The sequence below is a fragment of the Oryx dammah genome, unplaced genomic scaffold, assembly GCF_014754425.2.
Source record: "Oryx dammah isolate SB20612 unplaced genomic scaffold, SCBI_Odam_1.1 HiC_scaffold_23, whole genome shotgun sequence".
Lineage (NCBI taxonomy): Eukaryota > Metazoa > Chordata > Mammalia > Artiodactyla > Bovidae > Oryx > Oryx dammah.
The window spans coordinates 34922188-35066366 of NW_024070207.1; the positions used below are offsets into that span (position 1 = coordinate 34922188).

The window sequence follows — 144179 nt, forward strand, 5'->3', positions numbered from 1 at the left end:
CTTCCTTATCATGTTGAGATATGCTTGGAATTCAGTGTTCTGAACAGTCAGCAATTTGGTGTGTGTTTCTGCGTCACTGATTCCTGTTCAAGGAAGGACCTGATGCCCAGCTGTGGAGAATGTGCTCAGACCCCAGTGGTCAGCCCAGACACTTTGGGGTCCGCTTCCATGTCAGGTCTCAAGGTCATGGGGTAGCCTGCTTCAGATGATTGAGAGAGAGAGACAGATAGAAGCCTGGCCTTATCAGCCCACCGGGGACAGTCTGCCGGGCAATACTCGCTCCAGACCTCTCTGTGGGGTTTTCCACGGTTTGTAAGGCTGGCATCACTGTTCCACATTTCCCTCTGTCCAATCCTGCCTCCCACGGTGCCCTTTCACAGATATTGATCTCTAAACATCTTGCACCCCCAATTCTACTTCAGCATCTGCTTCTGGAAAACCCAAGCCACGACACCCCACTTCTTGCCCTCACAGCAACTACAGTAAAGTACATAAAGTCCATGGCAGCACTTCAGTGCAAACTTGGATGATTCCCAGCAGTTCAGCACCAGGTGACACCCTGGGTCCCCCACACGAGGCTTCCCTGTGTCCTGGCCCTTAGCCACAAGAAAGGCTGCAGACATTGCCTTGAAGGATGTGAAGCAGGGAAAGCACCATGGAGTGGGCTGACTCTCAGGTGAACATTTCAAAGCAGGGAGGGAAAAGAGGGAAGAGAACCAGCACCCACTGAGTATCTCTTTCATCTAGGGCTCTCTGCTAGCAACTTATTTTATTTCATTAATGTGGTATTCACAATACTATGGGGTAGGTAGTTCCCCCACCAGTAATAACAAAATTATAGGTATTTTAATCGAGGGAGTGCAGGACTTAAGAGTATCAGATACTCTTGTGAGTCTTCACATTTCACTGTTATCTCATGCATGCCTTACCAGTCTTCAAGGCCTTGGAAGCGTTCAGATTTTGAAGACATTCCTCAGACTCCCAGTCTCTAGTACCAGAGTTCCATGGATTGCACTTCAGATCAACTTTTCTAATAGTCATTCTCCCAGGAATTCTGCAGGAATTTACTATGAGGAAGTGGTCCAGATTTGAGGCCCCTTTAGACTCTGGGTTCCAACTGAATGATGCCGCTGTCTGCTCCTCTTCTGCTGAGCCTGATTCACTCAGGATTCTGTGAGGGAGCTGAGGCTTAGAGAAAATTAGGGACTCACTTCCGCGAGTACAGCTAGCAAGTAGCAGAGTTTGAGTTCAGACCTTGGTCAGCCTTACTCCTTAGCCTGATTCCTGACTCGTGTACTATCATCTCCTACTGGTCTGTGATATTTTCTTTTCTTTCTGTTCTTATTTGGTTTGGAGGCACACTGGCTTGGTGTTTTCTTAGCTGTCACTGTCATTGTAAATAAAACACTAATGAAATAGCCTCCTCTGGGAAAAAAAAATCTGCAAATAAAACCATGTGCTCACAATATTGTAAAGCAATTATCCTTCAATTAAAAATCAATTTTTAAAATGTGCTTATATTTACAGAAATTTAAAGCTTTAAAATAACTAACAATTAACTTACCGAAAAGGGCAATCAATATTAATTTTTAAACCACTCAGTGACATAAATAAAAGAAATATATCTTTGCATTTTATCAGTTTCAAGCATATCTCATTTTATTGTACTTTTCACATATGGTGTTTTATTGGGGTGTTTTGTTTTGTTTTGTTTTACAAATTGAAGGTCTGTGGCAAACCTACATCGAGAAATTTATCAGTGCCATTTTTCCAACAGTAATTACTCACTTTGTGTTTTTGTCACGTTTTGGCAGTTGTCACAATATTTCAATTTTTTTCATTATTATTATATTTGTTACAGTGACATACGATCAGTGATATTTGACATTCCTATTGTAATTGCTTGGGGGCACCACAACAGTACCCATTTAGGAAATAGAACTTAATGGATTGTTGAAATGACAACAAAGGATTTAGAATTTTGTATAAACTTAGTTAATAAAGCAGCAGGGTTTGAGAGGACTGACTCAGTGGACAAAGAGTGTCATCTGCCATTTTAGTAAATAAAGGATGTTGTGGCCACAAAGCCATCAGTCACTGCAGCTGCCCCCCCACAATGCACCCTGAGGGGATTCAGGATGGAGAAAAACCGGATACTGGTCCTAGATAGTTGCGGTTCCTATCAAAGGAATAATTTCAATGACTCTTGCATTTTCCCACAGATAGAAAAGCACTAAAATCATTCACTTGAGCGACCCAGTTTTTGGTGATTAGGAGTAATATCTTTTTCTGTTCCGACTACATGTTTTGTTTTCTTTTCCCCAGCAAAAACTCATATGGCTCCTCCCTTACCTCTTTAGAATAGTCCCTCAGAGCTACCTGAGAGGCTGTATCCTGGGCTATAGTTCTCAGTAAGTCTGCCGAATAAAACATAATTCTCAACTTTCAGATTGTGCTTTTTTTTTTTTCAGTCAACAACTCCAATTCTGAAAGAAGTTCTATGTGGGTAAAATGCTATCATTATATTACATGCTATACAATACATTACCTGCAATACAGAAATCATTCGTGACAGGAAGAGTCCATTGACTTGGCAAACTTCATTTTTGTCTTATTTCAAGAAATTGCCACAGCCACCCCAGACTTCGGCAAACACCACCCTGATCAGTCAGCAGTCTTCAACATGGAAGGAAGACCCTCCAGCAGCAAAGAAATTATGTCTTGCTGAAAGACATTACAACTTGCTGAAAGTTCTGATGATGGTTAGCATTTTTTAGCAACAAAATATTTTTAAATAAAGTATGTGCATTGTTGTTTTCAGACAGAATGCGGTTACACACTTAATAGACTATAATATAATGTAAACATAACTTTTATATGAACTGGGAAACCAAAGCATTCATGTCCCTCACTGTGTTGCCCTGATCTGGAACTGAACCCCCTATATCTCCAAGATATGCCCATACTTATATAGTCTTGCTTAGCATTTATTAGTTCATCCACTGTGTTTCTTTTAAACAGCTTTCAATGGCACCCCACTCCAGTACTCTTGCCTGGAAAATCCCATGGGCAGAAGAGCCTGGTGGGCTGCAATCCATGGGGTCTCGACGAGTCGGACACGACTGAGCCACTTCACTTTCACTTTTCACTTTTATGCATTGGAGAAGGAAATGACAACCCACTCCAGTGTTCTTGCCTGGAGAATCCCAGGGACGGCGGAGCCTGCTGGGCTGCCGTCGATGGGGTCGCACAGAGTCGGACACGACTGAAGCGACTTAGCAGCAGCAGCAGCAGCAGCATTGAAACATAATAGACATTCAATGGCAAAGAGTCCACTGCACTGAGGGACTTTCACTTTCAAACTACATACATTTGGTGTCTTGGCCACTGGTTAAGACTCCATGTGTCCACTGCAAGGGTGTGTGTGTGTGTTCTCAGTCCTCTGTGGCTCTTTGCGACCCCATGAACTGTAGTCCGCCAGGTTCCTATGTCCATGGAATTTTCCAGCAAGCATACTGGAGTGGGTTGCCATTTCCTACTCCACGGGTGGGGGAACTGGGTTCAATCCCTGGTAAGATCCCACATGCCATGCCACAGTGAAAGCTGCTCAGTTGTGTCTGACCCTTTGTGACGCCATGGACTGTGGTCCACTAGGTTCCTCTGTCCATGGAATTCTTCAGGCAAGAATACTGGAATGGGTTGCCATTCCTGTCTCCAGGGGATCTTCCCGACCCAGGGCTCAAACTCAGGTCTCCTGCATTGCAGTCAGATTTTTTTTTTTTTAACCAACTGAACTGCAGAGCCAGAAACCAAACCAAAACAACGAAAAACTATACATATTTAAAAATGTACTGTTTGATGGGCTTTGACATAGGCACATTTACGAACCAGCTGTGGTGTCTCTTTCTAAGTCATGTATAGCCAACCCAGCAGAGGCACCAGGCTTTGGTGCAGATTCTTGCAGCCATAAAGGATACCAGGTGACTAAGTGCGCCGGAGAAAGACGTCAAAGCACCTACTGTCAGCGAACTTCTGAAAGCACCAACTTTAGACATAAAGGACCGTACTTTATTGTTCTTTTCTCCGAGAGGTCGTGATTAACTGCTAAGAATTACAGGCTACTCTTGGCGCCAAAGCCAAGAATAAAGCAGTATCACACTGCAAAAACAAACTGCGTTTAAAGGCCGCCAGGGGTAGAATGGTCCTGGAGGAATGCCTGGAAAGCGACAAAGCCTCCGGAGTCACTAGTTCAAAGTACAATTGTCGCTTTGCTGAGCAAGGTCGCCTTGACCGCTGGCAGCAAGCACGGCCGCCCACAGCTGCAGCCGGCCCTCCGAAGGCACCAAACGCAGGAGACACAAAAAGCCAATGTTTCGCCCAGATCGGTGTGTTCCACCCGAAACGCTGACCCACGTGTCCAGAGGCGCGCCTAGCTGGCCCAGATCCCCCTCCTTCTGTCTCCCCTCCCGCTCCGACCCTCGGCGGGCCCGCCGAGATCCAAAGCATAGAATCCCACGCTCCCCGCTCGTGTAACACCACCAAGAGGGCGTGAAGAAGGGAGGGAGCCAACCCCTTCTTGTTAAGTTTCGTTTTTATTAAAAACTTCACGTGACTGCCCGACTCTTGACTCAGCGATTTCTCCAAACCGCCTCCTTTAATGTATTGGTTTGTCGTCACCGCCTTCACCTTTTTTTGATGTAGTCCTACCTGCCAGTTTTGAATTTCTACAGGGAATTCTCCCATTCGGTACAAAGAACAAATAACTCACGGGTTAAATTCCTTTCACCAATTCTTTTCAAGCCGGTGAAATGATGAGATAGATGTTTTAAATAATCACTTAACATAGTTTCCCCTCTCAGTTTCCACGGAAGCAACTGCCACGCATTTTCTTAAAAAGATATTAAAAGGTGTTGATTTCCCCCCGTTCCTCTCCCATAGTTACTGAATTATTATAGATTTATTCTTAAGCAAATAGGGAAATTAGCTGAAGACGATAAATGGATGTCCTGAAATTCCGACCCCCCCTCCACAGGCACACCCCACCAGTGACAATTCTGAAAAAGTTTTGCAAATTGAATTTTTATAACTCAAACCTTGATTTTTGCTTTTAAAGGTTTATTTTAATCTTTGGGATAAAAATACTACACTTATTATAGAAAATATGGACAATCAGACAACTCAAAAGACAAAAAGGAAGTTATTTACAATCTCAACGTTCAGAAACAATCCCTGTTAATTTGATGTCTCTCCTTCCAGGCTTTTTACTATGGATTTAAAAAAATCATTATAATGATAGAATTTTGTTTCCAATTTATGTTCCCTCATAACAAGGCTTGCATTTCCCCACTGTATGAAGAACATAACTTTTGATGACCCTTGGATAGTTCCTTGTATGAATGTGACATGGTTCACTTAATCCTCCATTTTGAGAAATTCAAGTCCAACATTTTCAATTGAGCAAACTATTTGAAATAGCCCAGTGGTAAAATTGTCCTGTGAACTGAGGCATCCTTTGAAATGCAAATAGCCACTCCCAGGTCAAATCTACCTTTATATAAGTGTAAGGGCAGAAAATTTCTCTTCCCTTCTCGATTCTTTCACTGAGTTGACATAAAACAAGTTAACAGGAGAAAAACAATTTAAATTACGTTTACTTACATATATACAGAAGCCCCATAGAGAAAATGAGGAGTCAGCAGCAGTCAGGTACTTGAGGTTTCTGAACATTCCCAAGCTGAGGAGAAGGGGGTAGGGCTCTGGGGCTTCAAAGGAAAGGAAAACCATTCACAGGGAGATGGGAAGAGGAAATGTTTGGTAAACAAATGTTTGCCAGGCCAGTCAAGGAAGTCTTTCTGATATAATAAAAGTTCTCTCTGTTAATAGCTCACTTCCTGGTGCAGGCTGCCTACCTCAATTCTTCAAGGGAGTTAAGGGGGAGGAGAAGAGCTTTTCCTAAGTCTGTTGGGGTTTGCCACAGTGGTACATTTCAGGGTGGTGTGTTGTACTCCCCCCTCATGTAGTTCTCATTTATTTGGTTTGTTTGAGGTAATACGGGCTTCCCAGGTGGCACAGTGGTAAAGAATCCACCTGCAAGGCAGGAGATGCGGGTTCGATCCCTGGGTTGGGAAGATCCCCAGGAGGAGGGCATGACGACCCGTTCCGGTATTCTTATCTGGCGAATCCCGTGGACAGAAAAGCCTGGAGGGCTACAGTCCATAGGAGTGCAAAAGAGTCAGACATGATTTAGTGGCCAAACAAGCTAATATAGGGGCTGTTGTATGAGTTTTCTGTTCCTGCTTTAATGGATCACCACAGACTTGGTGACTTCAAACAAGACAAACTTATCATACAGTTCTAGAGGTCAGATATCCAAAAATCGAGATGTCAGCAGGGCTGGGTTCCTTCATGAGACTCAAGGGGAGATTAGTTTCCTTGCCTTTTCTTTAAAAAAAAAAAGTATTTTTAGTTTATTAATGTTTTTGCCTGCTCTGTGCAGCATTATGGAACCTGTGCCCCCTGCAGTGGAAACGCTGAGTCTTAACCCCTGGACCACCAGGGAGGTGTCTCCTGCCTTTTCTAGTTTCTATAGGCTGCCAGCATTCCTTATCACATAACATCACTGTCTTTTGTATTTTCATACATTTGTAGATTCCCTCCTCTAACAACAACTGAGGCACAAGGAATTTCAGGAAGCTGTGGGATCCAAGGTGATAGTGCTTAAAGTCATTTTACCTAACTTTTCTTTTAATGCTGAAATGCATTCTTACATTGTCTGGATACATACTCCTTCAGCTTCTTTGTAAACACTTCCCGTGACTCTGAACAAGTCACTATGAGTTATTACTTTTTAAGATCTTATTGTTAGAAAGTCTTCCTTCCTACTGACCTGAATTCTGGCTCCTTGTGACTTCAAGCTACTCTTCCTATTTTCTCTCCAAAGTTCCACAGGACACTGTCCACCCTCTTCCTTGTGCTCGTCCTGTAGGACTTTACAGACAGCTGCGCTGTTAGGACTTCTGTTCCCAGCCTGAGCAAGTCCCCAGGGGGAGATTTCTCAGTTCCTTTCCATTCTGGTCTCCCTTTCCTGGAGGCTCTCTAGTTTAATGTCCTGAAACTGTGGTACCTAGAACAGGAATCTTTTTTTTTTTTTTTTAAGCTGTGCCAGGTCTTAGGTTGGGTATGTGGGATCTAGTTTCCTGACTAGCAATCGAACCTGTCCCCCTGCATTGAAAGCATGGAGTCTTTGCCACTGGAGCACCAGGGACTGGATCTACGGCTCCAGGGCAAAGGGCACTGGAATATTACCGCCTTTGACTCAAGTTTTCTACCTAAGTGACCCAAGCTTGCACTTGATGCTTTTTCTTTTCTTTTTTTTTTTTTTTTTGACTCACACTGTTGACTCAAATTGAGTTTGTCAGTAATAAGACCCTGCAGATCTTTTTCATGTAAGTGTTCACCAAGTAGGGTCTCTTCCATCCTGTACTTGTGAAACAGATTAAAAACAAACAAACGAAAAGTAAAACCAGACTTCATGTTGATCTCTGTTTAATTTCACCTCACTGGTTTGGACCCATTATTTCAGCCTAGACGAAGTCCCTTGAGGAGCATGCCTGCTACTAGGGTGCTTATCCTCAGCGCTGCCCGCAGTGCTCAACAGGGCGCTGCAGTCATCTACCTTCCTTGTCTGAACGCTAATGGTATCTGTAAGCTATTGGAATGTTCAGCACTGAATAAAAGGGACCTTGTTAGAAATATTGATTCATTTCAATCTCAGTCATCAGAATAGCTCAATCTCCTAGACTGGGATCATTTGCAAAGTTTATGACCACTTAATTTTAGGGAAAATGTTTATATCATTTAAAACACCTTTTTTTCTTTTCCATACTTACAGCCAATTCTAATGCGTTGGAAATTAACATTGTCCTTCAGTGTGAGTCATTAGTTTAACAATGAACAAATCTTGTATTTTTTTTTTCTTTAGAGCAGAGAACCATAATTGCTTTTCCCATATCTGGCTTATTACAGCTACAGATTCATTTTCTGCCAAAAGTATGTTTTTTTTAGCAAGTAAATGGACCACAGACTTTCCTAGATATATTGTCATTTAGAACAGAGTTTCTCAAAATGTATCCCACAGACCTACTACACCTGAATAACCTGGCTATTTTCTAAAAATGCAGGTCCCTGGGCCCCAACCAGACTCTTAGATTCTCTGGTAGTGAGGCTCAGAAATTATCATTTGACGTTAAGCACAGAATATTCTTATGGACACTAGAGTTTAAGGACCCTGCTTTAGGACTTCCATGCAGTGATCTATAGCAGTGGGTCTGAACCCTGGCCATACAAGGTAATCATGCAGAGAGTGAAAGTCTCTCAGTGTCTGACTTTTTGTGACACCATGGACTATACAATCCATAGAATTCTCCAGGCCAGAATACTGGAGTGGGTTGCCTTTCCCTTTTCCAGAGGATCTTCCTAACCTAGGAATTGAACCGGGGTCTCTCCTGCATTGCAGACGGATTCTTTACCAGCCGAACCACCAGAGACCTCTTAAAACCTCTGCCACACAGATCACACCTGGTATGAAGTCAGAATCGCTCGGAAGGGACCCTGGCATTTATATATTTTCAAAAGTTCCTGGTTTTTCCGGTAGTTATGTATGGATGTGAGAGCTGGACTATAAAGAGAGCTGAGTGCCGAAGAATTGATGCTTTTGAACTGTGGTGTTGGAGAAGACTCTTGAGAGTCCCTTGGACTGCAAGGAGATCCAACCAGTCCATTCTAAAGGAGATCAGTCCTGGGTGTTCATTGGAAGGACTGATGCTGACGCTGAAACTCCAATACTTTGGTCACCTGCTGCAAAGAACTGACTCATTGGAAAAGACCCTGATGCTGGGAAAGATTGAAGGCAGGAGAAGAAGAGGGCGACAGAGGATGAGATGGTTGGATGGCATCACTGACTCAATGGACATGAGTTTGCACAAGCTCTGGGAGTTGGTGATAGACAGGGAAGCCTGATGTGATGCAGTCCATGGGGTTGCAAGAGTCGGACACGACTGAACGACTGAACTGAACTGAACTGAAAAGTTTCTCAAGTGATTCTAATGTGCAGTCATTGTTGAGAAACACTGATTTTTTTCTTGAAGTGCAGCTGACTGAGAAACACTGATTTATATGTTCCACAGTATAGTTTTTTTCACGTCTTTAGGTTAAAATCTATGTTTTATATACAAAATTGTATACCTAAAGTTCTTTTTTCTTTTTTAAAAAGTTTTATTGCAGTATAGTTGATTTGCAATATTGTGTTAATTTCTGCCAGCACAATGTTTCAATTATACATATATATCCATTTATTTTCATATTCTTGTCCACGATGATTTATCACAGGATACTGAATATACTTCTGTTCTGTATGGTAGGACCTTGTTGTCTATCCATCCTATATATACTAGTTTGCATCTGCTAATCCCAAACTCCCCATCCATCCCTTCACCGCCCCATCCCCCTCTCCCTTGGGAGCCACTAGTCTCTCTATGTCTGTGAATCTGTTTCATTCCACAAGGTAGATTTCAGGATTAAATAATATTTAAAAACTTGTGAAATCTCAAAACAAAAACCCTTTGAGCTCAGAAAATGTCACCCGCTTACTCTGGACTTTGAATTACTTGTGCTGGAGTAAAAAAAAGAACTTGTCTCTGTGAGGAGATATACAAGGTGCCTCTTATTCAACACTAAACATTCCAGTAGTTTACAGACACCATTATTATTCAGACAAGGAAGTTTGATGATTACAGCACCCTGTTAAGCACTGTGGGCAGTGCTGGGGATAAACACTCTAATAGAAGGTATGCTCCTCAAGGGACTTAGTCTAGCTGGAGAATCAAAATGAACCTGGGAGGGACTTTCCTGGTGGTCCAGTGGTTAAGACTCCGCACTTCTAATGCCAGGGACATGAGTTTAATCCCTGGTAGGGGAAATAAGATCCCACACCCTTGTGGTGCAGCCAAAAAAAAAAAAGAGCCTGGAAAAAGAGAGAAAAACAGCTATACAAAACCTCATCACAATGAAGTACCAAACTGCAGGACAAATGTTAAATGCTAGTTTAGAAGCTCAGCAGAGAAGGAGGATTTGAGCTGCATCCTGAAAACATTTCAAGATTTGAATTGATGGTGGGACACATGGACAGCTTCCTGGATGTAGGGTATTATAAGTTCAGATGACTTCAAGTGCCAGGCAACAAAGTTCTCCAACTAACAGTGACTTAAGCTCATTTGGACTTTTATTATCCCACTTAACAAGAAGTTGGGGAGTGGGCAGTCCCAGGATTTGTATAGCAACTCAACCATATCATCAATATTTTGTTCTTTTAGCTCTGACATCCTCAGATGTCTCCCCTCATGGTTCCAACAATGATGTCTCCCCTCATGGCTGCAAGATAGCTGCCACAGCACCAGACATCATATCCTAAGTCTACTAATTAACTCAAGAGGTTGATGGAGTCCTTTTCCACATTTATCTTATTTTGGAAGAAGAAAAGCCTCTCCTAGAAGTGCCCCCAGAGTCCTCCTCATGTCTCATTAGCCAGAACTAGGTTACTTGATTATCCCTACATTCATCGTTAGCAAAGGCTTATATCAATGATTTAGAGAGATTGTGATTCACCTCTTGGAGATGTGCATATTGTCACCTGTAACATAATTAAGGTTCTGTCACTTACGAACTAGGGGGAATGACTCTTTGGTAGGCAACAGGCCGTGCCTGAGACAGGTGTGATGTCAATGAAAACTTATACAGCAATAAGGAGACCAACCAGCTAGAGCAGATAATGTATAATGTATAGATAAGATTGGCTTGGTAGAGAGGACCTAAATTTTGGATGCCTTGAAAGCCAAGCAGAAAAATCTAGAGTTAATATAGTTGGAAAGAGAGCTAGTAAAGGGTTTTGAGGAGGAGGAGTATATAAGAGCAGTCTTTGAGGGAGATCAACGTGACATTTGTGTGCAGGAAGGGCTGGAGTCTAGGAGACCAACTAGGCAATGAGGGCCTGGTCTAGGGTGGGAATAGAAAGCTAAGGATGGATTCAAGAGAAATAGTGAAAGAAACATCAACAGAATTTGGTGAGTGGCTAGTTTCGGGTATGGAGGAGCTGGATTAAAGACAATGTCAAGATATTAAAAACAATGTGTAGGGACTTCCTTTGTGGTCCAGTGGTTAAGACTCCACTCCATGCCTCTGCTGTCGGGGAGAGGGAACACAAGTTCGAGCCATTGTTGGGGAACTAAGATTCCATGCCTTGCAGCGCTGCCAAAAAATAAATAAAATTTTAAAATCGCATTAAAAAATAAAAACAATGTCCAGAAATCTTTGTGAGGACAAAGGGACTGAGGAACAAGAGAAATGATTAATTTGGTTTAGGAGAAATGAAGTTTGAGATGACCATGAGCTGTGTAAATGGGTATGACCAATGGGCAGGTGGATTTTCAGAGATCAGAAATAGGACCTAGTGTTAGAAATTTTGCACAGCAGTGTAATTGATAGAAACAGCGACACCGGAGCTAGACTGCTAGTGGTGGGGGTGGTTTAGTTGCTCAGTTGTGTCCAACTCTTTGCGACTCCATCGACTGAGGCCTGCCAGGCTCCTCTGTCCATGGGATGTTCCAGGCAAGGACTCTGCAGTGGGTTGCTATTTTTTTCTCCAGGGGAATCTTCCCGACCCAGGAATTGAACCTGGGTCTCCTGCATTGCTGGCAGATTCTTTACGGACTGAACCACCAGAGGAAACTGCTAGGGTTTGCACTTAATAGAGACGTTGTCATGGGCAGTGCTATGATTGAATGTCTGTGTCCCCCCCTAAATTCATATGTTGAAGCATTAATGCCCAATGTAATGATGTTCGGAGGTAGAGCCTAGGGGAGGTAATTAGGTCATGAGGGTGGAGCTTTCATGAATGGGATTAGTGCCTTATGAAGAGAAACAGAGAGATGATGTCTCTACCATGGGAGGGCACAGAAAGAAGAAGGTAGCTGTCAGCCAGCTCTGACTGTCACCAGACACTGAATCTGCCAGCACCTTGATCTTGGACTTCCCAGCCTCCAGAATTATGAGAAAGAAATATTTGTTGCTTACGCCACCCAATCCATGGTGATTTGTTACAGGAGCCTGAGCTGACAAAGACAGGCAAGTTATTTAGCCTTTTTGTGCTTCTGTTTCCTTATCTGTAAAACAGGGACAATACCTACTTCCTAGAGTTGTTGTGATAATTACATGTGAGAAAGGCTTACAACAGTCCCTGGCATATAGGATGTACAGCTGTTAGTATTTTTTTTGGTGTCACCAGCTTAGAGGTGACCCTAGAGGCCTGCCATGGGTGTGCTCTTCAAGTCTTCTCGTTTCAGCTGTTCTTTTTAGAACAAAAGATACCAGAATCCTTCATTATCAGACAGGCTTATCTTGGAAACCCAGAAAGAACCTTGGGTTTTATTTATTTATTTGGCTGCACTGGGTCTCAGTTGCAGTAATATGAACTCTAAGTTGTAGCACATGGGATCTATTAATAGTTCCCTGACCTGGGATCGAACCTGGGCCCCCTGCATTGGGAGCTTGGAGTCTTAGCCACTAGACCACCAAGGAGGTCCCAGAACCTAGGACTTTAGACTGTTACAGCTGAAAATGATCATGGTGATTTTCCAGTCCAATGTTTCTTATAAATTTTTTTAGCCAGAGAGCCCTTTGTTCAAAAGTTTCCCACAAATTCTACCATCTAAAAGAGAAAACTGGAGCCATTCCTGCTGGTGTGGGTAGGACATCCCACCTGCCTACTCTGAGATACGTCCTCTGAGCCTGTGGACTCCCTGGAATGCACTTTGGGAAACTCTACTGTTGTTCAAACCCTAACCAGCAGAGGAAAGTGTGATTAAGTGGCCCAAAGAGATAAGATGCCTGAACAGGCCACAGAACGAGTAGCGGCCAAAATGGGCTCAGGACGCAGCTTTCCTGGGTTTTATGTTGAGGAGCATGAGCGAGTGTTAGGTGCTAGCCCTGTGCTGGATGCCTCAGGATGGTCAGTATCTCCATTCTGGTTTGCAGGGCTTCAGGTGGATGTGCCTACCCCTGGAAGCCATCCTGGCTCACAGAAATCACTAAGTCTGGGGGAAAAGGGTGGGGAAATACGGATGGAAGGAAACGGATGAACTCAAGTGAAGTGAACTCATTTTTCTTGCCTCCTATTACATCCGTAATGAAGGAGTTGGCCAGATGGACTGTTCCTCAAAGCCCACTGTAAAGGCAGCAAGGACTTCCATGAACAGTCAGCCAGAAAAAGGAATACATAACATCTGCAAGAGTGAAGTTGTGGAGGGGTGGGTGGTGGGATGAGTCAGGAGATTGGAACGGACATATAGACACAACTATGTATAAACCATTGGCTTCCCTAGTAGCGCAGATGGTAAAGAATCTGCCTACAATGCAAGAGACCCGAGTTTGATCCCTGGGTTGGGAAGATCCCCTGGAGAAGGGAATGGCAATCCATTCCAGTATTCTTGTTTAGAGAATTCCATGGACAGACCATGGGGTCACAAAGAGTCGGACATGACTGAGTGACTAACACACACGTGTATAAAACAGACAACGAGAACCTACTGTAGAGCACAGGAAACTCTACTCAATGCTCTGTGCTGACCTAAATGGGAAGGAAATGTAAAAAAAGAGGGAGTATATGTATACTTGTAGCTGATTCGCTTTGCTGTATAGCAGAAACTAACACAGCATTGTAAGGCAACTATGCTCCAATAAAAATTAACAATAAAAAAAGAATGAAGTTGCTAGGAAACTTACATATTTCAATTCACAAGAGTGCTAAAGTCTCCATGTAATAAATTCCGGAACTGAACAGGGCCCTCAGCATTTTCCTGGCCTTTCTCACTGACATGAAAATTTAACGAAGGGGGCCTTTGAGAGCACAGGGTTTGAGCCAACAGAGAATAGAGCACTAAGGCAAGAAATACAGAGCTAAGACTTCTCCCAGCGCTGCTGCCTGTTTGGCCAAGTAACTCGACCTCCCTGGGCAAAATGAAGGGGTTGAAGCAGACAAGAGCTCTTATGATTTTAAATGACTGTCATTCCCCGTCAGGAGCCTGCAGTTAGTGGCTGCCATCTTATGCCAAAGAGCTGGCAGCAGCCTTCTCGGTTGCATTCGAAGCCCTGGGTGACTGTCACCATCAACAGTGTCATAAAGGAGGGGGCTGGCAAGAATCTCTGATTCTGAACCCTCTCCTCCAAACCCTGACTGCAAAGGAAGGGAGTGAGATGGCATGATTGCTTGGGCAGCACACCATCTCACAGTTCCATGGGTCCTGATATTCTGGGTTCCCTCTCCTTCATAATCTACTGAGTGCAAAGAGGATCTGGAGATTCCAGTGAAGAGCTAAGCGAGGAATGTATGAGTGTGTGTGTGAGAAAGAGAGAGACTCAGATAAAAAAGAGAGAGTGAGACATAGAGACAAAGAGAAAGTGAGAAAGTGGTAGAAGTGGAAGTAGGAAGTGAGTTCACGGTCAGCTGGCTGGCCTAGTGGAAAGAAGGCATATATGTGGCCACTTTCCCTGATGTGATGCAGATGGAAAAAACTTGGGAAATATTCTGCTAGGAAGAACATTCCGCCAGCTCACCACCTAGGTCCTGTGATCTCCAAAAGCCAGAGCCTGTTCTTAGATCTGCCATTCATTTGTGAATTCAACAAGCATTTACTGAGCACTTACTATGAATGTAAGATTGGTGGAAAAAATGGCCATGTCCTCTGCCCTAAAGAAGCCTGAAGGCTCCTGTGGAATCTAGGCCAGTGAACAGTCAATTAGAACGTGTTGGATGTCATGAAGAGGGAAGTGCAGGGTTTTAGGGAAGCAGTCAGTGAAACCCCCTTAATTCAGCCTTGACTGGTTAATGATTTCTTGGGAGAGGCTCATGTCACCTGAAAGAGAAGCAGAAGCCAGCTTAGTGTTACAGGAGGTAGGAGGAGAAGGAATGTTCTAGGCAGAAGTCAGATCACAGGTTATTTTAATTTTCTCCTTTGTATTTAGCGGTATGTCAGAAATGTTCTTCATTGGCTATGTGTTCATTTATATAGAAAGAATTTTAGGGACTTCCCTGGTGGTTCAGTGGCAAAGACTCCAGGATCCCCAGGCAAGGGGCCTGGGTTCCACCCGTGATCAGAGATCTGGATTCCACATGCCACAACTAAAGATCCTACATGCTGCAACAAAGACCTGGTGCAGCCAAACTAATAAATACATATATTTTTAATTTAAATATGAAGGAAAGCAATGGCCCTCCCTCAAGCAGTGAGCACCAGTGCCAACTTCTTTAGGTCTGTGACACACTGGCAGAGAGAAGGGGATGCGACAATCGCTACTACTCCTAACAGTGACAGCAGTGTTTGTTGAGTGCACTACACGTCAGCGTTTTCCCTGTACCTCATGCAATCCTTACCATAATCCTACGTGATAAATATTACTATCATTACCTCCATTTTAGGGATGTGGGAACTGAGGCCCAGAGGTCACACAATTAGTAAGTAGCAGAGGAAGGACTCAAATCGCGGCAGTCCAGTGCTAGAGCTATCCCAGCCCTCTTTAAATAATGAAGGTGATGCACCAAGAGACTGATTAGTATTGAAAGTTGGCCCTCTTCTAAGAAGCAACTTCCTGCCACCAGCTGAGTGTGCTCCTTCTCCTCCAAGTCAGGAGGGGGTGTGTGAAGGGGAAGACCAGATGCACACAGAGCAGGGACTGGCCTTCCCAAGTTTGCATGAGAATCTGATGACTGAAAAGGGTGCCCAAAATCCACTTCAACATCACAGCCGTGGACCCCATTCCGCTCTGGCCACACTAGCAATGCTTATCTCATGAAAAGTTTCCACTTTTGAAAACAGCATAAGACTTAGGCTTCTGAAAACACATAAGCCTAAATGATTTATTCAAATTCCCTTATTATTAATGGTGGGCTTCCCAGGTAGCTCAGACGGTAAAGAACCTGCTTGCGGTGCAGGAGACCCAGGTTCAATCCCTGGGTTGGGAAGATCCCCTGGAGAAGGGAACAGCTACCACTCCAGTTTTCTGGTCTGGAGAATTCCATGGACTGTATAGTCCATGGGGTCGCAAAGAATCGGACAGGATTGAGAGACTTTCACTTTCGTGTGATGCAATTCCTAAACTAACCACAAGGTGGTGCTGCAGACAGATCTAGGGATTTGTTTGGGGGAACGGGTTTAAGAATATTTGGGTTTTTATAAATCGAGGTACAGCTACACAATGAAAGCTAATTAGAAGAATGAGGTCAAGATATACGACTTTTAAGGACTATCTTCAAAATATGCCACTAAGTGAGAAAAGCAAGACACTAAACAATATGAAGAGTATGCTTTAATTATGAAAATTTTAATATGTAAATATATATGCAGGTACGTGCATCATTTTTTCCTGAGAGTTAAAAAAAATAGATTCTTACCAGTTATTACTTTAAGGAGTGGGGCTAGAGTCCAGGGGGAGGCAAAAGTGTGCTTCTTTTCAGTTTTATAAGTTAAAATTATTTGATTTTTAAAAATGGTTTGTACTCACTAATTTTAAAACCATCATTACAAAAACAATCTGATTGCTATAAAAATTGAAATACTGCAGGAGTTGACAGAAGTCCCTTCTCTTCCACCTTTTAACCCCATTCCCCAGAGGACAGGTGACCTCTGTTTGGTTTCTGGACCAGCAGCATCAGAACCACATGAGAAGTGGCCAGAAATGCAGATTCTCAGGCCCCACCCCAGACTTTCTCGAACTCCACAGTGAGGCCCAGTAATCTGTGTTTTCAAAAGACTTTTTGGTGATTGTGATACACTATCCAAGTTGAGAGCCATTAGCAGGTTAGACCAGCTCTTTGGTGGAGAAGAATACTGCTGCAGAAATGAATAACTCCAATGGCCTGCTTCCACTCACCCAGTGCACTTTAGGTTGAGGTTGGCAGCCCTTTGAGTCCACTGTGACCTCTCTGTTGGGGCTGAGTGACGACCATTTTGTCACAGTTTGGAGGGGAAAGGAAAAGAGGAGTAGAGTAGAAACTTTAAAAAAAAGGGGGGGGTAAGGAAAGGGGGAAAAAATGGCAGAGAAAGAAGGCAAATAAAATAATTACATGATTTGGAGACAAAAAATGTTCCCCGCCATTTCACTAAACAAAGAATGTTCCCCCAACCCCATCAAGCCATCAGCCACTGCAGTGCACCTGCCCAAAGGGATTCAGGATGGAGAAAAACAGGATACTGCTCCTAAATCCTTCAGATGCATATCTAAGGAATAATTTCAATGAGCCGAGATTCTTGCATCTTCCCATACAGAGAAAAGCAGTAAAATCACTAACTTGAGATGTTTTCTGTGATTAGCAGTAATTTTTTTGGATGTTCAATTACTTGTTTTTTTTCCAGCAAAAATTCCTGGCTCCTTCCTTACCTCTTTGGAACAGTTCCTCAGCGCTATTTAAGAGGCTGTTTCATGGGCTATAGACCAGTAAGTTTTTTGAATAAAACTTAACTTTTAGACGGTGTTTTGCTTCAGTCAACAGATGGCAGGGAGATGAGATTAGAGCCTCAGGGCTGCTCATTCATTCATTTAATAAGCATTTCTCCTTTTTCCATTCTAAATCTATATGTTGATGTTCATTTCCTCCCTAGGACCTACACATTTCATTGTCATCATTTACCAAATCTGAGAGGGTCATTATCTCTTCCACCTTTCGGCGTGTTCACTTTTTGGGGAAGTGTTTACCAGCGATTCCTTGCTCTCAAAGCTGCTCAAAAAGAGTCAGAATCTACCTGGGGTGGCGTGGGGCTGGGGGTGGGGGTGGGGGAGGGGGACTGAGGAGTTTTGCGCAGGCAGGTGGGCACGGGGTCCCCTAAGAGAGGAAGTGCAAGTCCACATCTGGGAAGCTCATATGCCAGGGGAATCTTACAAAGTTCTTCAAACCACCGACCCTAGTCCCACTTAGGATTCTGCCTCTCCTGCAGAAGAGTCAGGGGCAAATTCCTTCAACTGGCCCGGTGATGGGAGACAGTGCAGAAAAAAGCGAGTAGTTCTCGCAGTATTTCCGAGTGCGCAGACAACTGCGTTTGAATTGTTACATTAAATTAAGTTGTTAAATTAAACAAAGGTTTGAGAATTTTGAGCCTGTGTCTTCTGACAAAATAACCCAACCTTTACTCACCAATCCCCCACCCCCCATCCTCCAACAACAAAAAACAAACACTGTTCTGTCTCCTGAAGGAGGCTGTCCCGGTCAAGAAACCAGCGTTTGTTTTGCGGGAATGGTGGTGATGGGGGCGGGTCGGGGGGAGGATTTAGCTTGTAAGGCCACTGATATCTCTCTCTGTTCCATTTTTTTCATTTGATTGACATCTGCAAGAAGTTCAGTACAATCGGTTAAACGGAATTCTTGACTCAATGGGACACTTTGTTTTCTTATATTTTATACAAATGAGCATTTACTTTCATAGAATCGTAGACTTGTAAAGCTGGGATTACCTGAGAGTTCATCTCTGGCCCATTAATACTGTCTTGGGGAGTTCTGAGAAAAATACAATGCCCAGGCCCCAGGCCTTATCTACTGAATCAGAGAATCTCAAGGGGTGGGACCAAGGGGCATCTCTAGGTTTTAAGCCCTCCAAGTGATCCCAGAGTGAAGCCGGCGCTGAAAAACAGCTCTAGTCACACGTTTCTATTTTATGGATGTAGAAGCTCAAAGAGATGAAGTGAAGGTCATGGTGGCTGGCAGTCAGAGGTATCTCAGGCCCAACTCTTCTGAATGTCTGCCCAGTGTTCTTTCCACTATGCTCTTTTATCTCTTCTTAGCATTTCACTGAACATGAAATTTAGGCAGTTTATAGTTGAGGGAGAAGGGACAGGGTCCCTTCATTAAGGATTGAGCAGGGCGGGGTGGGGGGCAGTGTGCTTCCATGGAGGTCCAGGGGTTAAGATTCTGTGCTTCCACTGCAGGGCTCACGGGTTCGATACCTGGTCGGGGAACTAAGATTCTGCATGCCTGCATGCCATGCGGCACAGCCAAAATAAAAAAATAAAAATAATGGGGGGGGGCACTTCTGAGCGCTCAACTTCTGTGGGTTCTCCAGGAGAGAGCTGCTTCCTAACCTTATTGATGGGGCAGTCAGTTTCACTCATGACAGAAGACATTCAGTGTTCTCACTTTCAGGAATTAATCACATTCAAGCAAAGGACAGTGGGGGAATAGATCTTAATATTGGAGCAGGGGTGGGTGTTAGGGTGAGAAGTCATAGGTCCTACTTAAGAAATTGTAAAAACTACCAACTTCCTCAGAAAAATACACATATGTAAATCTTGCCTGTAATTTTGGGGGATTCACAGACACCTATCCCCCACCCCTAGTTGATCCATTGGAACCAGATTAAGATCTCCTGGGACTAGATGATTTTGAAGCTCTATTTTCTGGTACTTGAAATGTAGTCTGGGAACCATAGGAATCAGAATCACTTGGAGTTCTTGTTAAAAGAACTGATTCCTAGGAGTGCCAGAGACCTACTGTTTCAGAATCTCTGGGGAATGAGGTGAGGATTCTGCATGTTATTAAAAATCCCCACATGACACTTTTGGAAACTAACATTTGAGAATCAACGCTTTGTCCCAATTTGAGATCTTTATAGTTTTTGAATGCTTTCATTTGTTGAAGAGTTTAGGTTTCATCTGTTCAATTGTCAACTACACTAAATAATGTGTTTAGCGTGAATTCTAATCAAAGAATATTTACATGTGTATAGGTAGAGGAAAAACAGCTTGTTGGATGGTGTCTCTTTCAGTGTACTCGGAATATGGATGATCCTTTCTTCCCTTGTCCTTCTATTTCTTCCTCATTGTCTTTCTATATTTAAATAAGACTCTTCCTCTTTCTGAGTTCAGTTTCCCCATCTGAAAAACAGGGTGTTGTAACTAGGTGAACTTCAAGGCCTGCTCTGGCATTCACTGACTCCATATCACCCTCTAGCTCCCTTGTCCTTTTAATGACATGAACTGCATGGGCAACGGTGTTTGGAGAATAATCCTGTTTTATTTCTGTAGGTATGACCTTGCAATACCTAGCAACCATTTTTACTCCAGCAAAAGTATTCTCAAGGAGTCAGAACTGATATAATCTATACTATCTACACCCCCCAAAAAAGTTCGTCTCTCTTTAAAAACCTCAGAAAGGGCCGTCCGCTCGCATCTCTTAGGAGCATAAAAATGACTGTGAACCAAAAAGCCAGGGCGTGGTCACCCCGCCCACTGGGCCCAAGCATCACCACCCCTAGGGCCTCTTTCAAGCGCGCAGATTGGCTGAAGGCAAGAAAGAGCCCCGCCCCTGGTCTTATGACCCGCGCTGAAAGCGCCGAGTCCTGGCTTTTGCAGCGTTGTGGTCGGTGGTCAGCCTCGCTCCTATCAGGTTTCAGCGAGCCTTTTCCCTGCTGTCGCTGCTCTTGTCGCCGCCGCCTGCTCTCCGGGATCATGGTGTGCTTCCGCCTCGCCCCGGTTCCGGGCTCTGGGTTCCTTCTCCTCTGCCTCGTCCTGGGTGAGTTGTCGGGCCCTTCTGCTTAGTCCCTGATCCTGGGCCCGGGGCTCCCAGTTCAGAGGCAGTAACCTGAAAGACTGGTCCGGAGTGGGGGGGGGGTGTTGAGAGGCTGAATGACAGACACTGGGCGTTGGCGCTTGGCCCGAGGTGATGAGCAGTGACCTAGCGAAGGCCCGACTGAGGGATGGCGAGGGACAAGGGCCCATGAGAATAAAAAGGAGCAAGGGGTGGGGGTGGACGCCGAGGGAATAGGTAGGGAAGAGTGAGGAGTGGAGCACTGGGGGTGGAAAGAGTAACTTGGGGGAGATGCTAAGGAGAGGTGAGCGTGGGAGGGCGGTACGTGCGGACTCTGGGGTGGCACGGACGATTAGAGTCCTGGTCCTAGGATCAAGGAAGAGTTTTGAAGATGGTGGGAACCTGTGGGGCGGGAGAGGAAACTGAGGAGGGAAGGGGACTGCCTGCGTGGAGAAGCTTGGGTTAAGGAGGGGGTGGGGGACAGATAGGGGGAGATTCTGAGGGGCAGTAAGAGGCTTGGTGGGGCAGGAGTTTAACGCTGTGGAGGAGGGGTGATTCAAGAGAGAGAAATTGGGGTTTGGTACTTGGAGTGTTGATGGGGAAGGGGGAGCTACGGTGGCTGGGGCAATTTCCAGACGAGAAAACTTGGATGTACCCAACCTCTGGAGACTAAAAGGGGTGAATACCAACTTCGGTGGGGAGTGAATATCTGACTTGGAGGTGCTGAGGACATAGTTGTTTATTTTTTTAAAAGCAGTTTTGTTACTTCCTTCCAGCTAGACTGATTAAAAAAAGGTCCCCAGATATTGAGGTTTTGCGGGTGGTGTATCTGAGTCTTGTATACTGCCACTTTGCGTTCAGAAGGTCCTTTTCTTCTCTCTCACACAACTGGCCTGTTACCGCCTGGTTTTCGGAGGAGGAGGAGGAGGAGGAGGGCAGGTCATTTTCTAAGGATCGGGTTTTTACTAGGTCCTGAGAATGACTGGCTGGCTGCTGGCGCTATGAGCGCCCCACCCCCACCCCCCGACCCGCACGCTTTAGGTCCCTGAGGCTTTTAAATACCTGAAAGGTGAACTTTGACCAGAATGTTTCTTCCTGTCCTGATAAATTCTGAGCTTGTTACTACCTGACTCTTGCCGTTTGTGACCTAATAAAAGACCAGAAGGGGCAGACTCAGATGGGAATAGAGAAGAAATAGATACATTAGGAGCCGGGGAAGGGCAGTGAGTGGCACACATTTTGTAATTCACATTTCAGTAGAAGAATAAAGTCAACACGTGGAATGGTGGATTCTCACCCAAGGGGCATTTAGCAATGTCTGGAGACATTTTGGGTTGTTATCACTGGGGATTGCTTTTGGCATCTAGTGGGAAGAGGCCAGTGGTGCGTCTAAACATCCCACAAGGCACAGGACAGCACCCCTCCCCCCCAATAAAGAATGCCCCATCTCAGAATGTCAGGAATGCCAAAGGATGAGGAGTCTGGCTCCAAAGCTGTGGCGTTGGAAGGGGTCTGGATCATCTAGTGATTCTTAAGGATCTTTGGGGGTGGGGTGGGGGGAAGTTCCCGTCAGATGAAAACTACTTCCAGACTGAAATTAAGATTTTTGTCTTTTTCACACTCATCCTCTCCTCAGTACGGTGGAGTTTTCCAGAAGCTATAGAATATGTGATGACATCACCACTCTCATGGGTCTAACGTGTTTTAGTCCTTTTTTTTAGTTTTAATTTCTAGTACAGCAAGTAACAATGAATATAAGTCACATAAACAAAGCCCTTTGAGGTCCTCAGTGGATAAGAGAGTAAAGGGGCCCTGATGCCAGAAGGGAATCTAGCTGTGCATTTAGTGCAGGAAAGCCTCTAGCCCTTTTGAAAGGGGCCACGGAGCTTTGCTCAAATGTAATGTGCAGCCTTGACTCCCCTATGAAGCACTTAGGGAGGCCAAATGTCCCTATGAGAGGATTGTTTACAGTGAGAAGCACCTTATCAGTGACTAGAACACATCTGACCAAGGCATCTGGTAATCAGTAGTTCTCTGCCAATTGGATCAGCACAAACAACACTTTTATTGTTCAGAGAAAGGGGGAAAAATTCATTGTCTTGTTGGCTTGCTTGTCATTTTTTTTCCTTTTAATGAATGCTTTTTTGTGTGTTCTTTTTACAAAAGCAGTACTTGCTCATTGCAGAAAATAAACAGGAGAAAAGAAGCACATTAAAAAAAGCATCAGCTCATCTGCTAGTTTGCCATTTATTGTTTGGGACTAACATCCTCTTGGAAGATTTTCAAACTCCTGTGTGTATTTAAAAATTTAGCAATTCTTCAGTTGCTTGGTGGATTTTGCACCTTACCTTTATGTATCAAAATGGATACCAATAATAGTTTTTTGGAAAGTCAATAAAGTATCTGCTGTGAAATTCACGCTGTTCTGAGCACTGCAGAGGGTCCCAGGGAGGAGGATTTGTTCCTGGATTTATGACCTGATCAACTGGTAGTGCACTGGTTTCACTTGGTAACTTTATAACTCTCTCCCAGCTCTACCAGGTAGCTCTTTAAAAATAGCTGCTTTAGAGTAAGTATAGAAAGGAATTCTCAGAGCCTGTGTATTGGCCTTTTTCACAAAGATTAAATTATGCTAGTATTTATTGGAATGAATTAGACCTGCCTAGAGAACGTCTGAAGAAAAGCTACCTAGAGGCATTAGAGAGTAGTGGATGAAAAACTTTTCCTAGCATCATTGCTTATGTTTCCCTTGTGACATTATAGATTTCAGAGTTTTGTGGTTACTAATTCCCATAACTAGTCTGACTTCTGGTTTTTATAGGGTGGAGGCTATTCTGGGTGGGGAAAAACCTGATAGAAATTTCCCAAGTGTGTACTTCACTGGTAGAGGAGTCTCTCCTTCCCACAGTTGTTGATGCAAAAGGGGTCGATAGAGCAATGGAGAAGATGGTCAGGTTCCTGCTCTCAGGGAGCTTACCTCTTAGTGGGGGAAGACAGCCCCTCAGGTCAAGAATAGAGTTACAAAGTGCAATAAACAGGTGAAGGCAATGAGGCAGGATGTGAAGAAGAAAGAGCAGCCGGTAGGAAGGGAGTGGTGGGGTTAACCCTCTTTGACATTTGTGGTCAGAGGCCTTTGTTGTTGGGTGACATTTGAGCAGAGACTTGAAGGAGGCCAGCCCAAGTGACTTATTTGGAGGAATAGGAGTCGGTTTTGTCTTGTCCAAATGCCTAGGTTATTAGGCTAGCCTGTTTTCCACCCTTTTATTCCCCCTACCCCCAGCAACCACCCCCCCCGCCCCGCCCCAGTACTAGGGAAATCTCTGTGGATTTAGTCTCTGACTGGAGACTGTCTGCTGTACTGCTAACTTCCCATTGCCTCCCTGGCACAGGGCCTGGGGGCACGGGGTTCACTCAGTAGGCTTTTGTTGAAGGTCCTTGTTGGTGAGTGCTGGGGAGACATCAGTGAACTAGATTAAGTTGATTACCTTTTTCTTCTGTGAACCTTACATTGGGCTTTGCAAGATGGAGAACTTTAAGATCAGTGCTAAGCTGTACAGATGATTATAAACCAACTGATTAAAGTGTAATCCCATATAATAATGCTGGTATCTTACCTGTTGTTCACTCGCAAAGTTGTGTCTGACTCTTTTTTGGACCCATGGATTGTAGCCTGCCAGGCTCCTCTGTCCAGGGGATTTCCAGATAAGAATGCTGGAGTGGGTTGCCATTTCTCTCCAGCTCCAGGGTATCTTTCCAACCCAGGGATTGAACCCGCATCTCCTGCGTTGGCAGGATTCTTTACCGCTAGGCCACCAGGGAAGCCCCATCTTACCTATATCCTTTCACATAAACCTAAGCGGTAGTGAAGGTTCACCTGGGGAACCAGAACATCCTAGATGAGGAGAATAAATAAGATTTTCACAAAGAACCAGTTTCTCTCTCTTGGAGGTGATTGAAAAATGAGAAAGTAAGCACTGAGATTTTTCTGTAGCCTTACCACTGATAACTTTGGTTTCACCGTTTTCCTGAAATTATTCTCGTTTTAATAAAGATGCTCGAAAGGACAGGCTTATTATTCATCTATTGGTCATTGGTTATCACATCTGATAGGATTTATAGATATTCATGTATTTCCCGTGAGTGCAGCTTTCTTCCCCTATATCCTTGAGTGGAATTTGTGGTGAAGGATTATTTCACAGCATTATAGCTGAATTCAGTGATCCTTGGTGCAAGAAGACTGCTCTTCCTCCTGTAGTGATGAAAACATTTCGATCATAATTTCAGATTAAAGTGATCAGAGATCCCGTCAGCTCCAAAAGTGTACTTTATAAGTACTTGTTGGTATCCTGCTGTGCATTGAAAAAGAATTCTGGAGGTCTGCCCAACACCACTCAGCAATAAGCACTTTCCATTAGTTGAATGGAAATCTTTTATTTCCTTACCCACTCTCTGACCTTAAAAAAATATTTCATAGCTTGAAATCTATTATTTTTTTTTTAATTTTTGAGAGATTTACCAGAATCCAGAGTAACAGGAACTACCACGTGGTAATTGTACTTACATTAGGAATTGAGGAACAGTTGATTTGACTTGGTTGACTCAACAAACCTTTGAGTTGAAAACGAAGTGTAAATAGATGCTGTATGCCTGTGTCCTGATTTTTTTTCGTGTTTTTGTTTTTAAGATCCTTTGCTCAACCTCATTCTGAATTGATATCAGAGTTTGAGGACAAGAGTCCATCACTTAATACAATGAAAGTAGACATACTGAAAATTTGGGAAGGGATCCCTTTAGGTGCTGTGTTTCTTAAAAGGGAAAAAAAAAAAACTTTTGTTGGAATCTCTTAACTTGCATGGCAAAGGTCTCTTAGCTCTGAAGGGCTCTTGTGCTTTCGAAGAATGTGTTAGAGAAATACACTGTACAATTCTTAGCAAGGTTAACTTGCCCAGAATCTCACAACCAGTGTTTAAATTGGACTGCCTGATTTGAATTCTAGCTCTTCAGCTCCAGTGATGGGTCTCTTTAATTGTCTCATTATACTATTGCCTCTTAGATAATTGTTTTTTATTGGTTTTGTTTTACCACTATTATGATGTTCCCACCCCACCCCCATATTGTTTACAAATGTATATTTTTCAATCACACTTTGGATCGAAAAGACTTAGGAAAACCTAGCCACTTTTTGCTGTGTGTCATGCTTAGAGACCAGAGTCCTAAAAGAACCTATAAATGATTTCTTTGGAAACAAGAAGATATTTGCATTTGGGAAAGTTGATTTTGCCTCCCCGCCCCCAGCCCCTTTGGAGAGTAAACTCAGGTCTATAATTACACACTCTAGGATATATTCAGCTGTGTTTTTTAATGTCATAAGGCCTTTTAGACAAAAATGGTTGGCTAGTGTAAAATCTGGAGAAGGCAATGGCACCCCACTCCAGTACTCTTGCCTGGAAAATCCCATGGACAGAGGAGCCTGGTAGGCTGCAGTCCATGGGGTCGCTAAGAGTCAGATACAACTGAATGACTTCACTTTGACTTTTCACTTTCATGCATTGGAGAAGGAAATGGCAACCCACTCCAGTGTTCTTGCCTGGAGAGTCCCAGAGATGGGGGAGCCTGGTGGGCTGCCATCTATGGGGTCACACAGAGTCAGACGCAACTGAAGCGACTTAGCAGTCTAAAATAAGACACTTTGATAGGATGCAAGTGGCTTGCTGAAGATTTTTCTTAACCAAAATGTAAATGTTTCAACTATAAACTTCTGCGAAAAGTATTATTCCTAGCTTGAATCCATGTCAAAATGTATTGCGAAAAACCGACATGGCGGTTGAGGGGAGTATCCAGAAGACTGATGGGTTGGGTTCATGATTTGGAAGAGATGAAGGCTTAGACTTCCTGTAATTAGATTAAGCTGTGTTCCAGGTCCTGATTGCATGGTATTTTCACCTGGATATAATCAATCAGTATTTATTGACAATCTAATATATTCAGCACTACTAGGGATGGTGGGAGATAGAGGAAAGTAATAGATATAGTCTCCCCTTCCCTGACACCTGTGATGGATGACATTCATAAAAAAGACACACTCCTAGGGGCTGTGCATAGATAAGATCATCTGCCTAAGGGAGAATATTAGAATTCAAATGAGTAGCAGAGACCTTACCAAAAGCGAATCTTGAATCTGTTCGTGTATATCATTCATTCACGGTCTTTGGTACTTTTTTATTAGCTAACAACTTATTTGCTGTATACTATAATTTACCCTGGCACATCAGTTTGTTGCGAAGTTACAGTTGAAAACTGTTGTTTTGGAGCTTACAGTAATAGAGGAGACAGGATTTACAGGCATAAACTAACTGAATAATTCAGGGTAGTATAAAATATATGGAAGTGTGGCAATATGCACTGTGACTACCCCTTGAGGGCTGTTACAGTTAGGAAATCTTTAAGGAGAGAATGGTGGCTGAAAAATGGACAGCCTATCAGTCTGGGTTCTTTATTATAAACAACAGAAATTAAATCTCATCAATTTTTAAGCAGAAAAGGAATTTCTTAAAAGGATATTGGGACATGTGCATACCCTTAGACCCTGCAGTTTCATTCCTAAACATATACCCAATAGACACACACCTGTGTTCACTGATGCGTCCATTTGTAATAGAACCAAACTGGAAACTCTGCCAATGTCCACAAGCAGTAGCATAGACATGCAGTGGAATACTGACCTAATGCAGGAAGGCTGTATGTAGATACAGAATTAGAAATGACAAACCGCGATAACGCTCAACACCATGGGTGAATCTCAAAAGACATAATGTTGCATGAAAGAAGCCAGATACAGAAGAGAGCATAGTGAATGATTTCATTTACATCAGGTTGAACAACAGGCAAAAGTAAACTGTGCTGTTCGTTAGAAGGCAGGTTGTTGGCTGCCCTTGGAAGAGAATTGGTAACTGGAAGGGGGAAGTGAGGGAACTTTCGGGGGAGCACTTAGAATGTTCTGCGTCCTGACGCAAGTGGGTTCAGTTTGTGAAAATGCTTCAAGCTGCATGCTTTATGCACTTGAAATCCCTTCTGTATGTATGCTTTATACACTTTCCTGTATGTATGTTACACATCACATGTTAAATCTCATGTTGTAAGAAAGGTACAGTGGATTACTCAGAATTTAAGCCAAGTTTAGTGTTCCAACTCGTGCCACTGAGCTGCACTTGCCGCCGCCAAGCATTAAGCAGCAACTTGCCCTGCTGGCTGGCCCCTGCCACATTTTCAGCTGTTACCGTGGGGGGGTGGTATCGGCCAGAAATTGTTTTCCAAAAAAGGGCGGGGGTGTTGTAGATTTTGGGACAGCCAGAAATAGTGAAATCCCCTCCCAGGTAAACAAGTCTATTTCAGATGTTAGGAACGGTGGAAGCCTGGGACAGAGGTTGATGAGAGCGCGGCGAATGGGTCCAGTGGAACAAGTTCAGCCAGATTGAAGGGTGTGTTCTGGGAACATGGCCTTGAAAGAAGTTGAAGGAATAGGGTGGGACAAGATTAAAGGTTACTTTGAAAGTCAGGCAGAGGAATTAAATTCTAGGATGGGTGTTTTGGAGCCCGTAAAAGGTTTTGAACAAGACAGTATCCTGAGAGGAAGAGATGTTTAAGGACCATTCATCTGACAGCACCTCTAGGGGCTGCTAGGAGGCATCTGTAGTAAGTTAGGGGTGTGCTGGTGGAGTTGGAGTAGAAATTAAAGGCAGAGATTGGATTTCAGAGGGAATTGGAAGGGAAAAAAATCAAGACTCAACAAAGAGAATGAAGGAGAAGCCAGTTCCCAAAACATTTTGAGCCTGAGTGACTGTACAGGGTGCTGCCTTTCCTTTCAAGCCAGTGAGGCTGAGAAGGGGGGAACGAGTTTGGTGATGGACAGGGAAGCCTGGTGCGCTGCAGTCCATGGGGTTGCAAAGAGTCGGACACAACTGAGCGACTGACATCAAAACTAACATCAAAACAGCCTACCCACCTACCCAAGGGCCCAGCACATTCTGTCCTCTGGCCTCACAACCCAGCTCCCTGGGAGAACTGTGCTTTCAGAGGGCTTCTTCCACCCCCAGCTGCCCAGGGGCCACTTTTTTTACTCAATGCCTGTCACCTCAAACTCGACAGTTCCAAAACATCCATCACCAACTCCTGGAGCTTGCTCTGACTCGATGGATGTACAGATGGACTGACGTCCATCGAGTCGGTGATGCCATCCAACCATCTCATCCTCTGTCGTTTTGATGTTAATGTAGCGGCAAATACAGACAACTGCCTTTGCCTTCTGTTCCAGAGAGCCAAGTCCTCCACCCTTGATACTGATCTTTTGATACTGAGTGCTTTTTCACACGGTTTTGTTTGCTACTCTAATATCTTTGGAAAGAAAATGATTAACACATGGCAGGCTTTTTTGATTGTTTCTGATGGTTTTGAATGTTTTGTTTTTTTTAATGAGTTTATTCGGAATCAACAAATTTTTTTAATTGTATTTTTGACTGTGCTGGGTCTTTTGTGCTTTGCGTGGGCTTTGCAATGAGTGGGGGCTACTCTCTAGTTGCAGCGCTTGGGCTTCTCATTGTGGTGGCATCTCTGGTTGCAGAGCACCATTCCTAGGGCTTGCAGGCTTCAGTGATTGTGGCACACGGGCTTAGTGGTCCCGCAGCATGTGGGATCTTTCCAGACCAGGGATCAAACCCATGTCCCCTGCATTGGCAGGCAGATTCTTAGCCACTGCACCCCTAGAGAGGTCTTGAATACTTTGAATACAAGGAGAATATGTTAAAATGGGGGACTTTAAACAGACCAAGAGAATGTGTTCCAGTTGATCAGAATTCTGAGCTGCAGTTCTCAACACCACTGCAGGGTAGCCTTGGATCAGTGATGGTAGCTCCATTCCAGATTGTTCTGAGAAAAGAATGGCTGTAATACCTACTTAGGCCTCACAGGTCTTTTGGAGCCTGTAGCCAGTACATTTAGGCATTGTCAGTGACCACGATCTTAGGCATATCAGATTCAGGCTTGGCGAGGCAGCTTGGTCTCCAGAGCATGATGCGGGCTTTGTGTACAGCTTGAAAGCTGTTGCTGAGGCACGCCTTCTTGGTATTCCTTTCGGGACTTAATTCTCTATAGTCTAGAGCGTGTCCCCACTTGTAGGGGACGCTGGCATGCTTGGGTATCATTCAAGGCTGTACAGCTATCTCAACAGGAAACAGTGCACCCCTTGGTGAGACAGTGAAGAAAATCCCTAGATGGTGGTCCATCATTTATGCTGCTGGTGTGTTTTCTGGCATATCGTGTTTTGAGTCCTTGGGCTCTTCAATGTAATAGGTGATGTCCCCCATTTAACCTAGTGTAGAAGATCAGAGTCAAGGTAGCTGAAAATCCCCAAAGCTTTTCTGTCCCTGAAAGGTTTCTCTGCTAAAAAAACAGAGGTAGCAGGTTGAGAATGGAGGAAGGGACTTTGAGTACACGTCAAAAGATGAATTAGGCTTTCTAATCGATTGGGTTTTAAAATGAAACTGAAATGATGAACGTTGTGTTTATAAAAATTAACCTTTTGCTTGTGAATCTAACAACCTTTGCAATACTCTTCCTTTGATCATGTGATACACATGCTTAGACCTGGCCCACGTTTTTACATCAGAATAAGAGTTTGCCAAGACTTCTCAGTGTCATAGGTCATGTAGTTGGACAGGATTTAAAGCACCAAGATCACAGAAATCAGAGCTATCATTTTTATAGAGAAGGTTCCACCAGCTGGTTTGAGAAAACACCGCTTCCACATTTCCCCGTCACCTCATTTACCTAAAAAAAACCAAAAGTCTTAATAAGTAATAATTGCCTAAAACTAGCAAGGCACAGAGTGTGGAAATGATTATTAGGTTGAACTTTAGGGGTGAATAGAGCTTACTTTTATATATGTTTTTGTAGTCCAATTTAAAAATCTTATTGTTTTTAATCTAGGCACTGTCTCGTCTTATGCATTGGAACTTAATTTGACAGATTCATCAAAAGCCACTTGCCTTTATGCAAAATGGCAGATGAATTTCACAATACGCTATGAGACCACAGACAAGCATAATGTAAGTGCTTTTATTTTTCTTTGGGTTTTATAGTAGGAATTTAACGGTATTCTCTTTTTTTAATCCTTTGCATTCATTTATACAAATTTAATTTCATGTTAACTGACACCATGTACATTTTGTGGAGCTATTTTATTTAGCATGTACACTGGAAGGTATTGTATTTAGTTTTAGAGTGAATTTTTTATTTAAGAATGAATATTTTAATTCATCAGTTCTTTGGAGGCTTTTTGGAGTTGGTTAAGGGAAAATGATCTGAAGACTATGGTGTTTCAGGTCTAACTACATCTATAATTTTTTAACATGTACTAACATCAAAGCTTTTTTAAATAGCTTGCTATTAAAGTCTCCTTTGGGTGGAGGTGGGTTTATCCTCTCAATCCTTTTTGCCTTATTTCTTTTGGTTGAGATCCTGCCTGCTTACAGCCTGATATATATTTTTTTTAAGTCAATAGCTGAACTTCAGACTGGTTTTCCTTTTGTTTTTAGACATACGTGAATTTGTCCAGAAGGACTGGTGTGTAGTTAAAGAATCGGAAACCCGTCAGCATAGACAGGCCAGGCTGGCTAGTGAGGTGTGATGTCAACTTCATAGTGGCACTCACGGTGGAAATGCCTCTTCTCATTGCTGCCTGTTTGGGACTAAGCCCCAGATGTCTTTTTCTTTTAGAAAACTGTAACCATTTCAGACTTTGGTGCTGCAACCTACAATGGAAGCATTTGTGGGGAGGACCAGAATAGTCCTAAAATAGCAGTGCAGTTTGGGTCCGGTTTTTCCTGGATTGTGAATTTTACAAAAGAGGCATCATCTACATCTACTTATTTAGTCGACAGCATCTCATTTTCCTACAACACTAATGATAACACAACATTTCCTGATGCGAAGGAAAAAGGTAACCTTAAGAATTGGATTGTGTTTGTGTTCTCTTGCTTTTCATTAATAATGAACAATGTGAATAATTTAAAGGCCATGCTTATGCATGTCTGTCTCCCTAATTGGAATGGAAATGTCCTGTCTTTGGATTTTCTTGCACAGCATTGTATTTGACACAGTGAGGATGTTTGATGTCATTGCTTGATGCTTTGCTGTATACTGTGTAGTACTCTTTAAGTATGTTGCCAGCAGCATCTCACTTAATTAAGCCTCAACAGCAACCCTGGGAAGTAGATGTTATCTCAGCTTTATAGGCCTGATGAGATTAGATATCTTTCCCAAAGGTCACACAGCCTGGTAAGTGGTAAGCTGGTGTTTGAACCAAAGTCTGTTGAACTTATGTGTCTGTGGCACATAACTACTATTATTTACTTCATTCAATAGTGGGCAGTCAATAAGTGTTGAATGAATGTGAAAATCCTTTACTGATAACTATTTTAAATGGGTACAAGTTTAATAACCTGAGACCAGCAGAAAAACTTCATCTTCGAATCTTGTTACCGTTTATATAGGATTTTGACTGCAAAGTAAAAAACATAAGGGGAAAAAAGTTGTTTAAAAAAAAAAGGTAAGATGACTGAAGTCAACATTTGCTGCTATTTTGAGACAATTTTAGGTCAAAATGAACTTGGGAAGGCATTGGGAATTAGGCCATTCTGGTAACTCCAGAATACTGGAGTTGGGTAGCCTTTCCCTTCTCCAGGGGATCTTCCCAACCCAGGGATTGAACCCAGGTCTCCTGCATTGCCAGCATATTTTTTACCAGCTGAGCCACCAGGGAAGCCCAAGAATACTGGAGTGGGTAGCCTATCTCTTCTCCATTGGATTTGCCTGACCCAGGAATCGAACTGTGGTCTCCTGCATTGCCAGCATATTTTTTACCAGCTGAGCCACCAGGGAAGCCCAAGAATACTGGAGTGGGTAGCCTATCTCTTCTCCATTGGATTTTCCTGACCCAGGAATCGAACTCTGGTCTCCTGCATTGCAGGTGGATTCTTTACCAACTGAGCTACCAGGAAAGCTGCTTTGGTAACTTACTAGAAGTGAAATGTGTATTAAAATATTCTGAAGGCATGGATAATGGAGATTTCAGTCTTGTTAGGAATATGATTCCCTCCTTTCTTTCCCTTCCAATGAGACTGGGATATTAACATGGTGTTCCTAGTAGCTTAGCATTTCTCACAGATAGTATTTCATCCTGACCCCAGAAACACAAGTAGATGGGCTTCAGTTGCCTGGTCTGAGGGATGAGTAATTCATTTGGATTTATGGAGTATCAAAAGATTATATTTTTAAAGACCCAGAAGTGAATGAACTCATGTAAAACATGGGCAGTATCACTAACTGAGACTCAGAAATCAAATCCTAGTTTTTTTGTTTGTTTGTTTGTTTTTACTGATCTCTTAGTTTGAGAGGATAACTGAAGCAAGTTTGTTATTGGATATCTTGTATATTTAGCTTTCTGCTGTATATTGTCTTTCAGAACTAGGATTAGGATTTTGCCCCTAACTTTCAAGGAGCTTAAGAACTAGTTGGAGAGAAGAAGTGAGTGAAGTTGTTTTCCCAAGTATACATGGAAAAATTGGAAAGCATTGAGATCTGTGTGGTTTTGTTATTGCTTGTGTTTTTGGGGTGGAGGGTTCATAAATCTTTTCTGACAATGTGAGGAAAGCTCTAGACTCTCTTTCTCAAGGTACAGAGTGAACTTTACCTATGGTACATAGTCCCTGAGCCCATCAGTGGATGCCTATGGACAGGAGGGCCTGATGACAAGCAGAGGATGTCGTGCATTGGAGGAGTGAGAAAGCTTGGTGTAGAGGCGGAGGGCTTGAGCTGAAACTTCGCCTAATGGTAGATTTTCAGTAAGCAGAGAATTTTGAGCAGAGTATTTCCAGCAGGGGGAAGCACAGTATGTGCGGTAGTGATTGGAGAGCTGCCCAGTTAAAATAGAGGCTGTACATAGTAGAAGGAAAATCATGTTGGCCAGGTGCAATGAGTCTAAATTAATAGGGGGCTTTGGAAGCCAAGGAACTGCTTTTAGCTTGATGGGGTAGGCACTGGGGAACCATTTTAGATTTTTAAGCAGGAGAATGATGTAACAAAACTAAGAGACAGTAGTTTATAAAGAATGTTCTGCAGGATTAATCGGGAAGTGAGGAGACTACAGGCAGAGATAACAGCTTAAGAGACTGTTACAGAACTCAACGGATGATGTAATAAGTACCTAGACCAAGGTGGGGGGGCAGTAAAAGCTGCTGCTGCTGCTGCTAAGTCGCTTCAGTCATGTCTGACCCTGTGCAACCCCATAGACGGCAGCCCACCAGGCTCCCCCATCCCTGGGATTGTCCAGGCAAGAACTCTGGAGTGGGTTGCCATTTCCTTCTCCCCTATCAGACTCTTGGTGACCCCATGGACTGCAGCCCACCAGGCTCCTCCATCCATGGGATTTTCCAGGCAAGAGTACTGGAGTGGGGTGCCGTTGCCTTCTCCGGCAGTAAAAGCAGATGGGGGTTAATCTGACAGATTTGATGGGAAGACTGTGGACTTTGAAATGTTAACACTGATTTCTCTCCCCATTTATTCATTTATTTATTTTTGACCATGGTAGACGTGGGTTCAAGCCTTGGATCAGGAAGATCCCCTGGAGAAGAGAATGGCTACCCACTCCAGTATTCTTGCCTGGGAAATCCCATGGACAGAAGAGCCTGGCGGGATGCAGTCCATGAGGTCGCAAAGAGTGGGACATGACTGAGCTACTAAACAGCATCAACAACATTTTTTTGGCTGAACCACATGGCTTGTGGGGTCTTAGTTTCCTGACTAAGGGAAGATACAATGACTCCCTTAAACAAACTGTCGATAGTTTTTTGAAATAATTTATTATCCTATTTTTAGGCATCTGGTAATTGAAGTGACTTTGAAGTTGTTTTTTGTTTTTGGGTGTGCGACAGTTTCTCAGGGTTTAGTTCCCCAACCAGCAATTAAACCCGCATCCTTGGCAGTGAAAGACCGGAGTCCTAACCACAGGACTGCCCGGGAATTACCTCCTGCTGTTTCCTTTAAATTTTTCTTTTTCATGATTAAAATACAGTGTACTCTGCTCAGTGTTATGTGCCAACTTGGATGGGAGGTTGGGGGGAGACTTGTGCTTCACCGCCCAGTCGTGTCTGACTCTCTGCGACCCCATGGACTGTAACCCCCCAGGCTCCTCTGTCCATGGGGATTCTCCAGGCAAGAATACTAGAGTGGGTTGCCACGCCCTCCTCCAGGGATCTTCCCAGCCCAGAGATCAAACCCAGGTCTCCCTCATTGCAGGCGGATTCTGTACCGTCTAAGCCACCATGTATATGTATGGCTGAGTCCCTTCACTTAATCGGCTATTCCCAATACAAAATGTATCTGGTGTTAAATAAATGAAAAATTTTTTAAAATTACAGTGTAGAAATAGGAAAGTACAGGAAATAACAGAACCACACATAAACCCATTACCTAGAACTAATGCCGTTTTTTCCATATTTGCCTCATTGTTTTATTTCAAGAAATAAAAAACCTTGCCAGGTACTCTAGAGGTTTCCTTTGTACCCACTCCTCAGAGCCATTTTCCTCCCTGCCTCCCAAGAATGGACCACTCTTGGGAGTTAGGAGTGTAGCCTTCTTGTCTATATGTTTGTATTTGACTAATATATATGTCAATATATGTTCAGACACAATACATCATTTTAAAAATGACAGTTTTATAATGTAACTCCGGTGTCTACGACTTGTTTTTGCACTCATTTGTTTTTTGAGGTCTGTCTATGTACAGCCAGTTCAGACATCTGTTCACTTAGTTAACAGTGAAAAATGGTTTTGGAGGAAACTGTTCTGGTTCATTGGTTTAAATTTTTTTTTCCCTTTGGCATTTCACTATAGGCATTATAATAACTGCACAGAAAGGTGGTAACTTATTGCTTTCGTATTCTGAGATTTTCCTAAAACGGAGTAGTCTCTAAATTCTATCCAGGAAGAGGTTTCAAAAACTCATTTTAGTTACTTTCACTTACTTTGGGATTGTAGCACAAAAATAATCCTTGATTATTCCGTCTCTCGTTTGTTTTGTCGCTAAGTCCTGTTGCCTCTGCCTTAGATACATGTTTTCAATTTGTCTCTCTGCTCTCTTCTTGTGCTGCCCTGGTGGATCAGTGTGGTAATGAACCCACCTGCCAGTGCAGGAGATGTGGGTTCAATCCCTGGGTCGGGAAGATCCCCTGGAGGAGGAAATGGCAACCAGTCCAGAATTCTTGCCTGGGAAATCCCATGGACAGAAGGAACTGGCGGGCTACGCTCCATGGAGTCACAAAGAGTCAGCCATGACAGCACGCACACATGCTCTCTTCTTACTGGCCCTCACTGTCTTGGTTTAGGCAACTCCTCCTCATCTCCCCTGCTTTTTTATACTTTTATTTATTGACTTATTTTTGTGCTGGATCTTTGTTGCTTTCACACTTTTCTCTACTTGTGGTGACCAGTTGCTTCTCTCTAGTTGTGGTGTGCGGGCTTCTCATTGAGGTGGCTTCTTGTTGTGGAGCATGGACCATAGGACGCACGGGCGTCAGTAGCTGCAGCACGTGGGCTCTGGAGCACAGGCCCGATTGCTCTGTGGCATATGGGACCTTCCCAGATCAGGGGTCCCGTCCATGTCGGCTGCATTGGCAGGTGGGTTCTTTACCACTGAGCCACCAGGGAAGCCCTCATCTTTCCCCTTAACCAGGTCATTAGCCTACTAACTAGTTTACCTCTTAAATGACTTTGCTTAAAAAGTTTTCTGCTCTGCCTGACCTCTACAGTTTTGCTGTCTTCCTTAAATGACACGTTTGTTATTTCCAGCTTTAAAAACTGAAACTGACCTTCTATTGCTAACAAAACAATGCCCAACCTGTCCTTAGGTCATAGAATATGCTGCAAAGTGTGACCACCTGCAACTTATCTTTCCTTTCTAATCCCCATCACCACTTTCCTCTTAACCCCTTGTTTTCAGCCACAGTGAATTTGTCGGTCCCTGAACAGGCCTTGTCTGTTGTCACTTCAGGAGTGGGGTGGGGCAGGCACACAGAAAAGGTGAAAGTCTATGTATTTATATGATCACTTTCCTCCTACATTCTTGGAAATAGCTGCTGTTAAATCTTATCTTACAGGAGTTTTTACTGTTAATAATCGTGTGGCACTCAAGATTCCATTGAATGACATCTTTAGATGCAATAGTTTGTCAACCTTAGAAAAAAGTGGCGTTGTCCAGCACTATTGGGATGTTCATGTACAAGCATTTGTCCAGAATGGCACAGTGAGCACAACAGGTGAGATGTTTCTGTACTTGGGTCCTGACTTAAGATGAGAGTAGACCAAGAAGCTTTAGTTGAAGTATCATCTGAAGCATTTATATGGTAAGACTTACAGCTACATTGCACTGTAAAGTTTTTATAAATAACGGCAATCCTTATTCTGGTAGAGCTTGCACTTTCAGGTTTCTGATGGACATGTGGTGGAATGATCTTCTGAAATACCCTACCTCTGGTGCTCTCTGTGGATAAAACCTAATCTTGGTTGGAACAAATCCTCAAATAGCATTTGATCCTCAGTTTCTAAGCTTTTGAAGATCCCAGACAAAAGCTGAGGAATTGGATTTTTGTGTTCTAATCTTGACTTTTATAAATTGATTTGGTAACTTTTACATGACTTTATTGGAAATTCATTAATTTCTCAGCCACCAGTTCTGGAAAACGACCAACACTTCCTAAGAAGTTGAAATGCCTATGATTTGCTGTAGGGGCAATACAGATAAAAGGTTCATTTGTATTTAAATCCTTCAGTGATTTTTAAACTTTTTTTTTAGTTAACACTTTTTTTTTTAATGTAGGGGTGAACTGTTTTCAAACTTAAATCTCTGATTTTCATCTCAGAAGCAGGTGATAATTTGGGGGGGAATAAAGGGTATAAAAAGATGAGTGTGTGGCCACGTGTGAGTAGATAAAGCATTTGTATGTGTCTGGAGCCTATCTGCTGTGTCATAACTTTTTTTTGTGTGTGTGTGTCTCATAACTTTTTAAAGATTGTCTGCATGTGAAGCAGCAGTTTGAGGACCTCCGCCTCATTTAGTTTAAAATACTAATAACACTTTCAAGACATTCCTTATCCCGAATATAATCCTTTTGGACTTCTGTTTTGAGAAATATGTTGCTCGTCCCTGACCTTATGAGTTAAACAGTTTATTTTGTCCATGTATATTTTAGAGTTTTTGTGTGATAAAGATAAAACTGTAACCACTGCCGTGCCCATCATTCCCACCACGGCGCCATCTCCAACAAAACCAGTGGTCGGATCCTATTCAGTTGTAAATAGCAATGGTACCTGTCTTCTGGCTACCATGGGGCTGCAGCTGAACATTACTCATGATAAGGTATAGTTGCCTGTTTTTATTGATACATTCTTTTCTGTGTCTCCTTTCCAATGTAGTGGTTCCAGCCTTCAGCCCAAAAGTGGTGTAATAGACTGATGGAGTTTTAAATACTGATCTGATGTTGTCTTGTAGAGTTGTGACTAATTTGAGTTAATACAACCATAAAGAGTTAATGTTGCTGTCAAAGGATTGTCTTGGCCAGCAGGAAACCTATTAGTTTAAGGGACTCTTTGGGGTGTAGATTCTTTTCCCGTCAGCAGGTCACAATATGAGCAGTTTTTTTTTTTTAAGAGCAGTCTTTTTTTTTTTTTCCCACTTATTTTTCTCTGTGCTGGGTCTTCATTGCTTTGGGTGGGCTTTCTCTAGTTGCGGTCAGTGGGGGCTACTCATCGTTACTGTGCACATGCTTATTGTGGTGGCTTCTCTGTTGTGCAGCACGGGCTCTAGGCATATGGGGCTCAGTGGTTTTGGCGCAAGGGCTTATTTGCTCTGTGGCATGTGGGATCTTCCTGGACCAGGGATGGAACCTGAGTCCCCTGCATTGGCAGGCAGATTCTTATTCACTGCACCATGAGGGAAGTCCAAGCAGTTGATCTTTGTTTCAGTTAGTTTAAAAATACAACTCCTTCACACTTTTATGTGAGGGCTTCCCTGGTGGCTCAGATGGTAAAAAATCTGCCTGCAGTGCAGGAGACCCTGACTCAATCCCTGGGTCAGGAAGATCCCCTGGAGAAGGGAATAGCAGCCCACTCCAGTATTCTTGCCTAGAGAATTCTGTGGTCAGACCATGGGGTTCCAAAGAGTCCGACACAACTGAGTGACTAACACTGTAAACTTGGAAGAGTGCAGCTGTTTCTCCAGCTGTTTGATGATTTGAATGGTATATAGAGAAAGGAGTGCTTAATGGCAATTCTGCTTGCAAAGCTCTATTGGGCCTACAGAGGGCGTTCTGGCGAACCAATCCCATTTCCAGTGTCTTGGGACTTAAACAAGCTAGACAGATGGCTCTTGTGCTCCATAAAAAATGTCTTTTCATTTGGCTCATTGTTTGAGGAAGTTTCTCTCTTGTCTTCCCCCCCTTTTTTTTTAAGTCTGCTGGGTTACAGCTTGAGGGGCTTGTACCAGCTTTGAAAGTAAGACATCATACATTTAAATATCCAGGAGACAAAAGGAGTTTTTGTTCTCCATGAACTTGATCTTACTGGAATATAAGGTTTTGCTATAGATTTTTGTGGTTAATCTATGCCTTTTCCCCCTCCTCTTCCCCTAAAGGTTGCTTCAGTTTTTAATATCAATCCCAACACAACCAGTGCTACTGGCAGCTGCCAACCTCAAACTGCTCTGCTCAGGTTGAGCAGCAGCAACATCAAGTATCTCGACTTTGTCTTTGCTGTGGTGAGTAACGGGTTCATGAAGAATTAGGATCATTCTCTCAGAAACACATCTGAAAGTCCCTGTGTGAATGGGTGTGTATGTTTATGTGTTGAGGGGGATAATTATCTCTATTTTCCATTTCAACACTACTTAATTATACAGTGTAGTCCACTGATTCCTGTTAATCCCGCAGGGTCACTTCCATGTTCTGTGGACTGGGCTTATTCTCCTCTTCTGCTGTTAGACCTTAGGGTAGGAGTAAGAATTAACCCATATAAAAAAAAAAATCTAATCTGTCCAAATAGATATATGTAATAATAAAGTCTATTTATAAAAGACAAAGTACTTTCCATAGTTTTTTTTCCATTATTGGTTAGAAAATTCTCCTGTTTATCTCTTATAATATTTAGGGTTTTTCAGGGTTATATTACTCATCAGAGTATCAGTAATAATGATAGCTAACACTTACTGAGCACTCACTATGTCCAAGGCTCTGCATGTACTACGTCAGGATAGTTGATAATGGTGGCATCCAGGTGTTCTTTGTTCATGGTCCTATCAAAGGCTGGACCCTAAACAAGTTTTCGTGCATGTTCTACTTCTAGCTAGCATAAATTAATCATTGAGGACCTTTATTTCCACCTTCTCAGAAGCAGTTGTTATCCCCATAATTTTTTGAAGGGTGTATGTGTGTGTGCATGTGCGTGCACAGGTTATGACAAATTGGAATGGGGAAGAGGGGCTAGCTACCCATGAGGGAACCTGTTAACCCACCAACAGTTATTATATAAGTGGCTAAAAACAGTTGTGCTTTTAAATCAGATTACTCATATCTGGGGATGGGGAAATAGCTTCAACATCTGATACATGAGAAGTTAGGTATGTCTTTGTTTCTTGTCTAAACTTGGTATTTTGAGTATAAAGCCTTTTTCCTCTATGGAAAATAAGTGGAGTAATTGATGATTATATTTTAGAAAGGTTTATAAAAATCTTCTTTTACCAATATGTAAATAATTTCTCCATTACAGTACACATATGACCAGTGAACTGCTATTCAGAATGTATAGTTAAGCTTGTCATCTTCAATGTGGTAGAGCAAGCTTCCCAAGTTATCTCATAGAGATTATATTGTAGTCAATAAGAACGAAGAAAGCAAGATTTTAGATTCATTCCCTTTTGAGTGATTGAGCTTGATCTTTCTAGCTGAGGTAGGATCCTAAAGGGAACATGGTTTTTTCTGACTCTCATGGGGAAATATGTAATGCTTAATTCCAGAAGACTGTTCTAAAATGTGGTTCAAAATAGTGACATTTTAACCCTGCTACAGGCACTTTGAAAAGTCTAGAAATACCTACAGTGTCACCAGAGTTCAGTGGGGCCCATCTCACCTTCAATCCTATCATGACAGTTGCTTGTCAGGATAATTGAATTCAGTGTATATACAGGATGCTTTTTATACTGTTCATGAGGTTCTAATGGCAAGTATACTGGGGTGGTTTGCCATTCGCTCCTCCAGTGGATCACATTTTGTCAGAACTCTTCTATGACCCGTCTGTCTTGAATGGCCTTACACGGCAAAACTCGTAGCTTAATTGAGTTACACAAGCCACTCGCCATAACAAGGCATGTGGTTTTTTTTTTTTTCCCCATTGGTAAAGACCTGATGCTGGGAAAGATTGAGGGCAAAAGGAAAAGAGGGTGTCAGAGGATGAGATGGCTGGATGGCATCACCATTGCAGTGGACATGAACTTGGGGAACTCCAGGGGGTGGTGAGGGACAGGGAGGCCTGACATGCTGCAGTCCACAGGATTGCGAAGAGTTGGACATGACTGGTGACTAAACAACAACAACACAGGATGCTATGGTGGGATACAAAGAAGAAGGCCTGTGTTCTTAAGATGCCCATGATCTATCGGTCAAGGTGTGTGCATGCATGCGCTCAGTTGCATCCAACTTTTGTGACCCCATGGACTGTAGCCCACCAGTCTCCTGTCCATGGAATTTTCCAGGCAAGAGAACTGGAGCAAGTTGCTGTTTCCTTCTCCAGGGGATCTTCCTGACTCAGGGATCGAGCCTGCATCTCCTGCGTCCGCAGGCGGATTCTTTACCACTGAGCCACTGGGGAAGTCCCCAAGTGATAAAGATAACAGTGTACAGATAACCACCACTTTTATGGAAGGCCTTGAATGCCATGCTGGCTTTTGGATTTGATTCTGTCGAAAAGTAGACTGTGCTGTAGGAGGTGCATTCAAAGTGGGATGAGTGTTAGACCAGAGGAAAGTACAAAGTGCTATGGGAGTAAAGGAGGGCTTCCCAGGTGATTCAGTGGTAAAGAATCTGCCTGCTATTGCAGGAGACACAAGAGTCCCAGGTTTGATCCCTGGATCAGGAAGGTCCCTTGGAGAAGGGAATGGCTGCTTTCAATATTCTTGCCTAGAGAGTTCCATGGACAGAGGAACCTGGCGAGCTACAGTCCATGGGCTCACAAAGAGTCAGACATGACTGAGCGCCCCAACACAACAATGGAAGTATAGAGGAACGAGCCATTAATTCTGGCTGGAGGAGAGTCAGGAGGGTTTTACAGAAGAGATGGCATTAAAGCTGGACATTCAAGAATGGGTCAGATGTGTACATATGGAGTATAAGGGGAGTAAGTGAAAAAGTACAGAATATCCCTGGATAAAGGAACACAATCAAGACCAGGTGGAAAATGAGGCATGGAACATGTTTAGTGAATGATAAGTTTGGAAGAGTGTTTGGGACAAATTGTGGAGAGCCTTGAATGGCGAACCAAGGAGAGATGGGGTGGGGTTGTCAAGACTTCTGTGTGCTTTCTCCTGAAGTTCTCTTAATCTGCGCCCTTGTTTTCATTCCCTACTGATTCCAGCCTCCATTACCACTTACCTCCTATCTAGTTTCAGACCATCTCCTAACTAGCCCCCACCTTCTCCTCCCCTCCCCTAATGTACTTCGGCATCAGCTGAATCTTCTTGAAGCTCAGCTCTTTCTCAGAAACCTGCAGTAGTTCTGTTTTGCCAACAAGAAAACATCTAAATTCCATGCCTGGGATAGTTCAAGCCTCTTCTCCCCGCTGTGCAAAGTAACCTGCATATCCAGCTTTATGTTTCCTTCTTTCCCTTGTCGTGAAGCTCATGCTTCCGTCACCGTGTTGCCTGTGCACATCCAGTGTGGTAGGAGAGTGGCCGAGGAACCAGCACTCAGGCTCCACAGCCAGACTCCCTGGGGTCAAATCCCAGCTAACTCTGTAGCCTTGCGGAAGTTGCTCAACACCCTCCATGGATCAGTTATCCCATCTCAAAATGGGGTGTTGTAATTCTTCCATGAAGCCTCCTGGGTAAAGTTTTAGGAACAGTGCTTAAAGTTTTCAGATGCCAGTGTGCTTGCGATGATGCTCATTTCTGACTTCTTTACTCAGGCTCTTCCCTTCTTGAATACTTGTTTGTGCTTCTTTCCTAATTGAATCCTACCCCATTCAGATGGCCCATCCCTAACCTTCTGTTGCCTTTGCTCCTTCCCTAGTTGGAGTTCCTCTCCTTTTATTCATAATTTATCACTTTCTTTTTTGTAGTATGGTTATTTATTTTTATTTGTCTTCTCTGGCAGATTGTAAACACAATGGGGGCAAGATCCAAATGTGTCCATTTTGCTGGCTCCCTGGAACACTTAGATGTGTTACCTTGTACATACTAAGCGGTGAAGTAATTAGAAGGATCCTCTGATCAGCTTAATGCTTCAGAAAGAAAATAGCATTGGAGGAAAAACAGAGCTGGACAGGCAGAAAGGCAGGGAGCCCTGTGAAGAGGCTGTTGTGATCCAGGCTAGAGGTGGTAAGGGCTTGGAAAGTGACAGAAAGATCAGAATGGAGGGAGTGAATTGCTAAGTGTCTGGGAACCAGGTGAGCACATCATCTCTGGTCCCAAAGTTGGAAACAAAAATGAAGAGGTAAAAGGGTTTCAGTCACATTTTGAATCTCTTGACTTATTTGCAATTTGTGCTACTGGGCCAGGTCTAATCCATGGTTGGATCTTCTGGGTAATAGTATTAGATTGCTCTCCTTCCATAGATGTTAACTGTGTCTGTAAACAGCTGTGATGCCTTGACTAACTGGATGCTTTTTTTTCACACAGAAAAATGAAAACCGATTCTATCTGAAGGAGGTGAATGTCAGCATGTTTTTGGTTAATGGCTCTGGTAAGCAAAACATTGGCCTGGGAGGTGGGGAGGAGTATAGGTTTCACTGAAAGAATACAAACCATAGTTATCTTGTTACCAAATAACAAGATAATTTAATGACAAGTGCCTTATTTAATGGAACAGAAGATTCTATGTCAAAATTGGACTTTGACCATAACTTAGAACTGGTTTTATCTTGTGCAATATCTTGTATTTTCAAAGCATAGTAAGTAATAGTTAAGAATGTGACTGGGTTTTAGACTGTCGCAACATCCAAAGAGATAGGGAACCTAGTTAGTGATCTTAAGAATGGCTTTTTGTGGGCAGACCCTGTACCCTGAGCTCTCCCGTATTTCACAGAAAATTCCTCAGGATTGTCTTCCGCCTCCCCACTTTTTAAGAAATATTGACAGGATAAGAAGTTACTAACTTTTTTTTTCCTTTAAAGTTTACAGCATTTCAAATACCAATCTCAGCTACTGGGATGCTCCCCTGGGAAGTTCTTATATGTGCAACAAAGAGCAGACCGTTTCCGTGTCTGGAGCATTTCAGATAAATACCTTTGATCTAAGGGTTCAGCCTTTCAGTGTGACAGAAGGAAAGTATTCTACTGGTAAGAATCAAGCAAGTTTTATTAATAATTTATGCTCATAGGTTGACTGCTAGGTGGCTTTTCTTTTGAGTCGTGGAAATTTAAGCCCTGGAATAGAGAAATAGGAATTCACCTCTCGACTGTTATAGCCCTGAGAAAGTGGTGTGACTGTATTAGCTAATCATTTTGCTCAAATTAAGTGTGTTTTGTAATCTCAGAATCATTTGCAGCAAAGTTCTTAAAGCTAAAAACTGATAGGTCCTTTAAGTGAGCTTTACAATACTTTGGCCACCTCAGCGAAGAGTTGACTCATTGGAAAAGACTCATGCTGGGAGGGATTGGGGGCAGGAGGAGAAGGGGATGACAGAGGATGAGATGGTTGGATGGCATCACCTACTCGATGGACATGAGTTTGAGTGAACTCTGGGAGTTGGTGATGGACAGGGAGGCCTGGCGTGCTGCAATTCATGGGGTTGCAAAGAGTCAGACACGACTGAGCGACTGAACTGAACTGAACATAAGACACAGACACTCCTCCATGGGTTGTCATTTGTGGGAAGGATGGCACTGGGGAGCAGCGGTTTTTGAGCATCTTGTCTGCCTTCTTGGGGCCATCTTCTCGCTGGAAACATTTTCATACTCGAATTAAAGCAGTTTGGTCTCATTTTATTAAGACAAAAGATTGTGGTAGGAAAGTCTCAGATGTGGCCTATGTTTTGGCCAGCTAGAATGATCTGGAGAGTTTTAAAAGCATGTGCCAGTGTGAATGAGGCTCTTGGAAGGTCTACTCAGGGCTAATGGTGGTATTTAACAGATTTTTAGTGAAAGCTTTGTGAACAGCTCATTACACTGTGTTTATACGATTATCAAAGATGCATTTGGCATTACAAGATTAAAATCTGCATGAAGAGGGAAAAGTACATAAAATTCCTTAATTGACTCGTCTTTTAAACCCGATTACATAAAATGGATGATTTGTGGATCACAGCTCTGCCAAGCAGAGCCACACGAGTCATCCACATCCTTTTCAACAATGAATTCAATGGTTTAGAAAGAAATGTGGAAGCTGCATCTGAAAGTGCATATGCTATGAGCTGCTCAGCGGCTTTGCAGTAGTGCTGAACACCTAGCTGGCCTTGGTTAGGCCAGAATAAATTAGGCTCTTGACCCTACCATTGTTGTGATTAGAGGGCTTGATCACAATTAAAACATAGTCTCAAGAATTCATTTTCCCCTTGGTCAGATTTTGCTTGTGCGCTCAGTCACTCAGTCGTGTCTGGCTCTCTGCGACCCCATGAACTGTAGCCCACCAGGCTCCTCTGTCCGTGGGATTTTCCCTGCTAGAATACTGGAGTGGGTTACCATTTCCTTCTCAATTATTTTGATCCTTTCATCGTTTTACTTTTGAGTCTTTATCAAGCTCCTCCCCTACATTATTACCTTCAAGTTTTAAGTCCAGATTTGTGTTGAACTTCAGATTATTTGCAGTGTGCAGTCAGCTAAAATACAGATGAGGTATATTTTTTCTCTTATTTGCCGCTTTGGTTTTCATATACATAGAATTAAAAATATCACCCAAAGGAGTATATAGCATTTAGTACTGATACTGAATGTGTAATCTATTTGTGGAGCTAGGTTCTTGACTGGTAATATTTGACTGTGTAGGAGGAGTAAGGTAAGAGTGTTGATGGATTTTACTGAATCAGACTGCTCTCTAGAAATGGAAAAGATAGCCCCTGTGAGCCCTGACTGGATTGATAAATGTGGTAAACACACTCAAATTAGTCAGAGGTCTCAGTTTCTTGACTTTAGCAGCCACTAGAAGCGTTTCCTTAAAGTTGAGAATCTGCAGGCTCTTTTTGTAAAGGCTCAGACCGTGTTTCAGCTTTGGAGGCCATATGGTCTCTGTCACGACTATTGAGCTCTGCTGTTGCGGCATGAAAAAGAACCACAGGCAGTAAACAAGTGAACGTGGCTGTTTTCCAGTAAAACTTGCTTTGTGGATACCAGAAACTTGAATTTCATGTAATTCACATGAATCACAAAATCATCTTTTGTTTTTGTCCCCCCCGCCCCAATCATTTAAAAATGTTCAAAAGGCATTTTTTTAGCCTTTGGGCCAGATTTGGTTCACAGGCTATAGTGTGGCTCTTCTGATCCCGTGATGAAAGCTTCCTGATCTGCCAGTTTCCCTAAAGACATCACTCTGCCACGAAGAGTCTAAACTGGCTATGTAGAAATCTGGCTAGATTGGCTCCCTTCATTTCTGATAAAGTAATAACTCCTATTTTGGAAAGCACTTGGAATATATAAACAAAGAAATATAGACACGTGTATGTGTTTTACATAAATGAGTATACATGCATATCTAATATATACAAACATACGTGAATGAAAGGACAAATAAGTTTTAGGATTTTGATTCTAGAACAATCCATAATTTATGTAGCTTTATCATAAAAATAGACCTGTCTTAATTACTTAAAGTTGATCTTTTAAAAGCATTTTCTAACTTTTTAATGAACATCTTTTACTTTTGGAACATCATTTCTTTTTTATTATACTCATTCTTTGTTACACACTTTTTCTCACCTACAGCCCAAGAGTGTTCGCTGGATGATGACACCATTCTAATACCAATTATAGTTGGTGCTGGTCTTTCAGGCTTGATTATCGTTATAGTGATTGCTTACCTAATTGGCAGAAGAAAAAGTTATGCTGGATATCAGACTCTGTAACATTAATCTACATGATAATAAAAGCAAGTACAAATTCCAACATGCAATACTGTTCAACTTAAGGTATATATAGTTTACAGTGCTGATCTTGAAACAGGTGGTATTTGGGGATTTCAAACTCAAATAGATTAAAAAAAACCCCTAAAATGATAAACTATAAATTAATCACGATTTTGGCTTTTCCAACTAAAGAATTTAAAACATTTTTATAGCACCTCCCCCCCAAATGTGCAAAATTGCATGAATTATAGATTCTGTTTTACATTGTCTTGAATTAGTATTTTGTTGTTGTCACTTTAGACATTCTGATTAGAAATATACAGTTTAGGAAAAAGAGCTTAACCCCCTCCCCAACCTCGTATGTAGTCAAATTGAGACAACACATTGTATGGTGGATTTGTACTTGCTCATTTTGCTTTTCTTAGTGATTTTGTTTGCAGGTTAACTTAGCTGCTTTGGCATTGCTGCATATTTGACTATGAGAGATATGCCAGTAGATGTGAACAGGGTCTAATAGTATTATGTTCTTAGCAATGCATGCTTTTCTAATGCCTTTTGAGTACACTTGTACTTAATATGGCTGTAGTGACAAAAGATACAAAAGCTTTTAAAATTTTAGAATAGGTGTTAATCTTGACTGTTGAGTCCTTTCTTTAAAAAAAAAGCAACTGGGTAATTCAGCCTTTTAAATGGTAAGATAAAAGACTATTCCACCTGGGCATTTCAATCCATTTTCTAGATGCTTTAGAGGTAATTGCTAGGCAGTGCCAGTTTGAGGTGTTAGTTCTTTGTACCCATAAATTGGCCCCTACTCACAGTGCTAATATTAATGTCACTAGATTTATGTAGATTTCTCTTTAGTCTTTGAGTCTCCGTGTTGGTGGTAGTTTGTTTTATTCTTTCCTTTTCCTTAAAGAAGAAATGCCAGTATGTCCTAGATAAAGAACTTGGACCTAACCCGAAAGTCTTGGTCTTCTCTTTGTTGACGAAAAAGCTGTTCTTCCTTTCCAGCTTGCATTGATGGCTACATTTACTAATGTGGCTTTCATATTTAAATAGTTCAGTGCTAATCAAAGCTTACGTTATTATTGTTCATTACTGTAGCATCATCAATTCATGTACTTTGTGTTAAGTTTTGTGCTCTGGGGAGAGGCACCAATTGTCCATTTCACCTGCACCACCTAATGTCTAGAGCCCCTCTCTAGAAAGCTACTTGGAGCTGCTTTGCCAGCTTAAGGCACTTTTTAAAGGCTAAATATAAATCTGATTTTTTTTAAAAAATCTTTATTTAAATAATGTTTTAGTATAAGATTGTTACCCTTATAGGAATGGACAACGCTTCCAAGAGTATGAGCCTTAGATATTTCTCAAGAGTCAAAGCAGCTTTTTTAAAAAATAAAAATTGGAAGCACAAGCAAGTGGCACTGGCTTAATGCTGTTAATGTTTTTAGAAGTTTCTACCTTGAGATTATATACCTGATTCATATTAAAATACCTCTAATTAGCACTGTTTTATAGAGAACCTGACTTAATTGACTATTTTCGTATTTTACATGGGCCAGTTTATATGCTATTACTCACACTATTATTCATATAGCCACGTGTTCTTTGTACCTTTTGTAGTTTGGTTTTACTGGGTTTACATCTTGATGGTCTAACACTCTATTTGGTTTCTGGGTGTTTCTCATGGGTTAGCATTTGTATAAAGAATCTGGTCCATGTAAATGCTTTTCATGTTTTTTTCCTCAAATGTTTAAACCACTAGTTGATGTATGGTATTTCTCTTCGGTTATTTGACTGTCCACTTGCTCAACATATTGCTTCTAAAACAAACAATAAAGATTCTTTTATTTCTTAAGGAAATTTGCTCACATTTCTTTCCTGTTGGCTAAAGTCTAGATTTTGTATACTATATAATGGCAATTTCTTCCAAAAGGAAAAACTTCAGAAATGCCTAGAACTAAATTATTTCCAGAATGTTCTGTGTATTACTGTCTGGGAGAGTGGGGTGTGTGTGTGTGTGTGTGTGTGTGTGTGTGTGTGTGTATGTATGTATAGGTCCTTACTGATGTTGGAGTGGCTACAGAGTAAAAATCAGGTCTGGGATGAGATGTGTATGGAATGTATGTGTGTAAGCTCCCCAGTTGAATCTAATGTGTAGCCAGTTAGGAAACCAATGATTTAGAATATTTTATAGTAAAAGCAACAGAGTATCTCTGTATACTTTTCTCAACACCTAAATTGAGGCTGATGTTTAATATCTGTACATTGCAGCCACAGAAACCAAGCTATTGATCCAAGCCAAAACAGGATTGTATGTAATCTTTCTCTCAGATCACCTTAAAATGCATGAAACTTCCAATTTCTAGGTGACTTCCCAGTCTCCCTTAGTGTGTCACACACAACCATTTAGCAGCCTGGCTGGCTTTCCTCTGGATTACCCAGTTAAGCCTGTGACTGCCAGTTAATCATCACAGCTCTTAACTCTACTAGCTACCATGTGCCTTTGGTCAAGCTACTCAACTGGGGTCTCTCAGTTTTTTCATCTGGGGGTTGAGGGTTTTCAAGTCTTGTTACTTGTATTTCTTTGAGTGAAATTTTTCATTTCAGTGAAGAAAAATATACATCTGAGTATTTTTAGAAGAAACCTGATAAGCTACTTGTTAGGGATAAAAAACATATTTTCATCAAGTGTAAAACATACCATCTGAAGTTTATTGCATTTTTTTAGGAGGAATTCTTAAAAGAATCAAGATATTTTTAGGATTATAGCATTTTTATTTCTATTTATTTAAGTAGATAATATTACATTGTCTTAGGCTCATCTTTCTCCTACTTATCTCCTGATTTTTTATCCTGCTACTGCTAAGTCACTTCAGTCGTATCCGACTCTGTGCGACCCCATAGACGGCAGCCCACCAGGCTCCCCCGTCTCTGGGATTCTCCAGGCCAGAACACTGGAGTGGGTTACCATTTCCTTCTCCAGTGCATGAAAGTGAAAAGTGAAAGGGAAGTCGCTCAGTCGTATCCAACTCTTATCGACCCCATGGACTGCAGCCTACCATACTCCTCCGTCCATGGGATTTTCCAGGCAAGAGTACTGGAGTGGGGTGCCATTGCCTTCTCCGATCTTTTATCCTAGTACCTAATTTTCTGCATCAATAATTATCATATTTTTGAAACTAGTATAGAGTAGCTTCAAGTATCTTTTCAGATCCGTGTAATAAACTTCAAGCAGTTTGACTGTAGATCTAAAAGGTATGTGATAAATGTCACATAAAAATGTGCCTCTTAATTCTGATTCTTCCAAAGAGAAATTTAACTCATTGGTTTTAAAGAGGTGTTTGTTTTCTATTTTATTATAAATGTACATCTTGACTTTTCAACCCTTACCCTGAAAAGTGTATCTGACAAATTTCTGAACTAACATAAAATTGAAGATTAACAGCATTTTTAAAATCTCCATGAACATTTTCCTTGAGATTTCAATGGCCATGAAATTTTACTTCTAAAATTCTTCACTGCTTCTGTGATTATTAAACTCTTCCACTTTTCCAGTCTCCAGAAATATTTTCAGTATGGTCTCAAGTGTACATTAGGCAGATAGAGCAGGACAGAAGGACTTGCAGAAAGGTTTTCTTCAAGTTGTGATTTTATTAAAATTTGTTTACCAAAACATCTTTCCATTACCTGAAGAATTTTTGCAGGTTGAATTCATAAAATCAATAGTTATTATAAATTAACACTTCACATACTAATTGAGAGCATTTTAGGTAAATGACAGCATCTAGCAAAATCTTTGTATTAGTGGAATTGCCTTTTTGATCTAAGAATATTTGTCTTACATGAAAGCCTTATTGGCAGTATTTATTAAAGTCATTTCAGTCATTTCAAATTGGGTCAAATACCCAATTTGGGAAAGAGAGAACTTTGAATTTGTTTCCAGAATGAGAAATTAATCTACTAATGAATTTTTTAAAAAACAAGTTATATAAAATCCAAGGCATAATACTTTATGGTACATGTTGCCCAGCTGTTTATATGCTGGCTGGTAATTTGGGAAATTGAAGGGGAGGAGCTCACTGGGTGATCTTAACACCATAAATCCACAGAAGTCACATCTGGCAATCTCAGCTATCCTGATTGTTAACAAAACCAGGAAGCAAGTGAAAAAGATCATTGAGCTGGCAGCCAAAGCTGATGTCAAAAAGTCCATAAACTCTAGGATTGCATATTGCTCCCAGTTGTTGCTCCAGAGACTAGTGAAAGGCTGGCACATTTCCTACATGAAAATACAGATTTGCCTTGCAGCTATTCATTCTTTTGGGCACAATTCTAATAAGCGTAATTATCAGATTTATCAATCCCTGGTAAATTGCAAGTGAGGAGGAGAATTAGGGCAGTAAGAGGCAAAGAAATGGAAAATAGAAGTTGTGGTTCAGCATACTAGCTGCTTCCTATCTCTGCAAACATACCACCGTCTACACTGTTCCTTTCTTCTGGAGTCTCAGTAGCTTTCCTTCTGGTCAGTGCTTCTAGAATTGGATTTCTCCTGCCTCCCAGGAGGCATCTTCAACCTGTAAAAACTCATGGCTTTTTCCTTGATCGTGTAACCACTTAAGTCCCTCCCACCCTGAAGATATCCTTTCTTGACCCAGTGTCCCCCTTCTGTCTACCTTTTTTTGTCCCTCTAAACTTCTCATAACAAATACTGTGTTCCCCATCCCAAGTTCTTGATCTCCCAACCAGTCACTTCCCACTCACTCTTAAACCTGCAACAATATGACTCCTAGCCTCCACCCTCTGTATTGCTTCAACCAGTGGGCATTTCTCAGGCATCTCTAATAATTGACACTATTCTCTCATGATAATGGAAACTTTCTTTCCTTGGCTTCTGAGGCACCGTTTTCTACCTACCTTTCCTACTTTTCCCTACTCCTTTATTATTCAAAGGGTTTTGTCCCTGACCCTCTTATTTTATCTGCCCTTGCTGAGAAATACCTCTGTCCCTGGTTTGACCTATCACTTAAGTACATCAGCCACTTGGTTAAGACACAGGTATCTGAAGGTTGAATGTCTCCCTCTTCCACAAATCCCTCTTTACCCTCTCCGAATACACAGATTTTAAAAATTAAAAAACTAACCCTCACAAAAATAATTACATATAAAACTGAAATGTGTATTATTCCTCTGTATTCCTTATCACCATGAATGGCACCAGTATCTACCTAATCACCAAAGCATGGAATTGGAAGCCATTCTATTATCTCCTACCACACTGCCTACACCCATTTGGTCAATACGGTCTTCTCATTGGATCTCTAGTCTATCCCTTCTACATCTGCACATTACTGAGTTCATGATTGAATTATTGGTCATCTAACTTCTAGCAGTAGAGTTGCTTCCTAACAATACCTCCAGCCTTCCATCTCCCATAACTTCTGAAACAAATATCCTGCTTAAAATTCTGCAAAAAAATGTTTTTTCTATCAGTATAAGGCCAGACTACCTAGAGCATACAATGCCTTTGTAAGCTGGTCCCAACGTCCTGTTTCCACCTCTTTTCCAAGAGTATTTCTTAATCTATTGTTTTAGCTATGCCAGCCTGCTTACATTTTACCCAAAGCCCTGTGTTTTGTTACCATCCATAGGTCCATATTTTTGTCTATGCTATTTTCTATACCTGGAATGCCCTTCACCTGTTACATGCACAGCTAATTCTTACTCATTCTTAATAGCTCTAGTGTCACCTTTTTCAAACTATGTCTTGGGTAACAAGGCTGAGTAAATTCGATGACACTTTGTGTGTTCCCTGCCCCTGTTATAGCACATTTTGAAATTCTAACCACTGATTCTCTTGTCTGACTCATACCAGACTGAAATCTTGAGGCTAACAGTTATTTAATCTGGGCCGGTTGATACCTTTCCTTACTACTAAGTGACCGCGTATTGCTCTGCATTGAGTCTTCTATCTGCTTTGTATAGTTGGTTATTTGGCTCATTTCATTATTGCTTCCCAGTCTGCGGGGCACCTGGCACTATGCTTCTTCAACTTCATAACGGTTTGCTTCTGAAAGCTCACAGCTTGATCATCAAGGAAAGGCTAAATATATTTATCCATTATCTTCCATTTAAGAAATCTGGGAAATAGGTGATCGTTTTATGTCTTTCATCCAAAATGACTGCATTTGTGGGAGGGAGACGGTACTTAAACGTTTTGGTTATTTGGAAAATCACTTTCGTGGGATATCTCATCTGCTAGTAATGAGTGCCAGTGATTTGTTGTCTGGGTGTGAAAAACGAATGTGTGTGTTGGGAAGAACTGTCATTTTAACTTAGAGTGTACACATTAGAAATGTAGTCACTGTTTTTGTTCTCAATTGTCCTTTCTCCACATCTAGCTCAAGACTGCAGTGCAGATGACGACAACTTCCTTGTGCCCATAGCGGTGGGAGCAGCCTTGGCAGGAGTGCTTATTCTAGTGTTGCTGGCTTACTTTATTGGTCTCAAGCGCCATCATGCTGGATATGAGCAATTTTAGAAACCTGCTTTCTGATTGATTGTATAAAAATACATGCACATAACAAGATTTTCTTCCTTTTCAGTTTTGAAATATTTTGTGAAGATAGCAAAACTTTAAGTCTTAAGTCAGTCCCAGCATATTGAGATCATTCTTTATTAGTAAAAACTGTAACTAGAACAGCTTAAAATTGAAAAAGTGTCGTGTTAACTGGTCCTGAAGACAAATTTGTTGAAAAGAACATGGGTGTGCAGTGTTTCAAGGTCTATCTTAAGCCTTGGCCAAATTTGGATTCTAACCTAAGATGCCTGAAACTTAGTAACATGGCCATTATGGAGGTTGAATGTGTAGTTGTCTCTTCATGGAATTAATAAATATTGTTTCAGTACTGGTGTTCTCTTTTCAGTGTATAAGAACTATCCTGATTTAAACTCACCACTTTGCATATAGTTAATTAAATAAATGTTGATGTGGCATAAATGCCCATCATATGCTTAAACTTGGTTTTCAGTTGAATGTCCTCAGGAGTATCAGCATTTTATGTGACTTTTGCTGACTTCTTTGAAGCTGAAGTCAGTATCTTAGGCTTGTGATTTTTCCCTAGGTATAAAACAGACCCAAGAGACCACAACAGAGCTTAAACTGGCTTCAGAATTAAGAGCTTTTTAAAAAAAGTTTCTTTTTCAGCAGTATAGACTGAAAAGATTCAAACATGTTTGACCACTTACCTTTTTTTTTTAAGTGTTTTTCTCTTCCTTGGATGCCCAGTTAGCACTGAAAGATAGAAATATTCTATGAACTAATTGGGAGAGATTGTGTTGTGTTTCTCTACCTCATCTTGTTGATCTCTGGAGCATTAAAATCTATTTAGTGTTGTCATCAGACTGGTACTTATGAAATGTAAGCTAACAGCAATCTCAAAAGGCAGGCAGTGAGGCATAGCAACTAGGCTCTTAGTTTTTCCAAGACATCCCCTGTGGGGCAGAGCATAGATGGGAGTGTAGAGAGAAGCTGTTGGCATTAAAATGAGCCAGAGAATCAACCCCTATCGAAGCATGCTCCATGTGAGAAGTGCAGCACAGATACTGAATGTATAGACAAGAAAAAGGAAGCTTGAGAATTTCACATTGAAGTGATTATTTTATTAATTCATTCTACGTATATCTTGACTTGTTCAGAATTTTTATAACTCACTAATCAGTATTTTGGCACCCAGCTCTCAGTCTCAGAAAGCTTTCAGTAAAATACAGTAAATCCTTTTAATAAAAGCTATTGTCATTGCTGAAATTCATATTATATATTCAGAACGGTAGCAACTTTTTATGCATGACAAAAATGCAAGAGGAGAAAAAGATAAAATTAGAGTAAAAAAGCAAGTTATTGTTCGATCATAAATCACACCAAATACCACATTTGTTATGTGCATGAGATTTATAAAGGACCTTAAAGACTATTTACTCTATATCCTGTAATTTTTACAGAAGAAGAGAAGTGCCTTCACTGAGGTTATATATCTAGTGGACAACAAAAGCATTATTACCATTTTTATTTAAAAGAGTCCCAATGAAATCTAATCACTCAATAGTAAAACTGGTTTAAACTTGAAACTATGAGATTAGCATTGGACACTTTGAGTTTCTGTACTAATTACTTCCAATAAATGATATGACACCAACTTTGCTTAAATACTTTTGAAGGTAATGTTAGCTTTTTGAATGCCTCCTATTTTGATCTGTTTGCTACTTCAAAGCCTAAAATCTCCTTGGATGGGATCACAAACATGGGAGGAAAAGAGAAGGGAGTAAACACTTGTTGACCTTCTGATGTGTATCAGATATTTTAGAAATAATTGTTTTTAATCCTCAGATACCTTATAATGTAGGTATTATCCCCCTTTTATAGATGAGGAAAGTGAAGCTCAGTTTAAATTACTTGACCAAGGTCCTTTAGCTAGTACTTGAAGGAGTCAAGATTTAAACTCATTTCTGTCTCAATCCAGAGCTCAGAATCTACACCACACGTGCACACAGCCTTCCTGGTGGTCCAGTGGTGTCCACTGGATTCTGCTTTTATTCCAGGCCACTGCTCAGCAAAAAATAATACAACCTGATAGTTACCTAATGCTTGTATGAAAAACATTATATTGCATTTTCTTGATCATAAATCCTTTTTAACTTGAATTTTATTACTCATTCAGAATTTTTATATTTTCACGACAGTTATGGCAAGGTAGGAAGGGAGTGGGGAAATACACAGGTGGTGGTTTTATTCTCTTTTCCTGTGGTGCTATTAGACAATTCAGCATAAAGTCTTCCCATATTAGGCAAGCACAATTCTTTGTTTCAGACCCTTTCCTGTTGTCCCCTTAACTTATGGTTTTTGTACTGAGGAATTAGGTGTGAATAAAGATGAAGTGACAGTGAGTTACAGGAGGATTGGTTAGTTGGAAATGTTAATATTTGGGTGGATATAGTAAAAATAGATGGGGTAATGCTCTAAAAGACTAACCTATGTACACATTCAAAATGCTTGTTTCTTGTTTGCTTGTTTCTGCTTAATTGCATTCCTTACTAATTTCCTTTCCTTGCTTTCTGTCTGTTCTTTTCTGACAGCTGAAGAATGTTCTGCTGACTCTGACCTCAACTTTCTTATTCCTGTTGCAGTGGGTGTGGCCTTGGGCTTCCTTATAATTGTTGTCTTTATCTCTTATATGATTGGAAGAAGGAAAAGTCGTACTGGTTATCAATCTGTGTAATCAATTGAATCTAGTAGGTTCCTTTATTTTTATTTTTTTGGCTATGAGAAGTTATTTCTTCCATTGGCTAAAAGCCAGGAAATGCTGTGCAATTGTTTGGGATATGCAGATTAACCTCAGTGAGTTGCTAACTAACTTGGGCATGAGTAGCACTCTTACGACCGATTTCTGTTTTTTATTTTTCTATTTTTTGTTCCTTTGTAAAAGTGTAATTGAAAGAAAAATTGTGGCTTACAGTATCTTTTTTAGTAAATAATGATTTTAAGCCTCTGACTCCAATTATGAAAGCATTGCTATTGAAGGGTAATTTTATATGTTGCAGTTACTTGTATTTTGCCTCTTTGACATTATTTGCAAAGTCAAAGCTGTTGGAAAATTTGACTTGCTTCAGAAAATAAATTCAAGAACATAATGGAATTCATTTTCATTGGTGGCAAACAAAAAATTTAGTTTGTCATCAGACTTAGTTTTCCCAAGATTATTTAAATCTTGATTTTTCTGCTAGTTAGAAAGAAAGGAATGTTTTCCCAATATTGTATTTAATAGCAAAAGTCTGGCTGTTTTCTTAATTACAATTAGTGGCTACTCTATTTTAACAAGGACGTCTTTTTTTTCCTACTAGAGTTTGGAATATATTGACTATCTCAGACTTGCCATTTATGCTGAAGGTTGAAGTAAGATCTACAACCCTTTTTTTTAAAGGTGTTCATACCAAATTATTTTGCCATACTGCACAACACAACACGAGGGATCTTAGTTCTTCCACCAGGCATTGAACCCTTGACCTCTGCAGTGGAAGTGCAGGGTCTTAACCACTGGACCGCCAGGGAATTCCCTGTTTTTTTTTTGTTTTTTTTTTTTAGAGTTATGAATTAGAAATATTTTTCCTCATAGAGCCTTACCTTGTTCAGAAAGTTACTTCATCCTCCGCTAAAAAAGAACAAGACGAAGCTTCATTTTGTGTGCCGTCTGCACTCTCGTCCCCTGTATGAATAAGTTCTAATTGATAAATTTTTAATGTGTTGGTTTCTTTTTCTTACAACAGCAAGTGCTAACTCTAGAAACTAGTGGGCCCTGAAGTATCATCAGTCAAATGGCTGCCTGGCCAAAGCTGGACCAGGAATATTCTGTAAATTTGTTGATCTTGATAACAGACTTGTATCCCTGTAGGGACCTTTGATGGCTCTGGCTGCTAGAGTCAGATACTAGAGGCCTCTCCTCCCAGTGTCTGCTTGATTGGCCAGGCTATTGAATCACCCTGTGATTTGGAAGCACAGTGCTGTATCTCTCTAGTGTGCAGCTTTGCACACGTGTGATTTGTGTGATTCCCATGAAGGCAGATGCTGATTTTATCAAGCTATTTTCTCTCTATGTAACTAAAAAACAAGCATCTTCCGAAGATCTGTCTTCACTTTAAAAACTTGCTTGGATTAAAAAATTAGGCTTAAACCTTAAATAAAGTTTCTTATTAAATCCAAGGATAAGATCCCCATCTACCTCTCAACACAGTGCAGATGCTGTCCACTGTGTTGCTGCCATTAAGTGATGCCAGAACTCCGCCAATAATCGGGACTGGAAACTTTCATTAAAAAAAAATGCATCAACATCTTTCTTTACTATCTTTATATGTGCACCTCAAAGGCATATATTCCAAACTGGAGTAGAAAGTCAGAATGCTCAACTACACTTCCCTTAGAACTTTCTAGTTCTGACTTGCAGACTTGAGCTCTCCTCGATTTGCTAAGTATATAAAGAATGTTTTCTTTTAAAATGTTTTTTTGTATGTGTGAAAATTGATCAGCTATTATTTAGTCAGAGTGATGGCACCATAAAGAACAGTGGCTTCGATTCAATAAATATTTTGGGGATGATTGTCTAAAAGCCAGGTTATTTAAATCAGCTTGTGACCTTGCCAGGTATATGGGTTGGAAAATTCAGATACATTTAGAAGTATGGGTTCATTTAAAAGTTTTCTACCTGTTGGGTAGGAGACTAACATCATTAATTCTTCAAAGAGTATCATGGTTTTATCTTAGATAATTAGCAAACATGTTTAATTCTTGAGAATTAAGATTAATTAAAATATAAAATTATCAGACGGTTAGAATAAAAACTGCTTCAATTCCAGTAAAATACAGGAAGCCCCAAATCTATGAACTGAGTGAGCTCAGTTCATTTTTATGTCAGTACAACAGTGGATCAGATAGTGGGGCTTTGAACTCATGAATATAAAGAATTATTTTCACCTGAGCTTCTTTGGAAGAACTGATGCTTGCTGCTACCTAAAGTTTTGGATATATCAATATAGTGAACTAATTAATACCTACAAACTAAAGCATACTGTGGCACTCCTGTTTCATCTGATATGTGTGAATTTTAGATTGGTGGATTAAAATACAATAAAGATCATTCAATCTATATTACTATGGGTAACTTCATTTTTATTCCATGTTCTCAGTATTTAGAGGTTGGATTGGTTTGTATAACTGAGTTCCTCAAATTTTTGTCTCTTGAATTGTCAATAGGACTGACATAATCTCATAGGTCTGCAAATTTACATAGGGCAGTCATTAAGGCATTAGAACCTTTAATGTAAACATCTCAAATATGGGGACCTATATGGTCATGAAAATTCCAAGAAGATATTGAAAATAAAATATAAAAATCAAATTTAAGAGCTTCATAATAATTGTACTTTTAATATATATATCTGTCTGCATCGATAAACTGTATTCACTGTTGAAATTGGTTCCATTCTGAGCAAGATAAACACCTCAGGGATATGAGAGGGGCAGAAGAGGAGCTACCCATTTTCTGAAAATTCCTTTGAATTCCTGATAATCCAGTCTAATGCTCAAATGTTATATGACTGGATTAAATGGCACACATTCCTTTTTACTTAAGAGACATTTTTGGTGGGAGAAGGAATTGAACTTAGCATCTCTCCATAGTTCTGAATAACGGGGTTTCATTTTCTGATTGTTAAATGTTTAATGGGCTTTAATTCAGTCAAAAACGGCCTTACCTTGCATTTGTGGGACTGGGGGCGGGGTCGTCTGTCTTCTCAGCTGAATATATTTCATAACTCTGCACCTCACAAAACCTCTGAAAGAAGCACTTCATAGATGGCAAGTAGAGTGTTTCCATATATGTTGCCATCTAAAAAGTCAATGTGGAGGTCCATCTTTTTTAAGTTCAGTGTGTATACTGTAAGTGCTAGAACAGCCTTTAGAATTCTAAGGAAATGTTTTGCTTTCTCTTTGCTGTTATTGTCTTTTTACAGTATTTTGATGGCAGTATAAATTTGAGTCCCTCTATTTCAAGAGAGCGTGAACAGGAAAACTCTTGGCATCCAATTCATTTTTAGTAGTAAAATGCAGCTATAGTTTGATTGAGCAATTACAGTCCTGTGCACTTTATACACACATTTCATTCACTTAATCCTCACAGCAACTCTCTGAGGTTGGGTGGTATCATTCCCAGTTTACAGAGGAGATAACTGAGGTTTGAGCTGTTATTTAACAAAAGTCCCACAAAGAGTAAGTGATGAAACTGACATTTGAACCCAGTTCTGTCTGCCTTCAAAGACCGTGCTCTTCACCACCATGCATCTTGGCTTCTAAGAAAGAATAGATTAAAAAGAAACATACCTTACGTTAAATGGTTACAGAAATCTGACTTCTGTACTCTTCTGTTCTGCATGGTCACCCTATAAATGTTCTTCAGTATTCTTAAAATAACTTTAGTTCAGCCCAGTTGAAGCGAGAGTGAATGTGGTGGCAATGTGCGTTGTGAAAGATCAAACCAAGGCCAGTTTCTGCTGCACCTCGTTAGAGATGTTAAGCCCTGAATGTCACTGTTTTTCAGAGTAGCCTCATCTAGTTATTCTGATCACGTATCATTATCATTCTGTCCTCAAACTGTTCTGCACCATGAATCATCCTGATGGTGCATTAGTGTGTTTAAGAGACTAAATGGATCTGTCTCACTTTACCTAAATTAATGTCATCCCTACCCCCCAGCCATCCCTTAACTTTAAGTGCAGTGTAGCCATGACACTTGGCAGTCCTTGCTGGGTGGTTCTGAGTCCCAGTATGCAGTTCCTCCTACTATCTAGAGCCTTTCTGAGAGGGCATTGAAACATGTATATCACCATAGGTAAAATAGATAAACAGTACAAGTTTGATACATGAAGCAGGGCACTCAAAGCTGGTGCTCTGGGACAACCCAGAAGGATGAGGTGGAGAGGGAGGTGGGGGGGGCGTGTTCAGGATGGGGGAACACATGTATACCCGTGGCTGATTCATGTTGATGTATGGCAAAAACCACCACAATATTGTAATTAGCTTCCAATTAAATAAACAATTTTTTTTAAAGAAATCCTCATTCACATTTGTTGTTAGTTGCTCAGTCATGTCCAACTCCTTGTGACCCCATGGACTGTAGCCTGCCAGGTGCCTCTGTCCATGGGATTTTCCAGGTAAGTATACTGGAGTGGGTTGCCATTTCCTTCTCCAGAGGATCTTCCTGATCAGGGATCGAACCCATGTCTTCTGCATTGCAAGCATGTTCTTTACTGCTGGGCCACCAGGGAAGCCCTTATTCACCTACTTATTTTCCAGCCATAGTGTGCAACTCTTCCATTCCCACCTTATCTGCTCTCCTGTACTCCCTCCTCTCCAGCCATACTGGCCCTCTTGCTACTCCTCAAAGACTCTCAGGGTGTCTTCCCTTCAAGGCCCTTGTGTTTGCTCCACCTTCTACCTGGAAAGATCCCCTAGCTATCCTCACGGTTCATCCTCTAGTCCCATTTAGGTCTCTTCAAATGTCACCTAGTCAGGGAAGCATTCCTTGACCACTTTATAACTCCAGTGTTCCCCCGTACCACTTCCCATCCCCTTTAGTCTGTTTCACTTGTATTACTTCCACCCGTTACCATCTGACATACTATGTATTTTACTTGCTAATCTGTATTTCATGTATGCTTCCCACTAGAAGGTAAACTTCATGAAAGCAGGAATCTGCAATGTTTACTAGGCTGTTCCAGTCTCTAGTGCCTGACACACGGTTCACACTGAATAAATATTTGCTGATGGATAAGTGGTCATTTTTTTGTAGTAATAGCTAAACACTTACTAACTGCTTAATACCTGTTCTACTCAAATCTAAGATGCTATCAGTTGTAAGATAAATACTCATTAAACTGTGAGAGGCCTACTGTTTTCAAAAATGTGAAAAAAAATGTACATCTTAGAGTTGATATGCATCAGGCACTGTGGAGAGGACTGCTCCTGCATTATAACACCTACCATTAATCCACTGAATGCATCTGGGATTCCGAGCCAAGCCGTAAGCATGCTACCATTACAACTTCCCTTCAGAATGACATACTGCTGCTTGTGTCATCTTCAATTCCAAAAACAAGTCTGGCAGCTATGATTTTCCATTTTAAAGCAGACAGTATTTAATATTCATGTTTGTTTCTTTTTAAATGCCACATAGCATAGCATGGCAGGTATATCAGAAAAGAATTTGCATCCTTGCTCTTGACACACAGCAGGGTGATAAGTAACTTGGACAAGTCATTCAACCTCTCTAAGCTTAGGTTTCTCCATTTGTAAGATGGAGATGCTACTGCCTTCTCCTTACTATCTTGTAGGGTTTTAAAGGGAATTAAGTAAGATAATGCCACCAAATTTACAAAGTAAGCTCACATAAACATGAGCTTTTAAAAAATCATATAGGTTGGAATCTTCCTAAAGATGATAGATGTCACATGTTTAGACAAGATCATGGAAAGAGGAAGTGAAGAGAGAATGAAAAGTGAAAGTGAAGTCACTTAGTCGTGTCTGACTTTGCAACCCCGTGGACTGTAGCCTACCAGGCTCCTCCTCGGTCCATGGGATTTTCCAGGCAAGAATACTGGAGTGGGTTGCCATTTCCTTCTCCAGGGGATCTTTCCGACCCAGGGATCGAACTCTGGTCTGTCTCCCACATTGTAGGCAGACGCTTTACCGTCTGAGCTACTAGGACAGGCAGAAGAGAGAATAGGGCTGAGATAAAGCCTTAAGGAGCAAAAATCCACTCGAACTAGGTTATAAAAAGAGCAACGAATTATGAAGTGATTGTATAAGTCTCACAGAATCCAGTCGAAGAACATTTGAGACTCAGAGGAATAGAGTTAAATTATAAAGCTTCAACTGAGAATGTAACAGGTGATAACTACCAAGAAAATTTAGAAAAAAATGAGTGAGTGAGAACTTTACTGCATTTATTAAGATGTGTTATAAAGCTCAGATCAAGTGTTAGATGGATATAATAACAGACCAACAATTTAATGGACAACATATATACACACTGTATTTGGTATTTGATAAAGATGGTCCTTTCAGATCAGTGGGGAAAGACTGGAACATTGAAAAATGATACTGAGCTACTAGGTTGATTATTTGGGGGAAAAGTACATTGAGACCTACTTCATAAGTACCAATACTTCTACAAAAATGCCACCACACACAAATTTAAAGATAATCTACAAACAAGGGAAAATACTTGGCATCTTAATTATGACATAGGGTTAGGTTAATATCCTTACTATCAAATAAAAGCAAGGTGAGTATTCCATGAGTACACTTAGGACATGAAATCATGACAGAAGTAATACAAATGGATAAGTAATTTCAAAAAATACTCCATCTTTCTATGTAAGCAAAGAAATGCAAATCAAACTAAGATCTTTCAAACTGGTTAAGATTTTTTAAATGATTATATTTACTATTAGGTTTTCTTCTTGTAGCTCAGCTGGTAAAGAATCCACCTGCAATGCAGGAGACCCATTGGGAAGATGGAGAAGGGACAGGCTCCCCACTCCAGTACTCCAGGGCTTCCCTGGCGGCTCAGCTGGTAAAGAATCTGCCTGCAATGTGGAAGACCTGGGTTTGATCCCTGGTTCAGGAAGATCCCCTGGAGAAGGGAAAGGCTACCCACTCCAGTATTCTGATCTGGAGAATTCCAGGGATGGTATAGTCCATGGGGTCGCAAAGAGTCGGACATGACTGAGCGACTTTCACATTCATATTTATTCTTGGGCATGGTACAGAAGACTCTGCACACTAATATTGTTGAGAGTGAAATGAAAATTTGAAAACAATCTAAATGCCCAGTGAGAACTCCTTAAGTACAATAAATTGAAACACTGACATGACAGCATTTTACATGCCCATTTAAAGTTACATTCTCAGATAATTCAGATATGAGACAATGTGCCCTACTGCTAAGTGAGAAACAGATGCAGGAAAGGAATATGTACTGAATTAATCTGTTTTGGTAAATAAATCTCTCTGTATCTGTAACTGCTCTGCCACCCAAAAAGTGCTTCTGTCAATTCCTATATCTTCCCGCATGTGGGGTACAGAGCCCACCATAGAAGGGATCCAAATTTCAGTCACTACTTTTACAGTTGAGGAGGCTTCAAGAAAAATATGTACCATATTGTGTCTTGGTGTATATAAATATGTGGTTCTATATACACCTAAGTGTGTGTGTATGTAAAGTAAATACATTATAAACAGTAGTTACCTTCAGGTTTGGGGATTGTACATGGTTTCAATTGCTTTTCCTACTTCTGTTGTGGTGAATCAAGTTTACTTTGACAGAAAGGGCCTCAGGAAAATAATTTCCCAAGAGAGTGAGTTATGAATCTCCTTGGTTCTCTCTTGCATCTTGCTCATAAATAAGGGTTGACTCGGTGAGAGGACAAAGCCTCCACTCCTGCCAGGTATCAGGGTTCTGCCCTCATTTGAAACTTGTTTTTATTAGAGGAAACTTTAACATTGCTCACTAGTCTGGCTAGCTGGCATTTGCCATGCACTGGGCACAGCTCTCACCTGCACAGGGGTGCAGCACACCTATCATGGAGCAGTCTTTTGTTGCCTCCTACGACACCTGGCGTAGAAGGCGATGGCACCCCACTCCAGGGCTCTTGCTTGGAGAATCCCATGGACGGAGGAGCCTGGTGGGCTGCAGTCCATGGGGTCGCGAAGAGTCAGACACGACTGAGAGACTTCACTTTCATTTTTCACGCATTGGAGAAGGAAATGGCAACCCACTCCAGTGCTCTTGCCTGGAGAATCCCAGGGACGGAGGAGCCTGGTGGGCTGCCATCTCTGGGGTGGCACAGAGTTGGACATGACTGAAGCGACTTAGCAGCAGCAGCGACACCTGAGCGGGGCTTCTCTCCATCCCTATACTCGCTGCCTGCAGAGGCCCCCGGAGGAAGGGTCAGCTTGGAGCCACTACTTCTGCAGCTGTATGAGACAAATGGGAGTGGAAGTGTTCATGGCAAGGGGCTCTGTGGAGGTGGAGTGGGGAGCATAGCAGCCACCCTATGCTGCTCCACTTTCTGCATCGCTCTCCCTGTAACTTTCAGCAGGCTGACACCCCTAGAAGCCATGTCCACACTCCTTCCAGCACCTTCTTTTGTAGCATCAACACTCCACAACAACCAACCCTGACTTTGGGCACCTCCACTCACTTCCCTCTCCACCAGACGGGCTCTATGATTCAGAGTGCTTCCATTATAGTCAGATACATCCAGCAAGGTATTGACAGACCCTGTTAACTGCTAGTAACTGGTAAGGGTACAAGGTTGAGGTTCTGATATAGCAGAAAGGGCATGGAGTTCAGTGCCAGACGACTGGGGTTAGAACCCACGCTTGACCAACTCCCAACTAAATGACTTTGGGTAACTTACCGAGTTGCCACATTTGTTAAAATGGGAGTAAAATATCCTCCTTGAAGAACTATTAACAGAGGCATCTATTATACCTATACTTTATAGAGCTGTCACCAATGAGAATAGCCATACAGTGTCACATGGTGGCCACTCTGTGGTATGAGAAGTCACACCATGGGCACCCTTTATACCCATTACCCCATCATCACAGAGATCCTAATGGTGTGGGAAGGGAGCCGACACTTTTTGGGGATCAGAGAAATTCAGTAGCTTGTTTTAGGTTACACAGCTAGTAATTGGTAGAGCAGGTGTATGAGCCCAGTCACCCAGGCTCTTAAACAACTTACTGCCTTTACCTGCATGTGTCCAGCTTGGGCACAGCCAACCTTAATGATTCTGACCAAAGATTCATGCAGGTTGCTATAGAAAAAAGTCAGCCCTGAAATATTAGGTGATTATATTGAGCTACAGAAGAGTTGTACCTGGAGAGTCTGGTTTCTTACAGTTCTACAGACATTCCAATGGACATCAGTGTGTTGTGGAGCCTTAAATGAGATCCAGGGTGATTTGTTCCCATTACACTATGGGTACAAACAAAGGTTCTCAAACTTTAGTAAGCACCAGAAACACCTGTTAGACCCTACCCCCCACAACTTCTGGAGTCAGGAGGTCTGAGGTAGAGCTTGAGAATTTGCATTTGTGATTAAGTTCCCAGTTGATCCTGATGCTGCTAGTTCAAAAGCCATGCATTGAGAACCACCAGATTAAAATGTATTCCCATCTCATCTGTGTCCTGTCCTCCCAGAATTCCAGGGAGTAATCAGCATACACAAGTGTATCACAAAACCAGCCTCCAACCCAGAAAACAGCTTGGTGATGATGCCCTCGACGGTCCCCTTCCTCCCCAGCACCTTCCCAAATAACCAAGGCCTCCCAGTAATCAGGACCCTGGGAGCGAGGATGCTGGTGGGGCAGCTTCATGTCTTTTCTCTGCCCCATGTGTCTCTACACCAAGCAGGGAGCCAGACTCTACCCCTTTTGCCTCTGGAAACATTTGCCACATTAGCCAACTGGCTAAACCTGGCTCTTCTCCAGAATCCTGAGCACCTTGATGGGATTGTGCATAGGAGGGAGGGGAGAGTGCCCTGCAGGGCAGAAATTTCTGCTCAAGGCACTTCTGGGAGACAGGGCCTCAGGGAAATGGCTTCTTGGTGCAGATAGGGAAGCTGGACACATCCCAGCCTCAGCAGAAGCCCCCTCCTCACCTCACCTCACCTCTCCTCTCGTGCCCCATGGGCCCAGGAGTAGCAGAGAAGCCCACCTTCAAGGACACGGACAGTGAGGGGAGCAGGGACAATCACAATGGACTGAAGACCCCACGGAAGTCCCTCCCCCCAGTTCGTGAGTAACCCGCAGGAAGAGGAGGGGCCCTTCAATAGCAAATGAGATGGCATTCTCTAGTCACCTCAGTGGGATGGAGGGAAGAGGCAGATTTAAACCACTTCTGAGCAAACCTGCCCCTTGGTACACACAACACAGAAGACACAGCAGGGAATGGATAAGAAAGCTGTGGTACATATACACAATGGAGTATTACTTGGCTGTTAAAAAGAATGCATTTGAATCAGTTCTGATGAGATGGATGAAACTGGAGCCGATTATACAGAGTGAAGTAAGCCAGAAAGAAAAACACCAATACAGTATACTAACACATATATATGGAATTTAGACTTTTGGACTCAGTGGGAGAGGGAGAGGGTGAGATGATTTGGGAGAATGGCATTGAAACATGTATAATATCATGTAAGAATCGAACTGCCAGTCTATGTCCGATGCAGGATACGGCATGCTTGGGGCTGGTACACGGGGATGACCCAGAGAGATGTTGTGAGGAGGGGGGTGGGAGGGGGCTTCATGTTTTGGAACGCATGTACACCCATGGTGGATTCATGTCAATGTATGGCAAAACCAATACAGAATTGTAAAGTAAAATAAATTAATTAATTAAAAAAAATAAAACTTAACATTAAAAAAACTAAAAAAAAAAAAAAAAGACAGCAGGTAAGTGAACACTCTATTACTAGTTAGAAGCAGAAAACCTCTGACAAATGCTGAGCCTGGTGAGCTGGAATCTCCTGGAGGAACTTGAGGACACCTCTTGTTCAGACTGGAGCCTGAACTGACTTCCAGCCCCTGGGCGGACCCTGGCTCCCCCTGGCTTGCAGCAGCTGCCTCAGGGGAGCAGAGTGCCTGAAGACACCAAGTGGAAGAGAAAGGCCCAGGGGCATTCTCAAGAGTGCCTATCCCATTCCAGTTCTATTTTTAATCTAGTTCAAGAAAGCACAATTCATAGCACAATGTCTGTCCTAGAAAATACATGTTTTTCTTCATCTACTCTTGACTGAAAAAGGGCTTGGGATGGGAGAAGCCTGAGGCTGAGGGCTTGAGTGTGTAGCAAGACAACCCAGTGGTCTTTCAGAAAACCAGGAAAAGTTGCCCTTCTCAGGGGGGAATCAGCAGGAGTATGAGAAAAGTCCTGCTTGTACTTTTGTGAGGCTACATTCCCAATATATACCCCTGCTCATTTATTTCCACTGGGATTAATGTGATTCAGTCATTCAAATTCTTCCATGAAAGTATGATTTTGCTCCCAGAATTGTAGAAATGAATCTTGACTTTATTCCAATTGGATTTACTTAAAAGCCACACTATATGTAAGGCAAAGAAGTCACACCTGATATAATTGGTATGCCAAATTAGACTCTCCTGTCATGTAGCCTCTTTTATCCAATTGAATTAAAATGTGTGCACCAGATAACAACATACAGTAATAATTCCTAGTACATGCTAGACAAAAACTGCTTATTCAATGAATTAATGAATGCAATTTGACAAACTTGCTAAATCCCTAAAATTTAATACTACCCTCCCACCCCTCTTTGAAACTTTGTCATTCCCTTTTCCTCAACAGACGCATTAAGCTTAACAAAATCTTGTCTGCCCTCCCTTGTTACAAGATGTGTGTCAGAATGTCTTCTTTCTTCTGATTCTTCCTTCTTTTTTTCTGCTCCAGCCAGCTGAGATCTCACTGAGGCAAAGGCTGCTGAGAGCTGGAAGGGCATTTCGTGGTGATTCACACTAGGGAGCTGGACTTCCTTCAGCCTCAGATGAGGATCCTGGAGTTTAGAGACACAAAGAACAGGCCCAAACCAATGAATGTTATAAAAACAAGGAACAAATATGAACATGGCTGCAGTATACAGCATAAAGATAGTATTCTCAAGGAAAAGCAGTGTTCCTAGAATAAAACGTATCATGTTCTAAAAGCACTGTTATTCTCAGCCAAAGACCTGGTATCATGGGGAAGAGGGGCTAAGAAGAATACAGGAAGGAGAAAAATAATGTTTAATCACATCAGCCCATATACCTTAAGGTATCAACCAATCAGTAGCAGCCATCAACAGTCCACCACCTGTGAATTTAAATGCCACTGGAGAAATTTTCCTTTAAAAGTTAACATATTCATTAGAACCTCATCTTTCTTTGAAACAATATACATATACACATGTATACATGTATAATATGAAAGTAGGGGGAGAGATCCATATGTAGAAACATATTGTGTTAAAATGGTTATGGCTCATTGGTAGGATAATGAAAATTTTTGTTTGATGGATTTTCAAATTTTCTATGATGTAAATAAAAGTTTTTGATCAGAAGGGGACCTCCAGAAATTGATTTCTCTTTAGAATATGTCTCCATTCTTTTTCTACATCCCTGAATTCAGTGAGGAGCTTCTTTGGGGCAAGACTTCCCACCTCAGTTAGTATCTAGATTTTTTTTGCATTCATCGCAAGCCAAACATCAGGAAAAGTTAATCCCATTCTGTACCTTAGGCAGTCCCAATCCCTCCTCCTGAGGATCCCTCTTCCTAGGGTTTAAAGGCTTTCTTACCATTTGGAGTCCTGGGCATCTGATCCTGAGGTTGTTGATTCATTGGGTCATCTTGGAAGTACCCCACAGGGCTTCTGAAGTGGGGACCTTCCCCTTGGCCTTCGATCCTCTGGTACCACGGCAGGGCTACCTCTTCCTGGGACACAACTACAGGCCACATAGCAGGTGCACACATCACCCCAGCAGGCATCTGGGGGGCCGGGTATGCTGCTGCGGCGGCAGCGGCTCCTTCGACTTCTGAGAATGCCCTAGGTGGGGGAGGTGGTGGGTATGGGAAGGGCATGGGGTATGGCATGTGCCTGGGGCATGGCATGGGGACTGGGGGTTGAACAACCTGGGCGCAGGGATCCTGGGCTCCCTGCCTGTACTGCACACCGCCTGCCGAAGCATTCTGCGCCTCCTCCCTCTGGGCCTCCAGCTGCCTGCGCTGCGAGGTCGCGACCAGCAACTTGTTGCGCTCCTCAGCGGTTACGGGCCACGTGTCAGCCCGGAGCTGTGGGGATCGAGAGCTGACTACGACCGCCTGGGACTGCCTCTCGGCCTGCAGCAGCTGCCCGCGCAGGGCCTCGCGCTCGCTCAGCGCCTGTTGCAGGTCTTGGCGCGTGCGGTGCAACTGCATGATCATCTGCTTATGCTCCTCGCGCAGACGCTGCAGCTGCGAGGCCAGGGCCCAGGTGGCCGTCTCGCGCTCCTCCACCTGCTCCTGCAGCCGCTGGACGCGGCGGGCCTGCTGCTGTCGCTGCCTCGTGGCCACCCGCACGCTCAAGGCCAGCGCGCTCCAGGCACAGGCCCTCTTGAGGTTGCGAGGCATATTCAGGTCGGCCAAGACGGACTGCAGCTCGTCCTCGATCTCATTCCAGGGCCGCGAGCGGTAGGTCACGTAGAAATCTGGGCCGCCGCCGTTTCTGAGTACTTCTTGGTTGATGAACGTAACTACGTCGCTGTGGCGAAAACCGCTCCTGGGATCTTCGCTGTCTAAGGCCATGACCTCCGCGGCCTAGTCTGCAGAGACGCAGCAGCTCTGGTGAGCGAGGGTTGCTAAACCGATCCGCCTCTCAGCTCCTCACTCAGTCCTTCAGCCCTAGCTCAGTCCTGGCCTCCTCTTTCGCCTCCTTCCCTTACACCCACGAGTCCCCTAACAAAGAGTGGGGTGACCCGCTCCTCTCACCACGTGACGCATCAGAGCTGTGGGCTTCGAGTGAGGCTACAAGGCATGGTGGGAGGCCCCGTCCTCGGCATGGCGCCCCCTGTATGACGGGAGGTGGGGCGCCTGCTCCTGGATCCACCGTGGACACACTTTCCGTGGCACACCGCCCCCTACAGGGCGGGCTGGCTAGTGACTGCAGTGTGCCGCACAGTGAATTCGCGTTCCCAAGAGATTCTGAAGCACCCGGATACTGAAGAATTTCGAATCTGGGAGTCAGTTGAGTGGGCGGGGCGGGGGGGTGGGGGGTTGGGGTTGGGGTGGGGTCTTTTGGTTCAGCGCCCTCTCGCTTTATGTCAGCCGCTAGCTCACATTTTCTATATGGTTTCAAGCTATCTATACTCTTCCCTGATCCTAAAGCAGACAGCCTTGGAGTTCGGCTAGTCAAGAAAATCAAGTGGTTGAGCCATGAAGCCCCTTGGTTTTCCTTGCTGAATCCTATCTTCAAGCTCTAGATCCCAGTTCCTCCTATTCCTTTTTCTCAGGGACTTCACTACGTCTTCCCACCCCTCCCCCCACCCCCACCCCCACTCCCACCCCCCTATTTCCTGCATCTCAGCCAGGCTGCACCACCCCTGTGCTACTGGGTAATTTTCTCCCAGACAGCAAGCCTGTTCAGGTTCCCTATGTGCTTGGAATAATTTCCTCCCTCTAACCTATGTCCTGGACTTTCTTCTCATTAGAATAGTCTATACTAGGTCCACTTCACTGTGCTCCCTTTACCGTTCAACCTGCTGCACTTTGGTTTTCACCCTACAAAAACTTTAGTGAAAAATCTCTGATAAGGTCACCAGTAGTCACTATCTCACTACAAAAGCAAGTGGATACTTTGATAGTTTTTATATGATTTTTTTCAGTAGGCTTTGATTCCAGAGAAGGTGATGGCATCCCACTCCAGTACTCTTGCCTGGAAAATTCCATGGACGGAAAAGCCTGGTAGGCTGCAGTCCATGGGGTCGTGAAGAGTCGGACACGACTGAGCGACCTCACTTTCACTTTTCACTTTCATGCATTGGAGAAGGAAGTGGCAACCCACTCCAGTGTTCTTGCCTGGAGAGTCCCAGGGACGGGGGAGCCTGGTGGGCTGCCGTCTATGGGTTCACACAGAGTTGGACACGACTGAAGTGACTTAGCAGCAGCAGCAGGCTTTGATTCTTTTGACCATTCCCTCCTTGACACTCACTCTATCCTGTCTTGCTTTCTGTGACATCAAATTTTTCTGATGCTCTTCCTGTCCCTCTGGCTTATCTTTCTGTTTCTTTCGACTGTTTGTTCTTCTCTGCCCATGGCTCCAAAGTTAGTATTTTCCCAGTTTTGTCTTCAGACCCCTCCTCTTCATTCTATATGTTCTCCTTGAATGAGCTTATTCACTCCTGTACTGTTATTTTATTTTCTCTGGACTTCAACCCCATCAGCTGTAAAATGGGAATATAGGTAGGATCTACCTTATAAGGTTGTAAAGATTAAAATGCTTAGAATATGTTAATTCTTATTGCAATGATTACATAATTGCTGCTAATAGAAGTCATAATAGTGGTAATGGTGGGGTGATAGTTTTAACAGTCTATGCCCAGTTGCAGCCCCAGATCCTGTCTGGTTATATATATGCACATATATGTAGAGAGAGAGTTGATTTATAATATTAGTTTCAGGTATATAACATAGTGCTTCAACATTTTTATAGATTATATTCCATTTATGGTTATAAAATATTGGCTATGTTCCCTGTGCTGTACAATAAATATATCCTTGTAGCTTATTTATTTTATACATAATAGTTGGTACCTCTTAATCCCCTACTCCTATCTTGCCTTTCCCCCTTCCCTCTCACCACTGGTAATCACTAGTTTGTTGTCTATATCTGTGACTCTATTTCGTTTTTGTTATATTCACTAGTTTGTCTTAGTTTTCAGATTTTTTAGATATAAATGATAATATACAGTATTTTACTTTCTCTGACTTATTTTACTAAGCATACTGCCCTCCAGGTCCACCTACGTTGTTGCAGATGACAGAATTTCATTCTTTCTTATGGCTGTGTAGTATTCCATTGTGTGTATGTGTGTGTGTGTACCTCAGATCTTCTTTATCAATTTGTCTGTTGATGGACATTTAGGTTGCTTCCATATCTTTCCTATTGTAAATAATTGTAGGTAATGCTGCTATGAACACTGAGGTACGTGTGAATTTTTGAATTAGTGTTTTCATTTTCTTTGGATATATACCAAGGAATGGAATTGCTGAATCGTTTGGTAGTTCTATTTTTAGTTTTTGGAGAAACCTCCATACTATTTTCCATAGTAGCTGCACCAATTTACATTCCCACTAACAGTGTACTGCAGTTTCCTTTTCTCCACATTCTCACCAATACTTGTTATTTGTGGCCTTTTTGACAATGGCCATTCTGACAGGTGTGAGGTGGTAGCTCACTGTTTTGATTTACATTTCTCTGATGATGAGCACTGTTGAGCATCCTTTCATGGGTCTGTTTGCCACCTATATATCTTCTCTGGAGAAACTATTTAGGTCTTCTGCCTATTTTTTGAATGGGTTGCTTTTTGATGTTGAGTTGTATGAGCTATTTATATATTTTGGATATTAACCCCTATTGATCATATCATTTGCAAATATTTTCTCCCATTCAGTAGCCTGTCTTTTTTCATTTTGTCAGTGATTTCCTTTGCTGTGCAAAAGTTTTTAAGTTTAATTAGGTCCCATTTGGAGAAGGCAATGGCACCCCACTCCAGTACTCTTGCCTGGAAAATCCCATGGATGGAGGAGCCTTGTAGGCTGCAGTCCATGGGGTCACGAAGAGTCAGACACGACTGAGCCACTTCTCTTTCACTTTTCACTTTCATGCATTGGAGAAGGAAGTGGCAACCCACTCCAGTGTTCTTGCCTGGAGAATCCCAGGGACAGGGGAGCCTGGTGGGCTGCCGCATATGGAGTCACACAGAGTCCCATTTATTTACTAGCTAGAGCTAGTGCCAGCCTGCTGGTAGGTAAAGCCAGGTCCTAGGATCTGTCTACAGGGCCTTGGGAGGGGGGGCCAGAATTGGTTCCTGACACAGCTGGCAGCAAGACCCAGAGTGTCTTGAAGCTTATATTGACCTGCTTGTGAGTGGGACCAGGGCCCAGTCGGTCCTAGTGCTGATTCTGTCGTGCTGGTGATTGATCTGGGTCTGTAGGCTTCAGGCCTATGGTTTTCCTGGGGCTGGTGTTCACCTCTGGGGGATGAGGCTTGTCTTGAGGCTAGAGGAGGCTTGCTGGTGGGCAGGGCCTGGGCCCATCTAGTACTAGGGCTGGAGCTGGCCTGCTGGTGAGTGACTTGGGTGCATAGTTTGGGTGGGCTATGATTTTCATGGAGCTAGTGGCCTCTTGCGGGAGGGAAAGTCTAGAACAGGCTTGCTGCTGGGCAGGGCCTGGGATTCTGGGGCTGGTGTCTGCCCACTGTTGGGTAGACCTGTGTCCCAGGATCTCTGGCCACAGGAACCTGATGGTCCCTGACCTATTACACGTGCACTGGTGTGTGGGGCCTGCTTCTGGGCCCTCTCATGGGCAGGGCCTAGTCTAAAGGTGGCTGTGGGCTCAGAGGATCTTAAGGCAACCTGTCTGCTAGTGCATAGGGCTGTGCCCCCTCACAGTTAGTTGCTTGGCCAGAGGTATCCCAGTACTGATGCCTATGGGCTGTTGGGCATGAGTGGGGCTGGGTCCTGAGGCTAATAAGCTAGACGGAGGATTCCAAAATGGTGCTTGCCAGCACCAGCGTCCACATGGTAGAAAGAGCTCTCGGAAATGGCTGCCACCAGTGTCTGTGTCCCCAGGGTGAGATATAATTGCCTCTTGTCTCTCCAGGAGATTGTCTAGATCAGCAGGTAGGTCTGACCAAGGCTCCTTTCAAATTAGTGCTTCTGCCCTGGGTCCTGGAGCATATAAGATTTGGGTGCACACTTTAAGAGTGGAGTCTATTTTCTCCAGTCCTCTTCATCTTTGGAAATTGAGCGCAGCTGGCCTTCAAAGCCAAACCTTCTAGGGGATCATCTTTCCCCATGCAGGACCCCTGGACTGGGGAGTCCAGTGTTGGGCTCAGACCTCTCACTCCTTGGGGAGAACCTTTGCAGTTATAATTATTCTCCCTTCTGTGGGTCACCACTTGGGGGGGATGGGACTTGACTATATTGGACTCCACCCTTCATACCTCTCTTGTTGTGATTTCTTATTTATATCTTTAGTTGTAGATTATCTTTTCTTGTAGGTTCTGGGCTTTTTCATTGATAGGTGTGCTGTAAATCATTGTAATTTTGATGTGCCTGTGAGAGGAGATGAGCTCAGGGTCCTTCTTCTCTGCCATCTTGGCCCAATCATACAATTTTATTTTTTTTAATTTATTTTATTATTATTTTTGGCCACACTGTGCAGCATATGGGATCTTATGTGGGATCTTAGTTCTCTGACCAGAGATGAAATCCACATCACCTGCAGTGGAAGTGCACAGTCGTAACCACGGGACCACCAGGGAAGCCTCTCTATAATTTAAAATACTACTCCATCCACCACAAGTCGAAGTATTCCCAACCTAGACATCTCTCTTAAACTTAAGATCCATACATTTTTCTTCCCTTAACATGTAGCTATTGAACACATATAGAGTCACTTTTTGAAAGTAAAATTGAGAGAGATTATAGACTGTTTGGATGGGGGTTGTAAAGATTAAGAGGAAAAAAAGGAGACAAGGATGACCCCTAGTTTTTAAGTTTGAGCAACTGTTTCGGAGATGTGGTTTGTGATGTCTTTTAGTGCCCAGACTAGAGATATCAAGCAGGCCTTCTGGGATATACAGGTTTGGTACTTAACAACCAAGGTCTTGAATGAAATCTCCTAGGGAGAGAGGAGAACAAAAAATAGAGGACTGAGTCTCAGGGCACTCCAATTTATAAATATCCAGTTATAGTATAGTCAGTTATTAAAAGCACAAAAATGATTCTGTGCTAATTCCTATTTAACCTTTAAACCAGGTAATTATGATGTATGCCATTTCAACCATAGAAAGATATGAAAAACTCCCCCAGATCATTTTGTATAGCCATTATCATATAAATTCTGATGACAAAAATATAGTACCAAAAAGAATACTATTGACCCATCTCATTTATAAATATAGCTGCAAAGAGATTGGACCAACATTTATATGTCACTTTTGGTTCATATCCAAGAACAATTCCTTGTTGTGAGATTCTTGTATTATATATGAAGGAGTATAATAACTCTTAAAAGTGTATTAAAGATGCATATTGTAAGTTAAAGATATATATTCCACACCATAGAATAAGATAGGCAGCTCCCCAGTTCATTTTGTGAAGCTGATAAAGCTAATAGCCAATCAGAAAAATAATGTGCAAGTTAATATTGTATAAATATACTGCTGCTAAGTTGCTTCAGTCATGTCCGACTCTGTGCGACCCCATAGATGGCAGCCCACCAGGCTCTGCCGTCCCTGGGATTCTCCAAGCAAGAACACTGGAGTGGGTTGCCATTTCCTTCTCCAATGCATGAAAGTGAAAAGTGAAAGTGAAGTCACTGAGTCGTGTCCAACTCTCAGCGACCCCATGGACTGCAGCCTACCAGGCTCCTCCGTCCATGGGATTTTTCAGGCAAGTGTATTGGAGTGGGGTGCCATAAATATACTGACCCATCTGCAAAAATCCTACATATCTGAAAATGAACAGTATCAACATTCCTAGGACAGCAAACCCTACTTTCTTCCTTGCTAACAGAACCTCTACATTGCTTAGTCAGTGGCGTATGAACCCTGGGCAGGGTCTTGTGATTGACTTAGGGGTGGACATGTAACCCTGTGCTAGTCAGTGAGATATATCAGGAAATTTGCTGGGAGTTTCAGGGAAAGATTTTCCTTTGTGATTAGACATAGGACCAATAAAGTGAAAACCTTTTACCACGAGCCCTCATCCTTAGGATGCCAGTATGGGGTTGTGTTGTTTGCAGCTGCAGCAGTTACCTTGAGACCAGGAGGGGAGACATGGCAGACATATGTTGTGACCATCATGTAGGGTGAGCCTCCATCCCAGATTTGGTCCAGATGTCCAGACTGATGACATCACATACACAGTAAGAGGGTTTGAAAATGTTTATTCTATTAAGGAGCTTTCTGGGGAGAACAGCCAGACCTCCCAAGTTGGTCCAAAAATGGCTTGAGAGAGCAAAGAAAGACTGACTGGGAATTTTGGTTGTAGTTAGAGTTGGGACTGTGGTGACAGTTCCTGTGTGTAGGTTGGGGCTTGTGGTTTGAAACTCTTGCCATCACCAAGGGAGAAAGCACTGAGGCTTTCTTCTTAGCTTTCCCAGATAAGGGGGTACAAGGGGAGAGTGAGGGTTGAGGTCTAAAAGCTGTCTGCAGTCAAACATCAAAAAGCAAAGTCAGATTCTTCATGATAATTCACCCCAATGTTTGAGTGATGACAAAAGTGTACGACACTTCATTTAATTGAAGTTGATTATGGCGCTCTATGTGGCCTGAGGGCTTCCCAGGTGGCTCAGCAGTAAAGAATCCATCTGCCAATCAGGAGACATGGGTTTGATCCCTGGGTAGGGAAGATCCCCTGGAAAAAGAAATGGCAAACTACTCCAGTATTCTTGTCTGGGAAATCCCATGGACAGAGGAGCCAGGAGGCATGAGAGAAGGTTGCTAAAGCTTCTATTTGTGAAAGGAGTCTTGCCAAAGGGCACTAATGAGAGTAGCTGTTGTATTGCAGTTTTGACAGAATCTAGAGCCTTTGTTGGAAGGGGCTCCATTCAAGGTGGGCTGATTTGCAAATACTTGCATAAATGGGCTAAAGGAAAAATTGTAAAGAAGAAGTATGTAACCACCAGAACCCAAAAGGCCTAAAAGATGCTGGGCTTGTTTTAACACTGTGGAAGTTGAGAACTCATAACTATTTCTTGACAGTGTCAGGTATGGAGGGCTCCTCTGTTTACCAAATAATTTTCAGGAATTTACAGAGGTAGTGGGGTCTTGCACTGTTTGTGACGCAATGGCCTAGCCCCCTTTTTGAGCTCCCTATGTGATTGTGTTCATCCTGAATCAGTGTGCCTAGTGAATAGCCTCAGAGAAGGCAATGGCACCCGACTCCAGTACTCTTGCCTGGAAAATCCCATGGACGGAGGAGCCTGGAAGGCTGCAGCCCATGGGGTCGCTAAGAGTCGGACACGACTGAGCGACTTCACTTTCACTTTTCACTTTCATGCATTAGAGAAGGAAATGGCAGCCCACTCCAGTGTTCTTGCCTGGAGAATCCCAGGGACAGAGGAGCCTAGTGGCCTGCCATCTATGGGGTCACACAGAGTCAGACACGACTGAAACAACTTAGCAGCAGCAGCAGCAGCAGCAGCAGTGAATAGCCTCAGAGGAGGATGTCAGGAGTATAAAGCCATATCTGTGCCCCTGGAGAAAGCTGGATGCAGTTAAGATCATTTTGCAAAGATTGTGTGCAATGGCAAGACTGTTAATGTGCTCCATAGATAACCAGGTAAAGGCGTATCATGTACCTTAGGAGGTGAAGGCAAACTACAGTCGAGAGACTTTTGAAATAGAGACTGAACAGAATGTATTAGTCAAATCTGTTACAGAAAAATATCTACCGTTTGCTTGGACAGAGTCAGTAGTTTCAATAATTTTGAGTATGGAAACCTTAATGGGTGTGACCACAGCACCGAGGCTACAACAATCTACTGTGGGGCATCAGTCATTCTTTTTTCACTTGAAAGTCTTTAATAATTAATACTAAAAGTTATACATTTTTCTTTACTCACTTAAGACTTATATAACATATTTTTTCCCCTTGGTGGATAATTGCTTTACAGTGTTGTGTTGGTCTCTGCCATACATCAACGTGAACCAGTCTTAATTATTGTTGTTGTTTGGTCGCTAAGTCATGTCTGACTCTTTGCGACCCCGTGGACTGCAGCATGCCAGGCTTCCCTGTCCTTGACTATCACCTGGAGTTTGCTCAAAATCATGTCCATTGAGTCGGTGATGCCATCCAAGCATCTCATCCTCTGTCGCCCTCTTCTTCTCCTGCCTTCAATCTTTCCCAGCATCAGGGTCTTTTCCAATGAGTCAGTTCTTCGCATCAGGTGGCCAAAGTATTGGAGTTTCAGCTTCAGCATCAGTCCTTCCAATGAATATTCAGGGTTGATTTCCTTTAGGATTAACTGGTTTGATCTTGCTGTCCAAGGAACTCTCAAGAGTCTTCTCCAGCACCATAGTTCAAAAGCATCAATTCTTTGGTGCTCAGCCTTCTTTATGATTCAACTCTCACATCCATACATGACTACTGGAAAACCATAGCTTTTTGACTATATGGACCTTTGTCAGCAAAGTGATGTCTCTGCTTTTAAATATGCTGTCTAGGTTTGTCATAGCTTCTCTTCCATGGAACAAGCATCTTTTAATTTTGTGGCTGCAGTCACCATCTGCAGTGATTTTGGAGCCCAGAAAATAAAGTCTGTCACCGCTATCACTTTTTCCCCTTCTATTTGCCGTGAAGTAATGTGACTGGATGCCATGATCTTAGGTTTTTGAATGTTGAGTTTTAAGCCAGCCTTTTCACTCTCCTCTTTTACCCTCATCAACAGGCTCTTTAGTTCCTCTTTGCTTTCTGCCATTAGAGTGCTATCATCTGCATATCTGAGGTTATTGATATTTCTCCCAGCAATCTTGATTCCAGCTTGTGCTTCATCCAGCCCAGCATTCATATGATGTACTCTGCATATAGGTTAAATAAGTAGGGTGACAATATACAGCCTTGACGTACTCCTTTCCCAATTTGGAACCAGTCCATTGTTCCATGTCCCGTTCTGTTGCTTCTTGACCTGAATACAGGTGTCTCAGGAGGCAGGTAAGGTGGTTTGGTATTTCCATCTCTTTAAGAATTTTCTACAGTTTGTTGTGATCCACACAGTCAAAGGCTTTAGCATAGTAAATGAAGCAGATGTTTTTCTGGAACTCTATTGCTTTTTCTATGATCCAACGAATGTTGGCAATGTGATCTTTGGTTCCTTGCCTTTTCTATATCTACCTTATACATCTGGAAGTTCTTAGTTCATGTACTGTTGAAGCCTAGCTTGAAGGATTTTGAACATTACCTTGCTAGCATGTGAAATGAGAGCAATTGTACAGTGGTTTGAACATTCTTTGGCATTGCCTTTCTTTAGAATTGAAATGAAAACTGACTTTTTCTAGTCCTGTAGTCAATGTTGAGTTTTCCAAATTTGCTGATATATTGAGGGCAGCACTTTAACAGCATCCTCTTTTAGAATTTGAAATAGCTCAGCTGGAAGGAATTCCATCACCTTCACTAGGTTTATTCATAGTAATGCTTCCTAAGGCCCACTTGAGTTCACACTTCAGGATGTCTGGCTCTAGGTGAGTGACTGTATTGTCATGGATATCTGGGTCATTAAGATCTTTTTTGTATAGTTCTTCTTTGTATTCTTGCCACCTCTTTTTAATCTGTTCTGCTTCTGTTAGGACCTTGCCATTTGTGTCCTTTATTGTGCCCATCTTTGCATAAAATGTTCCCTTGGTATCTCCAGTTTTCCTGAAGAGATCTCTAATCTTACCCATTCTATTGTTTTTTGCTATTTCTTTGCATTGTTCACTTAAGAAGGCTTTCTTATCTCTCTTTGCTGTTCTTTGGAACTCTGCATTCAGTTGTGTATATCTTTCCCTTTTTCCTTTGCCTTTTGCTTCTTTTCTTTTATAATTATGACTAATTCACATTGATGTATGATTTTATATATATATATATATATGGCTTCTCTGGGTCAGGAAGAGACCCTGGAGAAGGAAGTGACAACCCATTCCAGTATTCTTGCCTGGGAAATCCCATGGACAGAGGAGCCTGGTGGGCTACAGTTCATGGGGTCACAAAGAATCAAACATGACTTAGCGACTCAACAGCATTAGTCACAGCTTAGGCTGGAATCAAGACAGATGATTCATTCTAAGACTCACAGATAGGTCTGGGCCAAGACACACAACCCAGGGTCATTCACTTTAAAGAGGGCTCTGATCCCATACTTCTAAGTGCCAATTAATTATTGAAACTTCTGACTTAGTTAAATCTATAACAGAGCTCTGTAGGACTCAGCCAATGTAGCACAAAGCAGCACAACTCAAAGGGCAAGCTAGCCAGCAGGCATCAGAGTCAGTTAGCAAGCCAGAGCAAGCAAAGACACACCCCTGGTGGTGGTGATCATTGTCTCAGCATTCTGCTCACAGTACTAACTGTGAACACCCTACAGCATGGACCCCCCAAATTTGGTTTTGATGTCAACACTGAAATTGCTTACATAATGAGGCTTTCTGGGGCAACTAGGGCAGGCATCTCAAACTGATCTGAAATGATGTGAGAGAGGAAGGAAAGAAAGACTGGCTTGGGATTTTTTCTTTCTTTTTTCTTTTCTTTTCTTAATACTGGAGTGGGTTGCCATTTCCTTCCCCAGGGGACCTTCATGACCCAGGGATCAAACCCACATCTCCTGCATTGGCAGGCAGATTCTTTACCACTAGTGCCACCTGGGAAGCCCTGGCTGGGGACTTTTATGGTGGTCTGGGGAGTGGTGGGCTGGAGTGAAGGTTTTTGTCCATGGGTTGGGGCCTGGGGGTTTGAATCTATGGCTGGTGCCAAACAAAGGAGAACCCAGGCTTTCTTACCAACTTACCAAGATGTGAGGCACAAAGGGAAGAGGGAGGGTGAAGCTTAAAAGCTGTCAGCAGTCAAACATTGGAAAAGGGATTCAACTTTATTAGAGCACACTTCTAATGGCAGTATGGAAAAGTGAGAGAGCTGCGTCCTTGATGAGTTTATTCAGCCTCTCAAAGGCCTTGGAAACACCTGCTCCAGACTTCACTGTTGCTGAATAATTCAGTGTCTTTATGGTTAACAGGCTATTTTTAATTAGGCTTTCTGTTGCTGCTGCTGCTGCTGCTAAGTCGCTTCAGTCGTGTCTGACTCTCTGCGACCCCATAGACGGCAGCCCACCAGGTTCCCCCATCCCTGGGATTCTCCAGGCAAGAACACTGGAGTGGGTTGCCATTTCCTTCTCCAATGCATGAAAGTGAAAAGTGAAAGGGAAGCCGCTCAGTCATGTCCAACTCTCTGCGACCCCGTGGACTTCAGCCTACCAGGCTCCTCTGTCCATGGGATTTTCCAGGCAAGAGTACTGGAGTGGGGTACCATTGCCTTCTCCAAGGCTTTCTGTTAGTTGCAGTTAATTCTGAACTGATTTAGTGTTGAAAATATTGTATAATCCATTATTATCATTTTAGATATATTCAAGGAATACTAAGGCGGTTCAGTATAAATAAACCTGTACTCGTAATTCATAACAAAATGAATTAAAGAAGAACATCATGGGTCATATTAATAATATACTTTAATTGCTTTCATAAAATCCAGTAACTATCCCTAATAAAAACACAAGGTAAAAGAGGAATAGAAAGACCTACCTAAAGGCTCCTTGCTAAAAACAAACAACAAATATCATTCTGAAGAATGAAACACTAAAAACATTTCCAAGATAACCAAGAATTACACAGGAATGCTATTATAATTATTCTTCCACATATTCTTATTCTAATCAATGCAATAAATGAATAAAATGATTTAGTACAATAAATATTGAAAAAATCATAACTTTTTCTGGTGTGAGTGTATACCCAGGATATCCAAGAGACACTAATAAATACTAATACAATTGATGACATCATCAAGGTTGCTGGATACATATTTATTCAGTAAATATTTATTCAGTCATTTGTTTATTTATTTTAAAATATCTATTTATTTATTTGGCTGTGCCAGGTCTTATTTGCAGCATGCAGGATCTTTACTTGTGACATGCAAATTCTTGAGTTGCACCATGTGACCTCTTAGCTGTGGCATGTGGGATCTATTTCCCCAACCAGGGATCAAACCTGGGCCCCCTGCATTGGGAGCACAGAGTCTTAGCCACTGGACCACCAGAGAAGTCCCCAAAGTAAATATTTAGAAGTTAAATTTTCTTTGTATTAGGAACAAATGAGGATAACTAGAAATGGAGAAAATACTTCATTCACTGAAATGGCTTAAATTATAAACTACTTCATAGTAGATTGGTAATGAGTTAATTCGTTTAGGTCAGCTACATTTCCCAGAATTCCTTTTCCTTCATGTTTCCAGCTAGGGTGGGACACAGGAGAGATTATTGTGGGGGACTTGGAGGACTGAAGGAAAGCAGTAGCCATTTTGTAGCTTGAACACATTTTTTTTTTTTCTGCTGACTGACTTCAGTGGCACAAGATAGCAACTGGGTTTGAAACTGTCCCACCTTCCCCTCAATTCTCTTTTAAGTTTTCTGAGTCCTGAGTCAGGTGTGTGAGTTTAGTTTTGTGACAGTGTCTTGGCCTCTACAGGATACACATTCCATCAAGGTCAGAGGAAAAAAGAACTGACACAAGTTTCAGTTCATCCTTGTGAATGCTAGCTCATGCTTGTGAGGTCCAGTTTGTTTTGGTTCTCTCCCATACTTCATATCTACATCCATCTTGCCTTCCTGACTATCTGCACTGTGGATTTCAAGTTCCAGCATCAGATGTGAAGATAGGAGCCTTACAGAGGCTTCTTAACTAGTTCTCACAATTGTGTAAGATAAAATCTCTATAACAAATGCCTTAAAAACTACACACATACACTCACATGCACACTCACATGTGTGCACATGTACACATACACGCAGAGTAGTCCTACTACTTTAATTCAAGCCTGACTGAAATACTTTGAAATAAAATCTAACAAAAAAGGAGGTAGATTTTTGCTACCAGCCAAGATGGTACAGTAGAGACTGGATTTACTCTCTTATTACAAAAAGATTACTACATTTTTACAAATGGACACCAGGTATGAAATAACAGTTTTCAAGTCACTGGACATTAAGTAATGAAGGACAGTGGTCCCTGAGAAATGAGAAACAAATGAGGTGATCCCCATGTTTGCTCAGCATACTGTCTGGAGAGAGTTTCCAGGACATACCATAAGGAGAGGGAACCAGGTAGAAACGGAAAACTCCATGAGTTGAGGAGAGGGAGTGAAGAATCTGGGGGACAGTAACGCAGCCAGTATTTGCAAGACAGAGTAAGACTATGTACAGATATATATGTATATAAAAGACAGAGTAAGACTATGTACAGATATATATGTATATAACTTCAGAGACCTGCAGAGGGTCCTCTCAAGTACTGATGTGCTCACATGTGAAAAAACTACTCAAAGCTAAGGAATTAATCACAAAAAAGGATTAGAACACAAATAGACATGGAAATAGTGCCTGTTCCCTTAGCCAGATTGGTAATAATCTCACAATTCATGGAACATTGGGTAGAATACTGAGGTTCTGGCCTAGGTGGTGGAGGATATTTAGACTCAAACTGAACACTGCTCTCAACCCACCTAAAATATCATAAAAACAAGATCCTAAAGGACTTAACTGTTTCCATGTAGTAACTTAAGTGTCTCTGAGGTAGAAGCTTCAATAATTGTATGATTACAGAGACAACTAGTACTCAACAAGTTAAAATTCTCAGTGTTGGTTATCTAATAAAAAATGGCTAGGCATGCAAAGAAGCAGGAAAACTTAAGTCATAATGAGATTAAAAAAAAATCAACCCATCAAAAGCAGCCCCAAAACAACAGAGATGTTGGAATTAGCAGACAAGGGCATTAAAACAGTTGTTATAGCTACTAAAACTGTTATAACTATAACTCTGTATGTTCAAAAGTCATAAAGACATGTATAATATAAAAAGAGAAAATCTATGAAATTGAGAACTATGCAATTTGAAATAAAAATATACTGAATGGGACTAACAGTAAATTAGACATTGAAGAAGAAAAAAATAGTAAACTTGAAAATATAGCAATGGAAATGATCCAAAATGACACACTCAGAAGAAAAAGCATCCAAAAAAATGAACAAAGCATCACTGAGCTATGGTAAAACTGTATCTGTGTAACTGGAGTTCTCAAAAGGAGTACAGAAAATGGTTAAAAACTTTCCAAAAGTTCATGAAAGCTATGAACCCACAGATCGAAGAAGCTCAAAGAACCTCAAGCACACAAAATATTAAAGAACACTACACCAAGGCATATATGATTAAATTTGCTCATGAATGAGAGAGAAAATCTTTTTTTTTTTCACCCCATTTTGCAGCTCGCAGGAAGAATCTTATTTCCCTGACCATGGTTTCAACCAGAGTCACAACAGTGAAAGTACTGAGTGTAACCACTGGACCACTAGGGAATTCCCTGAGAAAATCTTAAAAGCAACCGGAACAAGGCATGTTACATAAAAGGATGATAGTAAATTTTATATCAGAAATTATGTAAGATGACAGAGGAGCAAAACCTTTAAAGTCTTGAAGTTAAAAAATGATTGTCAACCTAGAATTTTGCTCAGTGAAAATATTGTTAAAAAACAATTTTTACTCAGTAAAAATTAAAGATCTTATTGGCTTTTTTCAATGATTCATGAATCGGACAGCATCCCATCTAGTAGAAAGGCATTTCCAGGAACTATACAAAATGAAAGATTTTTATAGGCAGAAAGGAACAGGAGCAAGGAAATTATGCTAGAAGATTCATTGTGGCAAGGTCACTCTTTTAGGGGATGGCAGGGATCTATCAGAAAAATTGCTTCACTAGTAGTGATCAGGTAATTCCTGACTGGTTTAAGATTCCATTTTTGGGAAAGCTGAAACTGTAGTTAAGTTTTGTTTGGTGATGTGAGACTTAGCATAAGTGACTCCATTTGTGACCTGTTGTCTTATTTTTAACAATATCAAGAAAGAAGGTGAAATACTTATTCAGATATACAAAAGCTGAAATAATGCATTATTAGCTGACCCATACTGTAAGTGTTAAAGGGATTTCTTCAGGCAGAAGGAAAATGATAAGATGGAAATGTAGATTTCTACAAAGGAATAAAGAACACTAGAAATTGTTACAATAAGGAGATATACATACATATATGATTTTTTCTTATTATTTAAATCCTTCAGATAAAATTGACTTAAAATAATATTAACAATCTAGTGTCGATAAAGCAACCCTAAAATAACAATAGAGAGCAAATGCTAATAAAACCAACAAAGGCAAAAGTGAAATAATAAACAATATGCAATTCATCAAAAATAAGGCAAAAAGAGGAGAAAAAAGAATAAATGGGGCAGATATACCACTGAAGTTGTACCCCAGTTAAGTCAGAGATTCTCAAGAGAGTGGATTTAAAACCAAGGCCCAATTATAAGGTGCCTGCAAGAAACACACTTTAAATATAAAAACGCAAATAATTTAAAAGTAAAAGAATGGATTTAGCAATGATTTCTTGGATTTGACACCAAAAAATGCAGGCATCAAATTTTTAAAAATATATAAATTGCACTATGTTAAAATTTAAAACATTTTTGCATTAAAGGACACAATCTTTGCATTAAAAGACACATTAAAAACACAGATTGAAAAGGAATCCTCATGGAAAGGGAGAAATATTTATAAATCTGATAAGGGGTTAACATGCAGAATATATAATGAACTTCTACAACTGAATGATTTAGAAAACCTGATTTAAAATACGGGCAAAGGTAACAAGATGGTGGACTAGGAAGTTACAGGCCCTCCTTTCCCCACAGAGACACTGAGTTACACTGAGTTAACAGTAATACACAGACCAGAATACCTCTGTGAAAACTCTAGAGACCAGCTGAGAAGCTACAGCAACTAGGCCATTATAAAACCAAGAGGGATTCCAGTGAAAGAGTAGGAAAATTCATGCACTTTGGTTACTCGTTCATGTCACTCCCTCTGTGTAGCATAGTACAGACAGAGTAACCAGGAGGAAAACCTCCATACCAGAGCACCTCCCCCCAGAAGGAATAAAAAAGGAACATATGTCCAACATTCTGACTTGTCTGGGACTGCCAGAGGAACTAGTTTCTGTCTTGCCTGATTCAGAACACTGATGGGACCAGCACCATGGTGGTTTGGAAGCCACTGAGAGCAGGTTTGGGCTTCTCAGATGGATCTAGTGGTAAAGAACCTGCCTGCAAATGCAGGAGACATAAAAGACGTGGGTTCGATCCCTGGACTGGGAAGATCCCCTGGAGGAGGCATGGCAGCCCACTTAAGTATTCTTGTGCGGAGAATCACATAGACAGGGGAGCCCGGAGGCCAAAGTCCATAGGGTCGCAAAGAGTCAGACACGAATGTATGAAAATAGATTTGAAAGTCACTGAGAATAAAGACGGAGAAGGCAATGGCACCCCACTCCACTACTCTTGCCTGGAAAATCCCATGGACGGAGGAGCCTGGTAGGCTGCAGTCCATGGGGTCGCTAGGAGTCGGACACGACTGAGTGACTTCACTTTCACTTTTCACTTTCATGCATTGGAGAAGGAAATGGCAACCCATTTCTCTAGAGTCGCACAGAGTTGGACACGACTGAAGTGACTTAGCAGCAGCAGCAGAGAATAAAGAACATCGTGTTAGGACTGTAGTTCTGCAAGCAGACACCAGGGAGAGCAAGAGATCGGAAAAGGTTTGAGAGGTTTCAGAACTTTCAGCAGCGAAGCTTGGAGAACGTCTTCCCTTGCAAGAAGCTAGCGCTTAAAGATTGGGAGAAGTGGTTGTTTTTCAAATGCCCAAAGCCCAGCAAAAAATTACAAGAAACAGAGAAACATGGCCCAATCAACGGAACAAAATAAAACTCTAGGCATCAACCCTAATGAAACACAGATCTATGAGCTGCCTCACACTCATTAGCATGGCTACTATCACAAAACAGAAAATAACATGATGATAAGGGCGTGGAGAAATTGGAACCTTTGTGCACTGTTGAAGGGGCTGTAAAATGATGCAACTGCTATGAAAAATTATACGGATGTTCCTTTAAAAATTAAAAATAGAACTACCATATGATCCGACAGTCCCACTTCTGGGTGTGTACCCCAAAGAATTGAAAGCAGAGTCTTGAAAAGATATTTGTTCACCCATGTTCATAGGAGCATTATCCATAATGGCCAAAAGGTAGAAACAGCCCAAATATTCATCAACATATGAATGGGTTAACAAAATGTGGAATATTCATACAATGGAATATTATTCAGCCTTAAAAGGGAGTAAATTCTGTCATATGTAACAACATGGATGAACCTTGAGGACATTATGCTAGGTGAAATAAGCCAGCCACATGAAGACAAATACTGTATAATTCCATTTATATGAGGTATCTAAATTCATAGAAACAAAGTAGGATGTTTGTTAACCAGAGGCTGGGAGGAAGGGGAAAAGAAGAATTGCTGTTTAATGGGTACAAAGTTTCAGATTTGTAAGATGAAAAAGTTTTGGAGATCTGTTTCACAAAAATGTGAACTCACTGAACAGTACTGGACTCTACACTTAAAAATAGTTAAGATGGCAAATTTTATGTTGTGTATATAGATATTTTTTGGAATAATCAGAAGTGCACAAAGGGATTTTAACACAAGAATGTTCACTGATCATTAATATCAAGGAAAAATAAGTAACAACCTTAATGCACAATTTGGAATTGATTAAATAAATCTTGATGCATCCATACTCTGGATAGTACATAATGCTATTTAGCTATTAAAAGTCATGTTAAGAACAAAAAAATGATACATGATAAAGCAAGCATAATAGTAATAACAATGAAGTGTGGTGTTTATAACATACATAGAAGAAAAATGTATGCTAAATAGCACAAAGATGAAATGGAAGTTAATTGTAAAGTTCCTATACTATACATGAATTGATATAATATGACTTGAAGGTAGAGAGTGATAAGGATTTCTACAGTGAAACCCTAAAGCAATGTCTAAAAACACACACACAAGAAATAAATGAAGCAATAATAGGTAATAAGTCAATAAAATAGAATCATTTTAAAAACAATGAATTCCAATGGAAGACAGAAAAACAAGAAAGGGAGAACAATAAACAGATGGGACCAACAGAAAACAAATGGCAAGATAGTAGATTTTAAATACAACCAAATTAATAATCACATAGTATATAAATGGTCTAAACAACTCAAATGGTAGAGGTTGTCAGTATAAAATATATGATAACTACATCATTAAATATATAATAATTTTTTCTTATTACTGAAATCTCTTTAAAAATAGTTTACTGTTTAAATAAAAATAACAACAATGTGTTGAGCAGCTTATGATATATGAATCAGTAAAATGTATGATAACAATAGCAGAAAAACCCACAGGGGAGAAGTTAAACATATGGTTCTATGGTAAGGTTCATATACAATATGTAAAGTGGTATGATATAACTTAAAGGTAGATTATGATGTTAAAGATATATACTCTAAACCAGTGGTTCTCAATCAAGGGTGATTTTGACCGCTGGAAGACATTTTGGAATGTCTACAGACATTTTGGGTTTCTGCAACTGAAGAGGGTACTACTGATGTATACTGGGTAGAGGCCAGGGATGCTGCCAAACATTCCAAATGCACAGGATGGTCCCTGAAATGAATTACCTGGACCAAAAAGTCAACAATTTTGAGATTGAGAAAACCTGCTATAAACTCTAAAGCAACCATTGAAATAGAATCTTTCTTGCAGAAATTGACAGGCAGGTCAAAAAATTTACATGGAAATTAAAGGTATGCAGAAAAGCTAAAAAAAAAAATTTTTTTTTAAAGAAGAACAAAGTTGGAAGACTCACACTTTCTGAGTTCACAACTTGCTCCAAAGATTTTGGCAAATCTTGTATTTGATAAAGGTATATAACCCTAACAAATGGAGAGTAGAAAGACAACCAAACTAAAAATGAGCACAGGATCTAAATAGACATCTCTCCAAAGAAAATATACAAATGGCCAATGAGCAGAAGAACAAAAAAATGCTCTCTGTCCTTAGTCATGAGGGAAATGCAAAATACAAATCAAAACCATGATAAGGGGACTTCTCTGGTGGTTCAGTGGCTAAGACTTCGAGCTCCCAATGCAGGGGACCCGGGTTCGATTCCTGGTAAGGGAACTAGATCCCACATTCTGCAACTAAGACCCAGAGCAGCTAAATAAATATATATTCTAAAAAAACATGATAAGATGCCACTGCACTCCCAGTGGGATGGCTATAATAAGAAAAAATAATAATAAAAGTGTTGGAAAGGATATAAAGAAGTTGGAGCCCTCATACTTTGCTGGTGGGACTGTAAAATGGTGCAACTGCTTTGGAAAACAGTTGGACAGTTTCTCAAAAAGTTAAACATAAAATTACCATAGGACCCAGAAATTTCTCTTCCTCTATATATAGATGGATATATAGATAGATAAGTGATACGTCGATAGATATTCTCATCCCTATTAAAAAGCACTCTCCATTCCCCTTCCTTCCAGCCCTTGGCAACCACAGATGTATTGTATCTTTATGGATTTGCCTATTCTGGATACATCATATAAATGGAATCAAACATGTGATCTTTTGCATTTGGCTTTTTTAGCATAATGTTTTGAGATTCATCCATGCTGTGGCATGGATCAGTATTTCATTCCTTTTATGCCTGAATAATATTCCACTGTATGGATATGTTATATTTTGTTTATCCATTCATTAGTTGGTGGACATTGGGGTTATTTCCATTATATATTAGTCCAACAATATTATGTAGTTTTCAGTGTGTAAGTCTTACACTTGTTTTGTTAATCTTTTCCTAAATATTTTATTCTTTTTTATTCTATTATAAATGGAATTGTTTTTTAATTTCATTTTTTAATTGTTCACCACTAGTGCAGAGAAAGACCATCAATTTTTTTGTGCTGATATTTTATCTTGCAATCTTAGTGAACTTATTCTCTAGCTGTCATAGTCTTTTAATAGATCCCTTGGATTTTCTATATACAAGATGATGTCATCAGTCAGAGGATTGGAGGGGAGGGAAAGGATGTTACCCTCATCCTGCGTCTTACTTGTGAACAAATTTGTTCTGATGCAAGTCAAATACTTTTATGATTCAAGTTATTATTAACTATTTTATGAAGATTGTATCATTCTATTCTGAGAAAAAAATGTTTTATGGAAGCCAGACTTTGAATGCAGATTGAAGTTATGGAATTCTCTTTGGTAAAGACAAAGTAGAATAAATCAAGATGGTTTCTTTCTCTCTCTTTCCACCTTGCTTTTTTTCCAAGCCAAAGGTGTTGACAAAATGCCAGAGTAGAGTGAAAGGACTGTCTTTGGAGACCTTAATGTTAAAATTTTGAAAAGATTTTAGTCTAAAAGTACAAGAACAACCATAAGTAAATGTAGGATTTGACAGGACACTGACAAAATGCAGTGGACAGCTATTCTGTCTTCCACTCGTTCACCTTTCTTTGGTAAAATCACTTCCGTTTTCCTCAGGAGGATCACCTCTCCCTGACTTTCATTCCAGGCAAGCTGAGTGGTATTGATATCATCTCAAGCTCCAGGGCTGGGCATGTGACTCAAGCCTGGCCAATTAGAGAAGTTTCTCCTTGTGGCCACAGAGGTAGGTTCAGGGATGGACACAGAATCCAATTCAAGCCAATGAGAGACTCAGAATTTTTATTTGAACTATCAGGGAAGAGAAGCTACCTTTTCAAAGGGAAAGCGAAAGTGATAAGTTGCTCAGTTGTGCCAGACTCTTTGCGACCCCATAGACTGTATAGCCCGCCAAGCTCCTCTGTCCATGGAATTCCCCAGGCAAGAATACTGGAGTGGGTAGCCATGCCCTTCTCCAGGGGATCTTCCCTACCCAGGGATTGAACCCGGGTCTCCCAAATTGTGGGCAGATTCTTCACCGTTTGAGCCACCAGGGAAGCCTTTTGAAGGAAAATTAGCCTTTGAGGACATAGGCCTGATAGTGCTGGCAGCCATTGTACATATCTTGATTGTAGAGCCTGAGAATGAAGCCAATGTGATGGAAAGCACTATAGAGAGATGGAGAAAGACTGGTTCCTAATGACATAGAGTTCCAAGACTTGGCTATGCCTGAAACCGAAGTAACCAGGACCTGGACTTTTTAGTTATATGATTCAGTAAATTTCTTTTTATCCTCAAATCTATTTGAGATTGTTTTTATTCATTTGTTTTGTGACTTACAAGCAAAAGAGTTTTAAATGACATACCAAAGGATACCAGATTAGGAAAGTATGAAGGAGGAAATTGGAAAAGGGAATGAATATTAAAGAACAGAGAAAAGAGTTTCTATCATGGGAAAGCCTACTGCCTCTGACCCCAAAGCGGTGGAGCAGAGTATGCATGAAGACAAAATGCCCCGGTCACTGGAGTCAGTTCAGTAGATGGTTCTAGCACTCTACCAGGCTCCCAGGAGTCTGTGCTCAGAATCTCGAAATCTTGGTGGCTGTGCTAGATGTTTTGTTTTTGACGCTCCAAAAGTAATCCCCCCTCCCCTTTCCACCCTGTTTTCTTCCTTGGGAGACTGACCTGTATGGACCACACCAGAGGGCTTACTTGTCCTCTAACTTTTGGTTGGGTTTGGGCAATGAGAATTACCAGCAGGAGATCAGAAGGAGGGAGGAAGATTAATTCAAGGTATTTATTCTCCTGTTTCCCTGCCTACTAGGTCACTTTGAGATAGCTTAGTTCTCCAGCAAGGTCACCACTTCTCTCGAGGTGGTCAGCTATACCCTACTCAGTCCTTCTGAGTTTTGGGAACCACTTCCTAACCCCGTCCCTTAGGGCCTAGGGAAGGTTAAGAGTTTAGCACCCCACTCCAAGTTAAGAGTTTGGCACCCCGCTCCAGTACTCTTGCCTGGAAAATCCCATGGACGGAGGAGCCTGGTAGGCTGCAGTCCATGGGGTCACGAAGAGTCGGACACGACTGAGTGACTTCACTTTGACTTTTCACTTTCATGCATTGGAGAAGGAAATGGCAACCCACTCCAGTGTTCTTGCCTGGAGAATCCCAGGGATGGGGGAGCCTGGTGGGCTGCCGTCTATGGGGTCGCACAGAGTCAGACACGACTGAAGCGACTTAGCAGCAGCAGCAGGCTGGGTTATTGTGCTATTCTTTGCTGTTCCCTACATTGACACGTTTATAATTAATCTCTTTGTAAATAAATCCTCTACCAATTATTCTATTTTGTCAACATGCTGTCTATTTCTTATTGGAATCTAACTGATGCTATGGCTAATCAGGGGCCTGCAGAGAAGTATATCTTGAATACAGGGCTGTCAGATCGAGAGCCTACCACATCCTGCTTAAACCTTTTTGATCCCTCTATCAGCTTGTCTTCTTTCCTAGCCTACAACTAAAGAACTTTGTGAAGTAGGCAGGGCTGTTCTGCATTTCAACTCCATTTTCCTTGCCCTTTGCCTCCATCTATCCTAGCCCCCCTCACACCCCTCAGTACATACACAGACACCCAACATTATTTTCTGCCTGGATAAAATCACACTGTAAATCACACTTCTGCATGATTTGGTTAAACTGCTTTATCATGTTTGAAATTAGTAAGGAAAAAGGGCTCTAACACAGAACCTAGATGGAGGAAATACACTGGGATCATAGCCCTCCCTTCAGTCAAACCATATCTGCCTAGTAGACCTTAGCCCAGGGCAGCTTGCAAAGAAAGAAGGGGTTCCTACTGCAGCCTAGCCTCTGAGTCAAACAAGGGAATGGAAATATTTCTGTCTTTAGCTGCAATCACCACTAGAGATTTGCTCTGGGAGACAGTCTGTGGTCAGATGTGCCCTGAAGTCACTTAATTGCAGTTTCTCTTTGAATTTCTGTTCCTTTTCCCTGCCTCAAAGTTTCTCGTTGCGTTCTTCTCCTATGTAAACAAACAGAATAATTTATACCAGAAACTCAACCTTGATGAAGAAAGGCAGTTTACTCTGACAAAATAGTCTTCCAAGAAACTGGAGCATGAATGTTGCAAAAGGAAAAACGCTTAGAAATGGAACAACTTTTAGTTTCATTCTCCTGTGGCCGAATCCCAAGAGTCGGGAAAAAAAGGTGGGAGGGAGAAGAAAAAAAAAGTCTTAAACTAATAGGCTGTCAGTTGTCAAGTTTTCCACCCACATGTCTGCCCAATATTCCTGTGGGGAAATCAGTGGTACAGTTTAGAAAGAGGAAATCGTACACTCCTTTTTTATTTTAATTTATTGCTGTCAACATCTCCCCAAGACAATATTAATGTTTTCTACATGAAGATTCCCAGCAAACAGATGCCTAAGAAAGGTAACATTAGAATAATAATTTCAAGGGCTAAGAAGTAAAAAAATCCTAAGTCTAGCATGGACAAAAATCATGAAGGCATTTGGAAGTAGTATTTCTCACTGACAATCAAGTAAAACCGAGTACAGTGCAACAGATGGTATACAAATCAAATCCTGATACAGCACCATTTAGGGGACTATTTAAATTAATCCACTGGAAGTTTCTTCAATTGTTAGAATCCAGTTTTAATAAATATAATATCCAGTTCTGTATAATAAAGCTATTTTTAAATGTCCTGCTGACATCCCCAAGTATCCTACTTCTATTCAATATTGCTTTGAAACTGTGGAAATGATGGATTCCATTGAATGAGAAATACTGTATGACAAAAGATTCATAATTCCTTGTCTGTTTAATAGTCAACGTATTTAACAGGATCATGTATTATGTATAATATATAGCACCAGTTGAATTCCTGTGAAATGTTAACTATTCTAACTCAAATTTGACATATGTTTTAAAATGTTTGGGATATCTATCATTCATTGATTTTTTAAAAGATGGTACTTCCTGGTAAGCAGCAGCTCAGAGTAGAAAGAGCACTGGACCTGGAGTCAGATGCAATGCGGGTTGTTTTCACTAAACGCTCTCTAAGTTCCTTTCCAGATCTACTGTTCTATTATCTGTTACTACTAAATCTTGAGACTTTGATCATTTGAGCTGATTGTTAGGAGGTTTTCAAGTTGTTATCTTCAAGTTGGTTTCTTTTTATAGGTTAGTTTTGAAAGTCGAATTTGGTAAGGAAAGGAGTTGAGGGGAGACAGTTTTGTTGTTTTTTTTGTATTTTCCACAGATCTGCTGTCGCATGTCTTTGAATCACTTGTTAATAGCAGTCAGCCTCCCTTTACTGTCACTAAGAGCTGGAAATGTGTGTGGGAAGGAGATTCCAAAGAGCAGCAGCAGTCCTTTCTGCCATAAGCCAAGAGAGAGGCGCTACCTGAGAGACCAGATTGCTGTGATATGTTTACATAAGTAGCTCAAATTCCCATGATTAAATACCGTGGACTTTCTTAAGAGAGTTCACTTAAACAAATGTTGTTTTTGTCCTCAGATTTCCTTCTTCCCCAACCCACTTATATTTACAGCTCCACATCAGTGTCTGACAAGTAGAAATCACAAGCCTAAAATGTCCAGAATTGATCTCAACATCTTCCTCTCCAATCCTGCTTCACTCATATATTCCCAGTCTTAATCGACAGTATCACCATCCCAGTGGTTCTTGCCAAGCTCAGAACCTTAGTGTCATTCTTGATTCCTTCTCCCTCACTGCCCATTCCCCAGTCTTGTCCCTTTGCAATGCACCCTTCACAATGTGGCTGCCAAAGTGCTCTTTCTGAAAAGGAAGTATGATCATAAAGCTTCCCTGCATAAAATGCTTTTGTTTATTGTTGTTTAGTCACTAAGTTGTGTCCGACTCTTTGTGACCCCATGGACTGTAGCCCCCCAGGCTCCTCTGTCCATGGAATTTTTCAGGCAAGAATACTGGAGTGAGTTGCCATTTCCTTCTCCAGGGGATCTTCCCCACCCAGGGACTGAACCCATGTCTCCTACGTGTCTTCTGCTTAGCAGGTGGATTCTTTACCACTGAGCCACCTGGGAAGCCCATAAAATGCTTTAATGACTCCTTTTCTCCTACTGGATAAAACTCGAAGGCCTCTTTCAGTACCTGTATGCCTTTCTAGCCCAGTCCACTGCCCCTCCCTGCCATTGCTCTGAGCCCTTTACATTTGAGTTACATGAGCTGCTCACAGTTACCCAAACATACCATGGTCTTTCATGATTGTGACTTTGCATGTGAAATTTCCTCTGCTACTTTCTCAGCTTGAGTTATTTTTCCTCATGTTGCCATAGCATTCCCACATACTAATATTAAAACTCCTGTCACACTATATTGTAGTTACTTCTTTACTTGTTTATCTTCACTACCAAACTGTCAGTTCCCTGTTTTAGGAGAAGGTAAACATTGTAGAGGAGCTTCTGACTCTGGATATTTCCAGGTGGCCTTTAAGCTTGCTTTGGACCCTGAGACACTATACTCTTCTCTGACACTCTCTTTTTCTCCTGGTCCCAGCCCTCCTCCTAGTAGAGACAAGCAGTGGAATGGTCATATGGCCAAAGATAAGACAAAGCAGCCTGGCTGATCCACAACCTGGATAAATATCTGCCTCATACCATTTTTTTAAGAAAATGAAAAGCTGGCTAATGGGACTTGAATATAGGGTGGCCTGGCAGGAGATTTCTGTCTTACCATGTATCAGTTGGGAGACCCTGACTTCAGTCCCCAAAGGTATAGCAGAGGGTGTGAGAGGGTGGTCAACACATCCATCCCTGAGGTCTCAAAAGAGCATTACACTGCTGGCAAACAAATAGCCCAAGAAGAATTAGGTGGTGGAGATCATCCTTGTCTTTTCTTTTGCCTGAAGCAGAGACAATCTTTCTGCGGGAACATTTGCCTTTGGATGACTACACCATAAAGCAAGGAATCTAGTAACAGTCACATCCACGTGGTAGTGTTCTCCCCAGTTGCACTGGGCCTCACCTCCCCAAAGTAGTCATAGGGAAGGTCTATGTTCTGGTCTATCCCAGAACAACATCCAGTTATCAGTGACTTCTGTTCCAGTTGGAGATAACCTAGTTGGTGAAGCAGTATTTAGTTGCCCAGGAAAGCCTATTTCACAAGCACCCTTGGATACAGAGTTCCCTGGGCATGGTAGCCCTAGGTGTATTCTGGATTGGTTTGCTTGGTGATTCTCAGGGCAGGACCTTGCCAGGCAGGTTAACAAAAAGGGTTAGTTATCAGCCTGGTTGGGAGGAATCTCACCTCTAAAAACAACACATTTTTAGAAAACATGATGAATTTATAATCATTACAGAAATTGTCCTTCATGGCTACTGTGAATTTTATCAGATACTATGTTTACACTACAATAAGACTTCTAGCAGCAAGTATGGATTTTAGTTTTAACTGGGGGAAAAGGAAACGAATATCATCTATTTGTCATCAGGAGAGACTACCTTTAAAAATCAAATAGTTCCCACAATGCCATTTTGTACATATGTCAAAGGCAAGGAAAAATGGTCTACTGTCTCAGGTGTCCATCTGGCTGTGTCCTGATTGAAGAAAAGAATTCAGGTGCTACCAGGGTAACATGAAATAAAACAGAAACAGAACTGGTGGGAGTGGCCCCCCGAAGTTCTTAGGTTTCTATGTTTAGAGTAAAGATTACCCTACCCACAAAACGATCATTGATGACGTCATTTATGATGCCTTTGCCCTTCAGCTGGCACTGCACAGGCACCGCTTGGTTCTTCACTACATCTGTAAAGTGCATTGCCACCAGCGGGGAGGTGTAGTTAACCTGTAGGTGGAAGAACAGTGAGTTCCAAGTGGGGGGAAGGGAGGGGGCGTGGGGAAGGACAGCAGGATGGATGTGATTGGATGGTCAGTACAGGATGGAATAACCTCCGCAAAGGAGACTGTAAATCCCATGATGCCAAGTCACAGGTGGCTGAAGCAACTGAGATGCTCTCTCTGCCCTGGGACTGGGGGGAAATGACACGTTTCTCTCGTAAGTCAGTGTCAGTTGTCTGACTGTCCTCTGGGGAGAAGAAGTTCTAACTCAGCCTGATATGGTTTTCTGGGTATCAGACCATGAATCAAACCAGAACTAGTATTTATTAAGCCTCCAAGCTGGCGTTGAAGCCTTCACTGCCCCAAGACTCCAAGCAGGAGAAAAAGGAACCCGATTATTTGGGCATCATTGAGTGCAATGCTAAGTGATTAGTCTGCTACTGGCTCTGCCGCTAATTAGCTGTGTGACCTTGGGCAAGTCACTTCCTCTCTCCGAACCCTCAGTTTTCTATCTGTAAACTGAAGGAGTGAGGCCACACCGTGTTTAAGATTCCTTCAGATTTGGCAAGGAGTGGTTGGGGTAGGAACTGGTGGCGTGAACTCCTGGTCTGGGCCAGCAGCTCTTCACCCCGTTGCTATTACTACCTGCTGCTCCCTGATTCTCATTGACCCCAGTCAGCCCTGCCTCTGAGCCCTTTTCGACAGCAAAGACAGTACAGACTTACATGAGTCAGTTTGCCATAATAAGGGTAGTAGCGGAGGTCAAAAGAAGCCGACTCTGGGTAGTAACTGATGGATCGGATGTCATTTTCGTCACCTCTCTGTAAGTAGAAGCAAGTATGTATCAGGTGCTAGGTCCCTGAGTTGGAGCCTGAGCTAAACGGGCCTTAGGCCCAGATAGAAACACTGTGTGTGCATCTCAGGAAGATCAGGAAAGCAGAGTGAGGCATAGCTCAGGCCAGACTTATTGCCAGAGGAGTGTTTCCAGGGAGAGACTGGGCTTTGGCTTTGCAGTTCAAAGAATTCTGAATAGAAGGCCCAGACATGGGAGGCTGAAGGTTCTCAGTGTAGCTCTGTGCTGGCTCCTAGGAGACTCAGGTGGAAGGGCTCCGAGGGGCTCCAAAGGGCTTGCAGTACCTGGTGTTGCTCTGGCAAGAGGGCCTACCATGCCAGCCCCTCTGCAAAGAATCATACTGGACCTGGCACCCAGCCTTGGACTCTGGAGCCGAGGCAGGTGTAAATTAGAACATGCTCTGTAAATCCCACTCTACAACACCATGCACGTGGTGTGCTCAGTTCTGGTGGAGGTCAAACCAGGTGCACAGGGACACAGCCTGGACGTGGCTCACCTAAACGCGTGTCTCTGACCACATTCTCTGAGGGGCTTCATTAGAGGGGGTGGGGATAAGCAAAGGGGGAATGACTAAATAAACAAGTTTACCCTCATTTAACTTCTATGTAGAGTACATCATGTGAAATGCTGTGCTGGATAAAGCACAAGCTGGAATCAAGATTGCTGGGAGAAATATCAATAACCTCAGATATTCAGATGACACCACCCTTATGGCAGAAAGCGAACAAGAACTAAAGAGCCTCTTGATGAAAGTGAAAGAGGAGAGTGAACAAATTGTCTTGAAACTCAACATTCAGAAAACTAAGATCATGGCATCCGGTCTCATCACTTCATGGTAAATAGATGGGGAAACAATGGAAATAGTGAGAGATTTTATTTTCTTGGGCTCCAAAATCACTGCAGATGGTGACTGCAGCCATGAAATTAAAAGACGCTTGCTCCTTGGAAGAAAAGCTATGACCGACCTAGACAGCATATTAAAAAGCAGAGACATTACTTTGCCAACAAAGGTCAGTCTAGTCAAAGCTATGGTTTTTCTAGTAGTCATGTACGGATGTTGAGAGTTGGACCATAAAGAAAGCTGTGCACCGAAGAACTGATGCTTTTGAATTGTGGTGTTAGAGGAGACTCTTAAGAGTCTCTTGGACTGCAAGGAGATCCAACCAGTCCATCCTAAAGGAACTCAGTCCTGACTGTTCATTGGAAGGACTGATGCTGAAGCTGAAACTCCAATACTTCGGCCACCTGACGTGAAGAACTTACTCATTTGAAAAGACCCTGATGCTGGGAAAGATTGAGGGTAGGAGGAGAAGGGGATGACAGAATGTGAGATGGTTGGATGGCATCACCAACTCAATGGACATGAGTTTGAGTAAGCTCTGGGAGTTGGTGATGGACAGGGAGGCCTGGTGTGCTTCACATGGGGTCACAAAGAATCAGACACGACTGAGCAAGTGAACTGAACTGACCCTCATCATAGTATGTCAGGCAGGGCTTTCTGCCCATGCGTTAGGTTTGCCCTAGATAGCCAAGGTCTGGAGGTTAGTAAGAGACAAATAGTGAATCACTACTAGCAAATCACTCACTCGGGTCGTGTGATTACTTCTATCAATATACTATAATGGCTTATTATAAACTGAACTCACCTTCATTTATTCTAGTAATTACTTCATCCTGCTTGACTTCCACAAGTGGGTGTGGATTTGGCCAGTATTGATTATTATAGAATGTATAATGACTCAATTTTTTTTTTAAAGACAGTTCTCAGCAAGGTTCGATGTAAGCTGAAAAATGAGTGACTTCCACTAGGGAACTCTCAGTTCATTTCAGTCGCTCAGTCATGTCTGATTCTTTGTGACCCCATGGACTGCAGCACACCAGGCTTCCCTGTCAATCACCAACTCCCAGAGCTTGCTCAAACTCACAGCCATCGAGTTGGTGATGCCATCCAACCATCTCATCCTTTGTTGTCCCCTTCTCCTCCCACCTTCAATCTTTCCCAGCATCAGGGTCTTTTCCAGTGAGTCAATTCTTCCCATCAGGTGGCCAAAGTATTAAGAGTTTCAGCTTCAGCATCATTCCTTCCAATGAATATTCAGGACTGATTTCCTTTAGGATTGACTGGTTTGATCTCCTTAGGGAACTCTAAGCAGGACTCAATCCAATTACTATGCTAGTTTAAGACTGAGTTCATCTTCATGGTTTATTTATATATTCTAAAAAGTAATGAAATTTATTTTTGGTGAATGGTGTGTGGAATCAATTCCATCGTTTGTAGTCACACCTCTCATGTGTGTATGTTTATACATGTTCACGTATATGTGAACAGAATGAATGTCTTTCCTACCTTGGTCACTGGGCAAGCATGTCCTGACCTTTCAAAGCTCATCTTCAGTGTCATCACCTCCCATGTGGAACTAACGTTTCCTTCCTTTATGTCCCCACTGCATCTGTATTACTTGACTGCCTTGATTTCAGAGACAGATTCATATTTATCTTGGCACTCCCAACACCAAGCAGAGTACCTGGTACTTAATAAGTGATTCATAAATTCTTATTGAATGTGAACTACTGCTGAATAAATGCCACCTTTTGTTGCTTTCTGATCTGCCACCATCAAGACTGGAGTTTTGAGCGGCATTTCTGGTACTGAGAATGGGATTCGCTGGCTTCACTTATTTGTAAGACATCTGCCCAGGACTGGGGGTACAGTGGCTGTTAGCAAACAGGAGGCAGCTACTGCCAGTTTAAAAAGCAAACCCAAGATCTAGGGCTTTTTCCTACAAGGGAGCTAATTGGCACAGATGAGATAGGAGTTAATGGTCCCTTGAAGGACAGTTAATTAGCATATTAATGGAGTTCTGTTTATACTTCCTTTGTAGTCATTTGCTATTGCAGCACCCAGTGCCACTGGTCATTGCTGCAAAAAGTGAAATTCAGTTTTAAAACCAGGCACTAATGACTCTAATGAAAGCCGCTTGTTTAGTTCAAAGAAACAAGTAATTAGAGCTAAAAGCAAAAGTGTAAACAAAATCCCAATTAATGACTTGGCACACTGTTGTTCCCTGCTGTGGCCCTTAGCTGAGGTTCAGTCCTTGGCTTTCACAGGTATAAATCAGCACACACACACACACACTACACACACGAATACACATGAATGGAATGCTTTCTGGAAACAGGGAGGACTGAAGGTATAAATGGAGGCGTAGTTATGAAAAGATTAACCCTTTCCCTGACCCTTAGCCAACCGTCCAAGTTAAGCCCTTGGAAGAGATGACCCACCTTTTTGCACGAAACAGGTGTGCTAACAGTACTTATTCAAAAGGGCACTTTACCTGAACTTTGCAGGAAACCTTCACAGGGTCTCCACGCTCAGGACGAAAGCCAACAATCTAGCAAAAGAAAAAAGATTAACAGATTTGACAGTAAAAAAGTAGGGCTTTTCTAAATCCCCCTAGAGTCATCACTTCTTTAGGCACAAACTTGATCTATTTGTCCTCTCAGAAATGTTACAGAAAGCAGAAGATGCAAAATATCTTCAAAGCTACACAGCTCAGCTTACTTCTTGTTTTATTTGTGGCTGATATTCATACAATGGCAATTGCAGCAAGATTATCCTGAAGGTGTAAAGAACGTAATGGTGTCAAGAGGACAGCATGCCTGATAAGGCTCTGCCACCCCCAAAGCATGGCAGGAGAGGAGGAAAATACATTTCTTATGATATAAGAATTGCCCCCCACACCACCTTCGTGTCAGTCCCCTGTGCCAAACAGTTCAAGATCTCATTCCTGATACAGGCATTCAAGGGCAGGTTCAGGGGTGCTGGAGAAGAATCCAAATAGAAAATGTTCAGGGAGAAAAGGAATTATTACTTGGTAGGTTTATCCAGTTGTTTGTATTACTGATGCTCTTGGTAAAAATGGCCAAGCTTAACAGTGTATAAAGACAGAACCCAAGAGACGTGGAGTGGCCAGGGCCTTCCTACCCAACTCATCCACTTTTCATCGCCAGAGTATCATGGGCCAATATACCCGGTTCATCTTTAGAAGGATGCAAGGCTGTCCAGTAGAGTAGCCAAAAGTTGGGTCTTCCAGGCCAGAGCAGTTTTTCAGGAAGGAGCGCTTAAATTGGCAGGCCTTCTTGTCTTCATCCTCATCACCGTCTTGGATGAAGTACTGGCCCGGGGGACAGTCTACATTCATTTCCTCTTGAAGACTGTCATTGTAACCTAAAGCACGTAGGGGTGGCAAAGGGTCACGTTAGGTGCTGCAGAGAGGGCCAGGTTTTCAGTAGTTCTCCTCCCTGGCTTCCTTTCCCCAGCTTACTTGTGCTCCTCTGAAAGCCCACTCAGTCTGTCTTAGACCCTGTGACCTGGCATCAGAGGCCCCAGGCCCTTCAGCAACATCTCTCCAAGAAGGCTTCTGGGCTCGTCCCCTAGCCCACTTGGATTGCCTGTCCCCTTGCTTCTCATTCTCTTGGAACTTCTTCCATATCCATCTCTGGATTGTGTTATGTTTGTTGCTTTATAACTCTTCTCTATTTTCCATTATTTCTTTTCTGACATGGTAAATTGTAAACGTGGAGGGCTGCCTCTTCTATTAATACTTCTGGGAGAGGAAGAGGCACATAGTAGGTGGATTTGGGAAGAAGGATTGAGTCATATCAAGGCATGGGGTAAACATAGAAGCAAAACACGGGGGTTATATCTCTTTAACTTCAGTCTAGGGAACCTCTCTTTGAGGTTGATCAGAGGCACGCAATGCAAGAAGGTGAAAACTGTGTTGTGGAACAGGAGGAAGCGGGAGGAAGAAGAGGAGGAAATAAACCAGCTCATTCTTTATAGAGGGAAGTTAGTGCTGAAAAATAGAAACTTAGGTTGAAAGACAGGAAAAAATGACAAACGTAGGGTCTCCACTGAGAGGTTGAGGGGGTGAGGTCTTGTCTGCTGAGAACCAAGGCACTCAGAGTCAGTGTCCCTTTCCTTGCATGGAATTTAGCATGTGCACAAGGTACACGTGGCTTCCCTGGTGGCTCAGCTGGTAAAGAATCCGCCTGCAATGCAGGAGACCTGGGTTCGATCCCTGGGTTGGGAAGATCCCCTGGAGAAGGAAAAGGCTACCCACTCCAGTATTCTGGCCTGGAGAATTCCACAGACTGGGGTCCATGGGGTCACAAAGAGTCTGACACGACTGAGGGACTTTCACTTTCAAGGTACAGGTATCAGGGAGAGGGCTGAAAAGGTCCGCCTGTGAGCTGACTGGGCTACTAGATGCCATAGAACTGGGCTTTAGAAATGACTACATTATTCCCAGTTTGGTTCTCAATGATGAAATCCAGTTAGTCCGATTAGATCCAGCCTCCATGCATTTATGTTCCAAGTAGCTCAGTTTTTCAGAGGAGATTGTGCCACCAGAGGTAAAACTCCAAAAGTACTGCTGGACCCTTATCTAGACAGACTGTGACTTGGGCTTGATATTAGAAGCAACTGGGAATTTTAAATCTATTCTATTAAATTTTAAATATTAGTTATGGCTAAGCTTTTATTTTTCCTTTGACAAATCTACATTCAATTCAAGGTTTTGTTTTAATCTCTCTCTTTTTTAAATCTTTTTTTTTTTGAAGAACAAGAACTATGTTCAAATAACTTTCTAAATAGAAACTCTAATCACATGTTCTTTGTTTCTCTTGAGGGTGCTCCTTTAAAAATAATGTGACATGGGCATGACCCTTATTGCAAAATCTCTGTCCTCACAGGAATGAAATTGATACTCTGGGATGTCTATTTCAGAGATGTGTTCCTTTTAAACAGGGCATATTATCTACACTTAGGAACTAAAAAATCCAATGCTTTTCCTAATGTTCCCCACCTCTGTCATCAGGTCAGAACTGATATTTCTGCATCTGCTGTCTTAGAGGAATTTCCTCAGCAGAGATTCTGATAGTACATTTGCAATAGCTCGCAAGCATTTTGAAAGAAGAGACAATATTGTGCTGGCTATGATGCCCAAAATATTTTGGGGAGCCAAAAATGGGACTCCATGGATTCAAAAAGAACCATGCCCCTCTCATTTTACAGGTGAGGATTCTGAATCTTAGACTTAATCAAAATGACACTGATACAAAGCTGAGTTTCTAATTCCTGGTCATATGGCAGCAGCAAAGAATTGTAAAAAGCAGCACTTCTCAAGCTTTAAAGGGTGTAAACACCACCTGCAGATCCTCATTCAGCAGGTTTGGGTAGAGCCTGAGATTCTCCCTTTCCAGCAAACTCCCAAGTGATACTGATGTTGCTGGTCCCTGGCTCACACTTTGAGCAGCAAGGGTGTCAAGAACAGAAACAAGGGTTTAAATTGAAACACTGGTTCAGCTACTGGAAGACTTTGATCAGATTTCTTCCCCTTTCTGAGCCTCAATTCCCCCATTTGTAAAATGGGGACAATAGACTCTGCGATGCAGGGTTAAAGTTCAGTGACAACATTTATGCATTTAAACAAGGCTTCCTATCACATAAGAAAATTCTCTTAGTTCAGTGCATGTTCTGTAGGCCACCCCCATCACTTGGCTTCAGCCAGGCCAGGACAACCAAACCAGTCTAACTGGCTTTTTCCCCACAAATAATAGGTGCAGTTAACCGATGGATTTACTTTGATAGCTGGAGAAATACAGAGACTGTGGGCTCTATGTTTAACCTTAACCAAGCTGCTACCTCAGTTTTCACCCTGTGTAAGGGCTTCTCAGAAAGCCATTCATTTGCCCCTGAGAACGTTATCTGATGATACTATAGACATAGGCATCTTGAAAACACTGGCTATCAAAATGTTGGAGTGACTGCCACCCAGAGGTTTGTCCTCCAGCTCCCTTTTGGACTGCTATTTAAATAAAGAGCCTTTAAGATGGATCGTCTCCAAGAAATGAATTCTCTCACCTTGAGAAAACACAAGAGATAAGCGTCTTCCAGTTCTGGAGAACACTCTCCTTTTTTCATCACCACCTGCCCCCACCCCCCAGAATTATCTTTTGTAATTGATCATTATTGAGCCATCTGGATATGAGGACATAACTAGGTGCTCTAGGGTATTCCAGAAGAGAAAGCAAGTTCTCTGTCCTAATGAACTTATCACCTTACTGGCTTATATGCTTTCATATAAACATATAACTTACCATCTTTGGCTTTATATGCTTTAAGGCAACATACAATCACAAACCACAATAGTTTTGATTGTATCTACAGGTGCTGAGGGGGATGCAAGGTAAGGAAAAATCAGAATGGGCAGTGTTAGTTAAGACTGGGATTTCAGAGCCAGGTGATTTTTGAGTTCCCACCCATCACCTTTCCAAAGATATTCTCACCATTCAGAGGCACTTACCCTGGAGAAAGCCATTTAGACTAATCACATAATGCTGCCAAGTGTCAGGTTCAGAAACGTTGAAGTTGAAGTTAAGGCTATGGGCGAAGGGTCTGATCATAACTCCTGGCAATGAAAACAAGTCTTGGATATATTAACCCGTTCTTGGGATAATTTTTTGTATCGATTCCCATGAAACCATTCCCCCCAACCCCCTCCCAGGCAATCAAAATGAAAAGGACCATAATCTGCCAAGTACCGTTTTACTTTTAGTCCTAATAATTGAATCCCTAAGTCATTACCGGGAAGAGCCAAAGTTAATTGAGGCCGAACATGCCGTGCAAGCAGATTTCTGTCCAGGGTGTTCGGACAGCTCAGGGTATTTGGGCACTCACCAGGAGGCTTCACCCTCTCAGTGAAGGTCGGCATGTAAGGACTGATGGTCAGAAATAGCGTGTACATGCAAAGGGTGATCACAGCAGCCAGGGAGGCATAGAAGAAGAAGTAAATGACTAAGATCAGGCCTGCAGAAAAATCAGAGATGAGGGTGGTCAGTGCTGGCCAATAAGCCCTGCATTTGCATTTGAACTCACAAATCAGAACCAGCACTAACACGTGACATGGCTTTTTTTGTAATTCCCCAGATTCAGTATGTCCTTGCTTATTCAGATTTCACCGATTTGAAATTGGTGAGAATTGCGTCAGAGGTCTGATTGCAGTTTTACCTTTACAGCATCTCCGATGGAAGGGCTTGCTGAGCAAATGATGACCATGAACGAGATTACAGGGGAACAGAGTTTAAAGTACTGCAGAGGGCAAATTGCTTGGGAGTCCTCTGGGCTATGGGCAATAACCTATGTACAAATCATTCTCTTGCTATTCATTAAAGCAGGTGTCCTAAAGAGTTCTAGTCACGTGGTTCCAGTGATTATATATATCTGCAAGTGACGAAAACAACATTTCTTTTCTCATAGCCCATAATTCAAACTTTTGCTTCATTTCCACTGGACTTGCCTCTAATGAAGGCAAAGCAAGGTTTCACTTTATGTACTTCAAATCTTATTCATGTTCAGCAAAAGTTTAAGTGACTCTGATTTCAAAAAGAACACTAACACAGGATGGGGAAGGAAGGAGGGGGCAACTGTACTTATCGATAGCTGCCACCTGTGAGCTCTAACTGTGCACTTGGCAAGTTATAGAACCTTTGGGCACCCCCGATTCCTTGCAAATAAAACAGTGATAAGTTTAGCACTTCCCTCATATTCTGATCTGTGTCCCTAACAATATTTGAAATTCAGCCTTTCCTTCCATCCTGTGCTGATGCTACCATTTCTTAGCTGTTGGATGTTAGACATGTTATTTACCTCTCCGGGCCTCAATTTCCTCATCTGTGAAATGAGGATAATAATAGTACTGACTTCTTAACATTGAATGATGCATATAAATAGCATAGCACAGGGCCTGGCAGACACTCAGTGCTCTATATATGACACTCTTCATCACTGTTAATGTTATTATTGCCATAGTTTCCAGAGGCACAGTTGTGTGAATTTTCCCTCTGTGGGCTGGATCAGGACCAGGTTTGCCCCGGGATTAGGCAGCACAGAATGAGTGAATAAGCATGCCCCTCTTTGGGGCTGTCTCAGAAAATAGCATCTAACTCTTCTCACAGCAGTGACATGATGTCAGAACTATGGATTTGAACCATATCATGAGCTGGAAACTGGAACAAACTACCTAACTCTGCTGTACCCCAAACCAAATCCAAATGTCAATTTTTAAATTGAACCATGAACCAAATAAAATTAACGGCCCCCGAAAGGAGTCGGGAAAAGGAGAAAAAAATTCCTTAGGAATTTAACTGGAGGTGAACCTTTATGTTTTCTAAGATGCACTAAAACGGAACTGGAATACGAATACCTCACTTCAGCTGGAGTCCCCGGAGAAGAAACAGCAGCACCTTGTGTGCCTGTGGTATTTGGCTGCTGCCCACTGGCTGGCCTGATGGGATGTGCCCTCTGCCTCCTCCTCCATTCTCCATTGTTCTACCCCTGTCCTCATCCTGGCAACCCATCCACAGCCAGAACCATCCTGGGGGACCAGAAGGCTCAGTTTCATGGATGAAAGGAAAGCAATAGAAGACAGGTACATTCCCCTGGAGACATCTTCTTGCCCAGGATGTGTGGCTGGGAAGCTGTAGGTGGGAGAATGGCACTAGCAATGTGTCCCCTCAGCTTTGCCCAGGAGTCTGTGCCCTGGAGCCTGTGATAGGCTGTCTCAGCTACACTGCACCACCCCCACCCCCAGCAAAAGCAAGCACTGTACCCACCCGAACCCACTGATCCCTCCAACCTTTTCTGCTCCAAATATCCAAATTTAACTTGGGCTGCTCCTCTCGGTAATCTAGTGTTCGCCCCTGAATGCCCCACCCAAGCTTGGATAGACGATTATATCTTGAATAGACAAGATACCCGCAATCCCAACTCTTCAGTCTGTCCACTAAAATACCCCACCAGGTCCTGAGGCCCTTACCCATCAGGGCCTTGCTCACTGCTAGAGTTCATGAAGACAGTGTGGTGTTCTGGCAAGAGAAGGAACTCCAGTGTTCATCCAACCTGGGTTTGAATCCCAGTCCTACCACTTATTAACTGTCACTTTAGGTAAGTTTCTTATTCTCTCTAAGCCTCAGTTTCTGCATCTGTAAAATGGGGACAATAATATTACTACCTCATAGACTTCTGGTCAGTACCCAATAAGATAACATATAGCTCCTATGAATAGAAGTTGCCCAGCTATAAGAGGAAAAGCCCAGAATATAATAACAGGCTGGGTGAATATGTCTGTCCTGTTGGCGTCCAGGCTGGACAGGGTTAGTAAGTGCTTAATTGGCACCTAGTTCTCAAGCAAGAGGACAGCAAGGCATGTGGTGGCCTGGGCATTGACATCACTATTTGCCCTTTGCCCAGGGTTAGCCTTCTGAGACCCACTTCCCAGAGGCCTGGATGTGCAGCGTCCCCACTGCCACATCTCCCCTGGACACTCGAACCTTCCTCCCTTGTCCCCATGTATTGGCTTGTGGATTCTTTTCCACAGGCACAATTTGGGTCAGCTCATCTGGTTAAGTTCCAATGGATGTTTAAGGGTTAACACAGGGCTTCCTCTCCCAGAACCACACTTGCATTTCACAAGGCCTGTTTTTCCAGTCCTCTTTAGGCAAGCCAGAGACAGCTGTGCCCCTTTTGGAGCCCCAGTGAGTGTCCTGTATTTGTCTGCAGCTTCCAGAATGTCGGAATATTCCTTGAAAGGTGCATTTGTTCCAGTCGAGAGCTGAGAGTTCGAGGGATGGGCAGGGGTGGGGCTGGGAACTGAAGAGGGGTGAAGGGAGGTGGGTGTTGTTTGGAGCCCCACACCTGCTATTCCCAATTCCAGGAAGCGGGGCTGGCCGTTTCACCCTGACTGAGCTGAACTAGAAACATCAGCTACAAAGGAGAGAATTCTCAGTTAAAGGGGCCTTTAGAAGGCATGAACATCAACTTCAGCAATGTAGACTCTTGGCACTGGGGGACTCTTATTTCACCCATAGACTTATCTGTTTCTTCTTCCATGGGTTAACTGAGTTCAGACCAGCAGCTGCTCTTTTCCTGGGATGTGCAGAGAGTGTGGCGAGTGTGAATTTTACCACAAGCTAAATCTCCTGAGAAGCATCAGCATTAAGAGTTCAAGAGGTGAGTAGGAGGGACCCTGGGAGAGGAGTGCTGGGGAAGCTGTGAAGTAACAGGTGGTGGCTGCATATGGACCGCAATTCTGCCGTGGATCAAGAAATACAGGAGCTTGGGCTTAAATCGCTAGAAATGATCCCTTTAACCCATTTCTCTCTAAACACCCTGGAGCCGTAGAGCACCCACAACCTGGGGCCAGTGGCAGCCCTAGCTATCCTTCTCTGACATTACGGGGTGAAATGATGAGACTGTACAAACCTTGGTCAGGTTAGCATGGACCTGAGTCTCATATCCTAGGAATAGTCTTCTGCGTAATACTTTCGATTTTACCATGTTCATATCTTATCAGTCTCAGGCTGCTCCTGTGAGAGAGAAAGGGAGATACTGCTTCCCTTGTTTAGCAGGTGAGGAAACTGAGGCTCAGAGAGGATAAATGATGAGCCCAAAGTTACAGATAGAAAATGACAGGGCTGGGGCTTCCATAAAATCTGTGCTTTTTAATCTCATTCTTACTGTCTTTCTGCACTACAAAATGCTGTTGAGCCCAGTGGATTTCAGCTACACAGTCGTCTGTTCACCCACTTGGAGTTTGTTCTGATGAGATCTGCCCATTATTTCCCTAGGCGTTGATCCGGTTACGTGAAGAGCTAAGAGAAGTTTGCAGACAAGCCCATCCAACGTGTGGTAAAGGAGTCCTGGACGCCAAGCCGAAAGCAAAGGACACCCGACTGGGGCATTGGGACCACTGGGACTTACTCCAACTCTGACCTGTTCGGGCCAGAGATGTCCTTTTCTCCGGATCCCACAGGTATTCATTCACAATCTGCAGTTTCCGCCACCAGGCACTGTCTGTTTCCTGACTGTGCCTATCTTCTTCCTCCTTCTCCTCCTCTTCTTTCTCCTCCTCTTCTTCCTCCTCCTCCTCCAAATCAGGTACCACCATCACCCTAGCCTCCTCTTCTGCTTCTTCCTCTTCATCCGCTAAGTAGTTCTGGTTCACTTCATCCTGATCATCCTGAAACAGTGACAACACACAAGCCCTTTTTTTGGAAAAGAAAATTTCCCATGGCACATCCCACCAGTCAAAATAAATGAAAAACAACTCAATATTTGGAGATGCTTCAGATGTCCACTTACCCAGAAACATACCTGTTGTTACAAGAGGCAGATTTCTTTCTCTCTGTTCTCTTGCAGGAAATATTCTTTCTATGACCCATTTTGACCCAATATTCTTTCCATAGAGGTGCAAGTGTTATTCTCAGCTGCAGGCATTTGGGCTGTTCCCCTAGGACTGTTCATGTCATTACTCTGTCCTGGGGCCATGGCTTCCCGTTAACTTTGGCCTGTCAGGGCAGACTGAGCTCAACACTGGAGGAAGGAGGAGTTTTAGACACTTGTGTCTGTGATGCCACATTCTCAGTCCACGGCAGCTTTGTCCTAACACTCTGGATGCTTTCAGCTGCTCACCCTCACCATCCTAAGTTGTGGCTAAAAATAGCTTGGAATAGACATCAGGAGGAAAAGCCAGCTGCTGTACCCCTCCTCAAAACTTAGACTGTCTTCCTCACAGAAAAAAGAGATTAGGGGTGCAGTTCTTTGCTCCTTCTCTGACTATTGCCCACGCTGGAACCTCTGCCTGCCAGAAACAGGTTGGGCAGACCACCTGAGGGCTGGGACAGCAACGGATATTTCCTTCATCTTCCCCACCCCCAAGCCCGTACCCTTGGCAGAAATCTGGGCACGTAGGAAATGCTCAGCACATATTTGTTGATTGACTGATTGCAGCCATTACTTGAGATCTGAAACTGTAATCTTCTCCAAGTGGTTCTAAGAAAATTAAACAAAAAAGAGAAAAACCCAGACTTCACCAAATGGTATTTCAAATGCCTCCCAGCCACAGGCTGGCGAGTTGGATCTCTGCTCTTTGTGGGTCTGCCAAGGCTCATTGCAGCAGCAGAAATGAGGCCACCCTCCCTTCTCTGTGCTGTCCAAATCTGAAGAGCGGCAGGGCCTGTGCACCTGTTGGGGGGATGTGTCCAATGATAGAGGCCAGGGGCTCCGGGCCGCCCTCTCCCTGCCTGATTCCTCAAAGGCCATTTAGAGGACACTCAGCTGAAAGGGCTGACGTGGGGGGCGGGGTGGGCCAGAGAGCTGGATTGTTCAGGATCCGAAAAAGTGATACAGAATGACAAGGCTCTACTCTCAGCATTCAGTCTGCCCAGTGCTGTCTAGCTCTTGATTACAAGCACTCTTGAATTGCTCTCGAATTTGTTCAAAGGTACAGTCTTATGTCACGCGTGTATCAGACCTGACGGGGACCTTGAAGATTCACTTGTCCACGTGAGGCCCAGAGAGGCAACAGGATGTAGCCAGAATCACGCAGCTAGTTCAACGATAGAACAGACAGACTCCGAACCCATGTCTCACAATATCCCTTACAATGATGTTTCTTCCCTACCACTCTGAGCGCAAGAGCTGAGAGGTGGTTGAGCAGACTGACAGAGCACAGCAATGTGCTAGATTCTGTGTTCCCAAGAGGCTGAAGGTGCTCACAACTGGAGATCTCTAACTCTGACAAGGACTCAAGGGGTAAGGCTTAGGAAAATAAACCCCCATCACTCAATGTTGAACGGATTAATACATGTTCTTAAATCTCTTTCACTTGTGTGTGAACATAGGTAACCATTCGACCTCCAGAATTACATTCTGAGCACCTGGGGTGGGGGTGGGTGGGACGGGGCCATAGTTTCTAACTCCTTGATGGCCCTCCACAGCTTGGAGCCTGCAGCTAGGTAACCAGTGGGCACGGAACAAACATCAGTGATAACTGCCTGGCTGAAAACTCCTGAACCATGCCCTCGCCTAGGCGCTCATCCGGACTGTAGTGGGTAGTCAGTCATCCTGGCCTCCAGAGAATCTGATGTAACTGAAAATCTTGGAGAATTTGAAGTATAACATTTCAAGGTGAAGGAGTTTCTATTCCCTTTATATTTTCGGGAAAATCTCCTTTTCTCTCCTAATCGCCTGTTTTGCCTGCCCTCCACCCCTGCTCCACAGAGGAGGCAGCTGGCTTTGGCCTCTGCTTGATCTTATTTGTAGATATGAGCTCTCACGATAATCCCATTAAAGATGGCTTGTCATTAAAGCTTTACCCTCCCGGGAAGAATTAACCTTCTCAGAGCTAATTTCCCCACAGCTCTCACACTGCCTGGGCTTCAGGAACTGCAAGTATCTTTCCCCCTTGCCCCAGCTTCCAGGTATAGAACCTCACGCTGTACAAGAGGGGCACTTTGGGGGGAGCTCAGTGTTTCACGGAACCCAGTAGGGAATCCTTTTGTAATGAGAGGGCCTGTTTTTGTCTGTTTCCTAAAGTGGCACTGACCTCCTGTGATAGTGTGTGTGAGTGTGCAGAGATGGAAGAGTGGGTGTGTGCTGGGGCCGTGGTGTTGCCCTAAAAGGAAAGAGTCTGAAGGGCAGAACATGGCTCCATTTTGAGCATTCTAAATATATAAACATATAAACAAATACATAAACAAACTGTATGACCCGGAAGATAAATTTGTGTATTGAGTGACACCCTGTAAACATTCGAATGGTTGATTAATTTTGAAAGAGACGTTAGCACACAATTATTCACTGCATCAAATCCTCTCTTTGTAAACGTGATCAAGTGTTCCCGATAAAGCAAGATCCCCTGATGCATTTAAAATCCAAAACGAGGGACAGATAATTAAACTTGTACACAACACTTTAGCAGCATTATAGAGAAAAGAATCCAAATAAGGAATGATTTTATATGCCTTATAGACTGTGACTGCTCTGAGAACTGGAAGGGACTTTGGGGAATGTCAAAAGAGAGATTCTACAAACCGTGGCTAGAAAGTTACGAGAAGCCCTCCACAGGTTGGTATGGGGTTAGAATTTGTGTCTTCCTCTGCTGGCTGTTGAGAGTCTCCAGTTAGCTCCTTGGTTGGGGAGTGGCCATTCACCAAGAAAAATGGATTAAGCTTTGTTTCTTCCTGAGGCTCAGATCACAGCCCTCTCTGGGGGAGATTTCAGAATATACTTCCCAGCAAAGAAACCTGCATGTGGCATGTACTCATGATTTCTAGCAAAGTAAATGCAAGGAAACTTTGGGTTCAAAGACAATTTTCATGCACCCTGGAGATAAATGGTGACATTGAAGGTGGGGTGTGTGAGTGTTGGGCAGGATGGGGTGGCAGGCAGGAAGGCCATGGGTGCTGGAGGGTTAGGGAGTTGCATGCTGCAAATATGAAAGAGCATAGGATGAGAAGTGAGGAAACCTGCATTCTCACTTCGGCTTCTCCAGTAAATGGCCAGTACCTCCCGTGCCTTGAGCCACAGCAGTCTCCTTTACGTGATGAGGGATTCTAGAGAAACGATGTCTAGGACTGCTCCCAGGTTCTGTCTAGTATTCCAGGATTTTAGCTATAGCTTGGAATTTCAGCTTTAGGAAAAGAGTAGCTGGGTTCCTCAGAAGCTCCCACCCAAAGGGACTGAGACAACTGGGTAGGCAAATGCCTTTCATTTCCTCTTTCCCTTCCCTTCTCTCTTGGCTCCATTTCTTGCTATTGGAATGAAACCTCTACTCCCAGACTCCAAAAGGTCTGTTCAAATTCTAGACTCCCACAAAAACATTGTAGAAGACACCCTCATTCTCTGGCATCTCCCCTGGCCCTTATCTTTGTTGCACAGGAGGAGGGCTTCCTCCTTCAGTCTAGCCATTCAGGGTGCAATGGGGTCCTAGGAGTCACTGCTCATGCTTGGGCTTCCTTAAACTTCACTGTTCCTGGCCATCCTAAAGAGAAGCAGCCGTGAGTCATGACCTACACACCCCCCACCCAGCCCATTCTGAAGGGACAGCAAAAATATTCTGCTTCCCAAGACTCACAAGTCTGTAGCGATAACCGTAAGGCAAGGCCGGAGCCCTTCTGGACCGGAGCTGCCTTCTCATGGCTGTGCAGTGGGCAGAGGCGCGGCAGAGGCAGACGAGTGGGGGAGAGCTCCGGAGCTGCTGCTGGTACAGGAGACACTGGTTGCTGGGGCTACTTGGCGCCTAGTAAAAGTGAACCCTCCTGGCATGAGCCCTTCCCCAAAATAATCTAACATGCCCCTCTCTCATTGGTTGGCCCCTTCTCTGAATCAAAGGAAAGCCCTTATGGAAAAGCAAGCTCATCATTACAGGGAGGGGGAGATATTCTGGGTCACAAGGATGAGCGACTCACCACCCCACCCCCACCCCCCCGCAGCTTCACGTCTTCCCACTCCCTGCCCTTCTCTAGCGCCTGAGCTACTATGGGCCCAATGGCAGTCTTCAGTTGTGTCCCTCTCAGTTGAGAGCTGGATATCAGTGCATGCAGGGGGTGGGGCCTGGGTGGGAGTTGGGGGTAAGGGGAGTTGGCCAAGAATAACTTTCTTTTTTCATAAGGCTGATCTCATGCAAAAGGATCTAAGGTGTCAGGAAAGATTCCCTTTGCTCTCCCCACCTCCCCCGCCCCACACTAAGCCACCTATAATATTCCTTATTTGTGTCAATCAACCAGCCCCTTAAATATGGATTATGCATTTTAGAGGCCAGGCTCCTGCTTGGCCTCCCCACCACCACCAAAGAGGGCCTTGTATATAAAGAAACCTTTTTTCTCTCCCACATGTCAGAATGGCCCCATCAGCACTGCCCCTCACACACACACCCCTTGGAATCCTGGCCAAATTTCTGTAGTGGTTGAGATCTATATTTATCCCTTAGCATCAGAGCAGGGAACAAGCCAGAACTTTGCAGTGTCAGTTTCCCAGACATATATAACTCCTGAAGCCAATGTGGGATCCACCAAAAGAAAAATTAATAGAAACAGCCAAGAACATTGTATAGCAGTTTTTGTCTGTTTGGTTCACCCCATTGGAGCCTGGGTAGTTAAAAGGCTTAGGAGGAATATATGATCCTTCACAAATCCCCTCCCCCTCCCATCACACCCAGGTGACTGAGAATGTTGCAGGCATTGAGATTCTGGGCATATTGATAACCAGGAAAATTAGCCCAACCACTTAGAAACTTCGATTTATTCATAATGCCAAACCTAGGCTATTCTGATGAAGACAGCTTCAATAGTGGCTAATTTAAAATAAAGACTCCATTTACTAGAACGTTACTACTCAGGATTCTTCTTTAACAGAGTCTCCTCTGATACCCTCACTTGACGAGAAAGAGAACACTGACAAAGAAAAGAGAAACTCATTCCTCTTTTGGAATTTCAGTGAAAGCAAAATGTATTCCAGGGGTTACCCTGGTCTCAGTAGACATGGCGCTTTACCTCTTATGCTTTCTTCACTTGAACTTTGTATGTGATTCCTGATGTTAAGTATATGAGAAACTTGAATCTCTTGGAAGCCTTAAAAACCAAACAAAGGATAGATACATTGGTCTTGTCTTACTAAGGCAGAAAAAAAGTGTACAGTTATGTTAGCAAGATTTAAACAATCAGGAGTAGGGAGTAGCATTATTCACAGTAGCCAAGGTACGGAAAAAGCCTGAGTGCCCTGTCAACAGATGAATGGACGAGGAAGGTGTGATGTAAATACATATATAAGATGGAATATTTCTCAGCTGTGAGAAAGAAGGAAATTCTGCCATTAATAACAGCATGGATGGACCTTGAGGGCATTGTGCCAAGTGAAATAAGTCAGACTGAGAAAGACAAATACTGTATGATCTCACTTATATGTGGAATCAAAAAATGCCAAATTTATAGAAATAGACAGTAGAATGATAGTTACCTGAGGCTAGGGAGACATGGGGGAATTGGGGAGATGTTGGTCAAAGGGTATAAACTTCTAGTTTTGAAATGAATAAGCTCTGGAAATCTAATGTGTGGCATGGTAATTGTGGTTAATAGTGCTGACATATACTTGAAAGCTGCTAAGAGAGTAGATATCCGTGTTCTCATCATAAAAAAGAAATAGTAATTATGTGATGTGCTAGAGGTATTAGCTTGCCCTATGGTGGTAATCATTTTGCAATATATATGTGTATCATGGATAAAATCACATTGTACACCTTAAACTTACATAATGTTGTATGTCAGTTATATCTGAATAAAGCTGAGAGGAAAAAAAACACAGTAGGAGACAAAAAGGGGTTTGGATTAATGTGAACTCAGGTAACAAAATGTTCCATTCTCCAGAATCTCTCATTCCCTAGCATTCTGGGTGATTTGGGGTTTGCCATATACTTAAGATACTTGCAATGTACTTAGCCCAGACTGCCTTCTGGAATGCCAGCTGTTGGGTGGGGTACAATAACAAAATCCCATAGGATCTCAAAGACAGAAATCTGTCTGAGCTCACACTCAGAAGACTAAAGGAGAAACCATTCCTGCCAATTTGGGGGGAAAAAGCAATCTGCTTAACAGGACAGCAGACTGGAGCCAGAAGTGACCAGTGGAGCTGCAAATGAAGCAGTGGCTACAGAGGCAAGAGAGGAGGGAGAAGGGAGAGGCTTTGAATTTGATACCGAGTTCAGAGGCAAATGATTCAAGTCAGTCCTTGTGCACAGATGTTAGCAGCTGCTTCTGTAAGCCCTTTTTCCTGCTTGCCTGCCTCAGTCAAACCACATGGTTGCTGACGGGGAGCGGAAACAATCTTATGGACCTGGTCCTCCTGTTCCCAGGAAGGAAGAGAAGGTAGCGCTTTTGAGAGATTGTTTCCTTTTGCCACGAGAGAGGCTAGTTTCTGGCATCTGTTCTTGTGAGCTATTTACACAGTTGGGTGGGGTTAGGGGGTGGGGTGTGTCCCTGCCTGGAGTTTGGCTAAGTCCTCGGGGAGGCTCTAGAAGGTCATGTGCAGTGGCATTATGAGTACTGCCTAGAACCCCAGTCTCTCCCATGACCTTGAGGACTCTGAAGTCACGGGTGAGGGAACTCCAGGCTGGCCGAGGAGCTGAGGCTGCCATGAATGCTGCCCAGCATAGGGTGTCAACTTCAAAATTCGTGGAGGAGGGGGAACTCATTTGAGACTGCAAAGATCAGGGAAGGCTTCCCAGAATAGGCGGGGTTTGGGCTGGACCTTGAAGGGCAGTCCTTCAAGCTGGAATGGCTACTGCTCGACTTTGATGATGCCAGTATGGTCCCGGGTGCCCAAAGTTCCCCCTCCCGAACCACTAGCCTCTGAGTAGTGGCCAGCAGGCGTGGCCAGCGGGCTCACTGGCTAAGGCCAAAGGGTTTCTTTGACCTGAATGGTCCAGATAATGGCCCCGGATCCTTATTTCGCTGGGTTCCAGGAAGAACCCTTAGCGCATCACATTCCTGAGCAGTTTCCATCTGTCGAGTACAGTTATACAGTGAGAGATGCTTTCATTTCGAGGGACTGAGGGCCCTAAGTTGGTGACTGTATCAGCCTAGACCCCTGGGGGAAAAATGAAGGCTTGGGAAATAGTGAGGTCCTTGTGGAGTTTCAAGCCTATTTCCAGTGGCTAAAAGGCACTAATGAGTATAATGCAGGCAAGAGATGTTGGTTCAAACAAACAACTAATTGGAATTAAGAGAAGAAGTGTGCAGAGGCCTCTAATGAATGGATATGCTAATTGGTCTTCTTTGCTAGCCCCTTGGGCTTTGGCTGTGACATAGACTAGCCTATTAGACGCCTGCTCTGTAATAGCTGCTGAATGCTGGGGCCCTTTATTGCCATGGTAACATTGATGTCGAGAGTCTAGCTGAGCCCCGGATCTCTTAATTTACTACTCAGGCGGCTACAATTCTTTGGGTTTTATTATTCTTCGTGCCCCGGGTGCCAGAGTGGCAGTGAATCATGCTTATTCATCCTCTGCACCGCCCACGGTGTCTTTGAATAAGTCAGGGTGTCTCTTACTGTGGTGATGAGCAGATTATTAAGTTCGAGCCTATTTCTGCCTTAGCTGCACTAGTGCCTCTCAGAAACCAATGTACCTCTCTAACCACTTGCTTCCTTGCTGTGTCACATGGCTTTTGGCAAGCTGAGTGATGGCACTGCAGTGGGCCCACGGCAGCCCAGCCTCCCAGGAGCTCTGTGCTTGCTTGCCGGGTGGGGTGGGGTGGGGGTGGGGGAAGCAGAGCAATACAGGTGGGACAGCAGCAGCTGGGAGAGTTATCCTTGCAGACCCATGCCATCCAAAGGGGGCAGTCAGAGGGGGAGGAGGGTCACTGCAGAGAAGATCCTGTCTGGGCACTGTGGTGCTGGAGGTTTCAATCTCTCTAGGGTCAGGGGACAAGCCTGTCTAGAAAAGGAGATCCCTTATTCTGAGTGACTCCAGAGGAAGGGAGCAGCCCCCTAAAGCCAGGAGTTACTAGGAGGATGAATTTCGCTTTATTTTATAAGAGATCGTTGTGGGAAGAACAATGCTGGTCACAGGCACCAGCTGCCTCTGAAACTTTTGCATAACTTTATCTGCAGCATTGTTGTTGTTTAGTCCCTCAGTCTGTTTAGTCCCTCAGTCGTGTCTGACTCTGTAGCCCTCCAGGCTCCTCTGCCCATGGGATTCTCCAGGCAAGAATACTGGAGTGGGTTGCCTTTTCCTTCTCCAGGGGATCTTCCTGACCCAGGAATTGAATCCAGGTCTCCTGCCTTGTAGGCAGGCAGATTCTTTACCTCTCAGCCACCACGGAAGTCCCAACTTGTCACTGGAGCTGCCCAAACTTTGGTCTCTGAGTAAGAACTGTTCTGAGCATTGCGGCCAGGGGGTGAAGAGTAGGATGGAAGGTTTGCTAGATGACCTCTTAGGACTCCTCCAACTATGGAATCTTTTGTGTCTATATATGACGTTGTTTAATTTGTCAGGACATATGCTAAACTTGGATGATACTTTATATGTATGTGTGCTTGCTTTAACAGCACATGTGCTAAAATTGGGATGATATTCTATATGTGTTTGTCTGTGTCTATCTCTAGCCAGAGATGAAACCTTGCAACAGGTGCAGAAATATTTTCCTGACACCCCTGTCACTAAGAAACGGGCAACCTGAAGCTAAAGATAAAGCATTCAAATAACCCCCCTCCCCAATTACAAATGACTCTTACTAGCAGGAGAGAGTCTTGGTTTCTGTGGTTTTGTTTGTTTTCTTTTTTTCATTTCACTGCAGCATTTGACTGGGCATCCTCATGGGAGAATTGGCAGACTAGAGAAAACTGCAGGCTACACAAATTTGGAGTACCTTTACAAGGTTTTTTAAAATTGTTGTTGTTGTTCCTGTTTATTGGGAATGGAGGGTGTAGGGTGAGAGCGAGAGGTTTTCTTGACCTAACTAGAATCTAAGAGGTAGCATTTTCCCCTGTGACAGGCTGGACAGAGCACTGTAAACCTAAAGGCAGTCAATCAAGTGTGCAAAGCACAGAAAGGGGCTGTTAAGCAACACCGGTCTTTTTCCACCAAAGCCTGCAAGCCTGTTGATTATCAAGCAGCAGCCTTTCCCCACACAAAGGACAATGATATTAATCCAACCTGAACCCACTCTGGATTCAGCAAGCACCAGTCAGAAATCACAGTGGCTCTCAGCTGCCTCTTAAATCAAAATCAAATTCATAAGCAAGAGCTTAAGGTCCCTCCATCAACATCCCTATTCGGTTACTCACTTGCTGCAAGACCACAGGAATGCCAATTGATCTCGCTGTTCTCCATCTTGAAAGATAGTAAGTCCAATGTCCCTGCTTCCTCATGCTTAGGGATGCTGTGCGCTAGAACTCTTCAGAGGAAAATGGAAAGAGAATTCTGAAGTCGGTGGGATTCTTGCTCATTAGGGAGTAGAACTGAGTGTTTAAAAGCATATGCTTTTTTAATTGGTACTGGATTTGAATCCAGTTCCCACTTTTTTTTCTACTATGTTTTAATTTATTAATTGAAGGATAATTGCTTTACAAAACAGTTCCCACTTTTAATAGCTGTGTAACCTTGGGGAAGTTGCCTCACTTCTCTGAGCCTCATTTTTCTCATCTGTAAAGTACCTCATTGGCATAGGATCAAAAGATGTAATTTACATACAGTGCTTGGCTTAGTTCACACCACTATTATTATTATTGATAATGATAATACAAATCAAACAGACAAAAATACCTTGTCCATTTTCAAGGACTCTTCCTCACAAGGCCAGTGACCTGAGTAAGAGGAGCGAGCTCCCTTGGGTTGTAGGCAGTGCCCCCATCTGGTTTACCAAAGTCTCCCAAGCTAGGGATTTGGAGCCAGGCAAGAGGGAGAGGGTCTTTGGAGGTGGAGTGAGAGGTGAAAGGTGAAGGCTGACATGCTAAGCCTGAGGTATTTTGGAGGCAGATCAGGCCTTGGAGGACCCTCATTCACATCAATCACACCATGGAAAACAGTGGTTCAAACTTCAGTGAACTCAAGAATCACCATAAGAGCTCGTGAAATATGCTTATTCCCGATTACTCCACAGATTACTTATTAACTGCAAAGGAAACATGTACCTTTTCAAAGAAGAATTCTAGAAGACACCACCTTAAATAAGGGATCAAATGTAGCATCACCAATAACAGGGCAATGGCATATGAACCTCCCAATGTGACACGCTGGGAAGTAAACAACATTACTCCTGTAGTGTTCTTGCCAGAGATGTTTAATACGAATCTAATCATGAGGAAACAATCAGACAAATCCAGACAGTAAACAAGACAGCCAACCTGGACTCTTTAAAAATATCAGTGTCATTAAGGAAAAAAGCCAAATGTACTGTTCTAGAATCTAGATTAGTAGAAACTGAAAAGACAGTAAAACGAACTCCATGATTCTTGATTGAATTACAAATAGCTAGGATGTTTGGGAGATAATTTGGGAAATTTTGATATGAGTCAATATTGAATAATGCTATTTTGTCAATGTTACATTTCTTGGATGTGATAATGGTATTATTTTGCAAGGGAATGAGAGAATGCTCTTGTTCATAACAGATACATGCTTAAATTAGATGCAATTTTAGATGCAAAACTTTAGATGCAAAGTGGCATGATACTTGCAAGTAAATTTCAAATGTTGTAGCCGAATACATACAAATACATACATGTTTTTATGTGTGTATATGTGTGTATATAGAGAGAGCATATGTGCAAATCTAAAATGTTACTGTCCTGGTTAATTTCCAGGAAGGATATGCTGTTATTCATCATAGTTTACTTTCAGATTTTTCCAAATAAAAAGTTGGGGACAAAACATAAACCCTTTCCTACAATTCCATCCTTCCCAGATATGCCTTGTCATATCCCCAACGTCCCTTGAACCCAAGTTCTTAGATGCCTAGTATCCTCTACCCCATAACACCAGGAGATAGTTGAAGTTAAGGAGACATGAAATCAGGGAAAGCATCATGAAGGCAGCTACACCTGAGCTTGGCCTCCAGGACTGGAGCAGGATTTTGCTAAACAGAGAGAGCAGGAGAAGAACTTTCCAGAAGGAGATGATTACTTGAATGAAGCTTGAAGAATATAGAACAGAGGTCCTCAACTTTAGTGGACCCAGAGTTATATGAAGAGCTTTTACCTATGCAGACTCTCTGATCCCAACTCCAAAATTCTCATTCTGTAAGATTGAAATAGAGCCCATAAATTTGAAGTTCTAAAACACTAAGATGGGTCTCCTGCAGGGGTCTGAGGACCATGATTTGGGAAAGACTGGCACAGGCAGCTGCCTATTCCACATGCACACACAGAACTGGCCCTGTCTCTCTTGTGTTCAGTCGAATCTCTCATAGGTGGATTGTCACCAAGGGTGATGTAAACCTTCAGAGGAAGTCCTCTTTACTAGACCTGTCAGTCATGGTGCCTGTTGTGTCCACTACAGGCAAATCCAGCTAGTTGTGGCCTGGGGTGACCTTGACTGTAGCAGGAATGGGCCCCCACAATTTGGTGACAGATAAGTGTGTATGTGCATGCTAAGTGGCTTCGGTCGTGTCCAACTCTTTGAGACTCTGTGGACTGTAGCCAGCTGGGCTCCTCTCTTCATGGGATTCTCCAGGCAAGAATACTGGAGTGGGTAGCCATGACCTCCTCCAGGGGATCTTCCTGATCCAGGGATCGAACTCACACCTCTTATGTCTCCTGCATTGCAGGCAAGTTCTTTACTATTAGTGGCACCTGGGTAGCCAGGCACTGCTGCTGCTGCTGCTGCTAAGTCGCTTCAGTCATGTCTGACTCTGTGCGACCCCATAGATGGCAGCCCACCAGGCTCCTCCATCCATGGGATTTTCCAGGCAAGAGTACTGGAGTGGGGTGCCATTGCCTTCTCCGAGCCAGGCACTGTTCTGTTCAATAGGATTGACAGTAACAAGCTAAGGCAGTCAGACCAGCAACCTGTGACACTGTTCCTATAGACTACGGAGGAAGAATTTCCCAGTCCCTGGCAAGAGGAGACTAGAACAGACTTCCAGAGGGAATCAGGGACGTTGTATAATAACATGATGCTGATGACTAAGCCACTTTGGAATCTAGTAGTTCTCTATGCTGTGTGTATCGTCACCATAATCTTTTCTCAAGGTTTCCTAAGTAGACCTCTGTTATCTAAGGTAAAAGAAGTAAATTAATGTGCCTTCTCTGAGGTTTCCAGTTCTTGGAGAATTGCTAATGCCCACGCTAGCAAGAAGGAAACTGTCTCTACTGCACGTTGCTGTTCACCTGAGGAGCCTGCAGGACTGAAATAAACAAATTGTTTCCTTGTCTCTGGCCTCTTTCAACAGACCTACAACTCAAGAAGAGAAACCCTGAGCCCACGTGCTGGAGACTCTCCTTATCTTACAGATGCCTGCATCCCAAATGTCTCCATTTCTTGTCCCCAGTCGTCCATGCTTGGTTCAGGATGGTGGCAACTCCAAGTTGTGTAGTCCTTTTCTGAACTGTTTGCTTCCCACCAACCCTGGCTCTAACCCAAGCAAAGCCCAGTTTGGTAAATCCATGCCCAGAAGTCAAGGAAGTGAAACAATCCTCCTCTGTTCAGATAAGAGCAACAGCTGCTAGAGGGGGTCAGGCAGGGGATAGCTGAAGGCTGCGGGGAGGTTTTGTCTACTACTCTGCCAGGGGGCCATTCGGCCAGGAGGACCGGTTATCTGGCTGGACTCTTAGGCCCAAAGACACTTCTATGTAGATTTTGCATGCAGAAAATTCATGCAAAAGAAGAATTCATGGTCCAGTCAGACTTAAGGACTCCCAGTCCTTAGCTCTATGCAGTGCACCAATCCTTACATCACCCTTCTACCCTGTCTCTGTGGAAGGAAGCATGACATGTCTAGGCATGGCTCTTTCTTCTGGTAGAATGACAGAAGCTGTCAAAAGGAAGAATCCTCATCCTACCCTTCATCCTACTCTTCTACCTCCTGGAAACTAGGACACCAGCCTCTGAACTCACTAAATATGCAAGGTATAGAAAGGGATGCTAGCCCCAGATCTGCTATGAGTGCACAGCAGAATCTTAAACTACTTAGTCACTTAAACTTTTTGGACCTATTTCCTCAAAGGGCTCTTGTGAGGATGGCATATGATCATTCTGGTGCAAAAGCTAGACAAATCATCAGGTCTTCTGATAGACCATTCCTCTGGGGACATGATCAGGGGAATGACCTCACTGCTCCCCAGCCTCTGATTTCCCCTCTCCCCAACCCTGTGCTGGCAGCTGTAGCTCTAACTTTAGTGAATACAGAGAATGATGGCCTGACATGCCAACATTGTTGAAGATCAAAAGAGTTTGTAGATAATAAGAGCAAAAGACCTATATGAACAAAAGGGATATTTGGGACTCCTGAGATTAGGAATGTCTACTGAAACCACTTTAATACAATTATTTCAGGGGTTCAAAACATATGGAAAATGGGATCTTGGGGTGCCACCATTGTATACCCTCTAAACTACTACTTAGATGGCCCAGCAAGGATATAGGAGCCCTGGGACCTTGTGATGTAAAGTTTGGCAAGTATCCTCCAAAGCCCTAAACCTAGCTGGTTATTTATTTAATTTTATTAAAATATGAATGTTACTTTCTTTTTAAAAAGTTATTTATTTATTTATTTTTGGCTGTGCTGGGTCTTTGTTGCTTGGAGGGCTTTCTTTAGTTGCAGCGAGTGGGGACTACTCTCTAGTTGCAATGCATGAGCTTCTCATCATGGTGGCTTCTCTTGTTGCAGACCACAGGCCCTAGGGTTTGTGGGCTTTAGTAGTTACAGCACTCGGGCTCAATAGTTGTGGCTTGCAGGCTCAGTTGCTCTGAGGCATGTGGGATCTTTTTGGACCAGGGATCTAACCCATGTCCCCTGCATTGCAAGGTTTCTTAAACACTGGACCACGAGGGAAGCCCTAGTTGGTTATTTATGAAGTATCTAAGTTGTTCCAGTTGTTGTGTCCTCTGGGAATTTTTGTTCATTGAGATGAATATGCCTGACAAAAGCCTGACTATCATAAGAACCATAACCGTGGGCAAATACTATGATTAAGAAGACGGGATGATAGATGAAGGACTCCCATTCACCTGGGAGACAGAGGGAAAGATAATTATAATCAGATACTTTAAACCTCTTTGCTTCACCTAACAATCCAATCATCCAATTTGAAAAGTAAAGTCAGATTTAACAACACAAAGGTATGAGGGAGGGGAGGGCAGGGAGAAATGACATCATGTGATGTAGCAACTAGCCCATGTATAGCTCAGGAAGCAGCAGCATCCTGGGAAGAGTGTGGGTTCTGGAGTCAAATAGGTATGGGTACCATTCCCATTTTTAACACTTCACCTGTATGACCATCAGGACCTGTGATGGTTCTGAGATTTTATCTTACTTGCAAGCTACCAACTTAGCCTGCCACATCTTTTCATGAATGCTGGCAGAAGACATGAGACTCCTGGGTCAGCCAGAGTAGTGGCCAGAGTATAAGCATTTTCTGGTGTCAGTTCCCTTTGCCCTCAAAGACTCAGAGGAGCTACTCAAAAAGGGCCAGGTGACACTTGCACATGCTGTGGGTTGTGTTACAGGAGAGCAACAGTGATCTTAATGAGTCTGAATCTTTTAGGGTGAGCAGTAGGTTTGCCTTTCCACTGGCCCAGAGGGAGACACTGGATCTTCCAAAGCCGTTTACTGTACAAATATCCTGAAAAAAATAGTCCAGTACAGGGTCAGTCACTGTCTCTGTTCATGGGATGTGCAGAAACAGGAGAGATCCATGAGCAATTGTCTCACAACAATGATCATCAACAAATTATTGAACCTCTTTGAATCTCTTTTTTTCATTTATAAAATGTAAAACTGTCATATTGCCTATCTTGAGGAGTCATGAAGATTAAATGAGTTCATACATGTTAAAGCACCAGATGCCTAGAAGATGCTCAACAAATGTTCAGTTCAGTTCAGTTCAGTTCAGTCGCTCAGTCATGTCCGACTCTTTGCGACCCCATGAATCACAGCACACTAGGCCTCCCTGTCCATCACCAACTCCCAGAGTTCTCTCAGACTCATGTCCATCGAGTCAGTGATGCCATCCAGCCATCTCATCCTCTCTCGTCCCCTTCTCCTCCTGCCCCCAATCCCTCCCAGCATCAGAGTCTTTTCCAATGAGTCAACTCTTTGCATGAGGTGGCCGAAGTATTGGAGTTTCAGCTTCAGCATCATTCCCTCCAAAGAAATCCCAGGGCTGATCTCCTTCAGAATGGACTGGTTGGATCTCCTTGCAGTCCAAGGGACTCTCAAGAGTCTTCTCCAACACCACACTTCAAAAGCATCAATTCTTCAGCGCTCAGCTTTCTTTATAGTCCAACTCTCACATCCATACATGACCACAGGAAAAACCATAGCCTTGACTAGTCGGACCTTTGTTGGCAAAGTAATGTCTCTGCTTTTCAACATGCTATCTAGGTTGGTCATAAATTTCCTTCCAAGGAGTAAATGTCTTTTAATTTCATGGCTGCAGTCACCATCTGCAGTGATTTTGGAGCCCAAAAAATAAAGTCTGACACTGTTTCCACTGTTTCCCCATCTATTTGCCATGAAGTGATGGGACCAGATACCATGATCTTCATTTTCTGAATGTTGAGTTTTAAGCCAACTTTTTCACTCTCTTTCACTTTCATCAAGAGGCTTTTTAGTTCCTCTTCACTTTCTGCCATAAGGGTGGTGTCATATGCATATCTGAGGTTATTGATATTTCTCCCAGCAATCTTGATTCCAGCCTGTGCTTCTTCCAGCCCAGCATTTCTCATGATGTACTCTGCATGTAAGTTAAATAAGCAGGGTGACAATATACAGCCTTGACGTACTCCTTTTCCTATTTGGAACCAGTCTGTTGTTCCATGTCCAGTTCTAACTGTTGCTTCCTGACCTGCATACAGGTCTCTCAAGAGGCAGGTCAGGTGGTCTGGTATTCCCATCTCTTTCAGAATTTTCCACAGTTGATTGTGATCCACACAGTCAAAGGCTTTGGCATATTCAATAAGGCAGAAATAGATGTTTTTCTGGAAGTCTCTTGCTTTTTCCATGATTCAGCGGATGTTGGCAATTTGATCTCTGGTTCCTCTGCCTTTTCTAAAACTGGCTTGAACATCTGGAAGTTCATGGTTCACATATTGCTGAAGCCTGGCTTGGAGAATTTTGAGCATTACTTTACTAGCGTGTGAGATAGGTGCAACTGTGCGGTAGTTTGAGCATTCTTTGGCATTGCCTTTCTTTGGGATTGGAATGAAAACTGACCTTTTCTAGTCCTGTGGCCACTGCTGAGTTTTCCAAATTTGTTGGCATATTGAGTGCAGCACTTTCACAGCATCATCTTTCAGGATTTGAAACAGCTCAACTGGAATTCCATCACCTCCACTAGCTTTGTTCATAGTGATGCTTTCTAAGGCTCACCTGACTTCACATTCCAGGATGTCTGGCTTTAGGTGAGTAATCACACCATCATGATTATCTGGGTCGTGAAGATCTTTTTTGTACAGTTCTTCTGTGTATTCTTACGACCTCTTCTTAATATCTTCTGCTTCTGTTAGGTCCATACCATTTCTGTCCTTTATCGAGCCCATCTTTGCATGAAATGTTCCCTTGGTATCTCTACTTTTCTTGAAGAGATCTTTAGTCTTTCCCATTCTGTTGTTTTCCTCTATTTCTTTGCATTGATCACTGAGGAAGGCTTTCTTATCTCTTCTTGCTATTCTTTGGAACTCTGCATTCAAATGGGTATATCTTTCCTCTTCTCCTTTGCTTTTCGTTTCTCTTCTTTTCACAGCTATTTGTAAAGCCTCCTTAGACAGCCATTTTGCTTTTTTGCATTTCTTTTCCATGGGGATGGTCTTGATCCCTGTCTCCTGTACAATGTCATGAGCCTCCGTCCATAATTCATCAGGCACTGTGTCTATCAGATCTAGTCCCTTAAATCTATTTCTCACTTCCACTGTATAATCATAAGGGATTTGATTTAGGTCATACCTGAATGGTCTAGTGGTTTTCCCTACTTTCTTCAATTTAAGTCTGAATTTGGCAATAAGGAGTTCATGATCTGAGCCACAGTCAGCTCCTGGTCTTGTTTTTGTTTACTGTATAGAGCTTCTCCATCTTTGGCTGCAAAGAATATAATCAATCTGATTTCGGTGTTGACCATCTAGTGATGTCCATGTGTAGTCTTCTCTTGTGTTGTTGGAAGAGGGTGTTTGCTATGACCAGTGCATTTTCTTGGCAAAACTCTATTAGTCTTTGCCCTGCTTCATTCCGTATTCCAAGGCCAAATTAGCCTGTTACTCCAGGTGTTTCTTGACTTCCTACTTTTGCATTCCAGTCCCCTATAATGAAAAAGATATCTTTTTTCAGGTGTTAGTTCTAAAAGGTCTTGTAGGTCTTCATAGAACCATTCAACTTCACCTTCTTCAGCGTTACTGGTTGGGGCATAGACTTGGATAACTGTGATATTGAATGGTTTGCCTTGGAAACGAACAGAGATCATTCTGTCGTTTTTGAGATTGCATCCACTACTGCATTTTGGACTCTTTTGTTGATCATGATGGCTACTCCATTTCTTCTGAGGGATTCCTGCCCATAGTAGTAGATATAATGGTCATCTGAGTTAAATTCACCCATTCCAGTCCATTTTAGTTCGCTGATTCCTAGAATGTCAATGCTCACTCTTGCCATCTCCTGTTTGACCACTTCCAATTTGCCTTGATTCATGGACCTGACATTCCAGGTTCCTATGCAATAGTGCTCTTTAAGCATCGGACCTTGCTTCTATCACCGGTCACATTCACAACTGGGTATTGTTTTTGCTTTGGTTCCATCCCTTCATTCTTTCTGGAGTTATTTCTCCATTGATCTCCAGTAGCATATTGGGCACCTACTGACCTGGGGAGTTCCTCCTTCAGTATCCTATCATTTTGCCTTTTCATACTGTTCATGGGGTTCTCAAGGCAAGAATACTGAAGTGGTTTGCCATTCCCTTCTCCAGTGGACCACATTCTGTCAGACCTCTCCACCATGACCCTCCCGTCTTGGGTTGCCCCGCGGGCATGGCTTAGTTTCACTGAGTTAGACAAGGCTGTGGTCCGTGTGATTGTTGACTAGTTTTCTGTGATTATGGTTTCAGTGTGTCTGCTCTCTGACGCCCTCTTGCAACACCTACCGTCTCACCTGGGTTTCTCTTACCTTGGACGTGGGGTATCTCTTCATGGCTGCTCCAGCAAAGGACAGCCACTGCTCCTTACCTTGGACGAGGGGTATCTCCTCACCGTCGCCCCTCTCACTTTCTCACCACTGTTACTAGAAGGCCCTACTATTCCACTCTTCCTCTTTCCTTCTTGAAGTCATTTCATGGCTCCCAACAAAGACTTCAGTTCATTTCTCCCCACCTTTTCTCACTCATTTGCTAGTTTCCATCTACATCCTGTCAGGATTTAAGTCCCACTTAACTGATTAATTATGTAACAGATATTTATAGGACACTGACTATGTGTCAGTTGCTGTGTTGGGTGCTGGTGATAAAACAGAGAATGAGAAAGCCATGGTCAATAGCCTCACGGAGCATGCCCTTTTGTTGGGGAGATGGACATTCAACAAATAAATTAGAAATGATTGGTCACCATGAAAGCATGGCATATGGGGGAGAGGATTATCCCCATTTTTCTCATTTGACCTGCCCTGACTCACTGAGAGAGCCTGTCCACATAGGATCCTATCTCTTACCGCTTTTCCTTGATGGACTCAACTTCACTCCTGGGCCCTAAGTAGGTGAAAAGTCAATCTAAACTTGTGGACCAGCTAGGATGTAGAATACTGTCCAAGAAGTGGAGTCCTATTACTTTCAAAGACAGGCAGCAACACTGGTGATAGAGAAGAGGGTCAGAGAAATAAGTCTTCTGTAATGTGCTGAGGACTTGAACACATCCCAGTTGACATTAGCAGACAGTCTTTTTATAAAACTTTTTCTTTTGTATTGGGGTATAGCCAATTAACAACTTTGTGATAGTTTCAGGTACACACCAGCCCAGCTCAGGCATATATATATACATGTACCCACTCTGCCCCAAACTGCCCTCCCATCCAGACTAGCAGACGTTCTTTAAGAGAAAACACAGCTGCCAAAGCTGTTGCTTTGTTGTTGTTGGCTGCACTGCAAGGTGTGTGGGATCTTATTTCCCCAATTAGGGATGCAACCCAGGCCCAGCAGTGAAAGCACGGAGTTCTAACCACTGGACATCCAGGGAATTCCCCAAAGGTGTTTTTGAAAGCAAATCCGTTCGCCTTCACTTTTAAGGAATCTACATAGTGCCCTCATTTCCCACAATTAATTAGCAACACAGCCCTCCCTCCCCTTCTTCAGAGGTCAACCTGACCTCTGGCATATAAAGATACAATCATGCACTCCAAAGCAGTGAGTTATTTTCCCTTCCTTCTCATAGCTGAATATTGTTTCTCTCCAATAGGATTGTAAGAACCTTGAAGGCAAGGCCTGTACCTTCTCTTGTAACGCATGTCCACTGCTTCCCTTGCCAGCAAAGCCTGCATCTGTTCAGTGACACAATCTGTTTTCAAAAAAAAAAAAATCGAGCTAAAAAAAGGAATGAGGCTGTGGAATGGTATGGTGTTTACAAGCATATTCGAGGTTATTTTATTTATAAAAATTCCCAGACTTCTCTGGTTAGTCACTCTTATGGTATCAACAAAAACATTTTTCCCCTGAGTATTTTGTTAGCCCAAACAGATTGGTCTCCCTAGTTTCACAGATAGAAAGTCAGGTGTTAATTTGAACCAATCCCGTGCTAGTACAGTACTGCTAAGAATAGAAGCAAGGAAACATTATCCCTAACTCTCTCTTTAATCATTAGCTCGGCCTCTTTCCAAGCAGTATGCCAAGACTTCTGTCACTGTTCCTCCCCAGGGCAAGGGGCAAGAAGTGATTAACCTCAGGGGAGGGCATGGGGGGGAAGATGGTTACCTCTCAGCTATTGTAACTTGGAGATCAAGGGGAGAAGCCAACTGTCTGGAGAGAATGAGATTGGAATGAACTGATGGGAAGAAGAAGCCATGACAATTGCAAAGATGAGCCCAGGCACTAAATCTGTTTACTTATTAAGAGTGAACCTAGAGACCTTGGAAAGTCAATAATTCCTTGGTTCTAGAGAGAAAGATGGTGTAATAGGGGAAAGCATAGACTTTTCACGTTGATGGCCCACAATGCTTAATTAAGTCTAAAGTTAATATATTGACATACCTTCTAAAACATGAGAAACTTAGAGCACTATAACTGTAATCACTTCTCCCCAGACATGTCTTCCTTTCAAAAGCTGTGAAATATAATATGCATACAGATTTTAAAATAGACTTTGCTTTTTAGAGCATTTTTAGGTTGATAGCAAAAATGAACAGAGTACAGAGAGTTTCCATATACCCCTTGCTCCCAACAACCTCCCCCACTATCAACATCCCATACCAGAGTGACACATTTGTTACAGTCAATGAGCCTCCACTGACACATCACCATTATCCAAAGTCCTTCCTTTACATTGGGGTTCCCTCTTGGTGTTGTACATACTATGCATTTTGACAAGTGTATAATGGCATGTATCCATCACTATAGTATCAAACTGCCTTAAAAGTCCTCTCTCCTCCATCTATTCATCCATCCCCCTCCACTAACCCTTAGTGACCACTGACCTTTTCACTGTTTCCATAATTTTACCTTTTCCAGAATGTTATATAATTGGAATTGTACAGTAGGTAGCCTTTTTAGATTGGCCTCACTCACTAAAGTATATACATTTAAGTTCCGCCACATCTTTTCATGCCTTGATAGCTCATTTCTTGGTAGTACCAGTTACATACAAATTTGATGCATAAAATATTATCATGCAGTGTAATGAAAAAAATGTAAAAAGCTAATGCCATAGGAAAACCACTACCCAGGTCAAGAAATAAAAGATTGACAACAGTCAAGAAATAACCATCCTCCCACGTGGACTTCCAAAAGTCTAGACTCTGCAAAATAGAAATAACATGAAAAGAAACGTTGGGAGGTTTTAAGTTAAATGAACCTAGAGAGACAAAGCAACAAAATGCAATATGTAAACTTTGGTTGTTGGTTCCCCACCTCCACCACCCCAAAAAAGACCCATAAAAGCCATTTTTGGAGGTATTTGAATATGGACTATTTATTAGATGATATGTAGAATTATGTTCATGTATTCAAGAATATAATTGTATTGTGGTTATATAGGAAAATGTCCTTATTTAGTGAAGATGCATACTGAAGTAATTAGGGATTTTTCCTGATGTCTGAAACTTATTTGATATGGCTCAGCAATGGCACCCCACTCCAGTACTCTTGCCTGGAAAATCCCATGGACGGAGGAGTCTGGTAGGCTGCAGTCTGGTAGGCTGCAGTCCATGGGGTCACTGAGGGTCGGACATGACTGAGCGGCTTCACTTTCACTTTTCACTTTCATGCATTGGAGAAGGAAATGGCAACCCACTCCAGTGTTCTTGCCTGGAGAACCTAGGGATGGAGGAGCCTGGTGGGCTGCCGTCTATGGGGTTGCACAGAGTCGGACATGACTGAAGTGACTTAGCAGCAGCAAAAACTATACATGGATATATATGGAAGTTCCACTCTGGTAGGACAATGTGAAGAGCTCTGTGGACCAGCTCTCCAGTGAAACTGGTGAAAATTATGAAAAAACTCTCTGGAAATGATCCTAAGGACATACAGAAAATAAAGAAACATCTACTTAAGAAAGAGTCTACTAAAATTTGATTAGAACATGAGGAGTATGTGGTATTGGAACCAAGACCCATTCTCTTCCTCCCCGTTTCCTAGCTCTGCAAGAAGGAAACTCCTCTCCTGATTGGTGCAAGCAAGAACACAGGGCTCCAGCTTTCCCTAGCTCCCAGTTGGAAGGTTGCCTTCTTAGGAGGTGCAGGATGTGAGCTTTTCTCATCTTGCCCTTAGCTGCCCGTTGCTGAGGTAAGATCCAGTGAGCGTGGCCAGGAAGCACAGGCTTCATTCTTTTACCCGGCACCCACTTGTGGGATGCAGGCTCTACCTTGGGCATGGCCCTACTGAGAATACTGGGGCCCCATTACTTTTGTTCTGGCTTGTAAGGTGGTGGTTCTGGGCTGAGAGAAATGAGCCTAGAAAACTCGGAGCAATAGCCCTCCACTCCACTGAATACCAAGTTCCTAGAAGCAGAAGAGAGGAAGGAACAGAAAAATTATTTGAACAAATAATGGCTAAAAACTTCAAAAATTTATTGAAAAATATTTGTCTACACATCCAAGAGAGGCTTCCCAGATGGTGCTAGTTGTAAAGAACCTTCCTGTCAGTGTAAGAGATGTAAAAGATGCAGGTTTGATCCCTGGGTAGAGAAGATCCCCTGGAGGAGGGCACAGCAACCCACTCCAGTATTCTTGCTTGAGGAATCCCATGGACAGGGGAGCCTGGCGGGCTACAGTACATAAGGTCATAAAGAGTTGGACATGACTGAAGCGACTTAGCACAGCACAGCACACATCCAAGAAGCTCCACAAATTCTAAGGATATACAAAACAAGACAAAAACAGGAAATGCAAGGAAATACAAAACAAAGAATCTATAAAGAACACTTAAAACTCATTATTACCAAGAGAAATAACTCAGTTGAAAATTGGGCAAAGGATTTGAATAAACATTTCTGCAAAAAAGAAATGTAAATAGTCCGTAAGCACATAAAGAGGATGCTTGACATCATGGTTGATCAGAGAAATGCAAATTGAAAGGGCAATGAGATGCCATTCACATCCACTAAGATGACTATAATAAAAGGTCAGATAACACAAGTGTTGTCAAAGATTTGATAAAATTATAACCCTCATACACTCCTGATGGGAATGTAAAATGGTGCAGCCACTTCAGAAAGCAGTCTGGCAGTTCGTCTAATTGTTAAATATAGAGTTATCACATGACCCGCCAATTCAACTCCTAGGTATGTACCCAAGAGAAATGAACATACATGTTCTCACAAAAACTTGTACACAACTGTTTATAATATAGCAGCATTATTCATAATAGGTAAAAGGTAGAAATGACCCAAATGCCTATCAACCAGTAAATGGATAAACAAAATGTGACATATCTATACAATGAAATATTATTTGGCCATAAATAGGAATGAACTGGGTTTCCTTGGTGGCTCAGACAGTAAAGAATCCACCTGCAATGCGGGAGACCTGGGTTCGATCCCTGGATTGGGAAGATCCCCTGGAGAAGAGAATGGCAACCTACTCCAATATTCTTGCCTAGAGAATCCCATGGACAGAGGAGCCTGGTGGGCTACAGTCCGTGGGATTGCAGAGTCAGACACCATTGAGCAACTAAGCACAGCACAGCATAGGAATGAATTGCTGTTACAGATTGAATTATTCACCACCCCCCCCAATTATATGTTGAAACCCTAATACCCAATGTGACTGAATTTGGACATAGAGCCTTTAAGGAGATGCTGAAGGTTAAATGAGGCGCTAAGGATGGGGTCTTCATCCCATAGCACTGGCATCCTTGTAAGAAGAGGAAGAGACACCAGCAACCTCTCTTTGCAAGTCAGAATGGAAAGAGTAGAAAGGCCACGTGAGAACACAGTCAGAATGTAGCCGCCTGCAACCCAAGGAGGAGTCTCACCAGACACCAACCCTGATAGCACCTCAATCTTGGACTTCTAGTCTCCAGAACTATGAGAAAATAAATTTGTTGTTTAAACCTCCCAGGTTGTAGTATTCTGTTATGACATACCAAGCAGACTTAACACAAGTACTGACACATGCTACAACATGAGTGAACTTTTAAATGAAGCTTTCTAAATGAAAGTTTTTAAACTTTTTTAAACTTTCTACATGAAAGAAGCCAATCACAAAAAAATCACACGATTCCATTTATATGAAAGGCCTGTCATAGGCAAATCTACAGAGACAGAAAGTATATGCTTGCTTGCTGAGAGGAGGAGGGGATGGAGAATTGATAGTTAAAGTATGAAGTGTACATCTGGGGTGATGAAAATGTTCTAAAATTGAATATGCTGATGGTTGTATATATCTCTGATTATACTAAAGACCATTGAATTGTACACTTAAAATGGGTGAATTATATGAGATATGAATTACATTTCAATAAAGTTGTTAAAAATATAAGTATACATGGAGAGATATAAAGCAAAATGCTAAAATGTTAGCAATTGTTACATCTAATTAAAGGGTAGGTGAGTATTAATTGTATTATTCTTTCAACTTTTCCTCTATCTGCAAAATTTTCCATAATAAAAAATTGGGAAAAAATAGAAGCAGCCCTCCCATGTGCTCTTTCCTGATCACTCCCATTTTTCCACTTCTAAGAAATAACCAATATCCTGACTTTTGTTAACCATGTCCTTGCTTTTCTTTATAGTTCTACTGCCTATGTATGAGTTCCTAGACAATGTAGATTAGGTTTTCCTGTTTTTCTACTTTATACAGTATGTAATATTTGTCATACAGTATGTAATATTTGTTCTTGGCTTGTTTCCATCAATAGCATATTTGTAAGGTACATTCATATTGTTGCATGTAGCTGTAGCTCATTAATTTTCACTGCTGAATGTCTTCCATTGTTTGGAAAATCATAATTTTTTATCTTTTCTACTGCTGGTCAACATCTTGGGTTATTCAAGTAGGGCTGTTAAAACAGTGCTGCTAAGAACTTTCTTGTACATGTCTTTTGATGAACATACTTACAAACTTCTGTTGGGTGTATACATAGAAGTGGAATTGCTGGTCCACAGAAAATGCATTAGCTTTAAATCCACTAGATAATGCCAAACTTTTTGAAATAGTTAAATCAAATTATATCTCTACTAGCAGTGTGTCAGAATTCCTGTTGCTCCACATCCCTACCAATGGTTGGTATTGTAAGGATTAAAAAACAACATCAGCCATTTCTGGTAGATGTGGTGGTATCTCATAATGGTTTTATTTTGCATTTCTCTGATGAAGTTAAGGACATTTTCATGTCTTTATTGGCCATTTGGCTTTCTACTTTTGTGAAGTAACTGTTTATTACTTTTTACCCATTTAAAAAATTTTATTATCATATTCCAGCAGCTTGGTATATGTCCCAAGTCCTAGAACTTTATTTGCTACATGTATAATACAAATATCTCTGCTATTGTATGGATTAATTTTTAATTCTCTTAATGGTAACTTTTAATGAAATGTTTAATTTTAATGTAGTCAAAGTGTTAATTTTTTCTTTTATGGTTAATTGTTTTGCATGCTGTTTAAGATTCTTCACCATCCCAAAGTTGTGAACACAATCATTTACATCACAAAAGAATAATTTGCCCTTCAAATTTAGACGTATCATCTACTTGTACTGATCTTGGGGTATTCATTGAAGTAAGGATCCAATTTCTTTTTTTTTTTTTTTCTATATGGGTATCCTGTTGTCCCAGCACCATTTTTGAAAAGAACCATCTGTGTCTCTTGGCTGTTCTTTCAAGAAGAATTTTCCATCCAGCTGCAAGGAGTACAGTCAGCTGTCAGCCTCCAGGTGAAGCACCTTTGAGATCGCTAAAGCATTTAAACAGAAGCCAAGCTCTTCCCACGCAGCCCTTAGCTAGTGCCTGAGCATGGGAGGCATACTAAGGCCTGGTCCTTTGAGGGTTTTCTTTAATGAGCTCTTCACTTTCACAATCTGAGGTTCTCCTTTCCCAAACCTGCTTTCCTGTCCTTTCAGATGTTACCCTCCAATAAACCTCTTGTACTCCAATTCAGTGTCTCCTTACCAGAGGACCTAAACTAACATATCTGCTACCAGGAGTGATCCAAGGAATCAGGCAGTAATGGAATTTGGGAGATGGGATCACTCACGACCAGGCTGTCAATGCAGACCCCGCACCCAGTAGTATGTGAAGGATGGATTGTTCCAGGCACCAGATGGTGGCGCTCTTGCTAAAACTTTCGCAGGTAGTGTCTTGGGGAAATAGTCTATGAAAGGGAATAATGCCTTGTCAGTGCAATGATTCAGGCTTTTGGGAAATGAGTTGGGGAGAAGAGGGAATCATACAAAGACAGTGAAATTTGCCAGCTCTCATTTAGTTGCATTGATACCTACAGAAGGATAAGAAAAAGGTGAGGGTTGTTAACAAACACAGTGAAATCCAGAACGTCTGTTTGGCAGCTTACACCAAAGCTCTTGTCTTCTGCAGTGGAAGAACAGAAAAAAGTCTCAAGGCCACAAACTCACTATTGTAAAGAGTTGAGGAGCTTTGAAGATGACTGAACATCTGACGGAGGCAAGTGAGAGCCTTGGTTGGGAAAACTTGGGACACGGGCTGGTGAATGAGCCTGAGCATTTTGACGTCTGTCTGAGTCTGTCTGGGCTGCTCTAACAAAATACCACAGATTGGGGGACTTAGAAACAACAGAAATTTATTGTTCACAGCTCTGGAGGCTGGAAGTCTGAGATCTGGGTGCCAACATGGTCAGGTGAGGGCCCTCTTCCCGGGTTGCAGAGTTCTCTCTGTGTCCTCACATGTGGCAGGGGCTAGCGAGCTCCTTGGAGTCTGTTTTATAAGAGCACTAAGCCCATTCTAAAGGACACCAGTCCTGGGTGTTCACTGGAAGGAATGATGCTAAAGCTGAAACTACAGTACTTTGGCCACCTCATGCAAAGAGTTGACTCATTGGAAAAGACCCTGATCCTGGGAGGGATTGGGGGCAGGAGGAGAAGCGGAGACAGAGGAGGAGATGGCTGGATGGCATCACTGACTAGATGCACATGAGTTTGAGTGAAATCCGGGAGTTGGTGATGGACAGGGAGGCCTGGTGTGCTGCGATTCACGGGGTCACAAAGAGTTGGACCCGACTGAGTGACTGAGCTGAACTGAACTGAAGCTCATTCATGAAGGCTCCGACCTCGTGACCTAATCACCTCCCAAAGGCCCCACCTTCTAATACCATCACATTGGGCGTTAGGATTTCAACATATGAATTTAGCAGGGGGACACAAATATTCAGATCATAGCAGCTCTCTAGGCTTGCATTGCCAGATTTAGCAAATAAAAATATAACAAAAATTCAAATATCGCCTGGGACACACTTATACCAAAACCTTATTCATGTATCTGAAATTCTCACTTAACTGGGCATCCAGACAATTATCTGACACCCCTACCCTGGCCCCCTCTGCACCCTCAGAGCCTGTACAATGGCCCATTCCTCATTAAGAAATAGCACTCCAGCCCACCCCATCCTCCATGTGGGAAGACACAGCAAAGGTATCTGTCTCTGAAGGCAGCAGGAGACCCCCCCTCAGGATCTGCCCCCACCTCTTCTCCTGCCAGCCCCAAGTAGCAGCATAGCCTGTGTAAGAACAATGCGGGCCCACTGTGGAGGACAGGCCCTAGAGCCCAGGGTTTGGTTTAGTTGCTAAGTCGTGTCCGACTCTTGCGGCCCCATGGACTGTAGCCTGGCACACTCCTCTGCCCAGAGGGAGTCTTCAGGCAAGAATACTGGAGTGTGTGGCCATGTCCTTCTCTAAGAAGCCCAAGTGAGCCACACAAATTAGCTAGAATGTGTCAGCAGGAGTCAGAAGGGTATTCATGGGACTTGATTGTGAGGGTGCTCAATCAAGCGGGCCATGTCATAAGACTGGAAAAGGGAGAGTTTATAGATTTGGGGGTACTCTTAAAGAGTTGGACACAACTGACACTTTCACAATTTCTTGGGATACAAGATTTAATTGTTATAATATAACAAAAATTCAAATATCATTTTGAATTCAAAAATTCAAATTCATTTTCTGTGTCCACTTGACTGGGCTAAGGGATGCTCAGAGAGCTAATAAAACATGATTTCTGTGTGTCCCATGGGAGTGTTTTTGGAACAGATGAGCATTTAATTCAGTAGACTGATAAAGAGATCCACCCTCACCAGCGTGGACAAGTATCATCTAATCTGTTGAGGGCCCAAACAACAAAAATGCAAAGGAAGGGCGAATTTCCTTTCTCTCTTCTTGAGCTAGAATGTTCATTTTTCCTGGCCTCTGACATCAGAGTTCCTGGTTCTCGGGCCTTTAAACTCAGAAGAAATTATATCACCAACTTACCCAGTCTCTGGCTTATGACAGCAGATCATGGGACTTCTTGGCCTCCATTACCACGTAAGCCAATTCCTATAAATCTCATCTTACATATATCTATATATATCTGATTGATTATATTTCTCTGGAGAGCTCTTACTTTTTAAAATATTTATTTATTTGGCTTCATTGGGTCTTAGTTGCAGCAGGTACTGCATGCAAGATCTGTAGTTGCAGCATGTGGGATCTAGTTTCCTGATCAGGGATCAAACATGGGCCTCCTGTGTTGACAGCGCAGAGTTAGCCACTGGACCATCAGGGAAGTCCCTGAAGAGCCCTTATTAACACAGATTTTGGTACTTGGGGTGGAATGCTGCTGTAACAAATGTGAAAGCAGGTTTGGAACTGAGTAATGGATAGAGGGGTCTTCCCTGGTGGCTCAGTTGGTAAAGAATTCACTTGCAGTGCAGGAAACCTGGGTTTGACCCCTGGGTTGGGATGATCCCTTGGAGAAGGGAATGGCTACCCACCCCAGTATGCTTGACTGGGAAATCCCACGGAGCGAGGAGCCTGGCAGGCTACAGTTCATGGGGTCACAAAGAATCGGATACAACATAGTGACTAAACAACCACCTCCAATGGGTAGAGGCTGGAAGAATTTGGAGGTGCATGCTAGAAAAAGTCTACCTTGCCATGAATGGGCCATGAAAGGTGGTTTGGGTAAGGGCTCAGAAGAAGGTAAGAGTATAGAGAGAGCTTCAGTCTTCTTACAGAATACCTAAGTGGTCCTAAACAGAATGGTCACAGTATGTCCCAGCATGGACACTAAAGGTCATTCTGATGAAGTCTCAATGGAGATGAGGAAACTGGGGGAAAGACCATTCTTTTTATGAAGTGGCAGAGAGCTTTGTCGACTTGCGTTCATGTCCTAGAGTTTTGTGGAAGACAGAATTTGTGAACAGTAAAGTTGGATATTTGGTTGAAGCTATTTCTAAGCAAAGTGTTGAAGGAGCAGCTTGTCTTCTTTTGACTTCTCATAGTAAAATGAGAGAAGAGAGAAATGGCTTAAAATTGTTCATCAAAAGAAAAACAAATTAAAAGTTTGGAAAATTCTCAGCCTATCCGTGTGGCAAAAAAATTGAGAAGGCATGTTGGAATGAGACCATGATAGCGTGACCAAGCAATAAAGGGATTAGTAGGGGCGTCAGCCAGGAAGACGCAGAAGGCGATGGCAGCCCACTCCAGTACTCTTGCCTGGAAAATCCCATGGATGGAGGAGCCTGGTGGGCTGCCGTCCATGGGGTCACTAAGAGTCGGGCATGACTGAGCGACTTCACTTTCACCTTTCACTTTCATGCACTGGAGAAGGACATGGCAACCCACTCCAGTGTTCTTGCCTGGAGAATCCAGGGACGGAGGAGCCTGGTGGGCTGCAGTCCATGGAGTCGCTAAGAGTCGGGCATGACTGAGCGACTTCACTTTCACCTTTCACTTTCATGCATTGGAGAAGGAAATGGCAACCAACTCCAGTGTTCTTGTCTGGAGAATCCAGGGATGGAGGAGCCTGGTGGGCTGCCGTCTATGGGGTCACACAGAGCTGGACACGACTGAAGTGATTTAGCAGCAGCAGCAACAGCCAGGAGAGGGCCCTCACCAGGACGCAACTATGCTGACCCCTAAATCTTAGACTTCCCAGCCTCCAGAACTGTGAATGATACATTTCTATTGTTTATAAGCTACCCAGGCTGTAGTATTTTATTACAGCCACCTGAACGGATTGAGGCAATACTCCAGCCAGGACTGTAGGGAATGACACACAGACGCTGCTAGGGTGACTCCTAGAAGCCTGGGGAACACCTCGAAGCCTGAGGAATGACACACAGATGCTGCTAGGGTGACTCCTAGAAGCCTAGGGAATGTAACCCTGGGGAATCTCACATTAAGTGAGGTTGAAATGCCCAAGTTGCTATGGGAGACAGTGGAGGAAGGGATTAAAAGACCTAAGGCCATAGGCACGTTGGAATGCATATATTATGTGAGCCCAAAAGATCCACTAGAGATTATGTTTCATGGAGGGGCTCACAGAACACACTATTCAGCAAGTTCATGAGGAAAGTTCTAGCAAGATTGGCAGCAGCATTACCAGGAAGCTGAGTGCTCATTCATATATAGACCTGCAATGAATGAGCAGGAGTCTGAGAAAACCATGATCCCTTGCCAAGTTCCTGGACCTGATTCAGTTTTCAAGACCTAGAACCCATTGGCTGAAAAAGTGGCCCAGTCCCCAGGAAAAAGGACCCTAAATCACCATGGAAATTATAGACCATAATACTAGCCCCAGTTTTTCCCCAAAGGGACCTAATGCCATTTATTTGGGTGACTGTCCCTTGGGGAAAGAGGAGACATTTAGAGCACTACTGGACATTGATACCCAGACACCCAAATTGCTATCATGACTCCCTTATTAGAGAGTGGGTTATAGGGAGACTGGATAATAGAGTCCTTGCAAAAAGACATCTTACAAGAGATTCACTAGGTCTTTAGACTTACCGGATGCTCATTTCCCTGGTCACTGAGTCTTTGCTGGGATTGGCATACTTGGCAGCTGGAATAACCTTCACACTGGGTGTCTTGTGGGGTAAGAGCTATAACAGTGGAAAGACTAGGTTGGTGGTTCTAAAACGTTAGGTGACAGTCAAGATTATAAATAAAAATCAATACTCCATCCCCTACCTCAGGATGGGACATGGCAGAGATTGGTGCTACCCTAAGGATCTCAGAGATGAAGGGATGGTGTTCCCAATTTTATACATACACCAGTACAGACCCTGCAGAAATGAATAGAACTTGAAAGATGAGTGGAGGTGACTGTAAGTTAAGCAAGTAGTAGCCAATCACAGCTTCTGTGCTGGCCATGGTATCTTTACCAGAGCTGATTAATTTGGCTTTTAGGTATTACATGATATATAGCCATTGATTTAGCAAATATGTTCTTTGCTAGTCCAAACAAGAAAGAGGATCAGAAAGAGTTCACAGTAAGTGGAACATATAATAATATTTATTTACTGTTTTGGCCAGGGATATGTTACTTCTCCCTGTGTCATAAAATAGTTCAGAGAGATCTGGCCTCTCTTAACAGCCACAAAACATCACATTTATCCATTACATTAATGACATCATTATGCTGATTGAGCAGGGTGAGCAAAAAATGGCTACTACTCCACAAGCCTTGGTACTGGTACAGACACATGCTCCAGATTGTAGGAGATAAAACCTGTAAAGATTTAATGAAGTTGTTTTTTTTTTTTTTTAAGGATCTAGTGCTTAGGAGCATGCAGGAACATCCCTGCCAAAGTAAAAGACAAATTGTGGCACCTTGTAATCCCTCCTACAAAGAAGAAAAACCCAGTACCAGGAAGAACTATTTGGGTTTTAGAGCAAATCATTCCATACCTAGGAACACTAGTCCAGTCATATACCTGGAGTCAGGGAAGTCTACCACCTTTGAATAAGTCATGGAACAGGAAAGGACTCTTTACAACAGATCCAGGAAGTGAAAGCAGTTCTGCTGCTTAAACCATATGATGCAGCAGACCCTATGGAGTGGGAAGAATAAGGGTGAGAAAATATGTATTGTAGAGTTTATGCCAAGTCCCTGTGGGCTGGTGTTACAAAACAGGGACAAGATGAGATATGAATGGAGCTTAGGTAATCCATTTGGACAACTCCTGGTAGTCCCTTGCCTTGCTCCATTTTAATTGTGAATGAACAAGTGCAGCAACCCCAAACCGAGGTGTGTATGGTTGCCAGGGATTCAGGTTTCACAGTAATGAGGGTTTCACTGACATCACCAAGTAAGCCAACAGGACTAGCAGACGTGATATCTGAGGGTGAGAAGAACTTAGGATGGATAGTGAAGGAAGGAGCCAATACACATAAAGCAGCTGCAGAATTTTTTATCCAAACCCCTGCAAAAAATATACCCGCTACCTAGGGTACACAATTTGTTTACAGCTAGTTTAAGTCTAGGTTAATCAAAATATTGTGTTCAGAAGTTTCCTGGGTTAGTTCTGTCTCCACTCCCAATCCCTAAAGTGGTTGTGTTATTTATCTGAAATACTGTTAAGTTAGTTTGTTTGGGGCTTTTGTTCCACCCCATACTTGTGGAATTTATTTATTTATGACCTTTGTATATTGATTTTGTATCCAGCAACCTTGCTAAACCTGTACTTACTCTCATGCAATTATTGCTTAGTTATACATTATTGTTTTGCCTTAATTTTTTGGATTTACTCACATCATCACCAATTTTTTCTCAATATTTCTTTTTGTGATTTAGACCCTCTTTTTGATATCATTATTTTTCTTGAAGTACAGCCTTTACTAAACTCTCTGTTTATACGAAAATGCCTTTGTTTCACCATCATGCACAAAAGATCATTTTTCCTGGGTATTAATTCAGAATTGACAGATTTTAGCCCACCCTTTGAAGGTATCATTGCACTATTTTCTGATTTTCTTTGCTGCTATTGAGAAGTCTGCTGACAGTCTGCCTTTCCTTTGTGGGGGAATCTGTATTTTCTCTCTGGCTATTTTTTTAAAACTAAAAATTTTGTTGATATAATTTTAGATTTACATACAGTTGTAAATAATAATACAAAGACATATCTTGTATACTTTGCCAAGTTTCTCAATATGCTGTGCTGTGCTAAGTCTCTCAGTTGTGTCTGACTCTGTGATGCTATGAACTGTAGCCCGCTAGGCTCCTCTGTCCATGAGGATTCTCCAGGCAAGAATGCTGGAGTGGGTTGTCATGCCCTCCTCCAGGGAATCTTCCCAACCCAGGAATCAAACCCAAGTCTCCTGCATTACAGGCAGATTCTTTATCATCTGAGCCACCAGGGAAGTACCAGTTTCTCAATAGCAACATGCAAAAACAATAGTGTGATATCACAACTAGGATATTAATATCCACTGAACTTATTCAGATTGCCCCAGTTTTACTCACATTCATTTTGTGTATATGTCTGTATGTGAGAGTATTTTAAGTTCTATGCAATTTTATCACCTGTACAAGTTTGTGTATCCACCACCAGAGTCAAGACAATAAACAGTTCCAACACCACAAGAATCCTTCATCTTGCCCTATTATAACTACACCCACCTCCCTTTGACCCCCTTCCCTTGTCTCTAATCTTTAGAAAACACCAATCTGTTCCTTATTTTTATAATGCTGTCATTTTGGCAAAAAAACAAGCTGGGAACTACACTGGATTTCAAACCATGAAGAACATGGCCAAGGACAAATAGATTTGTAAACTCAGGTTTTCTGAAACTTCTGGTTTCTCTTACCTCTCTTATTGTGCCTTCTCAACCTTCTAAGTCTCAAATTACCCTTAAATATTGCTGTTATTCAGACTTGTGGACACAGTTGGGGAGAGAGTAGGGATGAATTGAGACAGTGGCTTTGAGACATACATTACCATGTGTAAAATAGATAGCTAGTGAGGAGTTGCTGTATAACACAGGGAACTCAGCTCAGTGCTCTGGGATGACCTAGAGGGGTGGGGTGGGGGGATGGGATTGAGGCTCTACATACTATCATGTGTGTACTGATAGCTGATCCACATTGTTATACAGCAGAAACCAACACAACATTATAAAGCAACTCTCCTCCAATTAAAAATAAATTTTAAAAAATATTGCTGTTCTTCACAGTTCTTTCCTAAAAACGTCTGTTCTTCATATCATACAAATTCTTCCTGAGTGAACTCACCCACTCCAGTATTTTAAACTATTCTGATACCTTCCACATTTTAATC

The 144179-nt window shown here is 42.5% G+C and overlaps 3 protein-coding genes, 1 long non-coding RNA gene and 1 other non-coding gene across 10 annotated transcripts; 3 read left to right on the top strand and 2 right to left on the bottom strand.

The window, feature by feature from the left end:
* Nucleotides 1-15997: 15997 nt before the first annotated feature.
* On the top strand, nt 15998-16069 carry TRNAR-GCG. Its single transcript has one exon. It is a non-coding gene; the product is annotated as a tRNA-Arg (tRNA).
* Nucleotides 16070-20392: 4323 nt separating this feature from the next.
* Nucleotides 20393-58681, top strand: LAMP2 (lysosomal associated membrane protein 2). Of its 3 annotated transcripts, none has more exons than XM_040265240.1 (9): nt 20393-20605; nt 30602-30720; nt 31391-31613; nt 36829-36987; nt 37921-38087; nt 39360-39482; nt 43611-43674; nt 44105-44269; nt 53388-53899. In XM_040265240.1, the coding sequence occupies exons 1-9, from the start codon at nt 20407-20409 to the stop codon at nt 53525-53527; spliced, it is 1359 nt and encodes a 452-aa protein (XP_040121174.1). In that variant the 5' UTR covers nt 20393-20406; the 3' UTR covers nt 53528-53899. The 3 variants fall into 3 exon arrangements, with proteins under 3 accessions (XP_040121174.1, XP_040121173.1, XP_040121175.1); XM_040265239.1 differs by lacking the exon at nt 53388-53899 and adding an exon at nt 56119-58681 and having other exon boundaries at nt 20396-20605; XM_040265241.1 differs by lacking the exon at nt 53388-53899 and adding an exon at nt 46847-48849 and having other exon boundaries at nt 20396-20605.
* Nucleotides 58682-68045: 9364 nt separating this feature from the next.
* LOC120881541 (testis-expressed protein 13D-like) lies at nt 68046-70367 on the bottom strand. Its single transcript, XM_040265273.1, has 2 exons — nt 68950-70367; nt 68046-68171 (listed from the first exon to the last, which is right to left on the bottom strand). The coding sequence occupies exons 1-2, from the start codon at nt 69932-69934 to the stop codon at nt 68134-68136; spliced, it is 1023 nt and encodes a 340-aa protein (XP_040121207.1). The 5' UTR covers nt 69935-70367; the 3' UTR covers nt 68046-68133.
* A 3439-nt stretch (nt 70368-73806) lies between these two features.
* On the bottom strand, nt 73807-114036 carry ATP1B4 (ATPase Na+/K+ transporting family member beta 4). 4 transcript variants are annotated; one of them, XM_040265243.1, is made up of 9 exons: nt 113696-114032; nt 109540-109798; nt 105460-105588; nt 105086-105190; nt 101750-101946; nt 101054-101110; nt 97591-97686; nt 96746-96872; nt 74913-75031 (listed from the first exon to the last, which is right to left on the bottom strand). In XM_040265243.1, exons 1-9 carry the CDS (start codon nt 113756-113758, stop codon nt 75003-75005), a joined length of 1062 nt encoding a protein of 353 aa, XP_040121177.1. In that variant the 5' UTR covers nt 113759-114032; the 3' UTR covers nt 74913-75002. The 4 variants fall into 4 exon arrangements, with proteins under 4 accessions (XP_040121179.1, XP_040121177.1, XP_040121176.1 ...); XM_040265242.1 differs by lacking the exon at nt 74913-75031 and having other exon boundaries at nt 93371-96872; nt 113696-114031; XM_040265244.1 differs by lacking the exon at nt 74913-75031 and having other exon boundaries at nt 93371-96872; nt 109552-109798; nt 113696-114029.
* On the top strand, nt 107978-109552 carry LOC120881520. Its single transcript, XR_005725324.1, has 3 exons — nt 107978-108369; nt 108687-108789; nt 109407-109552. It is a non-coding gene; the product is annotated as an uncharacterized LOC120881520 (long non-coding RNA).
* Nucleotides 114037-144179: the final 30143 nt, after the last annotated feature.

Excerpts from the sequence above, each read along its gene's own strand:
- ATP1B4 (XM_040265242.1), bottom strand. The coding sequence starts at position 113,758 with ATGAGAAGGCAGCTCCGGTCCAGAAGGGCTCCGGCCTTGCCTTACGGT. Across the intron at positions 109,799-113,695 it reads ACGGTTATCGCTACAGACTT|GATGATCAGGATGAAGTGAA; the intron begins GTGAGTCTTGGG and ends TCACTGTTTCAG. Across the intron at positions 105,589-109,539 it reads CCGAACAGGTCAGAGTTGGA|GCCTGATCTTAGTCATTTAC; the intron begins GTAAGTCCCAGT and ends ATTTTTCTGCAG.
- LOC120881541 (XM_040265273.1), bottom strand. The coding sequence starts at position 69,934 with ATGGCCTTAGACAGCGAAGATCCCAGGAGCGGTTTTCGCCACAGCGAC. Across the intron at positions 68,172-68,949 it reads GATGCCCAGGACTCCAAATG|GATCCTCATCTGAGGCTGAA; the intron begins GTAAGAAAGCCT and ends TCTAAACTCCAG.
- LAMP2 (XM_040265239.1), top strand. The coding sequence starts at position 20,407 with ATGACCCGCGCTGAAAGCGCCGAGTCCTGGCTTTTGCAGCGTTGTGGT. Across the intron at positions 20,606-30,601 it reads TCTCCTCTGCCTCGTCCTGG|GCACTGTCTCGTCTTATGCA; the intron begins GTGAGTTGTCGG and ends TTTTTAATCTAG. Across the intron at positions 36,988-37,920 it reads TGGCACAGTGAGCACAACAG|AGTTTTTGTGTGATAAAGAT; the intron begins GTGAGATGTTTC and ends TGTATATTTTAG.